The sequence below is a fragment of the Bos taurus genome, chromosome 19, assembly GCF_002263795.3.
Source record: "Bos taurus isolate L1 Dominette 01449 registration number 42190680 breed Hereford chromosome 19, ARS-UCD2.0, whole genome shotgun sequence".
NCBI classification, from domain to species: domain Eukaryota; kingdom Metazoa; phylum Chordata; class Mammalia; order Artiodactyla; family Bovidae; genus Bos; species Bos taurus.
Window position 1 is genome coordinate 39,055,723 of NC_037346.1, and position 139,143 is coordinate 39,194,865.

Here is a 139,143-nt window from a genome sequence, read left to right on the forward strand (position 1 = left end):
AGGAATTTCCATTCCTGTTCCCCACACCCACCCAAGGGCCTCAGAACACATATGAAGAGAGGCAACAGGGAGTGGCCTCTCCCCATCAGCTCCTGACCTCCTGGGGTCACAGGGCTCAGACCTCTGCTCATCAGGGTGGGGTCTCCCTGTGGTCCAGGCTCTATCTCTCTGGCCGGCTCTTGGGCAATCACAGTGGTCTGGGCCAGGGGGTCAGCTTTGTCATCAAGCTGCTTGTGACCTTGGGCCAGCCCCTCTGAGGCCTCTGTAAAATAAGGGGTGGGGCCCTTCTGACTCTGATAACCTCAGAAATGAGGAGAGGGGCTTCCCTTGGAGGCAATCTTCTCGGGACTAACGGTGCCCCCGGGACAGGCAGAATAGGAGAAGCTGGCAGGGGTGTGCCCCTGGATGTGTGAGGAGTGTGTGTGTGTGTGTGGTGTGTAAGGTGTGTGTGTATGCGCGCGCGCGACGCCTCTACCCGCGGGTGGGGTGTGGAGGGAGGGGCGGGGCCTGTGGGCGGGGCCTGAGTGTCGGACTCCGGGCGCTCCTCGCGCGCGGCGGTGGCCGGGTGCGGCTGCTGCACCACCGACTGGGCGCATGGAGGGGCCGCCGCCCACTGCGCCCCACCGGGCTGGCGCGGCGAGGACTGCGTAGCTAGCAACAGCATGGAGCAGGTCAGCGGGTGCGGGGCCTGGGGCTCGGGTGCGTGTCTTGCGGGGGATGGGCGGGGGGCGGGAAGACTGGCTGAGGGTGGGCGCGCTGAGAAGGACACGGCGGGAGGGGTTTGGGGCTTTGGAGCTCCGGGCGGGGCCAGAGCTCTGGGGAGGGGATAGGGCTGGTGTGACATAGAGCTGGTGCGCGCGCGCGCACACACACACGCACACACGAGTACTCTCCCACCACTGACACAGAAGGAGGCGCTCACCGAGGGCTCACACGCTCCCTCGCTCCCCATCCTTGCTCCAGAAGGAGAACATTTAGAAGCTCCCCTCCCACTCGATAAGGTCCCGGCCCCTTCCAGGATCCTAGTAAGCTCTGCATAATAAGGAATGGCAGAGGTGGGGGTGGCTCTCCCAGGGCATGTAACTACCGCTGACCCTCCCGACCTTATCCCCTCCCCACCGTGGGACCTCTCGATACAACCATCCCCTCCCCCCTTGCACATCAAGGGGCTTCTCCCTGCCAGGCTCCCCCTCCAGTCCCAGTTACAGCAGCTGCAGCAGCTGCTGTCACCATTTCATGGCAGTGAAAAGATGGGGTGGGCTGGGCAGCTTGTTCACATGCCCCCCAAATACAGACAAGCCGCCCCAGCCAGGCCCTGGGTGGCTTCCTTTCACACAGTCTCCATCAGAGGGGTCCCGGTGATGGCCCCCTTAGGTCAGAGCACCTCACTTCCTCCAGAGCTCAGTAAATCCTGGACAAGAGGGGCCGTGCCCTTAAGTGGGTGGGAGGGGCCTTCCCTCTATCCTGACTTGCTGCCCCCAGTTCTAAGAGGGGCAGCATCCTGAGGTGGGCTGGAGGGAGGGGGCTGCCTTGCTCCCTTCCTGGTCACAACTCAGTGAGCGGTCTTGGGGTGGGGTCTGGAGTGGAAAGGTTTTCTGTTCCTGCGTGTGCCTTTACATGTCCACGCTCCCAGGCTTAAAGCTGTGTCTGGGACCTGGGCTCTGAGACCCCTCCCCTCTGTGGCAGAGGGTCTCTTGGGTTGGTGGTGAGAAGGGGCATGGAGGGGTGGAGGGTGATGAGTCAGGGGGTGGGGTGATTCTCAGTTCTGGGGGTTGGAGGGAGGCTCTGAGGAGTCATGAAAGGTTCTCGGCATCTTCCCTGGGCTGGGTGTTATGTGTGGGGAGGGCTGTGGGCTGGTCTAGTCTCCAGGCCTGCTGGGCATCTTGGCTGTTAATTTAAATCGCCTGTGGCAGCTCCCTGGAGCACCAGGCCTGGCAGGGATTCGTCATTCTCTGCTGTTGTCATTACTGACTCTACCTTCAACTCCACTCTGAGCACAAAAAAGCAGGGGTTGGGAGACAGGACTAAGTGCCCCTGAATTGCTCGCGTTAAAATAGTTAAATTTATATTATGTGAATTTCATCTCCATCTCTTTTTTTTAAAGAAAGGAGAGGTAAGGCTAGGGAATACCACTGCTTTCTGCCTGGAGGACCCTAAACACATCTCAGTGGGCCTGTGGCGCAGTCTGAGCTGGTCCTCCATTCGCCTTTTGTACTTCTTCTGGGAATCAGCTGCTTTCCGTTCCCAGAGGCAGAGCCTGGCTCTCCTGTACCCTGGCATTGTGGAAGGGACAGAACACGGAGGAGAGTCAGGACATCAAAGGGGCACTGGGAGCCCTTGGACATCTGTCCTCTCCGTGAAATCCCTGCCAGCTGTGCTGAGCGGTGGCTTTCCAGTCCTTTCTAGGTGTCCTAAAACAGCTCTGTTGAGAAGCGCAGCAGGCAGCCTGTCCCCTGGACCGTGACACACCCTCCCCCCTCACCCCACAAGGGGACTCTGATGATCAACACAACCGTGGAGGTGCCCACGCTGATGTCAGCGCCTGGAGGCAGCCGCGGCCCTACCAGCCCTGTGGGTGTCGCCAGCTTCCTGAATGTGTCAGAAGCAAGGCGTGTATGGGGTGCTTCTGAAATCAGAGCTTCTTTCACCACCCCAGGGGAAGCTCCTATTTTAAGTTTCCCATGTGCGGAGCCCTCTTGTAAAGCAAAGAATCCTTTTATAGTGCAAGGACCGCCCTGATGTGTCTGTTTGGTATGTGTGGATTTTGGCATGGAGGGTTTCCTTAAAGGGGAGCATGCCTGGAATCTCTCACAGGGGCTGGAATGGCCGGGTGGAGTGAGTGCCAGGACAGAGGGGTTTGCCCCTCTGTGGTCAGTGCCCTGACCCTCTTTTTTTCTCCATTTAATTCCCCTCACTCCTTCCCGGTGCCAGACAGAGAGGGGAGCAGCTGCCGGGGATTTCCAGAGCTTCCAGGGGGAGGTGGGAGCCACCCCTCCCCAACTCTTTTCGCTGCTCCCCTCTGTTCCTCTCCTCCCGCCATCTCTTCCCTGCTTCTACATTCCCCTCCTCTCTCCTCCTCTCACCACCCCTCATCCTCCCAGAAGGGCAGAGAGACTGGGAGGAGAGTGGAGCAAACCCTGCTCCATGCAGGGATGTGCACGGGCCAGGTTGTGTGAGGCAGGGTCCAGGTGGCCTGTGGCAGAAGCAGGGATGCAAGCCAGTTGCTGGTAGCAGTTAAAAGCCCTCATCTAGAACCATGAATTTAGCATCCTGGAGCTAAAAGGGACAACCTGGCCTAGCTCCTCCCAGAGGTATCGCACTTGGTAGAAAGAGTAAAGGCTCAGCGTCAGACTTCAGCAATTTATTTATGCTCTCTGAGCCTGTTGCTTCATTATAGAGTGAAACTAATAATACCTACCTTATAGTGTTGTCATGGGGAGTCATGCTGGTAAAGAAATAATGTTTGCAAAGAGCTTTGCACATAGTTGGTGCTCAACATACTTTAACTCCATTCCTCTCCGTCTTGGTGTTTTCAGGCCCCTGCTAGGTGGTGTCACAATCTTCATCAGTTGTCTCTTAGCCTTGCACACACACTCACACACACACAGTCCTCACCACCAGGCCAACTGCCTGGTATCATGCAGTGGAGAGCCTGTGGGGCTGAGACCCCAGCCCAGGGCCAAACTATGATATAGGTTTCCCAACATGATTCCCTTGAGGGGGGGGTGCTGCCAGTTGAGAGTGGCAGGGGTGGGCGTCTTTTGACCACACCCGACCTGATACTAGGGTTCACAGAGTGTGGCTTGCTTGCCCTGCTGCTGGCCCAGGGAAGCAGCCACCTCTCTCTCCACCAGGGTCAGAGGTCCAGAAGTTGCTTGACTAGGGCCCCAGCTGTTTGGCAGGTTGCCAATGTCTCTCAGCCCTCGCCTGGCCAGAGGGCTGTACCTCCCTCCTCAAGGACTTTGAGATAATGGGATCCCTCTTGTCCAGGATTCCTCAGGGACCTGGCAGCAGGGATGAGGGTGAGGACTGGCATGGACTCGAGTGGACTGAGGTCCTGCCCTACACCATTCAAGGGACTTGATGAGGTCTGAGGTCCCCTCTCTGGGATGCCTGGGGCTCTGCCAGAGCTGGGTCCCCCACCCTTCCCCAGCTCTCAGCCTTCAGGCCTCCTTTCCCTGCCACCTGTCTGTTATCAGCCTTCAAGGTCTAAGCCAAACACGACCTCCCAAGGTCCCTGCCTTCTCCCCTCATTATGGAAGCCTCCCTGTTTTTGTCCAGTTCTCTGTAGCACCATCACAGCACCATCCCAGCACACCATCCCAGCAACCTTTGCTGTGCTTGTTGCCCTCCCTGGAAAGTGAGCTCTTTGAGGACAAGCACATCACCTGGTCGGTCCATTCCCTGCTACCCACACAGCAGTTTGCATGTAGCCAGAGCTCAATAAATGTCTTTGAACTTGACTGACTGGGCCACCGCCTTCTTTTTTTAATTAATATTTTTATTTATTTGGCTGTGCCAGGATCTTCATTGTGGCATGCAGGATCTTTAGTTGTGGTATGCAGAGTCTTAATTTGTGGCATGAGGGATCTATTAATAGTTACCCCATCAGCAATTGAACCTGGACCCCTTGCATTGGGAGCTTGGAATCTTAGCCACTGGACCACCAGGGAGGTCCTATGGGCCACCACCTTCCTTGGAGATGAAAATTTAGGTGGGCATGAGTTGCTTCAAGGGAACAAGCAGAAAACCTGGGGGCTGAAAGCCAGAGGAACAGGTCAGGTCTCTCTTCAGCCCTTCCCTCCACTCCTGCCCTCCTACCCGTCTCCACCAGGGGGTGCTCTCTCCCCTTCCGTGGAAAGGCCGGAAGCTGTAGCCAGGTGTATGTTTGGTCATCATGCCTCTAACCCCTATGACCATAACCCCTATGGTCATCACCCCTATAGTCTTCCACTCATTGCTTTGATTCTTTATCAAATGTGAGCTCTCAGTTGGAGACTGGTGGAGAAGGCCTATTGTTTTCGTCTACAGAGGGTGAAACTAAGGCTCAGAGTATGTACTTTTCTTCAAAGACATTCAGCTACTACGTGGGCAGGATGGAAACTTGAATGTGCTCTTGGTTCGGGGCTCCTTGATGACACCGTAAAACCCCGCAACGGCTCCTAGGCCAGGCCTGATCCTGGCCCTGGAATTCTCTGGTCTGGGGACTCCCTGACTTCCCCCCACGCTCCTCTCCTAGCCCTGCCTGGGTCTGGGGAAGGCAGGTTCTTCCACTGGCAGGATGCTGGGTTCCTTTTCCTCTACTCCACTTATCACCCTCTCAGGCTCTCTCTCCCTTGGCTCCTGCTCCCCAACCAAAAAGCCTACTCAAGTGTCCCCCCAGAATTGGAGCTATGCCTCAACCCCACTCACCTGTGCTGTCCCCTGTCCCTTCCTGCTAACTCTCTCAGTGGCCCAATTCCACTTCTTCACACTTGATGCTCTTCCTCACTGCACAGTCTGGCCTCCGCCCCGCCTGTCCCCTGCTCGACGACACAGTGCCACTTCCTCCAGCTCTCTCTCCTCAATCCTCCTTGCTGCCTCTTCCTTCCTGCTTGCCCTGAAAGGTGGGTGCTCCTCGGGTCCCATCCCATATCTCATCTCCTCTCTGCAATGTCCCTGGAGAATCCAAACCTCACTCCTGATCCATGAATGACTTCCAAAGCCATGTCTCTAGCTCACGCCCCTCTTCAGGGAGAAGGACCCAGGGTTCAAGCTGCCAATCACTACCCCACCAGCAACACAGCCTGTATGTTAAGTGTGTGGACTTGAGTCCAAATGGTGTGTGTTAATCGCCCAGTTGTGTCCGGCTCTTGTGACACCATGGACCGTAGCCTACCAGGCTCCTCTGTCCATGGACTTCTCCAGGCAAGAATATTGGAGTGGGGAGCCCAAATGCCTGGTGGCCTCGGATAAGATGCTCAAGCTCTCTAGGCCTCAGCTTCCTTATCTGTAAATGAAGATAATACTTATTTCATAGACCCTTTATAAGGCTGAATTGGAATAAGATATACAAAGGATTACTTAGGCCAGTGCCTGGCATGTCCCCTCTCCCTGAGAACACTCTAGACAGCTAATATCTCATATTCTGAGCCATAAAACTTGGAGTTGTTCTGAAGTGTAATGAAAGTTGCTTAGTCATGTCTGACTCTTTGGGACCCCATGGACTTTACAGTCCATGGAATTCTCCAGGCGAGAATATTGGAATGGGTAGCCGTTCCCTTCTCCAGGGGATCGTCCTGACCCAGGGATCGAACTCAGGAGGTCTCCTGCATTGCAGGCGGATTCTTTACCAGCTGAGCCACAAGGGGAGCCCACTGGGAGTTGTTCTAGACTCTTCTATTTCCTTTCCATAATACGTAGTTGGTTAACAAGATCCGGGGCCTCTGAGGATTGGTGCCCCCTGCCCAGGTGCAGGGCCCTCCCATCTGATCCCCCACGCCTGGCTCCTTACTGCCCCCCTCCCCGCCCCCACTCCCACAACCTCCATTCTTTCCCACGTCATGCTACAGTGGCCCTGGCACATCTCTGCTTAAATCCCTGCTGCAAGCTAGGCTGGAATCTAAGTGCCTCAGGCCCAGTCACTCCACGGTGACATCCCCACCCACATTTCCTTCCTCATCCCTCCGTGCTTCCTGCCCACGAACCTTCCACTTGGCTCCAACCACACTGCTGGAGTCTGCTTTCTCCTGCCTCCCTGCTTTTGTCCACAATCTTCTTTCTTCCCATGGCCCACCACACCCTGTCCCATCCATGACACCCTCCAAAGATCATGGCCGCTTGCTTCTGGAAGCCTTCCTCTTCTGCTTCTGCAGCCTTCCATGGCTCCTCTCCTGGGATCTCACACTAGAGTCAGGATTGGTAAGACCAGGACTCTTAAAGGGAAGGAGCTAAGCCTATCTCCTATCCCCAGGGGCCACCTCCACTCTCCTACTGCAGGGTATATTAGGACTCCCAATAAACATTTGTGAAGGGGGAAAGAAGCTGAATGGGCTTAGAGAGGAATTTAGAAAGGGAGGAGTATAAAGAGGATCCTCAGTGAGGGGCACCCTCCATCCCACGTTGGACTTTATTGCCCTTTTCCCCAGAGAGTGTGCCAGGAATAGAGTGGATTCCAGGGAGCATGGTGGGATGCAGGTAATGGGATACAGATGTCAGAGGGGATGGGGAACCGAGGTGAAAAGGAAAGATGAGAGAGATGCTGGAGAAGATGGATGGGGGAGGGCAGGACGGGATGGGGGTGCAGGTCAAGGTGCAGGAAGAGGTGGGAAGGGCAGCAGGGTGGGGGAAGAGTCCACTTTCTGGGAAGTGGGAGAGGGTGGGGGAGGTGAGCGCAGTGCATTGTGGAGGGAGGAATTGCCTGCCGGCCAGTGTGAGCTCATTTCCTCTCACCGCCTCCTGCAGTGTCTGAGGGCATGAAGCTCTGGAAAAAGTGAGTCAGGGGTACCCTAGGGGCCACCCGCCCCCCTTCCCCACACCCTCAGTCCAGTCTGGATCTCAGTTGCCACTGCTCCCCCCCTTACACAGACAACCCATTTGTTTTGAGAGGAAAGAACCCCTGAGCCAGCCTTGGACTGTTGGAGCTTCAGGGCAGAAAGTCAGACAGAGGGACCTGGTTGAAGACTAAGCAAGAAAATACAGGTGGTGTGATGGGTTACAGTTAGATAGCAGGAAAGACTTCTCAGAAGTGGGGCATAATTTCGCTGCATATGACCTTGATGGAGAGAGGTGAGGAAGGAAGAGGAGTCATTAACTGCCCCACCACCACTACAAAAGCATCCTTTTCTACTGCCAGAGAATTTAAAACATAAAGACTTAACAAGTCAATACCTCCTTCCTGAGGCTTATAGGAGTAGGGGTGGTCTAGATGGTGTCTGGACAACACTGTCCCTTATAGGGTCCGAGTCCTTGATCCTGAGGATCTAGGACTTGAGGCTGATCGGCTCTCAGGAGGCAGGGTGGTGATGGTAGAGCAAATAGGTTTTATGAGGCTCCTTGCCCCAGAGGGGGTGGGACATTTCAGTAGGCAGAGTTGGCTTTCCCGCTTTTATTGCCTTCTTCATCCAAATCATATTCCTATTTATCTGTGGCCTTTGCCTTCCTTTCTTCACAATCTGGGTGAAGAAGTACAGGAGCCCTTTAGAACTACAAGAAGGCAAGGGAAAGAGGTAGCATAGGCTGTAAAATAAAAGGAGGTAGGAGGGATGTTATTAGACAGCAGAAAGAACTTTCCAGCAGAAACTAAAGACTGAGAGACTGTCCCTTCCAGGGTCATCAGGGGATGGGCTGCTGGGGAGCAGGGAAATGAGAAATGGACTCAGGACCCTGGTTTGTTCACTGGTCCCAGCTCAGAATGAGGCTGGGAAAGGAGGCTGTGGGAGCTTGTGACTGGAAGGCCTGGAGGGTCTCTGTTTTTATTGTCACCCATTGCAGAGTGGGTCTGTGAGCTGTCTAAGGGTATGAGCCACAGGCTGGCTGGGTGGGGGTCTGAAGCTCTGCTTCTCTCGTATGGCTTCCTCTCCCCTGCCTGCATGAGCTGAGACTAGGAAGGGAGTCCTAGATTGAGGAGCATAAAAACTGAAAGCTCCCCTGTTACCCTCACCCCCTCCCCCTCCTCCATCTCTGCCCTTGTCTCAACTGCCATGCGTCTCTGAATGGAAGGCTCCCTAAGTCTTTTTTCTGTCTCTCCCTCTCTTCCAACCAGAGTCTTTTCATCTTTGTCTCTGATTTTCTCTACCTCTCTCTGTCTCTATCTTGTCTCTGCCTCTCTCCTGCTTTCTGAGTCTCTCCGTCTCTGTTTCTGATCATCTCTTCTGGCTTTGTTTCTCTCTGCTTCCCTTTCCGTTTCTTCCTCCCTCCCTCCCTCTCTCGGTGCTAGCTAGTCCGGTGTTCTGTGCCCGTATCCTCTTTGCTTGGCCTGCCTGGATCGTCTTTTCTGGGCTGGGCCAGCCCGAACTGTCTCTCTGAGACCGTCTCTCTTCTGCTGGCTCTGTCAGCGACAGCCCCAACCTCAGCCCTCCGGTACGCATCTGTAACCCAGCAAGAGGCAGAGGGTGCGCCCCGTCTGGCGCGCAGGGGGCGGGGCGAATAGACGCCCCACCCTCCGCGTTCGACCCCGCCCCTTCGGTCCCGCCCCTCCCGGGTCCCTGCCTGCGCCCCCAGCAGTGCCCTGGCCACAGAGCCTCCCCTGCCGCCCGATGAATGGAGTCGCCTTCTGCCTGGTCGGGATCCCGCCTCGCCCGGAGCCCCGGCCCCCCAAGGTGAGGGCGCTGATTCAGGAAAGGGGGCGGATCCAGGCGCTGCCGGGGAGGTGGCAGCAGGGCTGGGGTCGCGGCGTCCCTGTTCCGTGGGCACTGCCTGGGGCACACGGCGCGGGCACCGCGGGGCACGGCCGCAGAAACATCCGCTGGTGGTCGGGAAGGGGGCTGGAGCGGGAGCTGCCCTGAGCAAAGGACGGGAAGGAGGAAGGTAGTCAGGGGGTCGCAACGCGCACCGGGCTGCCAGGGCCAGGAGCACCGACCCGGGCAGCGGTGCCAGGCCCCCGGCGGCCGGGCAGCGAGGGCGGGAGGCCCGCGCCTTTTGTCCGGGTTTTTCAGGCGGGGCGCCTGCCGCCGTTTCCTCTGCCCGAGTTTTCGTTTTCCGTTGGCGAGGCCCCGGCACAGCTGGAGGGAGAGGGAGTGGGGGAGGGGGTTCCCAGAGCGGGATGTCCTTGGCCACTGTGGCCGGACACCCCCTCCCTGGGCCACACTCCCCTCCTGCCGGGCCGGGCCACCCGACAAGCTGCCCGGCACGGGTCCACGGCCCCACTGGGTCCTGGGGAAGAGAAACAGGGCTGGGACCCCTGGTCCTTCAGGCGCAGCTGCCCTCCCTTCTGCCCTCTCAGGCTGGCTGTGGGTGGGTCTGGGCACGGGGTGCCAGGGGCATTACTCAGCGCTGGGCTGCTTTGCTTGGTTTCTTTCATCTGCCAGCTGCTGAGGCTGGGGAGGGGCCAGCAGGGGCCTTCGGGCTCCATTGGGGCCAGCCCCCTCCATACCTCTGAGCCTGACTGCCCAGTTCTGCTGGAGCACCACCCCAAAACAACCCCCCTCTTTCCAAGCTGAAGAGTTGAACACTGACAGGTTAGTGGTTTTCGGAGCTGGGGAAAAAAGTTCTCTAGGGGGTCCAGGTTGGGATCAAGGCTTGGGCAGAGGTCTCTTGCTCTTTTAACTCTGCTGGAAGATTTAGGGCTATTCTCCCCAACCATCTGCTCAGTGTTGAGCTGGGGTCTGGTGCTTTGGAATCTCTGAGCATGGTGTGTACCTCAGAAGCTGGATGTGTGCACAGTATTCCCTTAATCTGCATCTCTATCCCCGATTCCCCCTCTACCTTTCAGCCAAAAGTGTTTCCTAATTACAAACTTGAATTTCAGGATGGACAGGGGATGGAAGTGGAGGTCATTATCCCTGAGTTCCTTGGATCGCCCCCTCCACACACTCCACCACCTACTTCATCCCCACCCCCTCCCTACTATCTCCACCCCCAGCCCCACCCTGTCTGCTGGAGGTGGATGGCATTTGATCCCCTGGGGTTCTCCCCCTCTGCCAGGGCAACAACCCCATTCCTCAGCGTGGCCGCTCTCACTGAGATGCACTCATTGGCATGCAGTTTGAATCTCAGTTACATAACCAGTCATCTCACCTCCAAACACAGCCCAAAGGCCCCACCAGCTCCAGACTCTTCTACTTGCTCAGAAAGTGTTTGGGTCCACCCTAGATTTCAATACATAAATCCTTCAATGCTGGATATGAAAGCCTCAAGAGCCAAGCCCCAGGAGCAGGTAGGGTGGATATTAGGGGCTGAGACTATACAATAGTGCCGGATCTTCTGACGGGAATCATGGCACAAGATGAAACTCTGAGGAAGCGGGTAGTATTAGGAAGGTGGCTTTGGGATACCATGGAGAATGGGGCAGGCTTTTGAGGATCTCAGCTCAAGCAGAAAAGGACTGGACCCTGGGAATAGGCCCTGTGTTTAGGCAGCCTGGATGGGGACGTTTGTGCTCCCGCCTCAGGCCAGCTCTGAGCTCATGGGCCAGGGGTGCAGGAGGCCTGACTGGCCCCCCCGTGGGTGCAGCACTTTGAGTGGGGGATGAGGAAGGGTGCTGGTTACAGAACAGAGAGTGCAGGAGTGGGCAGCGGCATCTATTGCTTCATCCTGTATTGCAGAGACACTTAAGGACTTCATGATGTATCAGATTAAAAGAGAGTCTACAAAGGAGAATGGAATAAGTTACTAAATAAAGGACTGCAGTTAGCTCTTTGGGAGAACTTCTAGGGAGAAGTTTATAAGCTGTAGCATTCCAGGCTAGCCTGGAGCATCATGCAGGGAAGTTTCCTGTGGTGTAGTGGGCTAGGTAGATTCCTATGATGTTGGATTACAGTGTAAAAATCTGGAGAGATTCATGGGAGATGCAAATATACTCAAATGAGCATATACATTAGTGCCCGGAAAAAAAAAAAAAAACCGTGTTGTAAGGATGAGGAGTTGCTTTAATAGTAGAGCTGATAGCTAAGACATAATGGCAATTTCTCTGGGCCAGGATTTATATGTTACCTCTTCCAGTCCTCACAAAACCGCAGTGATGTGGGTACTATTATTTTATTATCCCCACTTTTCAGTTGAAGACACTGAGGCACAGTGAACCAATAGTGTGGCCAAAATCACATTACTAGTGAGTGGCAGGGCCAGGATAGGGACCCAGCAGTCTGGCCCAAGTTCATGATCTCACTCCACTACCCTGCGTCTCACGACCTGACTTGTCTGCTGTTACTCCCACCCTGAATCTGGGTCTGTCTTGGATACAGGCCAAGATCAAGGTCAATGTCTTGCTGGATTGGAGCTTGGTGGCTTGTCTTTCAGCTGAGACAGAAACGGGGACAAGACGCCTCAGGATGGCCAAGCCTCAGGTGTCCATCTGTGTTTGATAGGTGGAGAATCGGCTCATTTGCTCCTCCAGCCCCCCATCCCACCCCAGGCCAACCCACCACATTTGGTCTGTGGCTTGGTTCATTGGTGTTTTCCTTCCAAAGGGGCATTGGCTGTGCTCTGTTGGCTGCAGGGGTTCAAAGGTGAGATATTGGCTTGGTCAGGGGTTTGGACAAAGCCTGGTTTTAATTATCCTGCTCTCTCTCCCTCCCCAGAGAGAGCCATGAATAGGGCCTGTGGGAGCTGGCTCTGCCTTTCCCCTAGCACCCTCCACCCCCTTCAAACACCCGCCTTTAGATCCAGGCCCCCCTCTTTCATGTGAAATTGTGCCAGCTTGTCAGCAGGGCAGTGCCAGTCAGTGCCAGGCTGGCGTCTCCTCCTCACTGCCTCAGTGGGACAGCAGGCTGGGATGGACTCTGGGGCCAGCTGAAATCTCTGTCGGGGCGGAGCTTGTCACCTGTCACAGTGGGTCAGGACCAGAGGGCCCATCTTGTCCAGCAGTGGGGAGCCTGAGGCCGGAGAGTAGCCAAGGCCAGACAGCCCGAGAGTGGTGGACGGGAACCCCGGGGGTCCTGACTCCCATGCTCCCGGCCTGTGCCTTTCCCCACACAGCTCTGTCCTGGGTGCCCCATTCTGGTGCAGGGTTCTGACACTGGGAGGGAAAAAGGAGGGCAGGGAGGAGCAGGGAAAGTGGACAATGTGTCCTGTTCATCTCTCTGTGCCCAGTGGCCAGCACAGTGCCTGGCACAGAGCTGCCAGCCCTCCATAAATGTTTGTGAAATGCAGGCCGGGGAGCAGCCCCTCCCCTGGACCTCTAGGGTGCTCTGTGCCAGTTCTGCCCAGCATCGGGATGCTTGGTCTACACATCAGTCTCCCTGCCAGGCTGGAGTTATTTGAGGGCAAGAAAAATAATCACGGCCACCACTTCCACGGGGGTGCATTGTCCCCATCCCATGTGACGGATGAAGACATGGACACAAAGAATTATATGGCTTCCTGAGGTCACCCAGCTAGTAAGTGGCAGAGCTAGGGAGTTGACCATGCTTATTCCAGCAGCCCCAGAGGTGCTGTGTTTATCTTGGTCTCCACAGAGCCTGGTACACAGCCAGAGCTCTGAGAATGTTTGTTGACTGACTGACTGACCGACTGTGTGGGGAAAAAACCATGGAATCCTGTAGTCTAATCCTTTGGAAGTAACTGGGTTAGAGTCTTGGGAAGGTAGCCTAGAGATGCATCATCTTATTCTCTGTGCCAGGACTGCCTGAGCCAGACCTGGAGAGGAAAGGAAAGCTCACCCTGGGGACTTACCAGGCAGTCCAGTGGTTAGGAGCTTGCACCCCCGACCCTGGACAGGAGCTAAGATCCTGCAAGTCGTGTGGCATGGCCAAAAAAATAAAGCTCACCCACACCCTATCACACCTGCCCTCCAAGGCCATTGGGGGCCCCCAGCTTTCTGACTTCTCTCTTGCTCTCACTCCCTCCTTTCCTCCCCCAGAGTTCTAAGGGAGTGGTGCCGAGCAACGGGCAGGTGGGAAAAAGACTACAGGTTGGATTAAAGATGGCTGTTTCCTTTTCATCTCTCTGGCCCTGAGATGTTCAGCCCAGTGTACCATCTTGGTGGAAGATTCCTTTCCTTTCAAGTTGGAGGGTGGATGGAGTAGCAGGTTTGGGACAGGGCCTGGCACAACTACAATTCTCCATCTCTCATGGAAAGGGGTGTTGTGTTTCCAGTCACCTCGAGTTGTAAACCTGAAGCCCAAGGCCACTTTCTCCAGCCTCCTCCAGCCTGTGTACCCCTAGGCAGGTGACTTCTTCCCCTTTGACTCCCTCTGTTCCCCTTGAATTAGCATCAAACTGTCGCTATCTGCAGGCCACACTTCATCTGCTGACAAAGGCTGGTGGGAGCTAACTAAGAAAAAAGAAGTGTGGGGAGTGTGGTCTGCCTTCTAATATAGACAGGCCACGCAGGAGACGAGAGCCCCAGGTCTGGCGTGGCCTCTGTGCGCTGGGAGGCACACTGGGTCTCTGGCCTTGCCTTCAGCCTGAGGGGCTTCAAATTTCAGCTTTACCCCTTAGTGACTGTATGACCTTGGCCAACTCACTTAGTTGTTTTTAGTTTCCATTTTCTTGTCCCTAAAATAATCCCTCAAAATTGTTGAAAGGATTAAGTGAGGTAATACTTTACCTGGTGGATGACATTTGATAATTGCAACTATTAGCTTAAACTGTTATTAAACAAACAATGATCAGTGGATAGAAATGAAAATGACACACTTTGGGCTCAATAAAGAGAATCCTGTATGGTTGGAGTAATCTGAAGAGCTGTCCTTGGAGGTAATGAGGCCCCCACCAGTGGAGGTAAGCAAGCACAAGTTGGACTAGAGAGAATTCAGGCATTGGGTGAGGAGTCAACACAGAAAAACCTAAGGACCCTGCTTTGGGATCAGCGCTGTGTGGTAAGAAATTAGAGGAGCAGGTGAGATGTGGTCCCTGCTGTCAGGAACTGGGGAGAAGAGTGAGAGGTTGGCTGCTGTGGTTTGGGCTGTGAGGCACCTCTGAGGAAAGGGAATCCTGAAAGGCTGCCTGGAGGAGGCCTGGGAGGAAGGGTATGGTTCTGATGGGTGTGAGAAGCGGCCTGGGAAGGGCTTGGTGACTGAGGGGCAGTGAGGTGTCTGGACCGCAGGTTCTGCAGTCAGCTCAAAGCTGCCTCCACATCCTGGCTGCCCAAAGGTATTGGGTGAATGGTGGGGGTGGGAAATGGGTAGTTCCCTGACCTCCCCACCCTCGAGACTTAGCTGGACGAGGGATCAGGACCACTCCCTGTGGCAAAGAGCCGGGGCCTGCAAGGAACAGAACTGGGGAAAGAAAGACTTCTCATGCCCAGTGCATTTGGGGGCGTCCGGGGGTCGGGGGAACAGTGGGGCCTTTGTCCCCGGCCACCGGGAATCTGGCCCAGCAGCCAGCCCTGGGTCTGGCTGGGCCCTCGGCAGGCAGGTCCTCTTTGAAGTGACCCTTTCAAACTCAGCCTGAGCCCCTGGGAGGAGAGAACTGGGGCGGAGCACGGAGATGACAGACCCACAGCCAAGGATGGAAACAGACCCGGCGCCGGCCCCTTCGGGTGGGAGGGCTGGTGGGAGGTGTGTGGGCCGGAGGAATGTGGCCAGACTGGGGGGACATGTGGGAGCCATGTGGAAGGACAGCCGCTCCAGGGTCTTGGCCGCCAAGTGGGGGTTAATTAGGGGAGGACAGAGTTCATTTTGGCCTGGTTTCCAACAGTCCCTAGCTTGATTTCTATCTGACTGTGGGCTCCTAAGTCTGCAGCTTCTTCCTTTTTAATTTCCTCAAAGTGTGTGAGAGCTCTTTGGAGAGAATTGGGTGTAGATGCAGGACTTAGAGGCTGTGTCTGAGAGCCCCCGAAAGGCTGGAAGGGGAGGCTGCAGGGCAGACCCCTACCCGCCACCGCAGTTTCCAGCATTCTCTGAAAGAGAATGGATATTAGAGGCCGCCCCCACCTCTGGGCCTAGAGAAAGTCCAAGGCCGAGGGGCTAGAAGCAGAGGGGAAGGGGCAGCCAAGAGTGGGAGGAAGAGGAAGGCTGGATGCCAGGTGAGAAGCAGGTTCAGGCTGCTCAGTTCTGACCCGAGGGGAGTGGACAAGAGCCCATGGTCTCCCCAGCTCTGACCGCTATGTTCCATGAAAGGGAGAACGGGAAGGGGCGAGTGTCTGTTGGTGGGTTGTTTTGGACTGAGCTGTGGACCGTGGAGCCTTCGGAGCCCAGGTGAGACCCCTCCCCCACCTTGAGGCTCTTTTCTGGTTCAGGCCCCTCATCCCCATCTTCCCCTGGCACCATGGCACTCTCTGTACTTGGGAAGACACTTCTAAATCTCCCTTTCCTCTTCCGAGGGTGTGGCCCCTGGTTCCTCCCCAAGAGAAGGGGAGGAGGGAGCTGAGCACCAGGCCATGATGGAGGGGCTGCGGGTGGTTCTGGTACTTTCCTGTATCTTGCACTGGCATCTGAAGGGCTGAGCCCTCATTAGCTCTAATAAAGCCTTGGCACTGTGCCCCCCTCTGCCCTGCAGCACCTGGTGGGGGTGAGGGGATAAGGGGGCAGCTGAGATTGGACCCACAGCCCAGGAGGGGATGGCGTGTCTCCAAGAGGAGAGAGTGGGAGTTAGGCAATGGGGGTCACACAGCAAGGCCAGGATTGCTGGTGGGAAGAGAAACGGGTCCCCCTCCCTGTCCCACTGGGACCTTTTCCTCCTCCAGTGGTTTCCAGGTGCTTAGATCCCCACAGTGGTAGGGAAAGCATTCTCTGAGACTGGGTGTGGCCCAGGGTGCTGAGGACATTCCCAGGCCTGGCTTGCATGAGAGTGTCCCTCTTCCTAATTTCAGCCTGGGGCAGGAGAAGGACCTGACGCCAAGAACTGGAGGCTCAGTGCCTGGGAAAATCAGGCAGTGGCGAGGTCTTAATACAGACCAGACCGGACTTTGTTCATTTGGTGGCCATTTCCTGTGCACTGTTTGTGTTCCAGGCTCTCTCTGTGGATGAGTATGAAACAGTCCTGCCCTCAAGAGGTTCCTTGTCTGCTTCCCCACCAGCCAAAAGCCCCACTAAGGTTTTATAAGGGGTTCTGAGATGTGCACGTATACTATCCACCAGTGCAGACACCCCTTGCCACCCCCAAAAAATATTGCCCTGAAAATTGGCCAGATCTAACCAGAGAGACAGACCTACAGAAGACACAAATGGTGTCTTCACCGCGACATCATTTCAGTGTAAATGTGGTCACAAAAGTGATGATGGGAGTTTAAAGATGGAAACAGTGCCACTGGGTAGAATTTCTATAGGGATTGGTTAAAAACCAGTTGGTGATATGATTAATCTCCTTTCTCTCATCTCCTCTTTCCAAATCTATTGTTGAGAATTCTTTGGTGAAACCTCTTCTGATCAATTTTCAAGGACTGTCGTGAAGTGGTTGTACATTTACAAATAACAAGAACCAAGACCCTGAGAGGCTAAATTACTCCACCAAAGGTCATCCAGCATCCAAATTTAAATCTGGGTCTTTCTGAATTCTAACTAAGGCTATCGTGTGTCATGGCTACTTGCCCAGACAAGAAAGAGCCTGGGAGCACAGTCCCCATCCTGGAAAGGTGGCCACTTCTCCTTGCCCCCAGCTGAGCCTTGAAGTCCAGGTAGGGGCTGGCATAATGAATGAAAGGTGGTGGATGCAGGCAGCATGATTATGTCTTGCTTCTCTGTGACCCTGCATGCACAGGGTTTCCTCCTATGTCTGGGATTGCTCATGAGTGGTATGGAGGACCCCAGGGCTCCGTCAGTAAACGTGGGCTGAGTCCCTGCCCCGCTAAAGATGCTCCAGCTCTGAAGGGAAGAAAGCTTCCCCAAGGAGGTGAGGCTTGCCAAGGCTTGAAAGATGCCTGCTGGGACAAGTGGGATAGTGAAGAAGGGAGAGAAGGGCGTTCTAGCCAGAAGGATCCAGCATGAGCAAAGGCAAGGAGGTATCTAACAGCCTGGCCTCTAATGGGGCTAGTGAGTGCAAGATTGAGAGAAAGAGAGATTGAGACTGTCAAGGCCAATGAGGGCCAGATTCTGGTCCTCTTCTCCATCTCATGGCGGATCCTTCATGCCATATTATGGAACTTGACTTGCTCCCATCGATACTGTGGAGCCATGGAAAGGTGTCAGGAAATGGAGGAAGCAGACCAGGTGAGAGTTGATGAGGGCTGAATGTGGAATTGGAGATGGAGGGGACAGGATGGGAGTAGAATGTGTCACCCTCTTCCCCTTCCCAGAAACATGCCATACCATCTCTTCCCCTTGTCTGATAGAACTGCCTTGCCTTCTCCATTTCAAACTCCTGTTTATCCTCAATATCCAGTTCAAATATCCTTCTCTGTAAATCTGCCACACACAGACACACACACACACACATATGTATCAGCCACCAATTCCTCAAATATAAGGGGATTTCCTCCTCTGGGCACTAGACTCTAAGCCCCATGAGGGTAGGGACTTTGTCTTGTTCACTACTCTATCTCCAGCTTCTAGACCTGGTGAAATTGAATGAATATTGTTGACTGATGAACTGAAAGTTACCATAGTACTTCACAATGCCTTGTGAAAACCGTATAATAATAACATTAGGAGTATTGGTTGCAACTAACATTTATTGAACATTTCAGTGTCAGGCACTGCTGTACTGAGCACTTTATACACATTATCTCTTTAATGTGTACAACAGCCTTATGGGGAATACAGTATCTCTGTTTTATAAATGCAGAAACAGAAGCTCAGAGAGGTTAGTAACTAGTCCAAGGACACACAGCTAGGAAGTGTGACCAAGAAACGGGTTGGGATTCAAAGCCAGATTCTTCTGAATCTTGTTTAGGAATGTTTAAACACTATGCTCTGCAGCCTTTAAATTTTATCTCATGTCTGTCTCTTCATAAAATCAGGAACTGTTTTATTAACTTAAAAAAATCCTTTGTGAACTACTGAACTAAGATTTATCAAAAAAAAACTCCTATGTGCCAAGAACTCCACACTGAGCCCTCTCAGGGACGTCATTCACAGCTGAGGCTTGGAGAGGGAAGAGACTTGACTGGGGTCACACAGCTGGAACCTGATCTTAGGTCTCTTGGACTCCTAGCCCTTGGGGACACCTAGTCAATCATGCCAGAATGAAAGAAAGAGGAGCCAGGCTCTGAGGTTGACTGAATCTTTTGGGGGCACACAAGGGGTTGCACTGGGCTGGGGACTGAGTCTCCTGTTCCTGGTCCAGTGTGCTCCCCACTTTGGTCATTGATGAGAAAAGGGGAGGCAGAGATGGGCTGCTGTAATTTTCCAAAAGCCCAGCTGTCAGACGTACGAGCTCCAAGGAGGAGAGGCTGACCTGGCCCTGAGGAGGGCAGGGAATGGTATCTCAACCGCAGAGCCTTACCAGGGCCTCGACAGAACAGGTTGAGAGGTTGCACATATCACTGCGACTCATCCAAGGCGTGACCGGAAGGACCGCTGGGGAACCGCGACTGCCGGGGCAAAAACAAGTGTGAGCAGGAGCCCAGCGCGACGCTAGAGCCCATCCGGAGCACGCTTCCGGAAAGGCAGAGACCCACCAATCAGATAAGCCAGCTGCTCTCTATTTGCATTTCATCTGCATGACCACACCTCTTGGATCCTGCCATTCAGCCTCCACCCCTAAGCGTGACTCCTTGGCCTTCGCCCCATTTAGGGACCTGGTGCAGGGCTGGGCTCGGGGGCTGCGGGCGTGAAGGGCCGTCCTGGGCGGCCAGCCTGACCGCCCTATTCATAGCTCAGGGGCTGGCGTAGTTCGCATACTTGGCGTTACTCACGTCTGGCTGGTCCTAGGTTGCCACCCTCTGCGCTCCTCCTTCCCTCCACTCCTCTTTCCTCCCCTCGAACTTCTCCCTGTGTCTCCTCCGCCACTTTCTATCTGCCTGTTTTCCTGAAGTCTGGGGGTTTTCCTGAAGCCGAACCCTCGGGAGGAAACTGAGGCCTGGAGGGGGGCTTGTCTCTCAGCCGGGCCTCAAGGGGGAAACGTAGTAATGAGGCGTGTGTTGAGGTGGTTGAGAGCCTGGACTCTGCCGGCAGACAGACCTGGGCTTGAATCTGCGCTGCTGCTAGCCGTGGCTCCCTGGCATGTCCCTTAGCTTGCAGTCCGGGAAGCTTTTCAGAAACAGTCAAGCTGAGACCTGGAGGGTAAGGGAGAAGTTAAAGGAAGGTGGGGGAGGGAAAGACACATGTTAAATTCCAGGGAGCGAGAGCTGTGGGTGTGGTGGGCCAGCGCTGAGTGGACAAGGGCTTGGCCAGCTGGGGTAAGGGGACAGTGGACCCTGCAAAAGAGACGAAGCAGCTTCCTTTTCCCCCCACCCCTGACTCTCTTTTTCCGGCACCCCCACTTTCTGGATCTGGTTCCTACTGAGGAAGGAGTTGGTGGGGTGGGGCGGGGGAGTACAGGAAGATGGACAAAGATCTGAAGCAGCCTCTGCCCCAGACAGACCTTTCCTGGGAATGGGGATTTGCCAACCATCCACCCTCTCTGAGAAGCTCACTTATTCCTGAACATTCAGAAACAAGTGTGCTGAGCATCCATGCTGGGCTAAGAGCTGACACGGTCCCAGCCTTCCAGACCCTGCAGCCCCCGGGGGAGATGTTGGTCAGAATAACCTCATAAATATATAGACACCATCTCGAGAGTACTGTGAGATCTGACCTGGTCCGGGGGCCAGAGGAGGTGTCTCTGGGGAGTGACTCTTTTGCTGAGAACTGCAGAGTGGGTTGGAACTAATTAGGGTGTGGGTTGATGAGGCAGGGAGGGAGCTGGGGAAAAGGGAACAGCATTCCAGAAACAGCATGTGCAAAGGGCCTGAGGCTGGAAGGGTGCCTAGTCTTCAAAGGAACTGGAAGGAGGCCAGGGTAACCCGAGCACAGTGGAAGGGGGTGTGGTGGGCATGGAACCCAGAGGCTCATTGCACAGGGCCTGGTGGTCCTCATGTTAAAACAATGCATCCGGACTGTCAGGGGCCAGAGGAGTGACGGAGACTTGAGTAGAGTGGTAGACATGGTGAAGTGGGTGGACTCAGGAAACGTTTGGGAAACAGTCCACTCTCGGATGGTGGGATGTAGGGCCAGGGCTATAACCCCTCCCACTTATCGGTTCCCAGGATGCTTTCCCAGCAACTTTGTCAGACTGCTATACCTACCTTTGTTTTGTAACTGAAGAAATAAGAAAACCTGTGTGAAATCAAGGACACAGCCAGAAAAGGACTAGAGTCAAAACCGTTGGCAAGTGTGACCCTTTCTCCAGGTCAGCTTTCTCAAGGTTGGGCCAGAAGTCTCCTTCTCACCAGCCTTCTGTCCCGTGCCCTTAGGTGCCCTATGATTTAGTTCAGTACCAGACTGGGTGGGGGGCCCAAGAGGCCAAGATGGTGTGTGGGTGTGTGTCTCGCTTATCCTAAGAAGCTGCTCTGCTGTTAAATGAGGTAATGCATGTGAAGCGTGCCTGGCTTATAGTAAGGGCTCAACAAATATTAATTACTGCTGCGGCTGTCACAGTGTCCCCAAATGCAGAGCCCGGCACCCGGTGAGGGGGAGGATCTGGGACAGAAAGCAATGCCGTCTGTCCTCTTCAGACCACAGAGCCCATCCCAGAAACCATCCTGGCTCCCTCCTTGGCAGAAGCCAGGGGAGGTTGTTTGTTCCTGCAGAGCCACCGTCCCCTCCACCCTTCCAGTTGCCTCGGGCCAACATGGGCTGGATTAGGGAGAGGTTCAGCTCTTGCTGGGCGTAGGATGACCTGGGCAGGTTGAGCAGGGCCTGGGCTGAGGGGATGTGTGGTTTCAGGGGTGGAGCTGAGAACCTCTCCCTGTAGGGAGCCCCATGTGCCTTTGGGTAGACTTTCAGAATCTGCTGAGACCTGCCCTGGGAGGGGATGTGGTCCCAGCTTGACTTGGACTGAACGCTCCCCTGAAAGAAACCAGTGGATGCACCTGTTGTCTCTGCCCAGGTGGTCAGACAATAGGAAGAACTTCTGGAGAGAGGTGTAGGGGACCATAGGAAGAGCCACGCCCAGGGTTCTCCCCCAGTCTCCTCTGAAATGAGCTTTTCAGTATGGAGTCAAAGAACGGATATGATGACTTTGGGGAAGAGTCATTGCAGGCATCCTCTGGCCTTCAGGAATGGCTGTTCCTAACACGATCTAGTCTGAGGAAGGGCTCTGGCCTCTCTCCAGGCCTCCTTGACCAACCAAAGTGAGACCCTTCCTAAGGGTCCACAGTTGCTCTGTCCTTCTGCTCCTCTGTAACACGCGGGGAGTCTGACCCTGGGGCCTGGTTAGGGGCCTGGACAATGCAGCAGGGAAGGGGAGTGGAGGGAATGAGGGCACCCTGCCCACTCTGGGCTGTGAAGGAGATAAGTGTGCCAGACCTGGGCCAGCAGGGGGCTCTGCTGCATGCGGGACCTGCCGGTGTCTCTGCCAAGGCTGCATCCTTCAGTGTGCGGGTGTGGTTTTCTTGGAGTGTGTGCCTGAGAGCATGGGAGAAGAGGGATCTGCCTCTTTGTGCACACCCTGGTGTGTGTGTGTACATGTTACAAGTGGTGTGTAAACATATGTACATAGGCTTGGGAAAGACGTGTGTGTTGAGGGGAGGGTCGGACCTCAGGGGATCAGGAGCCCCATACTCAGCCTGACTTTGCTAGAAAAGCTCTTCCAAGGTCCTGGCACCTTGGAATGTGGCATTTCAAGACACTACATCCGTCTGTCTGGCCTCTAATAGATGGTAAGTGAAAGTGTTAGTCGCTTAGTCCTGTACGACTCTTTGCGACGCTATGGATTATAGCCCACCAGGCTCCTCTGTCCATGGCATTCTCTAGGCAAGAATACTGGAGTGGGTTGCGATTTCCTTCTCCAACGGATCTTCCCAACCCAGGGATCAAACCTGGCTCCCCCGCATTGCAGGTAGATTCTTTACCGTCTGAGCCACCAGTGAAGCCTGATATATGGTAGGTCCTCATCAATGCCAAGGATCGACTGTGTGCGAGGTTCAGACTCCCTGGGCCTGAGAACTCCCCCTACATGGGGACTACTAGGGCCCCAGAGATGACAATGGGGGTTCTGAGAGGACACAATGGAAAGGGGTGGGAGGGAAAGGTTCTCCCCGAAGGAGGTGCCCAGCTGTCCTGGGCATCCACTGTGGGCAGGGCCTGCTCCTGGGCCCCATTGGAGTACCCGTTCATTTGTTCTATTTTCTTTCAATAATATATATACTTTTAATATGAATTCTGACTTTGCCATTTTCTTGGTGTGTGCTAAAATATAGGCAGCTCAAAATTGATCATTTTTAAGTGTGCGGTTCAGTGGCATTAAGTCCATCCACATCGCCGTGCAACCGTCACCACCACAAACCTCCAGAACCTTTTCATCTTCCCAAACTGAAACTCTGTACCCACTAAAGGATAACTTACATTCCCCTTTCCCCCAGCCCTTGGTAGCCACCATTCTATGTCCTATCTCTGTGAATCTAGGTATCTCATATAAGCAGAATCATACAACATTTATCTTTCTTTTTTAAAGCAGTGTTGTCTCTCTCTCTCTCTTTTTTTTTTTTTGTGTGCTTTTTGACCATACCACATGGCATGTGGAATCTTAGTTCCCAGAGCAGGGATCAAACCCGTGCCCCCTGCAGTGAAAGTGTGGAGCCCTAACCACTGGACCACCAGGGAAGCTCCAATACTTGTCTTTTTGATCTGGCTTATTTCACGTAGCATAATGTCTTCATGGACATAATGTCTCCACGGGTCATTGTAGCTCAGATGGTAAAGAATCTGCCTACAATGCAGGAGACCCCGGTTCCATCCCTGGTACGGGAAGACCTCCCTGGAGAAGGAAGTGGCAACCCACTCCAGTATTCTTGTCTGGAGAATTCCATTGACAGAGGAGCCTGGTGGACTACAATCCATGGGGTCACAGACACGATTGAGTGACTTTCACTTTCAATTCACAGTGTCTTCACGGATCATCCATATTGTGGCATATGTCAGAATTTAAGACCATACAATTCCATTGTGTGCGTGTGTGTGTGTATATATATATATGTATATATCACATTTTGTTTATCCAATTCATCTGTAATGGGTTGTTTCCACCTTTCCATAAAGGGAACCTTTATGAAATATGCTGCTATGAACATCATTGTACATCTGTTTGAGTCCCTGCTTTCACTTCTTTTGGGTACATGGCCAGATGTGGAATTGTTGGGTCATATCGTGATTCTGTGTTTAATTTTTTCCGTAACCACCATATTGTTTTCTACAATTTTAAAAATTGGAATATAATTGTTTTACAATGTTGTGTTGACTTTTGATGAACAATAAGAGAAATCAGGCATAAGTATACACATATCCCCTTCCTCTGGCGCCTCCCTCCCACCGCCTGCACCCCACCGCCTGGTCATCACGGAGCAGTGGGACTGGGCGCTCTGTGTTTTACAGCAGCTCCCTGCTAGCCATCCGTTTTACACATGGTAGTGTCAACGCCACTCTCTCAGTTCATCCCCTCCTCTCCTTCACCTTCTATGTCCACATGTCCGGTCTCTGCAAATGCAAATAAACCAGTTTGCATTCCCACCAGCAAAGCTCAAGAGTTTGAATTTGTCCACATTCTCACCATTGGCAAATAGCTTTTGAGAGTCTACTACAGACAAAGCACTTTAGCCGTACAAATACATTTCTGAAAATGTAGTAGCTATGATCCTTAGGAAACTCTCAGTTTAGTGGGAGAGACTCAGGCCAGGCCCTGGAGCACTCTCTGAGGGAAGGACACAGGCCTTGACTGCTGGGAAGAGACTCTGGACTAACACGGGGCCGAACAACAACAAGCCTACTCTCGAAGAGCCCAATCTGATGGAGAAAGCACGGCTTCTTCCTTCTGACGAATCCCCAGACAGGCCCAGAGATCATAATGGCCACCGAAAGGGCATGCCTTGAGACGGTCGAGGGGCTGCTGAGTGGAGTAAATCAGGGGTTGAGAGGGCCTGTGGTGCGCCCTGGCCCACGCCAAGGCCACGGTTGCCTGGGCAATGGCCCCGCTGTTTACTTTGTGGCTGGCTCCAGACTCACCCTGCTCTGGAAGTGCTCATTTCCCACCATGAGGAAAGACCCCTCCCTCTGGTGTCCCTGAGGAGGGCACTGGCTCTCCTGCTGGGAGGAGGCCCTGCCAGCCTGGCACCTTCGCCATGCTCCTTGTCTGCTGGGAGCAGGCTCTGTCCTGGGGTCTCGTGTTGGCCGCCCCTTCCTCCTTCCCAAAGGGCCTACAGACAAGGCTCAGGGCCTGAGGAAGTTCTGCTACAAAAGTGGGGGGGCTCCTGATGAGTCCTCCCTGCTTATTAGGGGGCGGTGGGGCACGTAGGGGGCTGGCAGTGGAGATGATGATGATGCCCATGTGAATAGGTTCACCTGGGTCTGTACGTGTTACTGTGTCTTTGTGTACGTGGGGCCGAGCTGTTTGTATGTCTGAATGTGAGTGTAGTTGGGTGTGTGAGAGTGTAAATATCCAACAAATGCTGAAAACATCTTGCCCTGACATTGAGGGCAAGTGAAATAAATCAGAGAAAGACAGATACTATAAGTATGATTTCACTTATATGTGGAATCTAAAAAGAAACCCCCCCGAACACACCAAAAAAAAACCCAAACCAGGTTCACAGACTGGTGGTTGCCAGAAGTGGGGGGTGGGTGAAATGAGTGGAAGGAACCAAAAAGTAAAGTCCTGGGGATGTCATGTATAGCATGGTGACCATAGTTAATAATAAGAGTATCACATGCTTGAAAGTTGCTAAGAGAGTAGATCTGAAAAGTTCTCATCACAGGAAAAAAAAATCTGCAAAGCGTGGTAACATGTTTAACTAGACTTGTAGTGATCACTTCAAAATATATGTGAATATCCAGTATGTGAATAGCCATCCAATCATGCTGTATACCTGAAACTAATATAATGTTACACGTCAATTATACCTCAATAAAAAAACCTTTTCAAAGAAAAAGCAACAAACAAAAGCTTGCATTTATTGAATTCCTACTCAGGACTTCCTTTAATTGACTTAATTTTCCCAACAACCTATGAGGTGGAACTTAAGTGTCATTCTCTTTTTATTGGTGAGGAGCTGAGGCTCAAAGAGGTTAAGTAATTTGCCCAAGGTCTCACAGCCAGGAAGTAGTAGAGACAGGACACAGACCCAGAAGTTCTGGACTCCAGAGGACCCTGGAGTCCATGTGCTAAGCCCGAGCCATTCTGCCACTGGAAGAACTCGGGGATTCAGTGCTCCTTGAGGGTGCTCTGGAGACTGTCGGGCCCTCCTGGATTTCTGGCATCACAGTGCTTCCTCCTCCCTTTTCTCTCACCTTCCCCTCCCCCAGCCTTCCTGGGGCCCAGTTTCAGAGTGGGAGAGGAGGGTCACCACACCTCCACTCAGGGCAAGACTGACCCTTAATAGGGAGAGACCCTCTGAGCCACCTCCCCAACTGCCTGCAGGCCAGACCGAGTATGGGGTCCTCAGGTTCCCAGTGACGCGGGCTTATCTGCACATTGAAGAATGTTGGGGAGACCCGGGCCTGCCTGGCTGGCTTGTCAGCTTCGCCTGTTGGGGCACGTCAGGCTCACACAAGCGGTGCTGAGAAGCAGGCATCCGAGTGGGGCAGAAGGGTGGAGGAGGAGGGAGGGGGCGGGCGACCGCCCTTGAGGAGGAGACTGGGGCAGGGGTCAGAGGCCCAGGCGTGGGCGGGCGGGCATGCCTTGGTATCACATTGCCGGCATGCCTGGGATGGACCGGCTGGCAGAGGATTTGCTCTGTCTGTATGTGAGGTGGTTATGGTGATACCGACCAGGGTTCTTGGCCTTCCCCAATCAATAAAAATTGACTAGAAGCCAGACAAGAAATTCAGGCAAGGCCTTATTAGGGCCTCTGCTGCAGCAGGGTCTAGAGAGAACAAACAAGTCTCCTTGCTTGCTGCTACCTGAGGAAGGGGCAGGCTTGTTCCTTATATGAGGGGAGGGGAGGGGTGTGTCCAAGAGTCAGGCTGGAGGGGTGTCTTAGGTATTTTGCCCACCCCTCTGGTGGTGTTGAGTATAGAGGGCATTCGCAATACCCTTCTTTTTCTCCCAACTCCTGCTTTTCTTCTGGGCTCTTCAAAAGTGGCAATTGGGTTTTTTTGGTCTCTCTGTATCTTTAGTCCGTAATTTTGCCCCAACTGTGAAAGTGTACAGTTATTTTTAGTCCCATATAGTTTCTTTGCATTTTGTTGCTGGAGGAGAGTTTTGTCCAGGGGCAAGCACTGCAGCAAAGGGTTCCAGGTCCCAGCCTGTGTCAGTGGGTCCCAGTTTGGTCGTGTGCAGTGGGCGTATGGAACCAGTCAGACCTTTGGAAATTCCACATGATTCTCTTGGGGTGGTTGCATTGCTTGTCTCAGGGTTTGGAGCCTATGTTCTGGGAGGAGGCACTAAGCAACCCAGAGGAAGAAAAAGCAGGCGAATTGACCCAGAGACCCCTCTCTCTCACTTCCTGAACCACATGCCTTTCAGCAGTATCTGTTCCCTCCTTCTCCTCTCACCTGACCCTTCGGCCCCAGGAGTTCTCCTCTCCCCAGCTCCCGGTTGTCAGGCTGGCCCCTGCAGCCTTCCCCTCCACCAGCCCTGTCCACCCTCTGGTTCAAAGGCTAACCTGGAAGGCCCTGAACGCCACCCTCAAACAAGCTGTCCCCTTCCAGAGAGAAGCCTTGAATCTCTGACACAGGGGCTCCTTTGGTGTGTGTGCGGGGGCGGGGTCTCTGTTGGTCGGGGTGAAGGCAGCTGGCTTGGGCCTGAATCTAGAACTGGAGCCCCCTGATTTCAGGAGCTAGGATAGCACTGTAAGTGCCCTGAGGGTGAGGTCTGCATTTGTCTTTTCGTTCTAAGGTGTCCCAGCCCCCAGCATAGCACCTGGCCCTCAGCAGGCACTCAAGTTCCTGAATAGATAAATAAGGGGATAATGGAAAGAGATTTGAGTCAGTTAGAATCCTAGGATTGTCCCAGCTTAAAAGTAAAAGTCAGCCTTGAATTAGTTATTTGTCCTCTTTGAGCCTCAGTTTCTACATCTGAAAAATGGGTATAAAAACAATTTCACATATCCAGTTCTTAGGGTAAGGATCAAATGAGATAAAGTGAAAGTGCTTTCAAACAGTAAAGGATGATCTCATCTGGAGAGAGGAAGACTGGATGCCCTCCCTTTGGGAGTGTAGTCCCCAAGCCTTCCCCAGGGACCTTCAGGAAGATAAGGTTGAATGGATTTTGCAAGCTGGTCAAACTAGAGGATGATGGGAAAGACTGCTCAGCGGGGTAATTCCTGATTTGGGGGGAGGAAGCCGGGAGGGTGTAGGGGAGGACTCACACCAGGCAGGAAGGCTTGGAATAGAATCTCAGCTACGCCTGGTATTTCCCAGCCCTTGGCCCCCTCCCTGACTGCACTCTGGGGCCCACCCCACATTCCTTTCCCAAAGGAAATGGGGGAGGTGGCTGAGAGGCTCCCCAGGCCTGGAGGATCATTTATTCAAGCTGTGTATAGGTTTCTAGGCCCTACCGTGTGTACCCAGCACCTGACATCCCTACCGAGGCAGCTGGGTGGAGAGGGTGGGGTGGGGAAGGTGTCGGTTTGTGTTGGAGGAGGCTGTTATCTGCTTTCGGGGGCCTTGTTGCCCCTGCCAGGAGATGGGTGTCACAGATGGCCTGTATTTCCCAGGTCTCTGCAGCCCGGGACACAAACCTGGTGCTGCTTGTCCACCTCGCCTCTGCCCACAGCTCTCAGAACCCTCACCCGTTTCGAGGGAAGGAGGTGGGCTCTTGATCTGGACACACAGACACGTCAGCACCTGTTGGCCACGAGAGACTCCATGGGGTACGAGAGGGGAGAGTGAGCCCATTTTCTCAGAACCAGGGACCAGACTTTCAGCAAGAGGAAAGGCAATCAGGCAGCTGGAGGGACTAACTGGCTGCCTTCTGGGAAAGCAGGTCAGGCTTTGAGTCAGGACGTCCGTATGGTCGTAGCCCTTCATCTGGGGTGGCAGAGTCTGAGGACATCTGGGCAGTCCAAGTGGTCTAAGGCCCTGGCTTTTGGAGGGCAAGACAAAGATAAGAGTGGTCCTGACCCAGAAGCCTTGCTTTTCTAATGATGGGGAGCTTGCTGATGGAGGTGCCAGGAGGCCTGCTCCCCCAGACCATGGATGGTCCTTTCCAGCTCTGCCCCAAGCCCTCCTGACTCAGCGCTGATGGCAGCCTCCCTCTTCCTGTCTGGCTTCCGCCAGGGAACGGGGTGGGGGTCTGGCTCCTGCACTGGGGGCCCAGCTAGCAGCAAACAGGAAACAGGAGAACAAAACCGCTCCCGGCCCCACACGCCTCACCCTCACCCTTCCGCCTCCTCCCTCGCTCCTGCCCACCCTCGAGGGCCTTTATTTCTCCTCCCTCTGCCCCTTGGTTTCGCCTCCTCCCTGTGCCCCTCTGTCTCTCTCCTCTGCCTCCCAGGTGATTCTCCATCCTGGCCTGTCCTTTCCCGGGACAGCGGGTGATGGGGATGACGGAGGGAAGGGATGCTGGCTCTTCTGCCTGGTTCTCCCTTCTGGTGGCTTCCCCTGCAAGGGCCCAACCCTATGCCTCTTCCTCCCTGACTCCTAGATCTGAGAGCGCAGTTTGGCTGGTCTGTTCCCCGCTGCCCTCAGCCTTCCTTCCCTGGTGTTGGCTAGAGTTTTGGGGTGAGATCAAGGTTGGAAAGAAGGGGCTCTGGACTTGGAGTCCCAGTGCCGCCCTCACAGACTGGGTGCTCTTGGGTTTCTGTTGGTTCCTTCTCTGAAAACTGGGCCAGGGCAGTGGCCCCAGGCCCCAGTGAGCCGCTGTGTGGGGCAAGACCACACTGAACAGTCAAGTGCATAGAAATCGTGGTGGTGACACCTACTAGCCAAGGCCTCTGCCAGCCCCACCCGGGAAGGGGCCTGGGAAGAGAGGGAGCAGGAAGGGGCGGAGGACAGGGTCTGCCGTGACTCCGGCTTCCTGTCTGACTCGCATGCTGGGGGTGAAGTGGGGGCCAGCTTGGAGCCCACTGTCGGCTTTGGTGTCCCCTCTGGGTCGAGCTAATGGGCAGGGGGCCCTAGGGAAGAGGGGTGGCTACGCGTTCCCGTGGCTGGTGGTGGGAAGTGTACAACATGACGTGAAACGGGGTGGTATGAGAAAGAGCTGCTCCCTGTGCAGGGCAGTGCGTGTGAGTGTGAGTGTGTGTGTTAGAGAGAGAGGGAGAGAGACCTGAGGGGGCACAGCAGCAATGCATTGAGTGGCTGTGCTGAGTAGTGTGTACAAGTCCTATAGGCATGTGCCTTTGTGGGTTTTGTGGGTCTCCCTGTGGGGTGTGTGAGTGTGGGTAGGTATGGGTGGGTAGGAGGGGGCCTGGTGTGCTTTTAAGGGCACAGTGGATATGCTTGCAAATGTGTCTCAGTGGGAGGTGGGGGCCATTATATCCTTGGGGGGTGTCCAAAGCGTGTGTGCATAAAGAACGGTGTTCATGCACACCATGTGTATGAGGGGTGTAGTGTGCTTGTGTGTGTGTCTATGTGGGGCATGTGGACATAGGCAGAATGAGTGTGCCTGTGGGAGGAGGGTGTGGGGTGCCTAGATGTGTGTGTGGTGAGGTGGGTTGGGTGTGTGTTTACATGTGTACCCATGCGAGTATGTATTTCTCTGGGGCGCAGCAAAATGCGTGAGCTTTGGACTGGAAGGAGTATAGCGTGTGCGGGGGGGTACGGAGAGCTTTCCTGTGAGTGGGGTGTGTGCGTGAGTGTGTGTGTGTGTGTGCATGCGCGCGCGCCTGCACGGGGTGTGCAGTGTGTGACTGCGGGGGCACTGCGCAGGGCCTCTCCTGTGTGGGTGTGTGTGTGTGGGTGTGGGTGTGGGATGGGGCGGCCGCGGACAGGGGCCGCCCCGGAGAGGGAGGCGTCTGCCCTGCGCGACTCGCCGGCGTGTCCGGGCTCAGGCGCCCTCGGCGGAGAGGCGTGGGAGGTGCGGAGCCGCTACAGCAGTCCTGCCGCCGTCCGCGCGGGCCGTCCGTCCCCTCGGGGCCCCAGGGCCCCGGGCCCGCGGCTCCGGGGGGCGGGCGGGGACCTCGGGGGCCCGCCCGCCGCCGCCGAGGGGACCGAGGACGCCGCCCGCCGGGCGCCGAGGAGCGGCCACCGGCCCCCGCGCGGCGCGCCGGGCTCCGGAAGACGGGCCCGCGGCGCGCTGGGGCCGGGGCGGCGGCGGCCGGCCCCGGGGGCCCCCGCCAGCCGCGGCTCTCGTGGGCAGCGCGGTGTGGCGCGTGGAGCGCGCGGGGGCCGGGGGCTGGCGCTGGGAGCGCGCCGTCGGTGTGGACTGCAGCGCCCCGGAGCCGCGCTGCCTCTGGCTGCCCTGCCTCAGCCACAGCGACCGCCGCGCGCCGGGGGCGCGTCCGGCCAGGGTGAGCGCCGCGGGGGTCAGCGGGGCCGGGGAGCCCAGGCTTCCGGGACCCATGCCCTGGAAGGTGGGTGAGGGCGGCAGAGTGGTGGCTGAGACCTTTTCTGGGGGTGCTGGATGACAACCCCCAGTCTGGTGGTGGCCTGCAGTGGGCTCAAGCCTCTTGGTTTACAGGTGGGAGAAAGATGGAAGGGACCGGGGTTGTTTGAAGAGATGCCAGGGCATGGAATCCTGGAGAGTTTGGGCTGACAGTGACCCTGATTCAGAACTCTGCCCTCTCCCTGGGAGGGGACCTGGGCACAGACACACAAGGTTTTCAAGCAGGCCAAGGAAGTAATGAGTGACCTCAGGGTGAGAACTGACATGGCTGGAGTGGGGGGATGGGGGTGGGGACAGTGTTTCTGAGGTCCGAGATCGACCAGGCTGGCAGGGTGTGAGTCACAGTGGGCACCATGCCCAGCGTGAACGCTGTGCTCCCCGCAATGACCTCTTTATGCTCCTGGGGGAGGGGAGGAGCCGGACTCCTGGGTTCTAGCTCCTGGTGTTGCCAGCCCATCACATGTCCAGTTCTGTCTTATTTGTGGCCCTGGGACCACCTGCCCTTCTCCCACCATCAGTGGGAATTTCTGGATGTCTCTCCTGACCTGAGGGTGGGAGCGTTTGGAAGTGGATCTGGGCTAGGGGGCATTACTTGGTGATGTCCCTGTGTCCCCTGAACCTGCCTCTCTCCTTCCTCTTGTCTCTGTACCTACCTCAGATAGCACAGTTGGGGATGTATGTGTGAGCTGTACCTCTTCCCAGTCTAATGACTTTCCACTGCTGGTCCCTTCTCTGTTTCCTCATCTGTCACCTCCCTCCCGGTCAAGATGAGAGCAAGACTCAGTGCTGTCCCAGATGGGAGGAAAGCAGAGGGAACATGCATGTGTAATAGCATGAAGGACTGAGGTTAAACCTAAGGAAGAACTTCCCACAGACTGCCAAATCTGGTCATTAATGGGGGCTACAGCAGCTCCTCTTCAGGCAGGGCTGTGGTTACTGTGGCAGGGGGATTACCACACTGACATTCTCAGGCGCCTAGTTGGCAGGGATGGGGGAAGGGGCCTTGGAAGGAAGGAAAAGAGGAAAGGGAGAGGCAGAGATAAGGGAGGGAGCGCCAGTGGTGCCTGGGTGAGGAGAGGACCCGAGAGAGAAAGGCATGCCCACTGCCCTTGATTACTGGCCCCTCCTCCCCAGGGAGTGGCACCCCCAGGCAGCTGGCAGCTCCAGGCAGGATGTGTGCTGGGGGAGGGGCGGGGGGCGTGCGGGGACCTGTCCCAGCCACTTCTCATCACTGGGGCAGCTGGTGGCTTAAACCTTAATCCAGGACACCAGCAAAACAATAGGCCCTGCACACAGCCTCAGCTCAGAGCCCAGTGGAGGACGTGCAGTGGAAGCACTCCATGCTAGGCAGGAGCAGGGATTTTGGTAGGAGGGGGCAGTGGAGGGTCCCCAGAGGCCCTCTTCTCTTCCTCATCTGTTCCTTGCCAAACCAGCAGAGATAGGAAATCCAGGGGCTTTCAGATCTCAGCAGAATTCCCAGAGAATTTTCTCTTCTGGGCTCCTCAGACCCCCGTGGGGATGTGGGGCTCATTGGGAGTGTCCAGGCTATAGCCACAAGTGGAAGGAGCTGAGGGGGCATCATTGGACCTTCCGCCTGATGCCAGAAAAGGCGGAGGCCTCCTACAGCCTCCCTGATGGGGGTCGTCCAGCTTTCACTTGAGCCCTTGTGAGGACAGAGGGCTCACAGCCCCATCTGGGTCACTTTCCAGATGTATATGATTAGAATGATCTCCCTGGCTAAGAGCTTAGCTCGGCCTTCTCAAATCTCCCACCTGGCTATGTCTTCTGAAACCGTATGAAGCAAGCCTGTTACTTCTGTGGCACTTTAATCTTTTGAGATTTGAGGATATCCCCTCCTCAAACCTCCTGCCCCATGGAGCCCAGCCCCTACCCCACGCAGAAATCCCTAGCTTCGGGCTGGGCACAGGATCCACTCCTTCTGCCAGATGTGTAACCTGGAGGGTGGCTGGCTACAGGCAGGGGCTTCTCAGGATGAGTACATTAGAGTTGCAGTTTCGAGGTGGGGAGCAAGGGGGATTTCGTAGTGAAATTCCTACCGAAATTCCTGCCCTGGAGTCTTCTTCCCTCTGCACCCAGCTGCGCCTTTCTTCTGCAGCTGAAGTCCCCTCCGGCCTGGTGCCAAGGAAGAGCCAGGGGATGAGGACCGTTGAGGGAGGGGAGGGGCTTCTCGCCCTCCAAAGGGTTTGGATTAGGGGCGCCAGGTAGGTTAGGCTGCCCGAGATCAGGGGTTAGTGAACCCCTGAGGGAGCTGTCCTGGCTTCAGCAGGCAGACTGCCCTTCACTTTGGCGCCCTCCTGTCACCCACTTTCCCTCTGTGTCTGAGCAGGGCAACTGAAGGGAGCCTCCTCTCAGGCACTAACCTCCTTCTCTCCCTCTTGCCCCATAAACACACCCATGTGCCCCCAAACCCTCTTCAGACACCTTCTGCCCTGCCATCTCGGGGAATCCCAAGTACTCAGGTGGGGTGGCCAGAGGGTAGCGGAGTGTCTCCCCAACCCGGCTCTCCACTCAGTTCTGGTGAGCCAGCCAGGACTGGGCTCCGTCCCTTCAGCGGACTGTCCCTTGGGACTCATGGTCCCTCGCATCTTCTTACTGCTGCTCTTGAAGGATGCATGTGTGTGTCAGTCTGTCTGTGCCTATGTGTGTGTGTGCGCATGTCTGTGTCTCCGTGAGCATGTGTGTGCTCCTCGGTGTGTCTGCACCTTTGCACACGAGCATTCTTGTCTGGGTGTTTGTGGTGTGTCCCGTCTACGTGAGTGCGTGTGGGTGTGTCTGTGCTCGTGTCCACGTGCACGTGTGTGTGTGTGAGATTGTGCAGCGGGCACTTCCCAGGCAGGAAGGCTGTGTGTCCAGAGTCGGTGAGCTTCAGCTGAACTGAACAGAACGGACACCTGACTTGCTGCACTCATTTCCCTGGACGCATAGGTGTCTTAAGGGGACTGAGGAAAAAAAGGAAAAGGAAGCTGTTGGGCTGATGAGTGTGGGAGAGGAAGGGAGAGGGGAGCAGGGGTCTGGGCACAGCCGGGTCGGTGCGCCCCGGCCGTCCCCCCAGGTCCTCCAGGCTGCAGGAGGCTGTGTGTGGACTGGCATCTCACCCTTGCTCGCTCTGCTCCCGCAGCTGCCCCTGGGCCCGAGAGATGGGTGCTCTCCTGCGCGCCCCCTCCCCTGGCAGGGCCCACGGACGCTGCTCCTGCGCAAAAGCCTCCAGGATGGCTTCGGCTTCACCCTGCGGCACTTCATCGTGTACCCGCCCGAGTCCGCCGTGCACTGCAGCCTAAAGGTAGGCCCGCACCCCCGCCCGCCCTGAGGGAGCTTCAGGGCAACTCCTTTGTGCTCTCCTCCGGGTGCTTCTGTGCCTGGGGAAGAGGGTCACCGAGAGGCAGGGGCAGCCCTGGCTGGGTCACCTGTGTGGCATGACAAGCCCCCGATCCGCTCTGGGCTCAGTCTTCTAAGGAGAATGGGGTGGTTGGTTTGGGGCAAGGAGCTAGAGGTGGGGGAGTCAGGATGCTCCCCCAACCCCGGGACTCTCGGCCTCTGGAAGGTGAACAGCTTCTCAGGAGATGGGCTTCCAAGGACCCATTGTCTACCTGCCACTTCTGAGCTGGGTTAGTTTGACCCTCCCCAGCCTGAGCTTTAGGGCAGTCGTCCTCACACACCTCCGGGGCCCCTCCCAGAGTGCCCCCGGCCCTTGCTGGCCTCAGCTCTGGGCCTAAAAGAGCCCTGTGCTGGGCTGGGGACCTGGGCCCCAGTGCTGGTACAACTCCTAACTCACGGTGGATCTTGGGTACTCTCGCTCTTTCTGGGCTTCATGTCTGCTGCTGTCACCTGAGGGCATTTATCTATTTGACTCCGAGAAACCCTTCCAGGTCTAATATAAATATCAGGTTCTCTGAGTACAGGAACTGGGGCTACTCAAACTGAGCCACGGTATGGGCTGGGGGCAGGGGGTGGTCCCTGACCGGAAAGCTTGTGGGGGGCCTAGGCAGGAACCAGGACTCCCCAGGAGGGCCCAATTCCCTTCCCCTCCTCTCTCCCAGCAGGAGGGGAGAACGATTTATTTTGGGGCCCATGAACCTGTTTCTCCCCTCCACCAGGGCTGGGACCAGCCTGCACAGCTGTTGAGGGACAGGGAGCTTAGTCCCACCTGCCAGAGAACCAAGGCATTGGATTTCTCTGCCTGGGTCCGTGTGCCTGCTCGTGTTTCTTTGTATGCACACATGCGTGCATGGTATGCTAGTCATGTACACGCGTGTGTGTATATCTAGACATGTGTCTATATATACGCTTCATGTGTGCATGTCGCTGCATAGCTCTCACACCCGTGTTTGAGTCTGGGTGTGAGCCAGATCTTCTCATTGGCTGTAAGAGGGGCTGATGGTGTGTGGTAGGGGCACTGCCTCACCCCTTATGCCCGAGGACACCAGCCTCCCAGTTCCCAGGAACCTCCGGTCCTTCCTTCCCCAGAATGTCCCCCCTTTCTGGACCTTCGTCCTTCTCTCAGGGGACCTCCGGAGGGTGGCCCTGCAGATGCAGCTCAAGTGGTCTAGGCTGGGTGGTTGGCCTGTGTCTCAGAGAGACCTTGCTAACGTGGAAGACCCCAGGGCAGGGCAAGCCAGAGACAGGCTCCATCCCTTTCCAGAACATGCCCAGGGCTGGGAGCCTGCAGGGCACTCACCCGTCTAGATGCATCCATCTGCCGCTGCCACTGCTCACAGTGCTGTCAGCTCATATCAGCGGGCACGCGCCCCGCTCAGGAAGGCGGGTGCCAAGGGACTATGCTCCAGCAGAGCCCTGCGGCTTCCTGTCCTGGCTGAGGTGCCCCAGACTCCTGGGGTCTAGCACTGGCTGCTCTGTTGTCTCTGAGTGGCCCTGGACAAATCACACCCTGTCATCTGTAAAGTGGTGATCTGTGGAACAGATTAGACAAGATGACCCCAAAGGTCCTATCCAGTTGGAAAATGCTGCACGCCACTGGCCTGGCCTGTCTCTCTGATTTCTTCTTGCCTTTTTCCGATTTCTCCCCAAATGCAGTGCCCTTCCCTCCTCACTCACAGGGATGAGCCCAGAGACCTCCCTCGTGGGTCTCCTTGAGGCCATTTCTTAGCCCTGTACCTAGATGCTGGAAACATTTTCATATCTACTCTCTCCCACTCAAGAACTTCACTGGCTCCCTCGTTCTTTCCTTTCAGACCTGAAAGCTTGAGTCTGACTCTTGTCACTTGCTGGTGTTGACTCTCTTTCTGCTTCAGCTCAGCTGACTCAGTCCTATTTCTGCCACTGAGTGCCTGCATCCTCTGCTCACCTCACCCCAATGCCTTCTTTCAGCTGGCCTGAAACTTGCCTTAAACCGCCCCCTCCCAGAGGGACTAATCAGGCCTCTCCTCCCCATTCTCTGAGAGCTGATAGCCACTGTTTGCGCTTGTCATGCCTGCTTATCTGTGTCTGCCTGGGTCCTGTCTGTGTGTCATGGGTTTGACCCCTCCTCCACTGGGCTTCGAGCTCTCCAAGGGAAGGGGTCCTGAGTCCCCCATTGGGTTGGTGGCTTTCAGATGGCTGAGTTGCTGATGTGGTAGGACTAGCAGGCATGAGAGAGGGCTCCTGTGACCCGGGGACATTGCCTGGGATGTGACCTCCCCATGGACACCCTTCCCTCCCCCTCTGGCTTCTGGGCTACTTGAAGGATGATAAGAGGGGAGGCTGATGGGTGGGGGAGCTTGAAGGGGCCCACCCCGGCAAAGCTGGGCCTCCCCCTGTGCTGCCGAGGGCCCACACCCACCTCTGTCCCCTGCAGGAGGAAGAGAATGGAGGCCGAGGAGGAGGTAAGGAGTGGACGGGGCTGGGCTGGGCTGGGGGCCCGCTCTGTGTCTGGCCCTCTCCTGCAGGTCGGCGTGGATTCTGCTGCACCCTTGCCCTTGACTGCAGCCCCTGTCTGCTGTTTCCTGTGTATCCACTTGCACATATGCTTACTCTCTGCGCCCTCTCTTTTCTCCACATTTGTCTTCCTCGGACCTGTCCATTTCATGCTGGGGGTGGTGTTCTGAGGAGCAGATGGGTTTCTAAGCCCTGGCCCCTGCCCTAGAGTTACTCCCAGCCTAGATGGAAGCTCAGGCGGGACCTGCAGGGCCCTGGGGGTGGGAAGGCTGATTGAGGGCTGTCCTTGGGGGCAGAGACACGAGGGTTCTCGGGGTATGAGGGCGGCCCTGAGGTCCTTCTGTTTCCAGACATGAGACTAACTCCCCTGGCTGTCAGCCTTGCTCTCCCAAATGGCTTCCCAGGGTATTCAGGGCAGACCTCCTTGAACAGGCAGGCTTCCCCGTCTGCCGCTGAGGCTTCTACTGGGCGCACGTGGGGACTCTGTCTTTCTGAATCCCCACTGCAGAGGCCTGTGATGGGGGAGGAGCCAGCCGGCCTAGTGCAGGCCTGTTTCTCTGATGGATACAGCACTTAGCAGAGGAGTAATGCTGGGATGTAGTGATGTCATCAAGGAGGGAGTGCCAGTCCTGGGATTGCGGGCCTCTGCAGCCCTGACCCTGGGGAAGGGAGTGGGGTGGGAGGTCAGGGTGTCTGTGAGCCTCAGGGCCTTGCTCAGCTCTCCCTGGGTCTGGATGTGGACACTCTCTGAGCGTGCGGGTGTCTCTCCCCACTGGCCTTTTAGGGCACCCTTCTTTTGTCTTGTGATGTTTGTGTGTGTGCGTGTGTGCATGCCTGTCTGTCTGCCGCACTAGACAATGAGCTCGGGAAGGGCAGGGGCCACGTCCGTGCTTCCTCTGAGGTCTACTTTCTAGCATGGTGCTAGGACACAGGAGCCATTTAAGGGGTGACTCCATGCACCCGTGTAGCTTTTCATCCTCCCAGCAGTGTGTTTTTTCTGATCCTGTGTGTCCGTGTCCCTGTGGATGTGTGGCTCTGTTTTGTGTCCGTGTGAGTGTGCTCATTCTCTGAGTGTGTGTCCCCCATGTGTGTAGCTGTGCATGGGTGTGACCTTCAGTAGCCATCCCCAGCTAACCTGACTGATGCTCAACAGGATCCTCCCCCCGGCACCGCCTGGAGCCCATGGACACCATCTTTGTCAAGAACGTGAAGGATGATGGCCCCGCCCATAGGGCGGGCCTTCGCACAGGTGAGCTGTCCCAGTTACCTGGCTCATTGTCATTCATATGTGATGCAGGGGGTCTCGGGTGGGGCTACTGACACCCTTTGACCTACTCACCTGTGGCCATGCCCCTGGTTCCCAGGAGACCGGCTGGTGAAGGTGAATGGGGAGAGTGTCATTGGGAAGACCTACTCCCAGGTCATAGCTCTGATCCAGAATAGGTGAGCACCCCTGCCTCCCTTCTCCCATCAGAGCCCCCAGCCCACTCCCTGAGTCCCTCCACACCCTCCCCCTCGGCCCTGGTGGTGCCCTGGCGACCAGGATCCCTGTTCTCCCAGACCCTGTTGCCTCAGCCTGGCCTGACCCCCTGCCCTGTCTCCGTAGCGATGACACTCTGGAACTCTCCATCATGCCCAAGGACGAGGACATCCTCCAGCTGGTGAGTCCTCCCGGCTCTCTGAGGTGGAGGACCCTGGGTGCGGGGCGGGATACAGCCCTTCTCCTTGGCCTCTCTCCCATGTTGGCCCCTCTAGGAAGCAGAGGAAAGAGTGTGGGGGCACCACCAGCCCGGCACTGCCCCACTGGGGATGCCAGGCCCGTCCCCGGGCTGGGGCTGCTGGCTGCTTCATTCAGGGCTGCGCTGTGTTGGGGGAGGCGGGCACTGGCTTTGACCAGCAGGATTCCTGCCAGGGTGTCTGGGAGGAAGGTGGCCCAGCAGGCCCTGCCAGACTGGCACGTCCCTGTGGCTCCTGTAAGATGTCTGTTCCCCGCCCTCTCCCCACCTGGCCTCGCGTGAGCACGTCTCCTGTAGATACATACACACACAGACACACACACACAAAATACTGTTGTGTGCTCCCATTCACACGGCATACCACGGACCACCCCATGCTCAAGCAGACACGCTCAGTACACAGCCACACCACACAGCCCGTGGCCCACCCTTCATCTAGCCTGTCCTATGTGATAACGCACCCCAGACACAACACACCACACACACAACCCCTCAGTACGTAGGCACCACCCCACACGCATGACCACGGGCATCACAGCATACCCCACACTCCTCAGCATCTCGGATCCCCACAGCACGCCACCAGTGTGTCACAGCACACACTCGGGGTTCTCACCCCTGTGGCACGAATATTTAGGACATCACGAATGCTTGCTGCTGTCAGAACACATGTGCCCACAGACATCCCAGCCTGCTCCATCCCAGCCCTGGCGTGTGTGCTCAGCAGTGCGACAACCACATGAACTTCCCCAATCATGATACGCGGTGCAGACGCCCCTTCCTTCACCCCACTGCCTACAGAGCAGGCACCATAGACGTGGCACGCGATGTGCCCTGCACTCACGTGTGTACCCGTTTATGCCACACACTCCATGCCTGACGTGTGCACACACACAAACACACACGCTGCCTCTCTGTTCCCTCCCAGCTCTGACCCAGAGCCCAGAGCAGTCCTCTCTGCCCAGTGCCCAGTTCCCTGGTCTCATGAGTGCCAGCCAGAAGCCAGCTTGCTTGCCCCCAAGGTCACTGCCCCCCAGGAGAGGGCTGCGGGCCAATCCTGGAGGCCTTGGGAGCCGCCGTGCTGGCCTCTGCCCTGGATGTGTGCTCACAATCACTGTAATCTCAGTGCCATGCTTGGCACCATGCCCCTCTGGGAACCTCCACCCCATGACCTCGATAGTCCCCTTGCCCTTCCTGGGGAGGGGGAGGCAGGGATGGATGGGGGCCCAGAGAGGTAGGTGGACGGCTTTTCCCAAGTCTCAAAGGCCCTGCCCGTGTGCACCTTTTCCAGGCAGAGGCAGGCGTGTTGTGGTGGGGTGGGGGACTGTGTGTGACCGGGCGGGACCTAGGGCCGTGCTCTCTCCTCTGGGCAGGGTGGGGCAACAGCTTTGAGCTCTGCTGCCCCAGCTCGGGTGGGCAAGCAGCCCCAGCTGTCAGCATCTGGGGGCCTCCGCCGGCCCCCCTCTCCCTGGCTAGCTGGAGGGTGGGGCCCAGGCATTCCTGTGGTTGGGAGCCAAGGCTGGAGGCCAATGGCGCTGCGGCAGCTGCTGACGCCACCGCCGACGCGGCGAGGCCCCTCCACACCCATCCTCCCCTCCCTCCTCCTCCCGCCTGCGAGAGAGAGTCGGTGGGGGCCGAGGGCAGTCGCCGGGAGGGCAGGCTGGGGGACCCCGAGGCCAGGGCCGGCACAGTGGTCAGCGGGGGCTGGCGGGGGCTGGGAGGGTGGAGGGGGCCGGGATGCCACCACAGCGGCTGTGATGCGGGGAGTCCGGGGAGCCGGCAGGATGGCAGGAGGGAGAGGTACGTGAGTGTCCTGGCTGGTGTGTGGGTCCTAAGGGGGCTGAGTACGGGGTGTGGTTTACTCACCCTCGTCACGTGATGTGTGTGCCCGGGACTGGAGCTGTAGTTAACTGTGTGTGTGTGTGTGTGTCTCATTGTGCTTCTCTGTGTGTGTGTGAGTGTCTCTGGGTGTGTATTTTCCTGGGTCTCCTTGTGATGTGTGTGTGTGTGTGTGTGTGGTTTGGTTTCACCCTCCCTCTTTGATACTTCATGCTGAGCTAGGCCCCTGGGTAGCCCCTCAGGGGCCAGGCTAGGCCAGGGCCACAAGGCCGCTGTCCCTGGGGGCTGCCTCCTTTTTTGGCCGGGCCTGGGCGCTGGCCCTGCCACTCCTCAGCAATGCAGCGTCAGCCTCAGCTCCCAGCGCCAAATTCCAGGGCTGGGGTGGCAGAAGGTGGCGCAAGGTCCCTCAACCAGTCTGGCCTCTCCCTCAAGCCTGGTCCAGAGAAGCAGGGGGTGAGCAAGTCCCTCCCCCGCCCCCCAGTGGCCCAGGAGCCAGGCCCTCAGCTTCCCGTCCAGGGGGATGGAGGGACAGCTGGGCTCTCCCAGCCCCCGCCCACCCCACCCTGGACACACCCCTTAGGCGGCTCCCTCCCCTGTCATCTGCCACCTTGACTGGTCTCTGGTGGGGTTTCCCAGCTCCACCCGAGGGTCTGTGGGCACCATGGGACACAAGCAAGCAGGGAGGCGGCTGAGGCCAGCATGAGGGGAGGACCCCAGAAAACAGATGTTGGAATGTTTGTGGCTAAAGGCAGTCCTTGTCATAAGCCTTAGAAAAATCCTGGCTCTTTCTCGAGTGAATGTGTGTGTGTGTATGTGTGTATGTGTGTGTAAGACTCAAAGGCCTCTTATTTCTTTGTCCTCCCCTTGACTCTCTTTGGAGCATGCCTTCTCACCCCCGCCCTCTCAGGACCACCCCCAAAGCTTGGTCCCCTTCCTTCAGGCCCCTTTCTGGAGGGCCTTGACCTCCGGGGGCTGCTGTAACCCTGCCCTGTGGGGTCTGTTCAGCCCTGCTCACCTGCCTTTGTGTCCCCGGGCAGGCCTACTCCCAGGACGCCTACCTGAAGGGGAACGAGCCGTATTCTGGAGAGGCCCGGAGCATCCCAGAGCCACCCCCGATCTGCTACCCCCGAAAGACCTACGCCCCGCCAGCCCGGGTCTCCACCTGGGCCGCTATGGTTCCTGAGCCGCTCTCAGCACTGCCCGGTGACCCCCGGAGTCCTGCTGCCTGGAGTGACCCGGGGCCCCGCATCCCGTCTACCGCCCGCTCCCATCCGGACCACCCTTCCTTGGGGATGAGCCAGCCCCGCCCCAGCCCTGGTGCCTTCCCCCGCCTCCCCCCAGAGCCCCGGACGCCTCGTGCCTTCCCGGAGCCTGGCAGCCGGGCACCCCCCAGCAGACTGGAGTGCCAGCAGGCCTTGTCAAACTGGCTGTCGAACCAGGTACCCCGCAGGGCGGGGGAGAGACGGTGCCCCGCCATGCCCCCCCGGGCCCGTAGTGCCTCCCAGGACCGACTGGAGGAGGTGACTGCCCATCGCCCTTGGCCCTGCTCCACCTCCCAGGGTGCCTTGAGCCAGCTGGGCCAGGAGGGCTGGCACCGAGCACGCTCAGACGACTACCTGAGCCGGGCCACCCGCTCTGCCGAGGCGCTGGGGCCAGGAGCGCTGCTGTCACCCCGCTTCGAGCGCTGCGGCTGGGCTTCCCAGCGACCGTCTGCCCGCACCCCTGCCTGCGCACCCAGGGACCTGCCCGGGCCCCAGGCCCCAGCCCCTCCTGGCCTGCAGGGCCTGGACGACCTCGGGTACATCGGGTACCGGAGCTACAGCCCATCATTCCAGCGCCGGACTGGCCTCCTGCAGGCGCTCTCCTTCCGGGACTCCCCCTTTGGGGGGCTGCCCACCTTCAACTTGGCCCAGTCCCCCTCACCGTTCCCACCAGAGGCCTCTGAACCACCAAGAGTTGTCCGACCAGAACCCAGCACCCGGGCCTCGGAGCCTCCCGCCGAGGATCGCCGTGATGAAGTGATCCTGAGGCAGAAGCCTCCCACGGGCCGCAAGGTCCAGCTGCCCCCCGCAAGACAGATGAACCTTGGGTTTGGTGACGAGTCCCCAGAGCCAGAGGCCAGTGGGCGAGGGGAACGCCCGGCCAGGAAGGTGGCCCCTTTGGCCACTACTGAAGACTCTCTGGCTTCCATTCCCTTCATCGGTGAGTGATGGTGCGGGTGGCTTGTCTTGGGAGACTTGCTTTTCCGTGTCCCTGTTGTCCTCCACCTACCTGCCACCCAAGCGAAACTCTGGGGTGGGTGCTGATGGGATCAACTCATTTCTGTGGCCATCCATCCATTCGTCCATCCATCTTTCTCCCATCATCCCGTCATCCCTCCTCCACTCGTTGACGCGTCCAGTCTTCTTTCCATCCACCTTTACTTCCCCTGTCTCTCCTTCCCTTCCTTCCTTCTTTCCCTCCCCGTCTCTGGCCTCCTTTGTCCTGTTCTTCCCCTCTTCTTTCTTTTCACTCTTCCTTCCACTCTTTCTCTATCTTTCCTTTGTTCCGTTCACTCTTTCTTCTTTCCATCCGTCTCCATCCTTCCATGCATCCAGCACCGAGTTGTGCAAGGCACTGTGCTAGGCTCTGTCTTCTCCTGGAGCGCATGGTCCATGGGAATGTATGATCAGACGAGAACGATCCAGGTGAACGGGTGTGTAATAGGAGTCGGGGAGCGCTGAGAGACAGAGAAGGGCTGGGCTGGGGCACAGTGGCCAAGGAGAGAAAGGAGATTGTGGCTAAGACGAATGAGTTAGTCAGGGGAAGAAAGTTCAGGGAGAGAGACGAGAATGTGCAAAGACCCTGAAGTGTGAGTTAGGATGTCCTTCCAGGTCACTGCATGGGTTGGGAGGGGCCTATTAGTTGATGAGGAGTTCGGACTTCACTTTGAGAGCAGAGGGAATACTGAAAACTTGTTAGGAATGGATGCGTAAAGGGGAGATGGGACAGCGGAAGGGTTGGTGATTCCCAGGTTTCTGGCCTTCCTGGAGGGTAGAGCCTCACCTCTGTATCAGGAAAGAAAAGGAACGAGACGGGAAAAGATTTCAGGTTTGCTGAATAAGAGGTGCTCATGAGGGAGCGTGATCAGCTGGGCTGGGTCTGGGGGCTTGGGAAGACTGGCCTGCAAGATCATGGAACTGGAGCCCAGAGGTGGTAACCGGACCTGAGGGTGGTGAGCTCACCCAAGGGCAGCCATGGGAGTGACCCTGGGGAAGATCCCCAGGCCAGGAGAGGAGGCACGACCTGCCCCCCGCACCCCAGCCCCCAAGTCCGCTGAGCTAGCCTTGTCTAATAGGGCAGACACAGCCTTTCGTCTCAGTAAGCTCCCAATATGAAGTTAGGAGGTAGTTCCAGTCCAAGGGGGTGATGTGGCACCCACTTCAAGGAGCCCCCAGTTGGTGGGGGAGATAGATGGTCCTTATCCTCTAGAAGCTCCCAGTCTGATGGGGGAGACACATTCCATGGCCTCAGAGAGCCGTCAGTCTGGTGGGGCAGACACAGTTCCTGCCTCTAGGAGCCAGGTTTAAGAGGGGTGACTTGCCCCCACTCCTGGGTGCCCTCAGTGTGATGGAGGAGGCTGAAGCTGAGCTTGCATGACCACAGTGGTGGCTCAGTTCCCTTGGCAGTGGGCGTGTTGCCAGGAGGGCCCTGGAGGGCTTTTGGAGTCTGGGGATATGGTCCCAGCCTGGCTATGAGGCTGGGGCCCTGGGGTGGCAGGCAGGTTCAGGCTTCTGGGACCTTCACCCACCGCTCCCTCTGCTCTCGCAGACGAGCCCACCAGCCCCAGCATTGACCTCCAAGCCAAGCACGTCCCTGCTTCTGCTGTGGTCTCCAGCGCCATGAACTCCGCCCCTGTCCTGGGCACCAGCCCATCCTCCCCAACCTTCACCTTTGCCCTCGGCCGCCATTACTCCCAGGACTGCAGTGAGTGCTTCCCGCAACCCCAGCCCCAGCCGCTCCCTTGCTGCCTGGTCCCACTGGTCCCTGTTGGGCCCACTGCCTGATGGCTGGCCTCCCCCGACTGGCTTCTGCTTCTCCTGGGGTCCCCTGGGGACCAGGTCCCCGGGCCCTGCCTGGATGGGAGGGCTCTGGGGAAGCCCCCTCCGCTGCCCCGCTGATCTGGGCGGCTTTGCAGGCAGCATCAAGGCCGGCCGCCGTTCTTCCTACTTGTTGGCCATCACCACCGAGCGCTCCAAGTCCTGCGACGACGGGCTCAACACCTTCCGGGACGAGGGCCGGGCTCTGCGGTGAGGACCGGGTGTGGCAGGGCTCTTGGCCCTTGGGTCTTCTACACGCGGGGGCAGTGGGCTTCCCACTGCAGGACCTTTGATCATTGGGACTTGTGGGAGGTCCAAGTGGTGCCTCTCGTATGCCTCATCCTTGATCCTCACCGCCTAGGCGCCTGCCGAACCGCGTGCCCAGCCTGCGGATGCTTCGAAGCTTCTTCACTGATGGGGTGAGTGGCACGTGTGATGTGAGCTGGTGAGGGTGTCGGAGGGCTGGGGTGTCCCACGCCTCAGCTCTGGAGCCTAGCCTTGGCAGCAGGGCCTGGCCTGGGACTCCTATGATCCCAAATGGGTCACCCGGATTCCTGTCTCCTTCCTACCTTGGCTCTCCCCACACTCACTTTGTGCCAGCCATGAGACCCACCCTCTCTGGGGGCTCTGTCATCCCCTAAAGACACCGTGAGCCCCCCTCCCAAGGCCTTTGCACTGTCCTGCCAAGCCCCCACCTCTCGTCTAGAAGGTCCTCTCCATGCCCACCTCCATAGCCGCAGGACTCACTTTTTCACTTTCTCTAGATTTACTTTTTTTCTCTAGATTTTTTTAGGCCTTCCATCAGATTTCAGCCTAGCCCTGACTTTCATGCCTCCCCCCACCACCGGGCTTTCCTCTGAGCACTTCCCCTGTTGAGCACTTTATGGGCTCATCTCCTTTCTTGCCTGTCTCCCCAGCTAGAATGTAAGCTCCATGCGGGCAGGGGTTTCACTTGTCTTAGTCACTGCTTGACCCTACTGGGTGTCTAACACAGTGCCCATGCTGGGAGGCACTGGGTCGGTATTTGTGTGGTGTCTTCAGGGGACAGCGAACACCCTGGAAAGGGCGGCGGGGACACAGGGTTGAGAGTGATGGAGAGGCCAACGTTTCCAGCCTCAGGACTTTGGGAGACACAGGATCAGTTCTGAAATGGCCTTAAGTGTCTTTTTTTTTTTTTAATATTTTATTTATTTATTTTCTAAAATATTTATTTATTTTTGCCAGCTCTGGGTCTTTTGTTGCTGTGTGAGGGCTTTCTCTGGTTGTGGTGGGCAGGGGCTTCTCTTCATTGTGGTGCGCAGGCTTACTGCAGTGGCTCCTGTTGTCATAGAGCTTGGGCTGTAGGGAACTCGGGCTTGAGTAGTTGTGGCGCACAGGTTTAATTGCCCCCCGGCACATGGCATCTTCCCAGACCAGGGATTGAATCGATGTCCCCTGCATTGGCAGGCAGATTCTTTTTTTTTTATTTTTAATTTAATTTACAACGTTGTGTTGGTTTCTGCCGTACGATAAATCAGTCGTAACTACATATATGTATATATATCCCCTCCCTCTTGAGCCTCTCTCCTGCCTACCACCCCCATCCCCCCCCTAGGTTGTCAGAGCACCAGGCTGGGCTCCCTGTGTTGTACAGGGCAGGCAGATTATTAACTACTGGACCACTAGGGAAGTCCAGGCCTAAATCTTTTTGATTATAGACGGGCTGGAAAAGGCATCTTGATTTCTGTTTTCTTCTTCTTGGCCACACCCTGTGGCTTAGTAGGATCTTAGTTGAACCTGCACCCTCAGAAATGAAAGTGAGCAGTCCTAACCACTGAACCGCCAGGGAACTCCTGGCATCTTGATTTTATTGACACCTTGATGATTCTGTCACCTGGCTTCCTCCTTTCACTTCCTCTGCTTACTTGACCCTCCCCTAACCTGTCACTGCTATTGCTGGAGTCCTGCTGACACTGGCACTTCCTCTGTTAACCCCTTGTGGGCATGACCACCTGCTCCACTAACTCAGTCTTTGTTGATGTTCCTACTTCCCCTGTTTATGTAACTCCATGCGGACACAATCACTTTCCCTGTTTCCTTAATTCCTTCAAGTCTATAAAGTTAAATGTGCTGAGGCAGGTGGTCGGCAGGTCACATAGCCTTTCCTCCTTTCTGGCTTCCCCATCACATACATCTCATGACAGCAACACAGATGGATCAGAGAGGGCAAGCAAGGCCTCTGAGACCACACAGCACAGAGGAGTGTGGTACACACCAGGCCTGTGGGGCTGCAAGTGGTCCATGGGGTTTCTGAGATGCTGGTACTGTGGGAGCCACCCTAAATTGCTCTCTGTTGTCTCTCTGCAGTCCTTGGATAGCTGGGGCACTTCCGAAGATGCTGACGCTCCTTCCAAGCGACACTCAACCTCTGACCTCTCAGATGCGACCTTCAGCGACATTAGGAGAGAAGGCTGGTTGTATTATAAGCAGGTCCTCACCAAGAAAGGGAAGGTAAGATGGCTGGAGGAATGAGCTGGAGGTGGATGGAAGCTGGCTCCAGCAGAACTCTCCAGTTTTTCCTACACCCACCCCACTGCCTCTGGAGCTAAGACTGCCGCATGAGGGGTAGAGGTTAGATGCCAGGAAGAACTTCCCAGGGATCCTAAAGAACTCATGAAAAAGTTCATCAGAGAGATGGTCTTTGCTGTGGGTGGATCTGATCAAGTTATGCTTGGAATTCTGACAATACTATCCCATGGTTGATCCTTGGTTGGCAGATCACACCCAGAATGGCCACTGGGGCTCATGGGAAATGACAGAGCAAGGCCAGGGTGATTCTGTTAGGGGAGCTGAAGCCCCAGAAGAAAGCAGAGTTCAGCCTTTCCAAGGCCATCAGAGGTTTTAGTCTTTATCCTGGAAAGTGTTAGTAGCTCAGTTCTGTCTGACTCTTTGAGATCCCATGGACTGTAGCCAGCCAGGCTCCTTTATCCATGGGATTCTCCAGGCAAGAATACTGGAGTGGGTTGCCATTCCCTTCTCCAGGGGATCGTCCCTACCCAGGGATCAAACCCAGGTCTCCTGCATTGAAAGCTGGCTCTCTACCATCTGAGCCATGGCGGCTTTATACTAAGGACTGTAGTTCATGGGGTTGCAAAGAATCAGACATAACTTAGTGACTGAACAACAAGGGGCACCTAAAAGCCCCTGGTGCCTCTCCCACTGGGCTTCTTGTGGGGAGTGAATTAGACAGGGTCAAAGGGAGGTAAGGAGGCCAAGTAAGAGCTGCTCTGGAGATTCAGGTGAGAAAGGAAGGGGGCCTAGGCCTGGGTGGGGGAACAAGCAGGATCCCAAGGGGCAAAGGTGGAGCCCCTGGATCTGTGGAGCACGAACTCTGGCTCCAGGCAGCACCATGGGCTGCAGAAGCGGGAGGAGGAGCCACCCCACTGCTGTGCCTCCCCGCAGCACAGGCAGAGCCGGGCAGAGCGGTTAGCGTGAACCTGGGCTTGGCTCTTAACTGTGCTGCGAGTTGCTGGTGAAGCTCAGGCTGCTCGCTGACCTATGACCCAGTTTCCTCATCTGTAAGCGGAGTGAATGCTAATCCCCAGATCGTGCATCTTTGCTGAGGATTAAATGAGATGATCTAAGCAAGAGTTTACCTGGGTGCCTGGCCCTTGGGAGCTGCTCTTCTGCTTATTGCTATTGTTTGAATTTTCTATCCTGCCTTCTAGGGTATCTTGTACCTGGCGGGAACTTAAGCTTCAAAGTCAGACACACTTGGAATTCCTGCCCAGCCACTTATCAGGCACAAGGCAGCTGGTAACCCCCTTAATGTCCGAATCTCACTTTTCTGATCTGTGAGATGGGGACAGTGTTATTCTTCTCCAAGGGCCCATGTGAAAGTGAAGTGAGAGTGTAGTCCAAACAGGGCTGGCACTCCTCTGTGCCCTTGTCTGGCCTGTTCATGATGCTGGACAGCCTGCTGCTGCTAAGTCGCTTCAGTCATGTCCGACTCTGTTCGATCCCACGGACTGCAGCCCACCAGGCTCCTCTGTCCATGGGATTTTCCAGGCAAGAGTACTGGAGTGGGGTGCCATTGCCCTACTCAGCTCCAATTCTCTGCTGAGGTTCTACAGATTCAGGGGTGAAGGAGCCAGGCCAGTCCTGCCCTGCTGGGGTTCATGCTGGGTGGAGAAAGCACAGTGCTTGACTGCTGTGATGGGGGCACTCAGGAGAGCAGTGCGTAGCAACCTATGACCCTGACCTCAGTGGAATGGGAGGGGGTGTCTGGAAAGCTGTGAAGGGTGTCTAGGGATCTATGAAGCAGGAAGGGTGTGATCTGACAGGTGTGATCTGATGCCCTCCTGGGCAGTCTGGGGGGAAGGTGGCAGGGGATGCTGGGCGGCTAGGAGCCGGGATAAGAGATGGAAGGCCGGTGTGGAGGTGGGTGCCTGCCCGCTCGCAGGCCCATCCCTTGGGGTAAGCCTTTGCAGGTGAGGGGGTGGGGTGGAGGTGGGAGCCCAGGAGGTAAGTGTTGCATCTGTGACAGGCGGAGACAAGGCCATTGCTGTTGTCCAGGTGAGCGAGGGGAGCGGGGCGGAGGAAAGGGGACAATTTAGAGAGATGTGAGGGGGAAGGAAAGCTGGGCAGGCTGCAGGCTGGGAGGTGACGGAGGGTGGAGGAGGCAGTGTTGGTTCCTGGGGTCCCAGCTTGGGCTGGAGGGTCAGTGAATGGTGGGACCCTTCCCCCAGCCGGAGGGGCAGGTCTGGGGAGAGGCAGCCAAGAGGTTCTTTGTGGGCCTATGGCGTCCGAAGGCCCTGGCGCATCCCCCAGTGGAGGTGTCCTGGTGACAGAGGCTCTGAGGGTGCGGCATCAGGAGGGAGATCCACGTGGGGAGGGTGCTTGTCCATCAGAGAGGACACAAGTGTCTGCAGCCACAGGCGCAGGAACACTGAGGGAGAAAGCAAGAGACGGATGGGCCTTGGGAGGAAGCGGAGAATGGAGACCAAGGAGGAGTGGGCAGGTATGGACAAATGGTCTGGCCCAAGGCTGGAGGTGATAGCTGCTGACTCCTGCCTGACAGTGGGCTGTCCCCTGCTCTGGGAGCCCTCTGGCAGCCCAGCAGCAGGATCTCCTGGGCAAGGAAGGGACCTGGCCCCTCCCGGGTGCTTCGGTCTGTCCAGGATCCAGATTGCCAGGCAGATGTTGTCTGCTCCAGCCAAGTCCAGCCTTCCCCCGGCCCCCAGCTCCTTTGGAGGCCACTGACTATCAGTGAGAGGATGGGATGGGTGGGTGTGACATCCCTGCAGCCAGACCCAGCACTTGAGCTTATTTTTCCAATATGGCATACTGATGCTAGGGGCGGGGGCCTGACTTGTCCAAGGTCATCTAGCTGGTTTAGTCCCAAAGGGCCTCCTGGTCACCATCTCACTCTGACATTAAACTTCTCTTGGAGGGCCCTGCTGTTTCCTGCTTTGAACATCCCTGCCTGGGTCCAGTAGGTATGGGATGATGGGCAGGGTTCATGGCCAGACGTAGCTGAGTTCACCTGCCAGCCTCCAAGTCTCCTCATCTGGTTTGTTCTGAGGACAGAGGCTCTTGCTGGCTGAAGAGTCGTAGGTAGGCTGTGAGCCAGAGGAACGGTGCCCTCAGTCTAATGGGGGAGATGAAGCCCCAGCCCGCAGGGTGTTGTTCCGAGAACGACAAATTCATTTACTCAGTAAATATCGACGAGCACTTCCCCTGTGCCAGCATGGCTCTAGGCTCTCGAGTGTGGAGGCAAGAGGGCAGATGAGTTCCCTGACTCAGGAGCTTTTCCGAGCTTTCCCAATATGGAGAAAGCTGCCCATAGCCAGTAACCTGAGGCTGCGATGGGCATTCATAGAAGATGAACAGGGCGATGTAATTGCCTTTAAGTGGGGAGGAAGGAGGAGCTGCCATTAGGGGAGAAGCGCTTAGAGGTGGTTTTGCTAAGGAGGTGATGTTGGTAACACTTGAGCTTAGACCGTAAGGGTGAGAAGGAGGCAACCACATGAGGAAGAAAGACCAGGGGCTCTGGGCAGAAGGAATAGCATGTGCACAGATCTGGAGAAAGGAAAGGTTGGGCTTGTTCAGTAGAAAAGGCCCCTGTGTCTCGGCATCATGAGAAAAAAAGAGGGATGGGTTAGGAGAAATAGGCACCTGATCACAAAAGACCTTAGATTTGCTTCCAGCAGTGATGGGAAGCCATGAGAGGGTGCCAAGCAGGGGGAACCAGGACCTCATCTACATTTTGAAATGATGGCTGCAGCTGCTGCTTGCAGAGTGGGTTGCAGGAGGGAGAGTGGAAACTGGGAAGGTTCATGCAGTGGTCCAGGCAAGAGGTGTTGATGTGGTGGCAGGAAAGATGGAGAGAGGTGATATTCTAGAAGCAGAACAGTTGTGATTTCCTGATGGGTTGGAGTCAAGGTTGAGGAACAAGGAGGAGTCAAGAGCAATTCCCAGGTTTTTGGACAACTAGGTGGATTTACTGAGCTGAAAAAGATGGATGGAAGGGGAAAGGTAAAAATCAAGTGCCCCATAGTGAGCAAGCAGCATCTGCAGTGCCCGTGGGACATGCAGATGGAGACACTGAGCAGACAGTGGCAGGTACCGGAGCGTGGCTCTGGGGAGATGCTGGGCCACAGGTACGACTGAGCACCAGCATCAGCAGACAGACAAGATTTTAAAAAACGGGCGTGGATGGTGTCATGGGGGAGGTGTGCAGGGGGTGGGGGCCGAGGACAAAGTTCTGGAGCGCCCCCTCCTTTAGGGCAAGGACTCTCAGCTCAGCATTGTTGGCATTTTGGGCCAGATGAGTTTTTGCTGTGGGGTTGGCCTGGCATCAGCATGCTTAGCAGCATCCTCAGTCTGCCTCTGCCCACTAGGTGCCATAGCACTTCCCCAGGTGTGACAACTGAAAATGTCTCCAGACAAACATCTCCTGGTTGAGAACTGCTGATGTAGGGGATGTTGGTTGATGAGGGGCGGGGTGGAGGAGTAGAAAAGGAGTCAGTGAAATTAGGAGGAAAACTAGAAACCACAGGATCCTGGATGCCAAGAGAGAGTTTGGGGAGGGAAGGAATGACTGCTGGCTGGGTCCTATACCACCAAGAGGCCAAGCAAAGGGCTGAGAAGGGCCTGGACGCTGCCACAAGCTTTCGCAGTACTGAGCCCAGGTGGCCTGGGGGGCAGCTTCCCAGAAAGAGGAGAGGGAGTGGAGTCTTGAGTGAGAGGCAGAGAAGCAGGGAGAGCAAGCGTGGTTGACAGCTTCTGACAAGCTTTGCCCGCTAAGGGAAGCAGAATGTGGCCCCTGAATGGCTTTAGGAGGATTGTGCGGAAGGTGGGTCCTGCTTGGTTGAGGGGGTCTGATTGCCCTCTGGAGCCCCCTGCCGGTTCTCCGGGAGCATTGCCGATGCCGCCGGAGCGCCGATGCTAGCACTTGAAGAGAAGATTGGGGACCCTTTGAGGGCACTGAGAACGATGGATAGGGGTGTCCCGGCCGCTGCGGGGCTGAGAGAGGTGGGGGACTGCGTGCGGGAGGCCGCCCCAGGCGCCGGCGGGAGTGGCGCAGAGCAGGGGGCTCCCGGCGGGCAGTGGGGTAGGGTGCCCACCGCTGTCCACCGCCTGCAGCTCCTAGGGCCCCCTCGGGCTCTGGGGCGGGGAGGGCAGGCCCAGCCTCTCACCCCGCCCCCCTCCCCTCTCTCCCCCTCCCCGTGTCTCCCTGCAGAAAGCGGGCGGCGGCCTGCGCCAGTGGAAGCGGGTGTACGCCGCGCTGCGGGCGCGCTCGCTCTCGCTGAGCAAGGAGCGGCGGGAGCCCGGGCCGGCGGCGGCGGGGGCGGCGGCGGCCGTCGCAGGTGAGGACGAGGCGGCGCCCGTCTGCATCGGCTCCTGCCTGGTGGACATCTCCTACAGCGAGACCAAGAGGAGGCACGTGTTCCGGCTGACCACCGCTGACTTCTGTGAATATCTCTTTCAGGCTGAGGACCGGGATGACATGCTGGGCTGGATCAGAGCGATCCGAGAGAACAGCAGGGCCGAGGGCGAGGTGAGGGCCCGGCCCGGCCCCAGGCGGGCCAGGGAGGGCAGGGCAGGCCCCGGGCCCCTCTCACCGGCCGGGCTCCTCCCTTCCCCGCTCGGAGCCTCAGTCCCCTCTTGCATAAAATGGGCCAACAGGAGTATACCTGGCGACTCTGCCCGCCCAGGGTTTGGTGTGAAGAGAGGATGCATGGGCCAGTGGCTCACAGAGGGCCTGGCGTCCTTAGTATTCCATGACTGGCAGTAACAATAATAGCTGTCAGAGTGACAGTAATTATTATTATTATCATCGTTGTTATGACTGCCTTGGGCAGGCTCTGGCACAGAGAGGTCAGGTCCAGGCCAAACCTCAGCCTCTTGGTGGAGCTTCGGGAGGCAGGGGGATCTCCTGTGAAATGTATTACAGAAAGAGGTCCCCCTGGGCCAGAGCTGTAGGGGACCCCCCTGCCAGGGCTGGCCTTTCTGCAGAGGCAAAAACACATTGACCTTGGGAGGAGGCCAAGGGGATTGGCCTTTGGCAGCAGGCAGCAGGGGCTGAGCCAAGGGCTTTGGCAGGGAATCCAGGAGAAGTTTTAAATGGCGCCCCCTCCACGGTGGCGCTGCACGCCAGGGGCCTGGCTGGAGTATCTGCCTCGACTCACTCCAGCTCCCAGGTGGCTGCACAAGTGTGCCTCTGTACACCTGCAGTTCTGTGGGGGTCCTGGGCTGGGAGCTGGGGGCTGGCCTCTGCCAAGAGGATGGTGGGCTTGGGCCCTGGTCCAGCGTTCACCTGCTCTGACCACAGGAGGGGGTCCTAGTGCTCACCGAGGCCCACCATCTCACTGAGCCAGGCTCTGCTGCCCCAGGACAATGTCCTCGCTGCAGGGAGAAAAGCACCTGAAATTTAGGGCCCTTCTCTGCGGGGACTGGCTGGGGCTGTCCCCAACAGGGTATGAGCTGGGGGTCCCAAGTCCCTGCATTATTGCAACAGCTGCCCCTCCTGGGGCAGCTGGGCTGTGCCTTGCCAGAACTGTGATGAATGCCACATGCATAATTCTGCACCCCAACCCTGAGGTTGCCATATTATCTCTCCAAGGAGGAGACTGAGGCTCAGAGAGGTTAAGTGGATTACCCAAGGTCACACGGCTGGTGAGGGGGTGCTTGAGAGTCCGGCCCTGGTCTTTCTTGCTCTGGGGTCTGTCCCCTCCAGCTGGCAGATGGAGGAGAGGGGAGGCAAAGCTGAGGCAGGGGCCAGGGAGAAGTCCTGGTGGGTTGGCCATGGGCACTGATGGGGTCTGCTTTCTCTTTCCTTCCTCCAGGACCCCGGCTGTGCCAACCAAGCTCTGATCAGCAAGAAGCTTAATGATTATCGCAAAGTGAGGTGAGGCCCAGTCCTTGTCCTGGCCATGGGGTGGGGGACACCCCAGGCAGAGGTCATTCTCCTGGCCCATCTCCAGACTTGAGGGCAGCCCTGAATCGCCCTCTCTTGGGGGCAGGGAGGGCAGAGGGGCATTGAGGCCTCCAGTCCCCAGAAAGGCATGGGGGGAATGGTCTTGGGGATGGAGGAGAGGTCCGAAGACATGGGAAGCCAGGGCAGGTGGCATGCTGGGCCACCCCAGTGAAGACCTCTCCCCTCTTCCTACACAGCCATAGCTCTGGGCCCAAAGCTGATTCTTCCCCCAAAGGCTCTCGTGGCCTGGGGGGACTCAAGTCTGAGTTCCTCAAACAGAGTACGGCACGTGGCTTCAGAACTCAGGACCAGCCTGCAGGGAGCAAGGGTAGGAAGGTGGCTGCTAAGGGGGTGGTATGCATGTGGGTGTGTGCCGTGGTTATCCTCATGCATCTGCCCATGTGTGTATGCCTGTGAGGGGCTGGGGGCTCTGAGGGTCTCAGGGGTGGAAGGGCCTGGAGCCTGATTTCCCTCCAGGACATCCCAGCTGGGTGGTCCTCCAATCTCTGCTTGTGTCCTTCAGGAGCAGGAGGCAGCCTTTTCCATCTTCACACGCTTTTGACCATTAGAAAGTTCTTTCTTTGGTTGTACCAGAATCTGTGGCGCCCACTTTGTTGTCAGCCCCTGAGCCCATACAGAAGTCCCCTATTACTCTGAGGCCTCTCTTCCCCAGGGTGAACACCCTCATGACTTTGGCCTTCTCTGTTGGGATAGTATAATTTCCCATCAGCCCTCAGCATCCTGGTTGCCTTTCTGAAGGAGTCCCCTTACGTCCAGTGTGTGAATGTGATGTACAAGTGTCTGTGACCGAGTGTGGCTGCTGCCCCTCCCTGGGCCCCTAGCTCACCCGGGCTCTCTTCCTCCTCCAGCCCCAGATGACAGTGTCTCCACCTCCAAAACCCCCTGGGGCATCAGCATCATCAAGAAGAACAAGAAGGCGGCGCCCAGGGCATTTGGTGTCCGACTGGAGGAGTGCCAGCCAGCTACGGAGAACCAGGTGGGCTCCTGCCGTGCTCCAGGGCCAGAGGGGAGTGGGGCGACTGAGGCACAGAGGGTCAGAGCTGCCAGGGACCTTGGAACCAGCTCTCCACCTCATCTTATGGACACAGCTGGGGAAGCCGCTCAGGGAGGGAGCACAGAGCTGAGTCAGAGTCCCTGATTCCCAGCTGGTGCTCCTTCCCAGACCGTGGCAAAGCTTTGGTGTGATTTCTGGCTCCCAGATTGGAGGCAGCGAGAGCCTTTAGTAACTACCCTCCATGGGGTTCTGCCCTTTCTCTGCCCCCATCTTGTCCTTCCCACCTCTGGCCCACTGGTGGAGAATACTGTTCTTTTTTAAATTGTATTTCATTGAAGTATAGTTGTTGTACAATATTATGTAAATTATAGGTGTACAATGTAGTGATTCACAATTTTTTAGGGTTATGCTCCATTTATCATTATTATGGAATATTGGCTATGCTCCCTGTGTTGTGCAATATATCCTTGTAGCTTATTTTATACCCACTAGTTTGTACCTCGAATCCCCTACCCCTGTCTTGCCGCTGCCCGCTTTGCTCTCCCTACTGATAACCACTGCTTTGTTCTCTACATATCTGAGCCTGCTTTTTTGTTGTTGTTATATTCACTATTTTATTTTTTAGATTCCACATATAAGGGATATACAGTACTTGCCTTTCTCTGACTTATTTCACGGAGCATCATGCTTTCCAAGTCCATCCATATTGCTGCCAATGGCAAAATTTTATTCTTTTTTATGACTATGTAGTGGAGAAGGCAATGGCACCCCACTCCAGGGCTCTTGCCTGGAGAATCCCATGGATGGAGGAGCCTGGTAGGCTACAGTCCATGGGGTCCCTACGAGTCGGATGCGACTGAGCAACTTCACTTTCACTTTTCACTTTCACGCAATGGAGAAGGAAATGGCAGCCCACTCCAGTGTTCTTGCCTGGAGAATCCCAGGGACGGCAGAGCCAGGTGGGCTGCCGTCTATGGGGTCGCACAGAGTCGGACACGACTGAAGCGACTTAGCAGGAGCAGCAGCAGTATTACGTTGTGTACATGTACCGCATCTTCTTTATCCATTCATCTGTTGATGGACATTTAGGTTGCTTCCGTATCTTGGCAGCTTTAAATAATGCTGCTGTGAACATTGGGGTGCATGTATCTTTTCAAATTAGTGTGGTTTATTTTTTCTGGATATATATCCAGGAGTGGAATTGCTGGGTCATCAGTCAGTTCAGTTCAGTTCAGTCACTCAGTCATCTCTGACTCTTTGTGACGCCATGGACTGCAGTACACCAGGTCTCCATGTCCATCACGAAATCCCAGAGTTTGCTCAAACTCATGTCCGTTGAGGCGATGATGCCATCCAGCCATCTCATCCTCTGTTATCCCCTTCTCCTTCGCCTTTAATCTTTCCCAGCATCAGGGTCTTTCCCAATGAGTCAGTTCTTCGCATCATGTGGCCAAAGTATTGGAGTTTCAGCTTCAGCATCAGTCCTTCCAATGAATATTCAGGACTGATTTCCTTTAGGATGGACTGGTTGGATCCCCTTGCAGTCCAAGGGAATCTCAAGAGTCTCCTCCAACACCACAGTTCAAAAGCATCAATTCTTCAGCGCTGGGTCGTATAGTAACTCTATTTTCAGTGTTTTGAGAAATCTCCATGCTGTTTTCCACAACGGCTGCTTCAATTTACATTCCCACCAAGAGTGTACAAGGGTTCCCCTTTCTTCTCATCCTCGCCAGCTTTCGTCCTTTGTGGTCTTTTTGATGCAACCATTCTGACAGGTCTGAGGCGGTATCTCACTGTGGTTTTGATTTGCATTTCCCTGATGACTGGCGGTGTTGAGCATCTTTTCGTGTGCCTGTTGGCCGTTTGCATTTCCTCTTTAGAAAAATGTCTGTTCAGTTTTTCTGCCCATTTTTTAATTGGGTCATCTGTATTGTTTTTGGCCTTGACCTGTGGCCTGGAGGATCTTAGTTCCCCAACCAGGGATCAAACCTGGGTCCCCAGCAGGGGATGCATGGAGTCCTAACTGCTGGACCGCTAGGGAGTTCTCAGGTTGTTTGTATTGTTGATGTTGAGTTGTATGAGTTGTTTATGTATTTTGGCTGTTAATCCCTCATTGATCAGTCGTATCATTTTCAAGTATCCTTTCCTGGAGAATGCTGTTCTTACCTCCCTAACACCCCTGCCTTGCCTGTGTCTCCAGCGTGTCCCCTTGATCGTGGCCGCGTGCTGTCGAATTGTGGAGGCACGGGGGCTGGAGTCCACGGGCATTTACCGAGTCCCAGGCAACAATGCAGTGGTGTCCAGCCTGCAGGAACAGCTCAACCGTGGCCCCGGGGACATCAACCTGCAGGATGAGGTGAGTCTGACTCGGGGGTTGGTCCATGGAAGGGGGCCAATGTGGTGTGTTCATTGTACCCTGTGGTGTGCCTGGCACTGGGCCAAGGCACCAAGATGGGCACGACGAGACTTGCCTTTGCAGACCAGCCGCAGGGATGGGCCTCAACCCGGCTGCAGCCCAACAGGTGGATGCGGTCAGGGCCTGGGAGCTCTGAAGCAGAGGCTGGCGGGTGACAGGTTTTTGGGCCTGGAGGATAAGAAGAATTCAGGAAAGCCAGGAAAGGGCCCTCCAGGCAGGGAAATGGTCTGGGGAAAGGCGTGGCCCTGGAGGCTTGCTGGCAGTCACCATGCCGTCTCTGTAAAGGGCCAGGAGGCAGGTGTTCCAGGCTTTGGTTATGTGGTCTGTTGTACACCCTCCTCCTCCTTGTTCTCTTCCTTCTTCAGCTCCACAATGTTTATTTGTTTATTTACTTATTTTTGGCTGTGTTGGGTCTTCATCGCCGCCCAGGCTCTTCTCGAGTTGCAGCGAGTGGGGGCTACTTTCTAGTTGTGGAGTGTGGGCTTCTTAGTGTGTGACTTCTCTCGTTGCGTCGCACGGTCTAGGACTCATGGGCCCAGGAGTTGCAGCTCCTGGGCTCTAGAGCATAGGCTCAATAGTTGTGGCACATGGGTTTATTTGAACCACAGCACATGGGATCCTCCCGGATCAGGGGTTGAACCCACGTCTCCTGCATTGGCAGGTGGATTCTTTACCACTGCGCCACCAGGGAAGCCCTTCTTCACAACATTTTAAAAATGCAAACCCCATTCTTACCTCGAGGGCCACACAAAAACAGGTCATTGGCTGGATTTGACATTTGGGTCATGGTTTGCAGACCCCTGGTTAAAAGAAAGGGAGTATATGGTGTTTGCTGGAGTGGCCAGCAATGTGGGTGGCTGATCAGATGAGACAAGACCAGCTTGTGAAGGGATCTGACAACCACACTTAAGAGTTTGAAGCATGTTATAATAACAATGGAATATAACCTTCAAAAATTGTGAATCACTGTGCTCTACACCAAAGTCACTGCAGATGGTGACTGCAGCCAGGAAATTAAAAGACGCTTACTCCTTGGAAGGAAAGTTATGACCGACCTAGATAGCATATTCAAAAGCAGAGACATTACTTTGCCAACAAAGGTCCATCTAGTCAAGGCTATGGCTTTTCCTGTGGTCATGTATGGATGTGAGAGTTGGACTGTGAAGAAGGCTGAGCGCCGAAGACTTGATGCTTTTGAACTGTGGTGTTGGAGAAGACTCTTGAGAGTCCCTTGGACTGCAAGGAGATCCAACCAGTCCATTCTGAAGGAGATCAGCCCTGGGATTTCTTTGGAAGGAATGATGCTAAAGCTGAAACTCCAGTACTTTGGCCACCTCATGCGAAGAGTTGACTCATTGGAAAAGACTCTGATGCTGGGAGGGATTGGGGGCAGGAGGAGAAGGGGGCGACAGAGGATGAGATGGCTGGATGGCATCACCGACTCGACGGATGTGAATTTGAGTGAACTCCGGGATTTGGTGATGGACAGGGAGGCCTGGCGTGCTGCGATTCATGGGGTGGCAAAGAGTCGGACACGACTGAGCGACTGGACTGAACTGATGCTATACACCTGGGGGCTTCCCAGGTGGCGCTAGTGGTAAAGAACCCACCTGCCAATGCAGGAGACGTAAGAGATGAAAGTTTGATCCCTGGGTCAGGAAGATCCCCTGGAGGAGGGCATGGCAACCCACTCCAGTATTCTTGCCTGGAGAATCCCATGGACAGAGAAACCTGGTAGGCTACAGTCCATGGGGTCACAAAGAGTTGGACATGACTGAAGCAACTTGGCACACACATGCTATACACCTGAAACTTATATAATACTGAACATCAATTAGATCTCAATTTTCATGATAAGACGTGTTTAAAGCAGGAAAAAAATTACATAGAAGGACTCTGGTTCAGTTAAGATAGAGAAAGCACACTCTGACCAGTTTTTCCTAGTGATTACATCTAAAAATCCTGGACAGAGTATATAAAGTAAATGTCAAATAACTCTGCAAGGTGGGTAACAGCAGCCTGGGGAGGAAGAGTGCAGCCTTCCAGAGGTCAAGGCCATCTAATGCAAACTCCCAAAATGTCTGTCTTGTCTAAAAATGTTTCTGTGCTTTCATTACAACTTGTCCTCTTCAGCTATAGAGAGAAACATTAATGTCTCTGTGTTCACAATCCTGTTTTGGTATTTCCTCCAGAATTCTACTCTATCATCTTCCCTTTCTCTTGTGCCGTGAGCTGAATCATGTCCTCCCAAAATTCATACATTGAAGCCCAAACTGCCAACATGACTGTATTGGGAGTAGGGCCTATTGGGAGGTAATTATGGGGAAATAAAGTCAGGCTGCGATATGATAGGGTGAGTGTGCTTGTGGAAGGAGACACCAAAGAGCCCCTCTCTTCACCCTCTCCACCTCATAAGGACACAGCAAGAAGGTGACTGCCTGCAAACCAGGAAGAGAGCCCTCACCAAAAACTGAACGGGCCGGCACCTGGATCTTAGAGTTCCCAGCTTCCAGAGTTGTGAGAAAAGAAATTTCTGTTGTTTAAGCCAAAAAAAAAAAAAGAGTTTGCAGCAGTTTAAATGTCAATTATATCACAATAAAACTGGGGGAAATATCCAAATAAACATTTCCATTTAAAAAAAGAGTTTGCAGTAGGGCCAGTGTTTCCCAGAATCCTAAGGTTCCCCAGAGGTGCTGTGGGAGGCTGAGGGCAGGTCAGGACCTGTGTCCCTGCCTGAACTAGAGTAACCTGCTTTGCTCTGTCTCTTTTTATTCATCTTTGGCTGTGCTGGGTCTTCGTTGCTTTGGGTGAGCTTTCCCTAGTTGCCGCCAACAGGGGCTCCTCCTTGTGGTATGCAGGCTTCTCGTTGCAGGGGCTTCTCTCGTTGCGGAGCAGGGACCCTCGGGAATTCAGGCTTTAGTAGCATTGGCTTCAGTAGTGGCAGCACGTGGGCTCAGCAGCCATGGCACACAGGCTTCGTTGCCCCGCGTCATGTGGAATCCTCCTGGGATCAAACCCACTCTCCCCTGAATGGCCAGGCGGACTCTGCACCACTGGACCACCAGGGAAGTCCTTCTGTCTGTTTTCTTTAATGTCGATTTTTTTCACATTGGGTTTCCTTGGATCATTTTACTGGACAAAAGATACTCTGCTGGAAAAGATGTTTCAGAAAACCATGAATTTGGGCAGGAAAGTCCTATGAGTCACATACTCTGAAGCTGTATGTGAAGACATAAGACAGTCTTTCTGCCCTTGGGAAGGAGCTCGGGAGACAAGATGAGCACATGTGAAATAGTGGACAAGAGAAAAGGCTGGTTCTCATTAGGGGCCAGATTGTGTATCCCAGAGAGGGATCTGAGTGTCAGAACAGAGAGTGGACCCACCTCTTGGGCTTGGCAGTGGGGAGGGTGAGGCCCAGGGCCGAGGACAGAGGGCTTTTGGTGGCTTCACTAAAGCCTTTGACCTTGAGCTAATGGACAGTGGGGAGCCTTGGATGGTTCTTCAGTTGGGGAGGCATAGATGAGAGAAGGGTTTGAGAAGCAGGGCTTTAGCGTATGCCTAATAGGTGTGTGGGCTTCTCTGGTGGCTCAGCTGGTGAAGAATCCGCCTGCAATGTGGGAGACCCTGGTTTGATCCCTGGGTTGGGAAGATTCCCCTGGAGAAGAGAAGGGCTACCCACTCCAGTATTCTGGCCTGGAGAATTCCATGGACTATATAGTCCATGGGGTCGCAAAGAGCTGGACACAACTAAGGACCTTTCACTTCACTTGAGTGGATGTAAACTAAGGAGGCCCAGAGTAGGATGTCTAGGGAAGAAATTACCCATCTTGTGGGAGAGGGGGTCAGGAGGACTCAGTGGTCCCAGGGGGATGAGGAGGGTGGGAGCAGCTCTAGGACTTGGCTGCACGAGAGGGAAGAAGGAGGGGTAGGAAAGGAGCCAGAAGTTTGAGCTGCGGACTGGTGGTATCTGTCCCTGGCAGACCTGAGGTGTAGGACAGGAAAGAGGATGTCATGGAGCAACCCGTTGGACTGGGCTTGTCGATGGAAATTCAATTCACTATCAGTTAAGAAGAAAAAAGTGTTGAGCTATGGACCCATTGTAATGAGTACTATATTGCTGAGTTGTGTGTCTTTGCTCCAGGATTTTGTTGCTTTCTGAACATGTGTTATTCTGAGCAGTTCCTATCCAGGAAGGACTTTGCATTGGGTGTTGGCGCCCCCTGGTGCACAGAAGGGACACTGACCTGGCTATTTTTCATTCTTGTGTTCAACAACCATTTGTTTAGCCCAGTTTCTCAACCTTGACACTTCGGCAGAATAACTCTTTTCTTGTGGGAGGTTGTCTTGTGCACTGGAGGAAGTTTAGCAGCACCAGGCTTCTGTCCGCTCGATGCCAGTGGCGTGCCCCAGGTGTGAAAACCAAACAGTTCCAACGTCCCTTCTTGAGAATTCGTGATTTAGACCAGCAGGAGTTGGCACCAGCAGGTCCAACGGGCAGGCTCATGTGGGGGTGGGTTTTGCTCACTTCTGTCCCCCACAGTGCCTGCACCAGGGAAGGGATGTTCTTTCTGTGGAGGGACAAATGGCTGGCTGGAGCAGGGCACTGGGGCTAGGGGCTCAAGGGGCTTGGACCTGGCTGGGGACTCTGTTCTGCTGTAGTGGGTATTCTTAGCCCAGTGACCCTTGGTCTGGGCAGAGCTGGGTATGGTATCAGTAGATCCCAGAGAAGGCCAGAACCGGGCTGGACTGGGCTCTAGGGCTGGACTAGCATGGAGGCGTGGGCACCGGGGCGGGGCCTGACTACAGCCTTATGTCTTTGCCCCCTCCCCAGCGCTGGCAAGACCTCAACGTGATCAGCAGCCTGCTCAAGTCCTTCTTCCGAAAGCTACCTGAGCCTCTTTTCACTGATGGTGAGTTGGGGGCGGACGTGGAGGATGGAAGGGGGAGGGAGTACCTATCTATGCTGCATCCTGACTGCTTTTTAAATTGAGTGTGTGGTTTTACTTTGGGGGTTTAATACAAAAGAAACACATGCTTGTAAAAAACTTCATCAGTACCGATATAAATAAAGTGAACACAGTCATCTTCCCGTTTCCTGTCCACAGAGGTTATCCTAACATTTTCTGGGCATTTACCGTGTGCCAGGCACTACTCCCTACAAATCCATGAGGAGGTACTATTATTTCCACCCCATAGATGAGGGAGCTGCTGCACAGAGAGGTTAAGTGACTTGCCCGAGGTCACAGAGGTTGTAAATGTCAGAGCCAGAATTCAACCCCAGGCATCTGTCCCCAGAGCCCAGCTCTTGGCCGTTTGCTGAGCTCCTTGTTAACAGTGCACTGTGTTTGCTTCCAGACCCTGTTACACGGGGTTTCTCTTGTGACTCAGCTGATAAAGAATCCTCCTGCAATGTGGGAGACCTGGGTTCGATCCCTGGGTTGGGAAGATCTCCTGGAAAAGGGAAAGGCTACCCACTCCAGTCTTCTGGCCTGGGTCGCAAAGAGTTGGACACGACTGAGCGACTTTCACTTTCCTTTTTCCTCTCACACGTGTGACAAAGACACACGTGCCTACATAGGGCTTGCAGTTGGGTGATGCTGGTAGCTGTTTCATCTGGCTCTGAAAGGAATAAAGCTGCGATGATAGCACTTTCCAGTTTCTACAGTATAGATACTCCTGCCATGGCTGGCTTCAGGATCCCAATCTGCTGTCACCGACATGAGCTGGGACAAGACAGACACATCCAGTTGTCAGGAGTCCTGTGAGCGAGTGGCTCCGCTGCTTGCGTGGTTCTCAGCAGAAGGAGGCTCGTTAATTTTGAGATTCATTCATGTCAGTACAAAGAGCTCGACCTTGTTTTCCTTTTAAATCAACCACATAGTGTTTCCCAGCCTGAATAGACAGTAAATTGTCTAATCACTCCCCTTGTTGTTGTTTAGTTGGTGAGTCGTGTCTGACTGTTTGGTACCCCATGGACTGTAGCCCACCAAGCTCCTCTGTCCTTGGGATTTCCCAGCCAAGGATTCTGCAGTGGGTTGCTATTTCCTTCTCCAGGGGATCTTCCCAACCCAGGGATCGAACCCGTGTCTCCTGCTTGGCAGGCAGATTCTTTACCACTGAGCCACCTGAGAAGCTCAATCACTCTCCTACTGATGGATATTTAGATTGCCTTCACATTTTTGCTATTTCAATACACGTTATAATGATTTTTCTTGACTGTGTCCCTGCATGCCTGGACCAGGATCCCAGAGGTAGATTCTTAGACATGGACTCGCTGGGTCAGAGTCCTGGAAAGCATTTTTGAAAGCTAAAGTCAAGTTGCATGCCGAGGAGCTGACCCAAGCTCACACTGCCGCTGGTGGTGTAAGATACTTTCCCACGTCCCCATCACACTGGATGATGTTATTAATATTTTAAAATTTTGCTGATCAGAGAGGGGAAATGGCATCTCACTGTTGTTTTCATTTTCACTTCTGTCATTACTAGGAGATTAACCTTTAATGGATTCTGTGCTGAGATACATACGTAAACATGAGTGTTTAGGAATACCTTATGATTATAAAAATATTTTCTTATTTTTCCCAATACTTGAATAAGTATTATTTTTGACTCTGTAATGCAGTTAGATTTGTTTGTGTATTACATGAGCTAGAAATGGATTTATTTTCCCGACAAGATAGCTAATAGTCCGCAGGACATTATCGACACCACCATCCTTCCCCACTGACTTGAAGATCCCCTGGAGAAGGGCATGGCAACCCACTCCAGTGTTCTTGCCAGGAAAATCCCATGGACAGAGGAGCCTGGTGGGCTGCAGTCCAGAGGGTCGCGAAGAGTCGGACACACTTTTTCCTGTAGATCCACAGGGCCTGTCTCCCTCCTTTCAGTTCTGACCCTTCTTCCCCTTTCCATCAGCGTCACGTTGCCTGAGCTGTACGATGGTTTTAGTCCGTGTCAGTTTCTCACTGGCAGGTCCTCCCTCATCATTCTTCCCTTGGAGAATATTCTTGGCTGTCTTTGCACATTCTCTCATCCAGGTGTATTTCAGGATGAACTTACCACGTTCCCTTTTTTAAAGTTCCCCGTGGACTTCTTCTGAGGGGAGGTGGGGGAACCCTGATACAGATGGGGAGGAGTGTTTGGAGGCTGAAAGGGCCCTCCCTCTTTCTAGGTAACCTGTCTTCTAACCTCGTGGTGTCCTTGTCCTGGAGCCTGGGGCAGGGACCCCTTCTCCAGGGTCAACAGGCAGCTGAGGTCTCACTTCTTCCCAAACGAGCACGCCTGGGCTTCTCCAGGTCAGGCGCACCCCTGAGGGCAGCTGCGGTGGGTTTGGTCACATGAACTTAGGGCCCTGGAGCCCCCCTCCCACCAACTGAACAACCTCAGCACAAACATGACCTCCCCGCAGGGCCTCCTCAGCCCGGAAGCCCCCCTCTCTAAAGAATCCTCACTGTTCTAGACAAATACAACGACTTCATCGAGGCCAATCGCATTGAAGACTCGAGGGAGCGCTTGAAGACGCTGCGGAAGCTGGTAAGGAGGGGGCTGCTGCTGGGCGAAGGGCAGACTGGACAGGCGAGCGCTGCGGCCCCAGCAGCCCAAGCCCAGTGCCACCAGCTTCCCCCGTGACCTCGGCAAGCCCTTCTCTCCTCAGGGCCTCAGTTCCTCTGTCTATCCCCGGGGGACAGTTAGAGAGTGGGTTCCAGACCCCCTGAGATATGGCAGCGGAGCCCCTTTGAGGGGCAGTGGGGAGGTGGAAGCCATCACAGCCTGGTCCCATGCCCCTTCCTTCTCCCACCCAGATCCGGGATCTCCCAGGACACTACTATGAAACACTCAAATTCCTCGTGAGTCATCTGAAGACCATTGCCGACCACTCAGAGAAAAACAAGGTGGGTCCAGCTCCAGTTTGAAGTGTGGGGGAGGGAAGCCTAGTGGGGTCTCCTCAGCATATTCTATTCAGTAAGCTCCTCCAGGTCAGGTAACCTCAGGCTTCACTGGCCCCGCCTTCCGACCTAGGGGGTCCTTCTGTCCCGCTGCCCCCACATACTGGCCAGTACTTCTTCCTGAGCCGGCTCCTGAATTTCTGAGGGTCTTCAGAGGCGGAGAGCCTCAGACTCTGTGTCTGGTGGAATCTACCCTCTGACTGAGCTTGGGTCCCTTGCGTTGCGTTTTCGTAAGCAAACCCCTATATCTTCTAGTTCCGCAGGGGGGTAGAATGAGGGGACATACAGGATTCCTGCCAGTCCAAAACACCCTTGGGACGTCCAGTGGGTCTTCACTCTGGCCTCTCCCATTGCTAGACAGTACGGGTGTGCAGGTGGGGAACTGCCCGTGAGAGCTGGGCCTGGGGTTGAGTGGGGCCTATTCTCTACTTACCAGGCACCTCCATGCCCAGCAAGGAGGCACATGGCCCCAGGCCAGGACCAGCTCAGGATGTGGTCGGGCTGGGGGCCAGAGGGGCCCAGAGTCAGGGAGGCCCAGGGGCCTGGAGGTCAAAGCTCACAGGGAGACTAACACTGATCCGCTTCCCTCCCCTGCCCAGATGGAGCCCCGGAACTTGGCCCTGGTCTTCGGGCCGACGCTGGTGAGGACGTCTGAGGACAACATGGCAGATATGGTGACCCACATGCCTGACCGCTACAAGATTGTAGAGACGCTGATCCAGCACGTAAGTGGCCTCCCTGGGCCCTGGCTCCTGCTCGCCGGGGTGGGTGTGCCCAGGGAAAGATGTGGAAAATGCTCCGGGGGTGCAGGAGGCCCTTCAGAAGCAGTAGCCTGCATTTTAAGGCCAGGCAGGTATGAATCCTGAATGCCTGTCCCCAGCGGGACAACCAGGAGCCGCTGAGTTTCCAGGATGTGTGTGTGGGACAGAGGGAGGAGAAAGGTCAGGGAGAGCTGCTGCTGGGTTGGAGGGCAGAAGGGTTGAAAGAAGCGGGGTGCCTTCAGAAGGTGACCCACGGGAGAGATGTCCAAGCAGAACTGGGCAGACAGATGGGACAGCACTCTCCCTGCAGGCCCACTGAGACTTTAAGGGAAAAATGGTGATTCCCTGGGGAATGGGAGGCAGATGGGGCAGGGCGGATGATGGGCTGGGGCAGGATCTGGCTGCGTGGTCTCCGTGTCTTGGGCTGGTCACCTTCCTCCTTAAGGCTGCCTGGAGGCCCCACAAGAGCCTGTGGTTTCTAAGGAGTCTTATTATCCACCACAGGATGAGAACCCAGAATGGCCAGCAGAAGGCGCAGGAGGCTTTTTATTTTTTTTTCTCTTTTTTTTAAGCGCCAAACCCAGGGCAGCACTGCCCCCTTCTAGGGGCACTCAGAGATGTTTTTATGAATCATTGATTTTTCCATTTCCAAATCTTGGTGGGACCTGTGGTTTAACCCACAAAGAATGGAATCAAAACCCTCCTGCCAGGAGAAATAAGATGGGCAACTGGTCAAAAAAAGGGTTTGCTTCCCTGGTGGCTCAGTAGTAAAGAATCCACCTGCCAATGCAGGAGATGTGGTTTCGACTCCTCGGTTAGGAAGATCCCCTGCAGTAGGAAACGGCAACTCATAGACACTTTAGGGAAGGGAATAAGCCAGGTCATGTTACTCCTGTTACAGATGAGGAAACTGGGGCTCAGAGAGGAAAAGCGATTTCTTCAAGATCACACAGCTATTAAGTAGCAGCCTCAGGATTTGAAGGCAGGTCTGTCTGACCAACTCCTCTGCTTTACTCCCCACTGAATGGGAGGGCCGACTCCTGGGTCCACCCTAGAGCTGGCTCTTGAGTGAGCGAGGTGGTCAGAGTTAGCCGAGTCAGGCTGTGGGTAGACTTTGGTCATGCCGGCTGGCCTTGCCTGCTCCTTTCCTTCCTTCACTGGGTGTCAGAGCTCTGAGCCATAGGAGGGTATGTCGAGGCCTGTTCTCACTCTAACATTGGGACCACCAGCCCGGAGGCCCACTCCAGAGCTGCTGGGGAGGCCAAGGCTGCTGGGCAGTGTCAGAGATCCTGATGAGGCCTTGGTATGGGGAAGCTTTCCTCCCTTGGAAAAGTTCAGCTCCCCAAACGAGGAACCCATGGAGCCCCCATGAGTGTATGCTTGGTGGGGAAGGTAGTGAGGAAGAGAGGGAGACTGGCCCCCTGACTCCTAGCGAAGTCCAAAGAAGCCCAAAGCCTTGGTCAGCTGGAGAGTCAGGACCTTCAGGGAGATGGGAGGCCCAAAGTGTGTCCACTTCCCCTACCCTAGGGTCTCAGGGGGACATCCCCAGCCAGTGGCAGCATCTTTTCTGGGTAGGGTGTGGGAGGTGGAGTACATTGGTCTCCTTCATAGGTGTAACCCCAGCTCTGACCCTGTGCCTGGCATAGAGTGAACCCTCAGTATTGGTTGAATGAATGAATGAATGAATGATTTGTTGTTGAGGTTATGCCAGTCTGGGCATTCCCACTGAGGAAATCATTTCTGGGGAATGACCAAACATGCACCTCTCCATTTTCTGCCCCGTTGGCATTAAAGTAATCAGCCCTGGATGATTGTCAATTGTCAAGAAAGTGAGCTGCCTGTTCATTCACACTGAGCCCACTGAGCCAACCCACCCAAGTTGGCCAGTCTGTCTAGCACAGAGACTCTTGAGCCAGGGTAATCCCAGTGTAGTCCCGAGCCCAGGCAGGGCAGAATTTGTGGCAGCAGTTGCTCTGGCTCTGAGCCCCTGGCCAGTGAGTGGGTGGTTGGAATTCGTGGGTGACATGACCTCCCGTCCCACTGGGAGGTTCAGCTGTGACCACCCCTGCCTCCCTGCCCGGGGGTTCTGTGTTCCATGGAATTTTTGGACAGCAGAGCTGGAAGGGGCCTTAAGTTATGAGACCTGACCTTGCATTGTACAGAGAGTAGAAACCGAGGCTTGAAGAGGAATGGTGACTTGCTCAGGGTCCCACAGCAAGATATGGCCGAGTTATAACCAAACCTAAGTGTTCAGCCACCCGGCAGCAAGTCACCAGCCAGCTCATACTCATGATTACTAAGCTAGCTAAAACCGAAACAAAGACCATGCTGAGGCATTTGTTCATTTATTCACTCAGCAAACGTGGTGATTCCTACTGTGCGTGCACTGGAACTTCTCAACCCGGCACTAGTGACCTTTGGGGCCAGACCATTGTTTGTTGGGGGCTGTCCTGTGGCTGATAATATGTTTCGTGGCATCTCTTGGCCAGATGCCAGGAGGCTCCCTCCACTTGTGACAATTGAAAGTGTCTCCAGATGTCACCAAATGCCCCCTTGGAGGGGCACAGTCACCCCAGTTGAGAAGTACTGATGCAGGGGCTCAGGATACTGGCCCTGGAGCCAGTCTGCCTGAGGTTGCACCCTGGTTCTGCCCCTTATATGCTGTGGGGCCTTGGACAAGTTAGTTACCTTTTTTGTGCCTCTGTTTCCTCACCTGTTTGTCTCGCAGTGTTATTTTGAGGGTTGCATGAGTTATTATCTGTAAGGCACTTAGAATGGTGCCTGGCAGGTAGTAAGTGTTATACAAGGGTTAGCTTATTGATCACCATTGCCATCATCACCACCATTGTCATTGTTCCATACCAGATACAAATGCAGGTGCTGGCAGCACAGAGGTGAATGGAGCTCAGACCCTGCCCTGAAGGCACGCTGCCCAGTGAAGGCAGCACTTCTGGGCTATATCCAGGGAAGCCACATGGAAGGACCCAGCCCAGCCCTGGGTGCAGGGCTGCAACCAGAGTCAGGGAGTTCCTGAAAGGCACTAGGGTTAGCCAGGCAGAGAAGGGAGAATGAGCATTCCAGGCAGAGGGAACGGCATGTGCAAAAGCGGGTGGCCTGAGCTAGTGTGAATTCTTCCAGAGAACCACGGGCCATCCGGAAGCTTCCCGTAGACGTCCAGAAGCTTCCTGTAGCCTTCCGGGTTCTCAGAGCACTTTCAGGTACTCTTAAACCTGAGTTAGAGGCTGGGTTTTTAGGGCTCCTTCTAGACAGTCTGTCTCTAGGAACTGCACCTTTTAGTAATAGCTAACATTTATTATACACTATTTGTTGTACTAAATGCTTTACATACAGTATTTCTTTTTCGCTTTTTTTAAAAATTGAGATGTATTGACATATTAGTTTCAAGTATACAAAATGATGGTTCAATATTTGTATAGATTGTGAAATGATCAGCACCAAAAGTCTAGCTAATGTCCAACACCATACATAGAAAATTTTTTCTTTGATGAAGCCTTTTAAGATCTACTCTCTTAGCATCTTTGAAATATACGATGCAGTGTTATTAGCTGTAGTCGCCATGATTACATCCTCACGACTTATTTATTCATTTTACAATTGGAAGTTTATATCTTTTGACCACCTTTGCCCATTTCAGTCACCTCCCCATCCCTTTTCCCCTGCAGCCAACAATCAGTTGTCTGTATCTATGAGCCTGGATTATTTCTTTTCAAATCCCACATGTAAGTGAGATCTTACAGTGTTTGTCTTTCTCTGCCTGACTTTGAATTTCACTTAGCATAATGCCCTCAGGGTCCATCCGTGTTGCTTCAAATGGCAAGGTTTCCTTCTTTCTTACTGTTGGGTAATATTCTGCTGGGCATATAGACTGCATTTTCTTCATGCATTCATCCATTGATGGACACTTAGGTTGCTTCCGTGTCTTGGCTATGGTAAATGAGGCTGCAACAAACAGGGAGGTGCGTATATGTTTTCATTTCCTTCAGATAAATACCCAGAAGTGAATTTTCTGGGTCATATGGTAATTCTATTTGTAATTTTTTGAGAAGCCTCCATACTGTTTTCCATAGTGGCTGCACCACTTTACATTCCCACCAGCACCGCACAAGGGTTTTTGCCACATCCTCGCCAACACTTGTTATTTCTTGTCTTTTCGATAACGGCCATACGGTATTTTATTTTAATCCGCAGCACAGTTCTCAAAGTAGATACTCATGTATCATGCCCATTTTAAAGATAAGTAAGTAGACTCAGAGAGGTGGTTTACCTCAGGTGAACTGGAGCCCTGAGTGACTGACTCTAGATCTTGCGTTTCCCCCTCGTCATCTCTTTTTTCCTCTGTCTCTTCCTTGTTCCTGTTCTGCGCTGCTTATTTGAGTTAATCATATGCCTGATTATGATGAATAATAACTGAAGTTCGTGACCCAAGGTCATAATCAACTTTGCAAGTCTCCTTGTTTCCTCCCTTCATTCCAAAGCCCACTCTGCAGCCCCCAATAATTACTACTCTAAAATAGGCTAACGCATGTCTTTTCAATCCACCTTCTACATGCTAATTTTAAGTATAAAGATATCCATAAATATAAATAATACTCCCTGTGTTTTAACTTTCAGTTAGTGAGCTTAGCTCATTTACTTTTTGTAATTTCTGTACTGTCAGGACTTATTTCTGCCATCTTAAATGGCATCTTCTTTCCTACCTTTGTATGGGTTGATTTTATTTTCCTGATATAAAACTCACACATTTTATAAAACCCATACTTATGTTGAATGATACAATTGCAAAAAGCCTGTAGTCATGTTGAATTTTTACTATCAATTTCTAAAGTTTATCAGTGTCCACGTCTTCCTTCCACCACATCTAAGAGTCGAGTATCTTAGTATATTTTCACCTGTCACTAGTTCCTCCCTATGAATTTGAAGTCCACATTGTCACGGGTATACTTGGTGCCTGTTTGTATATGTATGTGTGCAATCATTGCTTAGTTTGATAACAATTGACTTTTCTACACTATTATCCATCTTTACTTCTTAGAACTTCCTATTCTTTCCTGGATTTATTTATTTACTTGCTCATGAGCTCAGCTAAGAGAATCTTCACGTAGCAAACTTTCTGATGTTAGAATAGCTTTATTTCACACTCAAATTTAAATGAGAGTTTAGCAAGATATAAAATTCTAGATTAAAAATCTCTTAAATTTTAGTTCAGAAACACATCAAAAAATATTACTTTCATGTCATCTTGTATCTGTTGCTGCCGAAAGTTCTAGTTAAGGCTGATACCTGTTCACATGTAAGCAATGTTTTCGGTTTTCAGAAAACTTTTAGGGTGTTATCATCAAAATAAATTTGAGTGCGATTTTTATTTTCTATTCTGTTTGGCATGTATGAGAACACCCTTGCCTGCCTGACCCTCGGGGAACCTCCTGACACCTCACTGTAGGCACTTGCCTTATCTGGGGTTGGGGGCACCAACCCTGTTATCTGGGGTTGGGGCACCCACCCCAGCCTGGGGTGGGATACACACAGCTACAGCCGCGGGGGCTGGCCTTCTCCCTGCAGCGGAACTCGCTGGCACTAGATGGCGTTGCTGCACCCCTCTCTTCTGGTTTGCAGTAGGGAGTGGCTGTGGTGATGCGCAGGGACTGTGCGTGGTGAAAAACAGGCAGAGAGAAGCTGTCCTGAGCCGGGCATCTCTCTGTACTCAGACCCTCTCCCACTCCAGGCTGTGTTTCCTTTCCACACTGGGTCCCAACTTTTCCATCAGGTGCCTGAGTGGGTCCTCTGAACCGAGCAGTTTGGGAGCTCTTGTCTCCCTGTCTTCCCTCAGCTCCTTCCCACGCTGATTCCATCACTTCCTTTTGTCTCCTCTGCAGTCAGACTGGTTCTTCAGCGACAGCGAGGACAAGGGAGAGAGAGTGAGTGATGCAGAGGGGCCGTGGGGTGGGGTCAGGTTGGTGGTGGGTCCTCATCCCAGGTGGGTGGGGTGGGCAGGAAGTCTGAAGCAGGAGAAGGTTCCTGCCCTTAGGACATCCCAGTCTGTTGGAGGAAGCATAGGCCCTCTCCTCAGGAGCCTCCAGTCTGATGGGAGATATAGCCCTCACTTTCATGAACCCCAAGTCTGAGGGGGAGATAGAGGCCATGCCCTAAGGAATCTGAGTCCAGTAGCAAAGACAGACCCTGCCCTCCAATCTTATGAGGAGGACAGAGGGCTTAGGAAGGTCCAGTCTAATGGCGGAGACACAGACCCTACCCTCAGTGGAGGGAGCAGTGAGGCCTTTAGGGTTCAGCCAAGGTGTGGGGAAGGCAGGGACATGTAGGACTGCCCTGGAGTCCCTGGCTGATGAGGGAACACTCCCTGAGCCGGTGAGCCCCAGTCTGATGGAGGAGACCTGCGCCCTGTCTTCAGGGTTTCCCGTTCCAAGGGGTTTGCAGTCACCCATCTGAGGCCGTGGGCCTGACCCTTCTCCTGTTTGCAGACTCCCGTGGATGACAAGGAGCCTCAGTCAGTGCCAAACATCGAGTACCTCCTGCCTAACATTGGCAGGACAGTGCCACCTGGAGAGCCAGGCTCAGGTGAGAGCACGGGCCCAGGAAGAGGTGAAGAGGCCATGGGATCTGCATTCCTGAGGGTCCCAGATGCCTGGCCAGGCGCCCAGCTGCCCTGCTCCTGCCCCACGGGGCCCCTCCCTGCCCCACCACTGGGCTGGGCTGTGGCGGGGGCTTCCGCCTCCTCGGCTGCCCTGGGTTGGGTAGGACCTTTGTTTTCACCGGTTTCTTTCCTGAGCTTTTTGTTTCTCGAGGGCTGTGTCCTGGGCACGTGCCTCTTTTTAATTTTTCTTCCTTTTCTCCTTGCACCCCTCCTCCCCTCTTCCCTCTTCTCCCTGTGCTCTCCCCCCATCCCCTGGATCCTGCTCTTCTCTTCTCCTCCCTTCCTTCCTCCAGCGGACCTGTTGGAGATTTAAAGGGTACAGTGTGGCATTGCGACCTCGGTCACTAACAGTGGCGGGTGATTATAAGAAGGCTGGGCAGGCATGGGGCAAGGGACAGGCAGAGCTGTCCAGGGCGGTGAGGACCTCTCCCCTACAGTCCAGCTCCCCACGCTTGTTAACAGCGTACCGGTCTCCCATCGGAAAGCCCCTTCTCAGGAGGAAGGAAGCACTTGTTAGAGCCAAGTCGGGTCCCCTTGCCAGGAAGCCTGGGCACCACATGGCTGCCCTCCACAGCCCCCCGGCCCCCCTACTCTATGGCTTTCTCTTTGTGCTGAGCTTGGCCACTTCTGATTATCTGGGTGGAGTAGGCTTGGCTGGTAGTGGGACCCAGCATCTCCAGACTTCAGTGATGCCATCCCAGAAGCCTCTCTGCATCTATAGCTCCTGCGTCGGCCGCCTCTGAAGGCTGGCTCTTCCTGCTCCCGAAATCAGAGCCCCTGGTCACTCAGCCCCTAGTCCTGCTCCCAGGGGTCTGGCTGTCATAGTAGAGGAGTCCAGGGACAAGAGGGTAGCCTTCTGGCTCTAGCCACTAACTCCCCACTCTGTGGGTGACCTCCCCCCTTGCGTCTCTGACAGAGGCATACCACAGCACCCCTAGTTGCAAGAGGCAGGCTGGGGAGGGGGCCAGAGGACGTGGGGGTGGGGATGGCCGAGAGGAGCCCCCCGTCTCTTCTAATCACCTGCTGCCACTCTCCTGCCCGTGTGTGTCGCTGTGTGGTCAGCCCATCTGCTCTCACTGTGTGCAGGGGAGGGCTGGGGAGGAGGCATCTAACTTGCTTGCTGGAGAGTGTGGATTAACCGCACCTGCCCCCCTTCAGACCCCCAGAGATCCTTGGGTGGGCCTGCTCCTTCCCCAGTCCTGGGGACAGCACTGCAAGACTTATTTCTGGGTCCTTCCCCACCCCAGTGTTAATAAGGGACTGGAACCCACATTCCTTCATAACTCTGATAGTAAACAGGGCCTTTGCCCCTGAGGACAGCCTGACCTCTGGTCTGGAGGTAGACGCTTTCCAGGCTGTAATCACCAGCCCTCCCTACCTCCTGCCCTGCCCATTTCCTGTCTGCCCTGTGCCCCATCATTCACATGGTCCCTCTGCCCTCTCATGTCCCTGAAGTCGGGGGTGAGGGTAGGTATAGAGCGCCCCTCTCTGTGCACTGTGTGGTCTCCATTTTTCCAGAGCATCTGTGATTTGCTGTGTATTGTGGTGGTTTCTGTGAACTGCATCTGATGTTTGGCGTTTTCTCTCTAGTGCTTCAGAGTAACAGGGACAGGAGGGGAGGGGAGAGGCCAAAGAAAAGTCCGCCTTGCCCTTAACCCTGGGCAAATGCAGGTCCAGGGGCCTGATGTCACTTCCTGCTTCAAAAGGAAGTGGTGATTGACATCCTTCTCCACTCCATCCTTATCCCCCAGGAAATGACATCAGAAGTCCACCGCGCTCCCAGGACCTGGGGAGAGCTCAGGGTTCTGAACTCCCTGGTTTCTGAAGCTGTTGAGGAGAGGGAATTGTGTTCACAAGAATCAGCCTTCTCTTGCCCAATCCAACTTTCATTTTTCCTTTGTTTCTTACCAACAGGTTCCACCACCTGTAGTTCAGCCAAGTCTAAGGTAAGTGCCACAGCAATTCTGAAAGTTATATCCCTGTACAAGCCAGCCCACTTGCTTTTTGGTCACAACAATTGGGAGAGTTGTGATTAGAATCTTGAAGAAGATTGCTAGTCACTGGGAAGGAAGGTGGGAAACACCTGAGTGTCCAGGGTAAGCTGAGTTCGCTCACCTTGGCAGTGCTTGGGGAGATAATTGATGAAGTAGAGGCTCTGGCTTGGGAGTTTGGTGGCCCGAGGCAGTGTTGCCTACTGGTTAGGAGCACAGACAGTTGTGGGCCCATGTCCTGGCTCCACCACTTGGTAGCTTTGGGACATTAGGCAAGTTGTTTAACTTCTTTAAGATCCTCAGCTTCCTCATACTATTTATGAGGATAATACCTACCCTCGTAAATGGGGTTAACAACAACTATGAGTGATATAATGATTGTTTTTAAGGTCTTTGCAGAGCCCAAAGCAAATGAAGGAAAATAATAAAGATAAGAACAGAAATCAATGACATTGAAAACAACGAAGCCTAAGCTGGTTCTCTGAACCAGGTCTCATAGGCAGCTAGTTGCCTGTTCCAGAGCCTGCCCAGTAGGGCAAGGATGCCTGCCCCAGATGAGCCCTGCTCAACTGTTAGGTTAGAGCTTGAAGGCCAGGGGTGTGTAAACAAATTTATTTTCTCACAGTTCTGGAGACTAGAAGTCCAAGATCAAGGTGTTAGCACGGTCAGTTTCTGGTGAGAACTGGCTCGTAGATGGCTGCTTTCTCACCATGTACTCATATGGCAAAGAGAAAGTGAACAGGTGTGCATGTGAGACGAAGAGCAAGCTCTCTGGTTTCTCTGCTTATAAGGGCACTAATGCAGCCATAAGGGCCCCACCCTCATGACCGCATATAAAATTACCTCCCCAATGCCCCAAGTACCATAACACTGGGGGCTTAAGGCTTCAACATATGAATTTGGGGGTGGGGAACAGTTCTGTCCATAGTAGTCGGTGAAATCAGCTAAATGTTGTCTGGTCAAACTGGGCTTATTTCTTTCTGGATCTCTAAGCACTGGCTGAGTCCCAGAAAAATCAGTGTGCCTGACACCAAGCACATTATGTTATCTAATCATTATATTCATTATATATCAACATATATATACATATATTATATATTCATTATTTATAATAAATATTCATTAGTTCATTATATGTCAGATGAAAGCCCAGAAGGAAGGAAGGCTGCTCTAGTCTAGTGCAGAAGTCCACTGTAACCTCTCCATAGAGCCTCTGCTTACACACCTCTGGCGACAGGGAGCTCAGTCCATCACAAGACTTCTATGGCAGGGAGCAAATTAATTATAGTGACCTGAATTTAGTTCCTTGTCACCTCCACCCCTTGCTCATGCCAGACCCCTGGTTTCCTGTAGCCTCTTTTGGACTGACCCCTCAACCTATATGTGAACCTCCTGACCTCTGTATTCCCTAGAAGTGGCCGTTCTGACCTCATTGCTTCTGTAACTCGCCAGGATGAGAGTGTAATTTGATCAGATGAGCCCAGCGGTCTCTCACGTCTCCCAGAGAGCACAGGCCAGGAAGGAAGGCCAGGGAAGAGGCCCCCACGCGCCTCACGCTGGTTGTAGCAGCGCTGCAGCTCACACAGCTTTAGGCGGTGCCTTCTAGAGTCACACAGTGTGGGCAGCCGCGGCCCAGGAGCCGCAGGCCTGTGAATCCTGAATCCCTGACAGACTCCGGTTTTCTCAGAGCTAACTGATATGAGAGAGGGCGGCAGTCATGGGAGGCAGCGCTGTGTCTCCGTCCCCTGCAGGCTGACCTCATTTTCTTACACTTTCCTTTGTGCTTTACGGCTACTACACTTATTTTTTTTTTTAAACAAATTGAACGTTTGTGGCAACACTATGTTGAGCAAGTCTGTTGACACCATTTTTCCAACAGTATTTGCTCACTTTGTGTCTCTGTTCACACTTGGATAATTCTTGTGCTGTTTCAAACTTTTTCATGGTAATTATATTCGTTACGGTGTTCTGTGATCAGTGATCTTTGATGTTACTTTTCCAAAAAGATTATGACTCCCTGAAGGCACAGGTATTGTTTAGTGTTTTTCAGCAATGAAATATTTTTAAATTAAGCTACGTACACTTTTTTAGACATGGTGCTAGTGCACACTTAATAGACTGCTGTGTGAACATAACTTTCATATGCTTTGTGAAACCAAAAAATTCATGTGACTTGCTTTATTGAGGTATTTGCCTTATTGCTGCAGTCTGGAACTGAGTCTGCAGTATCTCTGAGGTGTGCCTGTTATACTGTGGCTGCAACAGAAGGTGGCCTGTGAGACGGGTGGCAGGGCAGGTCATTCATTCCAGCCCAGCAGGGGACCAGTCCCAGCATCTGCGTCTACTGAGCTTCCTACGTTCGTTCACCTATTTGTTTAATCACTTAACATTTCTCGAGTGCCTCTTATGTGACAGGCACTGTACTAGGAGTCATGGATGCAAACATGAGCCACGCGACCTTGCTCTCAAAGGACTCAGGGTTTGATACAGATGATGTGGAAACAAAGCTATTCTGATGTGAGAAAGAGCTGCTGTATGTGTATTTTCAAAGGTCTATGTAACAGGTAGAGAAGGGATTTCCCAGCTCAGCCAAAGGGAGAGCTGGGTGGGAGGCTGCTGTACAGAGGATGCTGTGTTTGCACTGCGCCTAGTAGGTGGACTTAAGAGTTCATCCCATAAATAGGGTGGGGAGCGGGGCACAACTAAGGGCTGCCAGTGTTAAAGTGCAAGACCTATCAAGGGAAGGGTCTGAACCGCCTGAGTGACGGCTGTGTTCAGTTGGGGTCAGGGCAGAGGGGCCTCAGGCAGGTTGTGAGGGCCCTGTGTCTGTGCTTTATCCTCATGGGGGTCTCGTCCTGCAGAGGCCGGAGGCAGTCAGATTCTTGCCTTGCCTTAGAAGGACTGACTGCTCTTGAGGAGGAGGGGCTAGGATGAGGCAAGGGTGGAGGCAGGGAATCCTCTTTGGAGAGGGCAGAAAGGTCTAGAAAAGGCAGAGTGAGGGTCTGAACACAGGATAATGGGATGAACCACTTTGGGAGTCATTTCTGGAGAATCTAGAGGGAGGAGGGGAGAGGGAGGAGTCAGAGTCACCTGAGGTAAGGACATGAATGTTGGCAGTCAAGGGCAGGGGTAGGGAATGTAATGTGGCTCCAGGTAGGTGAGTTTCAGGTGTTGGCAGACCCCTTGGTAGAGGCAGATTTGCAGTTAGAAGAGGAGTTCTGGATGGAGCTCGAGAAATAAAGAATTTGGTGTTGGAGAGGGAGACCTCGGGGGCAGGATATTCCCAGGGAGAGAGAAGAAAAAAGGGGCTGAGAACAGAGCCCTGAGAGCATGGCTTCTTAAGGGGTAGGAAGAGGAAAACGAGCCTCCCAGGAGACAGAGGAGAGGCCAGAAAGGCAGGATTAAAAACCAGGTGGAGGAGGCAGTGATGGGCAGCTTGGGCTCTGCTAGGGGATCATGGAAGGCCAGGACCAAAAACCACCCACAGGCTCAGCAGTGAGAACAGTGGCAGAAAGTTGCCCACGTTGCAGCTGTAAATCACAATTTGGAAGTGGCTTCAATCCAAACCATCAGGTTGTGCAGGATTCTTAAGCCACTTTTGGCAGCAGAACTGGTGGTTGGATTGATCTGGAGTTGGGGATTGTGGAGGTGGAGAGCTGGTGGGGAAAAAAAGTGAAAATGTTAGTCACTCAGTCCTTTCTGACTTTTTGTGACTCCATGGACTGTAGCCCTCTGTTTGTGGAATTCTCCAGGCAAGAATACTGGAGTGGGTGCCATTCCCTTTTCCAGGGGATCTTCCTGACCCAGGGATCCAACCTGGGTCTCCTGCATCGCAGGCAGATTCTTTACCATCTGAGCCACCAGCGGGGTGCTGGTGGGACCACAGAAATGCTTAGGGTGTGGTGGGAAGGGACATGAACTTGGGTGGGTTGCCACAGAGAGGCTGTTCCTACTGAGTAGGTGGAAAGGCAGGTTTCCTGGTGAGACTGAGTGGAGAGGAAGGGAAGGAAGAGTTATGGTCAGAGAAAGGTGCAGGCTCTGGTATCATAACCCAGGATAGTATACGTGAAATGGGTTCAAACTGTCAAGTGTCATTTCGCTGTTTAGAGTCTGTTATTAGTAGAGCTTGAGTTTAAAAGGGTTTATGCCACACTGGATGTGGAGAATGGAATGAAAGTTGGGGCGAGGTGAGAAACCAGCCCCCAGCTCGCAGGAAAAAGCCGAGTCTGGATTAAGACCAGAGGAGGCGCCAAGGAGGCTTCAGAATTGAGGGGGCGGGGGTGGTAGGCTCTAGAGCGGATCTGGTTGGGACCTCCGTCTGGGGTTGGGGGGCGGGGCGGGGAACAGCAGACGGTGCGGGTGCTGGGCTGGGCTTGGCTTGGCCCTGTCAAGATTAGGTGCTGTGGTGTGGGGGGGATGTAGGGTCTGGAGCTTGGAGGCCGCCCCCGGCACATTGACCTGTCTCCCGCACAGGGCTCATGGGCCCCCAAGAAGGAGCCGTACACCCGGGAGATGCTGGCGATCTCCTTCATCTCGGCGGTCAACCGCAAGCGGAAGAAGCGGCGGGAGGCGCGGGGACTGGGCAGCAGCACAGACGACGACTCGGAGCAGGAAGCGCACAAGCCTGAGGCGGGGGCGCCGGCGCCGCGGGCCCAGGATCGGCCGGAGGGGCAGCGGCCGGGAGCCGCCGCCCCCGAGGCCCCCGGACGCCTCAGCCCCCCGGCGGCGCCGGAGGAGCGGCCGGCCGCGGACACGCGCTCGATCGTCTCGGGCTACTCCACCCTGTCTACCATGGACCGCAGCGTGTGCTCGGGCAACGGGGGCCGGCGGGCGGGCGCGGGGGACGAGGCGGACGACGAGCGCAGCGAGCTGAGCCACGTGGAGACGGACACGGAGGGCGGCGCAGGGTCCGGGGGGCGCCCGGCGCGCCGGCCCTCGTTCAGCTCGCACCACCTGATGCCCGGCGACACCCTGGCGCGGCGCCGCCTGGCCCGGAGCCGCGCGGACGGCGAGGGCGCGGGCGCGGCCGCCGGGCTGCCGGGCTCCGCCTCCTCTAGCAGCCAGGAGTCGCTGCGCCCCCCGGCGGCCGTGGCGGCGGCGGCGGCGGCGCTGGGCTCGCGGCCCTCGCGCCTCGAGGCGCTGCGGCTGCGCCTCCGCGGCACCGCCGACGACATGCTGGCCGTGCGGCTGCGGCGGCCGCTGTCCCCCGAGACGCGGCGGCGCCGGAGCAGCTGGCGCCGCCACACAGTGGTTGTGCAGAGCCCCCTGACCGACCTCAACTTCAACGAGTGGAAGGAGCTGGGAGGCGGGGGTCCTCCGGTGTCCGCGGGCCCGCGGGCGCACAGCGACAACAAGGACTCGGGCCTCAGCAGCCTGGAGTCCACCAAGGCGCGGGCCCCGTCGACCGCCGCCTCTCTGCCGCCCGCGCCCGGGGACCCGGGAGCCCCGCAGAGCCAGCCCCCGCGCCGCTCGGCCGCCTCCCGCCTCCATCAGTGTCTGTGACACCGCCCGCGCCCGTCACCCCCCTCCCCGCCCCGGTTTCCCAGGAGTCGTCTTTGCCTGCACCCCTTCTCTAGTCGCCCATGGGAGCATCCGGGTGCAAGTGGGGGGCGCTGAGGCCGTGTCTCTGGTTTGTGCGCTGGAATTGGTCGGGAGTGGCCAGAGGAGAAGCCGGGGCTGGACACGGAGTGTGAGTGGAAGGCAGGGGCTCCGAGGCTGAGGAGACCGAGAAGGGTTAGGCCACTGGGACTCCGTGCAGGGCTGTGAGGGTCTCTGTCCCCTGGATAAGTGTGCCCTTCTGGGCCCTTGTGTCTGCACTTAGGGACCCTTATCGGCCCATGGGGTGTGGATAGGGAGCCCCTAAGGCTCAGACTAAGGAGAAGACACTGGGTGATGCGGGCTCCTCACGCCTTTCCTCTGTCCTCCCCGCCCGCATTAGCCCCTAGCTGCCAGCTAAGGCGGGGTGCGTGTGTATGTATATTGGGGGAGATGAGGTGGGGCGATAGTGTCCGTGGGGGCGGGGTGGTGTGTGCGAGTGTGTGTTCTCATTGTCCAAGTGTTTCCAGTAGCAACTCCTGCCACTCCTGCCCCTTTCCTCCCCCGCCCCCATCAGGGCTCCCTGTCTTCCCTGCACACGGGATCCTGCTCCCCTGCTGCTTGTCAGAGCCAGAGAAGGCGGGTGGGGCCCTTCCACAGAGGCAGGACTGACACCAGGGTTACTCCCCACACCAACCTTTTCCCAATCTTTACATTACGACCGTGGGGAGCTGCCTGTGCCCCAGACCATGGGGAGGGTCCAGAGTCCCCCTGCTAGACCTCTTGCCGCTTTTTGTTCTTCCAGCTGTGCCTGCTCCTTCCACAGCTCAGGCACACGGGCCCCACCTTCTTCCCTTTAAGAGGGAGGGTAGAAAACATCCTTGGTGTCTGTCTGTCTCTCACACTCTCATTCACTCACTCACACACACACAGATAGATGGATGGGATCTGCGCTGGGCTGCTCCTTCAGGAAGGGCAGGACCCAGCGCTCTCTTCCCCCAACAGCTGTAAATAGATCTCAGATCACAGGCCTCTCCACCCACGTCCTCACTCATCCCAGGGAAGCCCAGGGGGTTGTGAACCCACTGCCACATCTATCGGTCCTCTTGTTTTATGCAAAGATTTGCTGTAAAGTAGATTTCTTGATCCTCCCTCCCTCATCCTTTATTGTAAATATTGTCTCTAAATGTGTAACATATTATAAAGAATTTATAAGGATTTTTAAAGATGTTTTGCTCATTTAAAAAAGTGTTGTAACAGTGTTGAATAAGCCTCCGCCCGACGTCCGCATGTCTCCTTTCACTGTGTCCTTGACACACCTCTCTAGGCAACAACTAAGATTTCCTGCTTCTGAAAAGTCCTGTCTGAACAGTATAGTCTATATCTTGGAAATAAATGGCCTTCCTTGAGGCACGAGTCAGCTGTCTCAGTTGTTTGGGAGGGAGGAGAGGGACAGAGTGGGGCTGGGAGGGGTTGAAAGTGAGGTACCTGGCCCACGGAGCGGGGGCAGTGGGGCCGGGCCAGGTGGTGACTTAGTGGAGACAAACCTCTGCTTCCTGGTAGCTTGGAGGTGTCCTGGAAGACTGGCTTGAGCAATGACTTGGGCACAGAAGATAAGACGGAAGGGTGCTGACCCTCATCACTGCAGAAGATTTTCACGCACCTGCTCTCTTTTCCTGCAGAAACCAGGAAGGGCACAGGCACCTTCCTTCTCAGGGCTGTCTGGACCTTCAGAATGGTCCACAGGTGCTGGCCAGCAGAGAGGAGGCTTTGGAAAAGCCCAGGGTCCTCCCTGCTGGCCAGCTGTCATCGCCCTTTGTCTTATTCACATATGTAAGCTTACAACTTGGGATGGGCTTTCTTCCATGTCATGTCTCTATAGTTGCTCCTGCCAGCTTCAGGCTGCCTCTGATGATGCTAGTAGCCATCTGTAGGAAAAACAGATGCCAGTCATCAAAGAGAACCTAGGGAGGAGCCTTGGAACTGGGAAGAGCTTAGTGGCTCACTGAAATCTGCTTCCTTCTTCCACCTCTGTCCCAGAGGTTGTTTTTGATTGGCACATGGGCTAAGAGCTAGTGTTATTGTGGGCCCACACCAGCCCCCAAGGGCTTTATATGTCCTTAATTAATCCTCCAAAACTCTTTGGAGCTATGGTCACAACACTGTTGTCTCCATTTGTATATGTGAGGAAACTTTAGACACAGAGAGATGACATACTTGTCCAGGGTCACACAGCTAATAAGCGGTAAAGGCAGGATAAATCTAAGCCCAGAAAGCCATAAGGTCAGGGTTGCTGCCCACTGGGCTTCCTTCATGCTATAGTAGGCTTTGCGGGAGAATAGATCAAAAACCGGGTTTCTCTGGTGGCTCCGTGGTAAAGAATCCGCCTGCCAATGCAGGAGACAGCTTTGGTCGCTGGGCCAGAAGGATCCCCTGCAGAAGGAAATGGCAACCCACTCCAGCATTCTTGCCTGGAAAATCCCACGAGCAGAGGAGCCTGGCGGGCTATAGTCCATGGGGTCACAAAAGAGTCGGACACGACTTAGCAACTAAACAACGACAGATCAAAACCCTGTGCTTTCCTTCAAAACCAGAGAGAAATGAAGACATCTCCAGTAAAGAAAAGCAGGCAATTTCTCATTAGCAGGTCTGCCCTATGAGAAATAATGGAGTCCGGTGAGCTGAAATGAAATACACTAGATGGTAACTTGAATCTATATGAAAACATAAAGGACACCATTAAGGGGAACATGTAGGCATTATAAAAGGCAGTATAAATATTTTAATTAATTTATTTATTTTTTGGCCATGTCACATGGCTTGTGGAATTTTAGTTCCCCAACTAGGGATCGAATTTATGCCCTGTACAATTTCCATTGGAGGACTCCGCAGGGAGTCCTAACCACTGGACTGCCAGGGAATTCCCATAAACATCTTTATTTGTAATTCTTCTATTGTTTGTCCTTAACTCTCTATTGTTTAAAGGTAGTTGCATAAGATGATAATTACAAAACTGTTTTGACAGGCTTATAATGTATAAAGATCAAATTTTTATGATAATAAGAACATAAAGGAGTCAGGAGGGAATGGAGTTATAATGAAGCAAAGCTTTTGCATGTTATGAAAATTAAGTTAGTATTAATCTAAACTGTTTTAACTTAAGATGCTAATTGTAACCCCCAGGGCAACCACTAAGAAAATAACTCTCTCAAAATATTATAAATGAAAAAACAGCGAATTAAAAAGGTACACTAGAAAATATGTTTCACACAAAAAAGAGAAGGAGTCAAGGACTGGAAAAACAACAAAAACATAAGACATGAAAAACAGTAAAATGGCATAAATCCTACCTTATCAGTAATTACATTGAACGTAAGTGGAGTAAACACCCTAATCAAAAGACAGAGATTGGCAGAATTGATTAAAAAACATACTCCAACTACATGCTGTTCACAAAACCACTACTTTAGATTCAAAGACACAAAATAGTTGAAAGTGAAAGAATGGAAAAAGATACGAAATGATGAAAAGAGTTATGAAGGAGAGCCAGAGTGGTTATACAGGTATGAGATAAAATAGGCTTTAAAGATAAAAAATCATTGCTAGAGACAAGAAGGATGTTTTATAAGAATAAAAGGGTCAGTCTACCAAGAAGATAAAATGATTATAAATATATATGCTTCAAAAAATGATCTTCAAAAAATGAAGATCATGGCATCTGGTCCCATCACTTCATGACAAATAGATATGATAACAATGGGAGCAGTGACAGACTTTATTTTCTTGGGTTCCCAAATCACTGCAGATGGCGACTGCAGCCATGAAATTATGAGATGCATACTACTTGGAAGAAAAGCTATGACATAGACAGCGTATTAAAAAGCAGAGACATTACTTTGCCAACAAAGGTCCGTATAGTCCATCTATGGTTTTTCCAGTAGCATGTATGGATGTGAGAGTTGGACTATGAAGAAAGCTGAACGCCGAAGAATCAATGTTTTTGAACTGTGGCATTGGAGAAGACTCTTGAGAGTCCCTTGGACTGCAAGGAGATGAAACCAGTCAGTCCTAAAGGAAATCAATCCTGAATATTCACTGGAAGGACTGATACTGAAGCTGAAGCTCCAGTACTTTGGCCACCTGAGGCAAAGAGTTGACTCATTAGAAAAGACCCTGATGCTGGAAAAGATTGAAGGTGGGAGGAGAAGGGGACAACAGAGGATGAGATGGTTGGATGGCATCACCGACTCAATGGACATAAGTTTGAGCAAGCTCTGGGAGATGGTGAAGGACAGGGAAGCCTGGGATGCTGCAGTCCATGGGGTCGCAAAGACTGGGACATGACTGAGTGACTGAACAACAACAATATATGCTTCTAACAACAGGACCTGAAGCAGAAACTAACAGAATTGAAAGGAAAGTAGACAATTCGAAGCAATAGTTGGAGAAAATTCCAGTGGTTAGAGCTCCATGCTTTCACTGCCAAGGGCACAGGTTCAGTCCTTGGCCCCTCAAGTTGTGTGGCGTGACCAACAAGCAAACAAAAATCAAAACAATAGTTGGACATTGTCGCTTTCAATAATGACTAGAACAACTGGACAGAAGATCAATAAGGAAGTAGAAAATGTGAACAATACTATGAACCAACTAGATCTAACAATCTCCAAAGAAGCTTCCACCCAACAACAACAGAATATACATTTTCCTCAAGTGTGCATGGAACATTCTTCAGGATAGACCAAAAGCTAGGCCATAAAACATGCCCAGAACATTTAAATTACAATTTAAATTTTAATGAATTTAAAAGGATTGAAATCACACAAAGTTTGTTCTCCAAACACAAGGGAATTAAGTTAGAAGTTAGCAACAGAAGGTTTGGGGAAGTTCACAAACGTGGCAATATAAAAGCACACTCTTAAATATCTAATGAGTCAAAGAAGAAATCACAGGGAAAATTAGAAATACTTTAAGATAAATGAAAGCAAAAGCACAGCATGTCAAAGCTTATGGGATGCAGCTAAATTAGCTCTGTAAGGGAACTTTATAGCTGTAAATGTCATACTGGCAAAGAGAGATTTCAAATCAACACCGTAACCTTGCATCTTAAGAAACTAGAAAAAGAAAAGCAAACTAAACCCAAAACAAGCCAAAGGGTGGAAATAATAAAGAATGGAAATAAATGAAGCAGAAAATATAAAAAAAAGAGAAAACTAATAAAACTAAAAGCTGGTTCTTGGAGTGAAAGTGAAAGTGAAGTCGCTCAGTCGTGTCCGACTCTCCGCAACCCCATGGACTGCAGCCTACCAGGCTCCTCCGTCCATGGGATTTTCCAGGCAAGAGTACTGGAGTGGGGTGCCACTGCCTTCTCCTGGTCACTGTTAGAGGGATCTGTACCCCCCTTTCTCTTTAGGTTCCAAGATTCTCAAGAACTCTAGGGCCCATGCTTTTCTCCACCACGCAGACTCCCCCCGACCCCGGGGCCCAGAAGAGCGGCCTCTGCAGGATGGCCTCTTGATAAAACACAGGCCGCTCAGCCTTTCTCCCCCAAACCTCAGAATTCACCGCCCACTGGCCCACCAGGAACAAAACTGACAAATATTTAGTTCTTTTTCTTGGTCAGTCTAACTAGGTATTTATCAGTTTTGTCAATCTTTTCCAATAACTAACTTCTAGTTTTATAATGTTTAATTTTCTCTTTTTTTCTATTTTGTCATTTAAAAAATGCAAATCACAACCACAATGAGATACCATTTCACACTCACCAGGAAGATTAAATCAAGAAAATAGAAAATAACAAGTGTTGCTGAAGATATGGAGAAATCGGAACCCTGGAACATTGCTGGAGGCAGTGCAAAACATACAGCTACTATGAAAACTAGTTTGGTGGTTCCTCAAAAAATTAAACATAAAATTACCATATGATCCAGCAATTCCACATCCAGCTTTATACTCAATAGGAATGAAAACATATGTCCCAACAGAAACTTGTGCCTGAATGTTTATAGCAGTATTGTTCATCATAACCAAAAGGTGGAAATAGCCCAAATACCATAAATAGATAAATCATTGTATATACATAAAATGAAATATTATTCAGCCATAGAAAGAAAGAAATCTTGCCATTTACGACAACATGGATAGATCTTGAGGACATTGTGCTACATGAGACAAGTCAGATAGAAACGACAAATACCATATGCACTCTTTACATGTGGAATAAAAAAAAATCTCAGAGAACAAATGGTGGTTGACAGAAGCGGGGGTTGGAATGGGGTGAGATGGGAGAAGGGAGTCGAAAGGTACGAGCTTTCAGTTATATTTTAAGTCAGTCCCGGGGATGTAATGTACAGTGTGGCAACTATAGTTAATTATACTGTTGTACTGCATAGTTGAAAGCAAAAGAGTAAATCTTTACTAAGAGAGAAAATCTTAAGAATTCTCATCACAAGAATAAAATTTTCTCTAACTATGGATGGTGAGAGATGTTAACTAGACTTACTGTGGGGATCGTTTTACAGTATACACAAATATTGCATCATTACGTTGTATGCCTGAAACTGACACAATGTTGTATGTCAATTGTACCTCAATAAAGAAGTCTTTATCACTCACCCCACTTTATAAGTGATGAACCATCTAAAAATGAAATTAAGGAAACAATTCTATTTATAATAGCATCAAAAATAATAAAATACGTAGGAATAGATTTAATAAAAGTGCAAAACTTATACCAAGGAAATGAAAATATCATTGAAAGAAATTTTAAAAGATCTTAATAAATGGATATTCCATGTTTTAGATCTTATGTTGTTAAGTTGGCAGATTTAACACACTGCCTATTAAAATCCCCATTTTTTTGGTCTTTTTGGGCAGAAATTGACAAACTGATCCTAAAATTCCTATGGAAATGAGAGGGACGTAGAACTATCAAAACAATCTTGAAAAAGAGAGTTCCCAACTTCAAAACTTACCACCAGTCAAGACACTGTGCTACTGGCATGAGGCTAGGCATATACTTCATAGGAAAACTCCAAATCTGTTTGGGTTGAATTAAAGGAATAAGGATTTTTCTCTGACATGGGCAGGTGGAAGGACTACAGTGGTGGGTCTGAGCTGAAGCAGAGAGTCTGTGGATTTGAGTGAAATTCCTGGCACGTGGCCAGGGATATGGGGTGGAGCTTCTTGCCAGATGCCGTTAAGAGTGCTGTCAACCAGTCGGCATTAGAGAATATTGAGGGAGCCTATGTCAGCTAATGGGTACAGTGGCCTTGGGCCCAAGGCCCTGGCACAGTAAAGGATGCTTTGCTGCCCTGTGAGTTTAGGGTCACTTAAGCCACTCAGGGGCTTCCCTGGTGGCTCAGAGGTTAAAGCGTCTGCCTGCAATGCAGGAGACCTGGGTTCGATCCCTGGGTCAGGAAGATCCCCTGGAGAAGGAAATTGCAACCCACTCCAGTATTCTTGCCTGGAGAATCCCACGGACGGAGGAGCCTGGTGGGCTACAGTCCACGGGGTCGCAAAGAGTCGGATATGACTGAGTGACTTAACAACTAAGCCACTCAGAGATCAAAGAGGAAGAACATTCCCAGGGGACTCAGAGATGTGCAGATGCTGAGGGAGAAAATATGTGGACTTCCCAGGTTCCTATTGGTAAAGAAGCCCCCTTTCTACTATCAATTAGAATCTGGCTCTGAGACCAACCTGAGGTCAGTCAAATCCTTTGCTCAGTCACTCTCCCCATCAGTAGACAGGAGGTAATGACACCGATAGCCCATATGGTAAGGATTAAATGAACACTTAATCCGTGTGTTTGTGTGCTCAGCTTCTTTAATCGTGTCCAACTCTTTGCAACCACGGACTGTGGCCAGCCAGGCTCCTCTGCCCATAGGATTCTCCAGGCATATATACTAGACAGGGTTGCCATGTCTGTCTCCAGGGGATCTTCCCGACCCAGGGATTGAACCTGCGTCTCCTGCATTGCCTCCATTGCAGATGGATTCTTTACCCACTGAGCCACCTGGGAAGTCCGTAATATGTGTAATGATGAGTACTAAAAGCACCAAGAAAGCATGGCTAACAGGAGAGATGGGTCATGGGTTTGAGTCTTAGCTCCATCACTCTATAGCTACAAAGTCTCTAAGACTCAGTTCCCCTCCCTCAGCCATCAGATTGTTCACTGTGAATGAGTTCGGGTAGCCGTCATCTGCACCCCGCCCTCACCCTACCTCATCACACCACAGCCATAGGTAAACTCTGAAAAACAGTGTCAGATCATGTCACCTTCTGACTTGACCCTCCTATTGGTTCAATGGCCTGAGAAGAAATTCACCTTCTTTGCTACATTTGTCCAAGACCAAGACCTCCTGTGACGCTGTGCCCCCTTGCCAATTCTCAATCTACTTGGGTTTCATTCATTTTCTAGAACCCACAGATGACTTCCTACCTCAGGGTCTTCTGTGGGGGACACCCAGCCACCAGCTCCCAGACAATCCCCTTGTCGATTCTGAAGACCTGCCCTCAGTGTGACCTCAGGGCCTCTGGTCACACTCTCAGAGGTGGTCTTCATTACTCAGCCACCGCCTTTGCAGGCCTGCTTGCCTTCCTGGGGCACGGCTCACTGTCTGTCATGATTTTGCTCAGAAACCTCTGTTTTGGCTGGGTCTCCTCCTAGGTGCTGAGTCATAGGCCCAGTGAATCAGTAAGCAGTGCCCAGCCAGGAGTAGACAGCTGGGAGGTATTTGAAGGACGAATGAAATGCCTGGCCTAACTCCTGCTATGCACTGATGGTCCCATTTATGACTTGATCTTGAACTGTTGGTGAATGGGGGTGATTCTGGAAGATGAAGGGATTTTGGCTACTTGCCCAGCTTGCTGGAAATAGGATGGGAGAGAGAAGGCAAGATCTGCTGCCTTTTAAAAAGGACAAAAGGGGTGGGGTCTGACTTTCAGTCAGACCTCAAGGGCTACATGGCAGGTGGGTGACCCAGGGAGGGGGCATTCCCTGAAGACAGCAAGCACATCCTCAACCTAAGTGTGACTGGGTTCCAGCGAGGCCTGGAAAAGGGTGGTTCTTAGGCCATTGTAATTATCTCATGGGATGGAAGGGATGGTTTTACGGTACAGGTGACCCAATAATACCCCAGGTCTTGGCCACGCTGGAGAATTCCTAGAAGTGTAACCTCAAGGATGATTAGAACACACTGGGACAGTGGCACAGCCTTCAGAATTCCAGGGAAACCTGAAAAACCAAAGCAGGTCAGCTGGCTGGCCCACTTGATGGCAGGGCAGGCTAGACTCTGATGTGGTAGCCTGGAAGGGTTCAGGCAGCTTGCTGGCTATAGGGTCAGGGTCCAGGACCCCAGCCAACCAGCATCTAGGGTAAATCTCCTGTCAGGGGTCTTCCAATTTCAGAGGCGACCATGGTGTAAGAGGAACCAGTGGCCTTTGAGGAGGACAAAGCAGAAATGCAATGTGACTGAGACTAAATCTTCAGACTAGTATTTTGCAAACTGTGGGTTTTGACCCTTTCAAGGGTCATGAAATCCAGAGTGGGCTGTGACCAAATGTTTACGATTTTCCAGGCAATAGTACTGGAGTGGATTGCCATTTCCTTCTCCAAGGGATCTTCCCAACCCAGGGATCGAACCTGGGTCTCCCGCATCGTAGACAGACGCTTTACCGTCTGAGCCACCAGGGAGGTCAGCAGAGTATACAGCGGGTGCTATTTCACTAAATATGTGGATGTTTGTGTACGTGTGGACATGTCTAAATCACTGAGATGTAAAATGGATTTCCTACTGAGATACAGCTGAAGAAAACAGTTTGAAAGCTGATGTTCTTGACAGGATGGATGGAGACCATTAAAGGGTCAGCTCACCCAAAGGGCAGGAGGCTGAGGCCCGATCCAGGGAACAGCTGGAGGTAAGCAGACTGGACTCGGTTCTGGGGGGAAGGCATTGGTTTTGGAGTCAGGCAGAGCTGGACTCCAACGCTGCCTGTGCTGCATGATGGTCGGGAAGACGCCTAACACGCCTGGCTTTGTCGCCTGCCGGTGCCAGTGATGCCATAGCATCCTCGCTGATGGTGGAGGGCTGGCACCCCAGGAGTTAGCGGTGTTCCTCTCCAGCGTCCAGATGTTGGCTCTCAAGGGCTCTTGCGGGCAGCAACAGCCCCCCAACCCGGGCCCTGATTCCACCTCTCCCACTTTGCGCTCTGCCTGCTAAGCCTTCTGCCCGCTAAGTCGTAAGGCAGTTGGCTGCCAGGAATTCCCCCTCCCCTCGCCCGCCCCAGCATCTTCCAGGGTGAAGATGAGAAATAATGAGACAGCAGCCTCTAGGAAGGAGATCCAGGAGAGGAAAAAGAAACAAGTTTTATTTAAGCCCCAAACACTCAGCTAGAAAAACCAAAAAGGAAAGAGAGCAGGAAAATGGGGGAAGAAAAGGGACATTAAAAAAGAGACAGAGAAAACACAGCAACCCTTTCCCATTTAGAAATTGTCAAGTTACACTGACAGAGGTCACAGAATACCCACAGAAGCCATCACTGCTACACCAACATGGGCCCTACGGGGGACAGGGTGGGGTGTGAGCCGGGCTCGCCCTGGGGGGGTCCCACCTGGGACCCCTCGCAGAGCCTCAGGCCTGAGGCTCCTGGGGAAACAGCATATTGTGGAAGGGGTGGGAGAGAAACCCCCCATGCGAGTAACACAGCACAGTGGGCAGGGGCTGGGGGGACCAGGTACAGGGGTCCCCCCAGACGTCTTGGTTTTTCTTGGTCAAGCACACACTGATGGACAGAGCAGTGAGGCGCATGCAGCTGGGGGGGCTTTGACGTGCTGGGGACTTTGAGAGGGCCCAGGGGCTGGGGGCTTGTGAGGGGAGCCAGAACCAGTGGTGCAGGGATGAGGGAACACACACTCAGGCGCTTCTACACTTGGGGTCTACACACACATGCACGCACGCACCTCCATGTGCACATACAGGTCTCACAGCTGCCACGTCTGCACACACATACTACACACGTTCTTACACACCAGGCTTCTCCATGCCAAGGTGCACGTGCGCATGTGCCAATGCCCAGGCTGGTTACACGCACCACTGTGGGCATGCCTCCCTGCACACACATGCGGGAGGTCATGTCTGTGCGTGTTCATGCTTCCTTTCCTCTGCACACCGATAAATGGACTAGTGCCAGTGGATACACACACACACACACACACACACACAAGTTGCGCACAACTCCTCCTATAAATGTGCTGGCACCAAAGTAAAAGGTACGAATTCCACTGGGCTCCGCATTAGCAGCGGGTGGGGTGGGGCACACGACTCCTTCCATTTGCCCCCTCATGGATGGACACGCCCCCTTCCCCTCCCCCACAAAGGGACATTCAACTCAGGACAATGACGGTGGGGCAAACATTCAGGGCACAGGGCTGAGGGTGGAGGCGGGGCAAGGGAAAAGTAGCAAGCAAAGGGCAATGGAGTGGAGGGAGGAGGGGGCACCACTCCCCCTCTCCTCCTAAGTCAGGGGGTCTCTGTACAGCCGAATCAAACCAAACCATTTCACTGGACCACAGAAACCAGGCCGATGCGCCCACCCTCCAGCCCCCTCCCCCGCCAAAAGAGCGGCCAGGGAGAGTGCTGTGGTTTTCTTTTTTTTTTTTCTTTTTTAAATATTTATATATATTTATATTACGTATATTATATATATATATAATATGTAAATATATTTTTAAAACAATATAAAATGTTAAGACACTTCACTTAAATGTAAAGAGTTGCCTGCAATTAAAAGTAATTGCATCATTTATGAGGTCCTTTTTTTTTTTTTCTATTTTCCAGGGTTATTATTTTGGGGGGAGGGATTTTTTTTTTCCTCTTCTTTTGTTATTTTTCAAAAAGGCTTGCTTGCCTTTGTACAAAAATGATCCAAAGCTAGAAAACAAGGATGAACCAACAAAAACAACAACAAAAAAAGAAAATGAAGTAACACAACCCAGTGTCCCCTCCCTCCCCAACCCTCAACAGCTCCCCCTGGCTCTCCTCAGGCGCCAGGCCCCAGAAGGTTCTGCTCCTTCAATGGCTCCCCTCTCTGTGCTTTCTGCGGGGGGTGACTAATTCCAACCCCCTCCTCCCCTGTGCTTACTCCACTTTGTGCTCCAAACAGGAATCCTGCTCCCTGGGGACCTCTCTCCATCCTCCTCCTCCCCCACCCACAGAATCTCCCTGCTGGCCCCTCACTGTGCCCTGCGGGTGGCGGGGTTTGCTGAAAGCCAAAACTGATTTCTCCCTCCCCTTCTCAGGACCCCAACCAAAAGCCTCACTGCCCACAGCCTCTGCAAGGCAGGGGCCCATGGGCCAGAGGTTGGGGGCACTGGCTGGCTGGTCAGGCCTCGAGGACCCTTGAGAATCTCACCAGGGTCACTAGCTCCCCATTTTAAACCCTCTAACGCCTTCCCTGAAAACCCTCAAATCTCAGAGAGGATGGTTAAAGGTCAAGTCAGCCCACCTGTGGGGTCAGAGCTGTCCTCGCTGCCCCCCACCAACCCCTTCTCTATTGCCCCCACTTCCCTTACAACCAGACCCTTCCCACCCTCTAGGCCTCTAAGTCTAATTTGCTAGGCCCTTCATTCTTGTCCATCCCACCCCATTAAATAAGTTAATGTCATTTAAAGTGCTAAATTAGGAAACTAAAAGTACCAGATTTACCCCTCCTCGGGGCTGCCCTCTCCCAAGGCAGTGTCCCCAGCATCAGGCTGTCTGCTCAACCCACCGTCCACAGCCAGCAGTCCAAAGGTGCCCCGTTCCTCCCACTGGCATGGGCCAGGCAGCTCCTCACCGCAGGGAGGTGGTTCCGGGAAGCCAGCTCCTCTCCAGGGACACACAGATTCAGTGGCATCACACCACCCTGAGGCCCCTCTGACTCTGGCCTCCCCCTCCAGCCCACCTGTCTTGACTCCAGGCCCACCCGGGCATGAGTGGATGGGAGCAGAGAAGCAGCAGAATTCAGTCATGTCCCGAGGGTGGGCAGGTGGGGCGCCTCCAGGGCCAAAGTCTCCTTACGTCCAATTTTCTAGCCTGATTTTGGGGTTGATCCAATGTCCAGGTTTTCCTCCAGGAAGGTTTCTGAGAAAGGGGAAAAGGGGGTGTCTTGCTGCTCCAAGTCTCCATGGCTCAGAGTTTGTTTGGAGTGCTCTTGGGAAGTGTGGGGGGAGAGTGAGAAGGGAGGGCAAGGGTGCAGGAACTTCAGGATGAACCTGGGAGGGAGTGTGGGGAAAGAGACAGGGGAAGGACGATGACAGGAAGTGCGCCATTTTGGAATAGGAAATCAAGGGAAGGTGGTGTGTTTTGGTCTTTAGTTTTACTGGTTTGCTTTTTTTTCTTTCCTTAAAAAAAAAAAAGACAAAAGTGAATCATTCAAAAAACCAAAAACACCAACAGGGGATGGTCAGAGAGAGCTGAGAGGGCCGCATCCATGGCAAACCCTTCAGAGATTCTGGACAATGAGGTGGAAACGAAGGGAAGCAGAGGAGAGAGAGATATGGCAGGGAAGGGGGAGGGCAGGCTGGGCTGGGGTTATAAGGAAGCTTCTAGAAGGAGATGGAAGAATTCCTCGCTCCAAAGGAAGTCAATACGGGGATGGAGGTTCTGGAAGCCGAAGGCTTTTCTGAGACTGGGCTTGAGGTCTCATTCGAACCACTCATCTCTTTAGATGGTTTAGTGGCCTAGAACAAAAGCAGAGGTTGGGGTCAGAGAGAAGAAGGGGAGCCTTTGTGCTGGCCCCCAGTTAGTTGTTTTAGGTTCTCAGTTATCTGTTTTATACATAGAAAGTGAGAGAAAGTGAAGTCTCTCAGTCGTATCCAACTCTTTGCGACCCCATGGACTGTAGGCCACCAGGCTCCTCTATCCATGGAATTTTCTAGGCAAGAGTACTGGAGTGGGTTGCCATTTCCTTCTCCAGGGTTTCTTCCCGACTCAGGGATTGAACCCGGGTCTCCCGCATTGCAGGCAGACGCTTTACCATCTGATCCACCAGGGAATCCCAATCTTTAATACATAGTAGTGTTTATATGTCAATCTCAATCTCCCAATTTATCCTACCCTACAGTTTTAAAAAATGAAAAATTTCCACAAATCCAAGAGAAAATTAACTGCAAAAACCAGAAACCAGAGGAACATCTGGAGAGAGTGGTCCTCTGAGACAGGGGAGGAAGGTGCCAGAGCAGGGGTAGAAAGGGGAACATGGGGTTGGAACAAAGGGCCTGGGGTGGGTGGTTAAGTCCACAGTTACTGACAGGAAAGACAGAAGGCAGAAGAGAGACCAGAGAAGCACAAGGAAGGCCAGCCCAGGACCAGAATGGGGAGCAGGACAGGGAGCAGAACCAGACCAAGTGGGGACAGGGGGAGGGCAAGGAAGGGAAGGAAGACATGAAACATTAGCTGCCAAAGGGGAGGCAGGAGGGGAGAAGCAGCCCAACCAGGGCCCCTTCCAACTTCAGCAGGAGGTCTTCTGGTGGAAGCTGAAGAGTGAACTTGTCCTCCTGGAACCCTCAGGACCCCCACGCCCACCCCCACCTCCTGCCCCACAAGTGTTCCTCCAACTTTGAGCTGTGCCTTGTGGGTAATGGGGAGCCACCCCCTCATGACGTGTCTGGCACTCACAGGTCACCTCTGATAGTTAGAAACAGCTGTGCCCCCTCCCCACCTCCAGCAGACCCCTGGCACCTACATTGGTCCTGGAGATGTGAGAGGGTTCTAGACCCATCTGCATCTCCTAGAGGGGATGAATTACAAATTCAGATTCCTGGACCCTGCCCCAGGATCCATCTGTCCTGTGAGCTCAGGCATCTGCATTTTAGGCCAGCGCCACAAGTGATCCTGCCGCACAGTTAACTCTGAGATCACTGGGTTAGGGTAACACAGACTAGGTTTTCTCCCTGTGGTTGTATCCACTGTCCCTCCCAGCCTTCCTTAGCTACTACTGGGCTGCCGTCTATGGGGTTGCACAGAGTCGGACACGACTAAAGTGACTTAGCAGCAGCAGCAGTGTGATAACCAAAGTGCCCTGATTAAAGAAAAGAGGGACGAGGACTCGAAGCAGAGAGCTGTGGCACACTGCCAGAGACGTCCTGCAGGTCCCGCCTGGGCATGGCCACGCCACTGCTCCTCGACCTACATAATTATCCGGCTGCTTGGCAGCCTCTATCAGACGCCTTGTGGGGGGGTGGGGGTGGAAAGCAAGGTGCCCCCTGCCACCGGGAAGGGAAGTGACCACAGGCATCTGACTGGCTGACAGTGAACCTACCCTTGAGGTTGCTGATCACATTTCTTCCCACATGTGCACAGCAAACTATCTCTGGATTTTGCTCACCACACTGTGGTCTGCGGTCTACATTTTCCCCTTTATGAAAATCCAGGCATGAGTTCACTGTTTGGGTCTTCTATCTCCTTTTATCCTGACTGTGGCTGCTCACTCCTTTCTCAGAAGGGTTCCAGGCCCACAGCCCCCACATCCTTCAAATCATCCAGCCCTTTGTGGAACCCATGTGCCTGGCATGGCCTGTGTTGGAGGGGTCCCGGTACCCCGGCCTGGAGATGGACTCATTTAAAGACAACCACAGGAAGAGGAGGGGTGTGGGGTTCAACCCTTTGGGTGGATCTATTACTCCCTTGTCACTTACTGTAGGCTCCAGTCTCGCCCCTCCTCTCCCACCATTTACCATTTAGAGTTTTTTCTCCCTAACCCAGGTGGGCAAGGGGGCAGGTCCCCTTCCTCCTGAGTCTCTTCACATCCCCCTGCGTCCCAAGTCAGCTGTTGGTTCCCTCCTGACTGTCCTCTTTGATCTCAGCTTGCCTCTCTAGTTACGAGCTTTCCCCATTCCTTCCCTTTAGCATTTGTCAAGAGCTTCACTCTGTCCCAAACTTTGGTCTCTTGAACACCTCCCTCCCAGCTTGTGCTGCCCCCTGACTCCTGCGTTCACTCAGGTGAAGTGTCCTCATTGGGAAGATGTCCCCTCCCTATTCTCCCATAGCTGGTGCAAGGCCTTTAAGCTCTAGGGAGCAGCAGCGGTCACCAGCTTACGTGGACACCCCTGCTTTGCATGGACACCTCTTCTACTTGCTCAGTGAGCATCTGTTTTGTAACATCCTCTCAGGCCATCTTCCCCTCCAGGAGAGTGCCCACCACTTTTCTGAAACTGAGGGAACGTGTCCAACTGTGCCCACTGACCCTGTCCCGTGCTGCTCAGAGTTCCCAACTGATACAGCTGCTGCCTCTGAAGGTTTTCATTGCTTCCCTGTCGCCAGCCAGTCTTCCCCTGTTGCTCTTAATTATGTCTAGAGAAAGAGCTTTGCCTTTGTGACAGGCAGAAACCTCATACACAGATGGTCAGCTTTTAGCTGGGGGAAACTGGAACCATTAGCCAGATCTACCCAAAGGGTTGAACTCCACACCCCTCCCCTTCCTGTGGGCCAGAGTCTAGCCCTCTCCAGGCACCCTCAGCATGCTGACCTGTCCCTCCAGGCTATGAGACGCAGATTCCCACGCAAGTATAGGTTATCTTGGGGCTTCCCAGGTAGCTAAGAGTAAAAATTCTGCCTGCCAGTGCAGGAGATGCAATAGACTAGGGTTTGATCCCTGGGTTGGGAAGATCCCCTGGAGTAGGATATGGCAACCCACTAGGGTATTCTTGCCTGGAAAATTCCATGGACAGAGGAGCCTGATAGGCTACAGTCCATGGAGGCAAAGAGTCAGACATGACTGAGTACCATTACCCATGTAATAATAGATCATCTTGATGCTGCCAGTTGGTGCCTCCTCCAGGGTCATTCCCAGTGCCACTGTCCCCGGCCCACATGCCCTTCTTCCTTATTATTTGCCTGAATCAGGCACTGGGTTGCCAGAAGAGGCAGGGCTTCCTCTAGCCCAAGGGGGAATAGAACCAATGGCAGTTCAGGCTGTTCCCTTCTAGCCAGTGACTGATCTAGGGGTGGGCAATAAGAAGAGAGGGGAGATCAGTTGGGAGTCTCTGGGGAAGGTTCTCCTGTTTCTAAAATGATCTGTGGGGCTTCCCTGGTGGTCTGATGGTTGAGAATCTGCCTTGTAATGCAGGGGACACCAGTTCAATCCCTGGCCTGGGAAGATCCCACAAGACACGGGGCAATTAAACCCGTGTGCCACAACTACTGAAGCCCATGTGCCTAGAGCCCGTGTTCTGCAACGAGATAAGCCACCACGATGAGAAGCCCGCACACTGCAATTAGAGAGTAGCCCTGACTCGCTGCAACTGGAGAAAGCCCTTGCAATGACCAAGACCCAGCAGTCAAAAAAAAAAATTAAATAAATTATTTAAAGTCAAGCTTTAAAAAAGAAATGATCTGTATACTTACAGCCCTGAAATGAAGGCAGCTGTGTTGGGGGTGGGGGTGGAAGGATGGGCCAACAGAACCAAAATACGGAAGGAACCCAGGTCCTGATGTCCTTGAGTATATGAATTCCCCAACCCTGGAGCCTCCCTGCTTCTTGTTCTGATAAAACTTTTCCTTGCTGTTTAAGCCATTTTGAATTGGAGTTTCTATTATTTGTGGCTAAAACTACTCAAACTGCCACAAGTGAGGCCAAAATTGCTCCCCTGACGTTCTCGTCAACAGCATCCCCATCATGAGTGGCAGCTCTCCAAGGCTTGCTGGCGCCCACGAAGTTATGCTTCCCGCCAAAGCAGCAGAAAATCCGGCATTAGGACTTGTCCCCGGCAACTCTGGCTCTAAGTCCCAGCTCTGCCACTTCCTAACTGTGCGACCTCTGGCAGCTATCTCCCTGGATCTTCATGTTCTCACCTGCTAAACAAGGATAACAGACTCTACAGCATCAGAATCAGGTTGAGATGCTGTACACAGAGCCCAGGACCCAGTGCCTGCACTCCGGACGCAGGCAATAAACGGAAGCTGTTATTATTATATCATCAGTATATTAATATTTCAAGTCTGCACTGTCTAGTTCCATTTGGATTGGGCCTGATCACTGGCAAATTCATTCGTTCGTCCAACCACTCATTCACCTAGCCAACAAATATTTACTGAGTGCCTGCATGTGCTGAGAACTATTCTAGGTGCTGTAGGGATGTAGCAGTGATAAAGTGGTTAACGCACATATGAGATGTAAAGTTGTTCTGAGCATTAAATAAGACACATATGCTTAAAATTGGTACAGGAAAGGAGTGCTATTTTCTATTTTACTTAACATCCCCAAATCTGATTTCTGCTCTGCAGCCAGTTTGGTCAACCCGGCCAGCCCTTGGCTGACTGGCCTCTTGTTGAGTTTGGCCAATGGGGGTTAGGACGGGGTGGGAAGAGAGAGGGGGTAACGTTTCTTCTCTACTCCCTCCCCACTCGGTGTGGGTTGCAGGCATGCTGTGCCCCCTGTAACTATAGCGCCTATTGTTCACCTCTCACAGGACTCCCTAAACTGTACACCCCCAGGTCCCTCTCCCCAGGGAGGTCCAGCTTCCAGGTCTCACTGGTCCCTGAGTGCCTCAACATCTCCTCTTGTTCACTTCATTATAGCCTCGTCACTGGAGTCATCCAAGGAGATACACAATATTCAGCAGCCTGCTTAGCCCAAGTAGAAGAAGGGGTGTTCAGTTCTCATGTCCACACCAAGCCCTTGATCCTCGTCCCCTGGGAATCTGGTTCTTATCCCACCCCTGAATCTTTTTTTTTTAATGTATGTATTTATTTTAGACAGCACTGGGTCTGTCTCACTAGCTTTCTCCAGTTGCAACGAGTGACGGCTACTCTTAGTTGCAGCGCTTGGACTTCTCATTGAGGTGGTTTCTCTTGTTGAGGAACATGGGCTCTAGAGTGCAAGATCAATAGTTGTGGAGCATGGGCTCAGTCACCCTGAGGCATGTGGAATCTTCCAGACCAGAGATCGAACCCATGTCCCCTGTATCGGCAGGCAGATTCTTAACCACTCGACCGTCAGAAAAGTCCATCCCACTCCCTTGAGCACGACATCCAGGCACTTTTCCTCAATCATTCCCCCTGATTTCTCTGTAATACCAGGCACAGTTGTACCCCTTTCTCCACTCTTCTACCCCAATTTCTGTGTCTGGTCCTGGCGCTTCTATTCCTCTCCCTTTCATCACTGCCAAGGCAGCTTGGAGCTCCTAGTGTTAGAACAATAAGTGAGGGAGAGGACTCTGCCCAGCCCCTGGCCCTGCCAAAGGGACAGTACAGGTGAGCACAGCGGTGACTCCTTCTCTTTGGAGAGCACTCGGTGGCTTTCGAAGCTATTTTCCACACCCAGTATTACAGGAGCTCAGAAGACTGCCCCTGGGTTCTTGTCCCCATTGTACAGATTAGAAAAGAGCCTGCAGAAGGCAGAGGACTTTGACCAGGGTCACAAACGGAGCTGGGAGGAGCAGTGCCCCAGCTGGAGGACGGAAGGCCAGGTGATGCAGGGCCCTGGAACGAACGGAGGTGAAGCGTCAGGGCAGTCAGTGAGGGAGTTTTGATTTTTTTCAAATCCAGCTGGGGCTGCAGGGCACAGGTGGTAAGCTGGGGCAGTGATACAACCCAATCAGCATTTTAAAATAGCCCTCCCCACCCCGCGGGTCTGGGAGGATAGGAGAGAGGTCACAGAATTCACAGGAAACAGGAAGGCTTGCACTGGATACTGACGCAAGGGGTGATTTGTTTCCGACTCTTTATGATGTCTCTTTACTAAAACACCTCTACAAGAAACATGTAATACTTCATTAGAGAGAAGATGCTTTTTTTTTTTTTTTTTTTTTAAAGAAAAAGCATTTACTAGAGAAGTGAAAGGGAGAGATAAACAGCCAGACCAGTCATGTGGGAAGACAGAACCACTGTGTCCCTGAGGGAGGGGGTAGCTCAGGAGACCCCCCCCTCAATCGGGGCATGGGTGGATGCCTGGGGCAGGTGACTTTCCTGAGGGGAGAGCAAGGGGGCAGGCTTGAGCTCAGAAGAGAGACCTGGGCCAGAAGAGATGGCAGCTGGTGCCCAAGGAGAGGAGTGTGTGCTGTGAGAAGAAGCTGAGGAGGAAGGTGGGCACAGAGGAGTGAAGAGGTGGGCACAGGAGAGTCTCCCAGAAAGGAGCCAGGAGGCGGGTGAGGGCTGACAAGGGAGGGGGATGCCAAGGAGAAGAGGGTCCCATGAGTGTGTGGGGGGCAGACTGTATGCCCAACAGGCTGCAGAGAGGTGAGCAGACTGCAGAGTGATGAAGAGGCCACCAGAGCCCAGGCATGAGGCTCAGAGTGGGCCCGGGCCGAGGAATGAATGGAGGAGAGGCGATGGAAGTGACTGGAGGGGCAGGAGAGAGGGCAGCAGGCAGAGGAGCTGGGTGCCGGGGGAGTTGGGGAACCTAATTACAGAGGAGGGAGATGCCCGCTGAAGAGACTGAGGCAAATGTGTGTCAGGGTAGAGGGGCAGGAGGGGCGGAGGGTGAGAGACAGAGGTGTCAGGCAGTCTGGATTTGAAACCCCCTCCACCGTTTGTCAGCCGTGTGACTTTGGGTAAAGCGTCAGTTTCCTCATCTGTCAAATGGGAATAATAAGGCCCTTCCTTAGAGTGGGGAGTGTGCAGTGGGCGAATGTGTGTCTGGCAGAATGTCAGCTGCGGTTCTAGACCCCGAGGAGAGACCAGCCTGGACAGGACACAGGAACAAGGCGGTGACATGAAGAAGGGCTGGGGTGTGTCTGGGGACTCGCGAGGAAGACAGCGGGCCAGCGGGGAGCTAGTGAGGGGCCTGGCTGGCCCATCTCCACTGGACTCTGAGAGAACCCGCAGGCCTGTGTGCCCAAGGTGGCTGCAGAGCTGTGTGGTGGAAGAGCTTTGAGATCCTGGGGTCCCAGTCCTGGCTCTGATGCCACCTTGCTGTGGGCCCTTGGGAAATTCCCTTCCTTTTCTGAGCTGTCCCCTGGTCTGTCAAGGAGGTGACTGGATTTACCCATCTCTAACCTCCTACCTCTGAGCCTAGAACCTTCTTCAAGTCATAGCATCTGGACATTTCCTTTCCCCACTCCCACCCAGCACTTAGAATATAGGAACTGCTTGGAAATACTGAACCACATGAATGAACTAAAGGTCTTTCCTGACATCTAGGCCCGGGGACCACCCTGCATCTTCTGATCAGGGCACAGGTGGGCCAAGGGTGAGGCTGCCACCTCTACATACCATCCTTTAATCTGAAAGAGGGCACACCACTCCTATGCACCCCACTACAACCCAAGCACAAGGCTGAAAAGGAGATGCAAGACTGGCTTCTCCCTCAGTTGGGAGGTGGCCTAAAAACTAAGAGGGAGGCTGAGTTGAGAGCAGAGGGCCAAGGAGCAGGTGGGATCTGAGAGCAGAGGGGAGGAGGCAGAGGAGGGGGAGGAGTGGCAGGAAGACCAGGAATAAAGGCCCCCTCCCACACCCCAGGGAACCGGCCTTAGAAGGGCCCAGGCATTGGGGTCCGCTCACTCCGCCTTGTCCAGGAGCAGCTGGGGAGATGGTCCTCTCTGGCCCTGAGTGAGGGGCCTTCTGCAAGAGGAGTGATCAGTGATCTGGCTATGTTCTCAACCAGATCCTGAGCACTGGTACTGGAGAGAGGAAGGAGAAAATGGTTTGAGGGACCAGTGGGGTAGTCCTGACCGGTAGGACCTCCCTGGACAGCCGCAGGATGGTGGGCACAGGAATACTGGCAGGAGACAGCCAGGCCCAGCAGGAGTGTACAGAACTGACTGCTGGAGGCTGGAGGTGAGGTGGGGGTGGGGGCTGCGTGGGGCCGCGGCCCTGCCCCCGAGGCGCCCAGGCTTACCTGCTGCTGGGCCTGGATCCTCATGTACTCGGCCCTCTGCTTGCCATGCTTGCCTTTGTCGGGGCTGCCTGCCTGGCCCTGGGCCGTCTTCAGCCGAGAGGCCCCTGGAGTCACCACCTTCATGGGGGGCACGCTGCCACCGCCGCTCTGCACGAAGAGGAACAGGGTCAGAGCTGGAGATGGGATCACACAGGCGCCCTAGGTACAGTAGGCCCTCTGAGACCTGGAGAGCCCTCCCCGGCTTCATACCCCCATCCAGGACTCAGGCCCACTCTCTGAGGCCAGGGTTAAGGCTTCCCCACAGGGGAGAGGACAGAACCCCAGTCAGATTCCCAGAACTCCCAAGTGAGAGCTCTTTGGTGGTTTCCTTGAGTGGCCCAGGGGCAGCTGGTGCCCTTCTGGGGGAATTGTTTTTAAAGTAAAGGTCCCTGGCATCATTCCCACTCCTGGCAAGGGGCTCCATCTTGGGCCCTGGAGAACATATCCGAGATGTGGGAGAGAGGTCTTTATGAAAGTGAAAGTGAAAGTTGCTCAGTTGCGGCTGACTCTTTGTGACCCCAAGGACTATACTGTCCATGGAATTCCCCAGGCCAGAATACTGGAGTGGGTAGCCTTTCCCTTCTCCAGGGGATCTTCCCAACCCAAAGATTGAGCCAGGTCTCCTGCATTGCAGGCGGATTCTTTACCAGCTGAGCCACAAGGGAAGCCCAAGAATACAGGAGTGGGTAGCCTATCCCTTCGCCAGCAGATCTTCCCGACCAAGGAATCGAACTTGGGTCTCTCGCGTTGCAGGTGGATTCTTTACCAACTGCACTATTAGGAAAGCCCAGGGGTCTTTATAATTGCCAACAAAGTAGGATTGGCAGCCCCAGGCCCACATTTTCCTTTGAATGGGAGGATAGGGGCGAAGTCTCCCTAGAGATGGACCAGTCCAGCCCCCTTGAACAACTACAGGGACCAGGCCTGCCCAGAAGGGCTTTGGGGATCCAGAAGCGCAGGCAGAGAAACCACAGAGACAGAGAAAGTCAGACAGGAGAGGAGGAGGGGAGTGTGGGGATGGAAAAGGGGGAAAGAACTTTATTTGTTGGTTTACAGATACAGAGCAAAGGGGAGAGGCCCTGGTCCCCAACAGGGCTGGTTAGGCTGATCCCCGGGCAGGCCAGCTTCCCAGCCTGCCAGGGGCTCTGCCTGTAAACCCAGCCTGGCACCAGGCTCCCAGGAGGGCGGTGGGGCTGAGAGAGGCTAGTAGGAGGAGGGGGGCTGGCATGGTGCTCCTGCAGCCCCCGACTCCCTCCTGCTCTGAAGACAGACAGACTGGAGTGGCAGGCAGCCACCTGGGGACCAGGGGGCAGAGGTGGGGGGCTGCCAGGGGGCCCTGTGGCAGAGGCCATGCCCATCTGGCTCAGAGTGGCTTCCAGCTCCTGGAGTGTCTCCTGCAGGCTGTCCATCCGCTGGGTGATGGCAGCACACTGAGCCTTGCGCTCCCCACTGCAGGGTGGGGTGTGGTGTCCAGAGTCCTTGTGGGTCTCCTCTGGGGGGGTCTCCGCAGTGGAGGGTTCTTGGGTCCGCTCTGGGGCAGGTCCCCAGGGACTGGGGATCCCAGCTCCTCCCCTTTCTGGGCTGCAGTCGCCTGTCACCAGTGTCTTCAGGGCCGCCCCTTCCTTCTCTAGCATCGGGCTGTTCCAGGCCTGGGAAGCTGCAGCCACCATCCCTGGCGGGGCCGGTGGATTATCCCGGCCCAGGAGGCCGCTGGCCAGAGTCCGGGGTCGTGGGGTGGGGGTTGTTCTAAGCCCGGGTTCCTCAAGCCTGGTCTCTGGTGGGGAAGGAGGGATGGGAGCACATTCCGTCAAGACGATCCGGGGAACAGAGAAGGGCCTCGGGCCTGCGGCAGCCTGAAGGAAGAAGAGAGATGAGGGAGGGTGTGATCCCTGTAACCAAACACCCCCGCGCTGGGAGCAGGGTGCATGTGGGTGAGCCCAGTCCCTTCCTGTCGCAGATTGGGAAACTGAGGCAGGGGAGGGTTCCGACTGAGTTCACCCAACAAGTGAGAGACAACGCTGGACTAGATCGCAGGCCTCTTTTCACCACACCCTATCGTCTCCACCTCCCGGCAGAGATGCCAGTTTACTTAGAGGCACAGATGCGTGCGTGCTAAGTCACTTCAGTTGTGTTCGACTCTTTGTGGCCCTATGGACTGGTTGCCCGCCAGGCTCCTCTGTCCATGAGGATTCTCCAGGCAAGAACACTGGAGTGGGTTGCCATGCCGTCCTCCAGGGGATCTTCCCGACCCAGGGATTGAACCCGAGCTTCTTACGTTTCCTGCATTGGTAGGTGGGCTATTTACCACTAGGACCACCTGGAAGTCCCACTCTACATGTTTACTTCTCAGCAGCCATGTTAAATTCTGGGAGCAGGTCTCATGGTTACTGCCCGGAGTTTGCCCGTCTATGCGATGGGGTAACAATGACACAAGGCTGGTGGAGGATGAAATGAGCTCACGTGGGCATGTGCTTGGAACAGTGCCTGGCACGGTGTAAGTGTTTGATAGATATTAGCTATCTGTTACATAGAACTGAATGTCCGAGACCCGCAGCCCCATGAGGGTGGAGACTGGGTGTTGGCCTCTGACCTCGGAGAACGGGTCTGACATCCTCATCTTAGGCCAGAGATTCCTCGTCCCCACCCCCTACTTCTGGAGCTTTCTCTGAGGGCTTCACAGCCACAGTGGGCAGGGCTCGGCCACCAGCTTGGGCAAAGCTAGAGCACCCGCCTCTGTGTGAGCGTCCCTGGCTCTGGCTTTTATGGGGGCACAGAGAGAGGCCCCCAATCACCCTACCACAGCTGAGTAAACTCTGGTCTAATTCTGAGCAGAGTCTTATACCAGGAACTGCCACATATGCCTTCATCTTTAATCCTTTCTGTTCCCCATGAAATGGCTATTTTCACCACTCTACAGATGAGGAAACAGGTGTGTGAGGGGGTGTCCTGTAATTTACTCAAGGTCACTTACCCACAGCTAGCTAGTGGCAGAGCCAGGACTTGAACCCAGGAAGTCTGACTCCAAGTCCAGTGCTCTTTCCACTACAATGAGCCATGGGGAGATACGTGGGGGGCAGCAGGGACCCCCCAGCCCCCCTCCCAAGGGAACCCACCCAGCTCTGCCGCCTGCTTACCTGGATGTGGAAGGTGCAGAGTGGGAAGTCAGTGAGGGCGGCCCACGCCCACCCGGCTCCACTGCCTGCCAGCGCCTCCGGATGCAGGGGGCAGCCAGCCCGAAGGGCCAGTGGAGGGGCTCTGCCCGCTGGGCCCCTTCAGGAGCTTCCAGGGCCAGAAAGGAGTAGTGGCTGGGTGCAGCGTGCCCAGGTGCTGAGGGCACAGCTGGCCCAGCGCAGCCCTGCCACACCACTCACCCCCAGACGGCTCCTTGGGCTGCTCCATGCCCATTCTCTGCCCAGCAGACAGCCTGTCTACCTGTTCACTGCCCATCTGCTCCCCCCGCCAGGGAGCCAAAGCACCACCAGGCCTCAAGCCAGGCTAGAGATCAGGTGGAAGCCAGCACTGTGGGCCCAGAGAGCCACACAAGACAGGTGACCACGTGTGTGCCTCCCCAGACCAGAGGCCCTCCTGCTCCAACCTGACTGGGCAGAGGGAGAGATGCTCAGACCACTGCCCCCCGACTCCCCCTCCCCAAGCAAGTCCCCTGGGGTGCAGACAGCAGGTCACCCGCAAATTCCCAAGGAAGAATAAAAAGGAAATAAGTGCAGCAGGACAGCAGCAAGGACTGGAGTTAGAGTGAAGGTAGAACTTCCCAATGCTGAAGGACAGAACCAGCAGCCAAGGAAGCGCATGGATTTCTTCCATTCCAAGCTCTGTGACCAGGTGGGGCCATGGGGTGGAGAGAGAGGCTGTAAATGAGCCTTCCTCCTGGGTGTCCTGGCCCCCAGCACAAGGCATAGATTCCAGGGGGAGAAACAGAGCCCCCGCCTGGCACAGGCAGCAGAGTGGGGAGATGGGGGCAGGGGCAAGAGTTCAAGACGAAGTCAGGTTTTGAGTTGGGCCTAAAGTCATGTAGCAAGCCAGATCCAAACTCCAATCTTGGACCCACGCAGAACCTGGGCTTCGAGCCAGACCTAAAACTCTGGCTGTAGATCAGAATTAAATACTCAAGCCACCAGGGGCCAGGCTCGGAATCAAGCCTGTAAGGAAATGCAGACCCCAGGGGCCACCAGATGCCAGGCTGCTGGAGTCTCGAGAGGGAAGGAAGGGTCCTGTCCTTGGAGCGGGGAGGGGTGGGCCACGGGGTGAGGCTGTGGCAGCGGCGGGACTCGGGCACGTGACACATTCTGGCGGGTTAGCGTGAGAAGTGAGGAGAGGAAGCGTGGAGGCACAGGCAGAGAGAGCGCTGTGAGAGGTGGGGGCAGCCCGTTACCTTCCATGTGGGGCCCGGGGCTGAGGCCCTGGGGGGGCCCAGGTCCGGGGGGGACAGCAAGGTGGGGATCGGCTGGCGGCGGGGCGTGGGGGGGAGGGGAGACACTGAGCTTCTCTCAAACACCTGGGGAGCAGAAGGTGGGGGCAGGTTTGGAGGAGGGGGTACAGGAAGGAGGGGTGGCCTGGGCGGGCACAGGGACCCTAGCCTCACTCCTTGACCCCTCATCATGGCCACTGGTCACTCTGCCCTGCGAGTTATCTCTTCCCAGAGGCCCTGGTCGTCCAGGTCTCCAGCCTCTCGGGGAGGGGCGCTGAGAACACTTGAGTCTGGGGACTTACAGCGCTGAGAGGGGCTCAAGGCACACGGATGGAGGATGTTAGAGCTTCGTTCTCAGAATACTAGGGGATGGGGTCGCAGAGCAGAGGAGGCGTCAGGGCAGTCGGGGGTCTCAGAGATTGCAATAAAAAACTCAAACATGCAGGGAGGGATTTACACCCCCTCCCCCATTACAGTGAAGAAGAAACTGGGGCAAGGACAGAGTCCGGAACCAGCCTCAGTGGGGAGCCGGGAATCCAGCCCCTCATCCTAGCCTGAGCACCCCACCCTGAGATCCACATGGTGGGGAAAAGGGGGGCTCCTGGCTGATGACCTGGGGACCCCTGACCCACCTCCAGCTCTGCGATGATGCGGTCCTCATCGTCCTCATCCTTGATGGCAGAGGCCATGATTGGGGGCGTGGAGGCCGGGCGGGCCACCTCGGACACAGTCCGGCGCAGCTTCACCTGGGGCTTCTGCACCTCCAGCTCCTCGGATTCGGCCTTCTGCAAGGCCCGGGCCTCATTAGACCAGGCTCTGTCTGCCTCCAGCCAGCTCACCTCTTAGGTCCTACCCCTTCCAGACCATCTCCCACCTGCCCACCCAGCTCCGCATCATCTACCAGGCCCCTTCCCATGGAGGAAGCGCAAGCCAGAAGCAGAGTCCCCACCAGCCAGCCTCCTTTTTTCCTTCCACTTCCTCTGAGGGAGGGGAACACTCCAGAGGGTCTCCAGAGGTCCTCTCAGGCATCCCTCCCACTCAACCCCATGTACCTGTCCCCTACCCAAGGTGGGGGGTGGTACCTTGATGAAGGCCGAATCCTTCTTGCTGGTGACCACGACCTCTCCAGTGCGTGTGGTGGTCAGGCCATGGGAGGAGGGGAAGCTCCGGCGGGGAGGGGGTGGCGGTGGGGACTTGGAGGGCTTCTCGGTGCGGTATCGGGGCACTGTCAGCTCATCTGCGGGCAGCCAAGGGGCTGGGGGTCAGGGGACCCATAACCCTGGAGTCTGTGCGCCACATCTGACTCCAAGGTTAGGGTAAACCTGGCTTCCTCCTCCAGGGAGGAGGAGAGGGGAAATCTCAGGGAAGGGACACAGGCCCCTCCTCCTCTCCTACGTCCCTGTGCAATCCAGCCCCAAGCCCTGTCACTCTTCCGCTTACAGCACTCATCCCTTCTACTCAAAGCCTGGTCCAGGGAATAACAGCACTGGAAGCACCTGGGAGCTTGTTGGAAATGCAGAAGCTCAGGCCCCACCCCGAGCTGCTGAGTCAGAATCCACATGCCAGCAGATCCTGGGTGATTTCACGTGCACATTCAAGTTTGAGAATCGCTACTCTAATCCACCACTTTCCCGCCCACCCCTCAGCTCCGCCCTGGCACAGATCTTCATCCTTCCTCCATCAAGAGAGAGTAGTTAGTACTATTGCAAGAGTCTGACCCTGCCCACCAGGCTCTCCCTGCCCCCAGTTCTTCCTTTGATCCCCCAGTGATTCCCCACAACCCCAAACCTCTGTGCCTGCCAACCTTTCAGCTTCAGCTCTGCTTGCTACTCTCAGGCCTGGACCCAGCTGAGCAACACCAAACACATACCTCCAGGCATTGGTACATGATGTTTCTCCCTGGAATGCCCTCTCTCACTGGCCAGGGAAATGCAAGACTCCAGTGAAAAGCCCCCTCCCATGGGACGGACTTCCTGCCCTCTCAGGGTCTCCTGCAGAACAGCATTTAGCACCTGCCTCCTGTTTCTGGTTTACACACTGGGTATGGCCTGGGACAGATTACTTAACCACACTGAGCCTTAGTGTCCTCTTCTGTAAAATGGGAATAATTACTGTATCCACCTTCTGGACTTGTTGCAAAATTATAAAAATTAATACATAGAAAGCATTTGGGGTTGTTCTTGCCACAAAGTAAGTGCCTGATAAACACAGATGTTAGTATTATTCTCCTACTACATTTTCAGCTCCTTGAAAGTAGTCATCTCCTTATCCCCAGCACCTAGCACACGTGTGCGTGCACACTAAGTCACTTCAATCGTGTCTGACTCTTTGCAACCCTGTGGACCGTAGCCCACCAAGATCCTCTATCTATGGGATTCTCCAGGTAAGAATACTGGAGTAGGTTGCCATGCCCTTCTCCAGGGGATCTTCTGGACCCAGGGATCGAACCTGTATCTCTTATGTCTTCTGCATTGGCAGGCAGGTTCTTTACCACTAGCGCCACGGGGAAAGCCCTGGCACACAATGGGCACTTAACAAATATACAAGTGGCAAGAATGAATAAATGAATGAGTGACATCTGCTGTTTCCTATTTGGGTTTCTGCTTCCCCTGTGAGCTCACAGGCTTGGGGAGCACAGGAACCCCATCTGCATCCCTCAGGGCTGCACCCCATCTCAGCACAGCCTGGCTCCTGCCACACATGCTTGGACAAAACGTGCAGGGGCACAACCCTCTGCCTGAACTTTCTCATCCTCCCAGTGTGGTCCTCTCAGCAGCTGTGGGAAAATCCCTGGATGCAGTCCTGCACTATCCCATCTTTCCTGAGTGGCCAAGGGTCAGGCCAGCACCCCGTTTCTCTAATAGCCCACCCACAAAGATTTTCACTCCCAAGCACCTCCCTCATCAACCTGAGAGTTCCTGAGGCTGGGGCTCCCCTCCTCTGGGCTCTTTGCAACCCCCTACCTGCCCCATACCTGAACCTCTCCTCCCACTGGGCTCCGTTCGGGGGGCTGCCTTCTGGCCGTGGGGGGTCTTGGGGGGTTTGTGGTCCGGGGTGGGGGCTGGGCCTGGGTGGGCCTTGCTCGCACAGTCTAGGTCAGGGATGGCCTTCAGCAGCTCCGCCTGTGTCTCCTCCAGCAGCCGGTTGATGTCCTTGGCGCTGTACTGGGTCAGGGCTGCCCGCTTCTCCTCCCAGTCCCGCTCAGCAGCCTTGAGAGGAGGGCCAACAGTCAGCACTGAAGCAGCTGCCCTGCTCCTGGACTTCTGGGGCCTCAGCCACACATGCAAGGTATGCAAAGGAAGCCTCCCATTTGATCCGAGCCTCGGGCTTCTCTTGAGTATTACATGCCTTTGCTGCGAGCCTGGAATGCCACCTTCATAACCAAGTACTCTCAGGAGAAATTTAGACCTGCTTTTAGACATTCTATTCTGTTTCATTGAGCACATAATCTTTTCTTGTACTGCCTTGATTATCACAGGTTTATGATATGCTTCCCTGACTAGCAGGACTGATGTCACCCTCAGTATGCTTCTCAGATTGCCTTGTTCCCCAGGAACAAGTCCCACGTGTCGGCACTGGCCAACGTAGGTCGGTGGTGAGAATGTGTGAGCCTAGCCCCAGCCCCCCCATCCCGCGCCCAGCACCTCAACAGACACAGCCTTGTCCATGCTTCTCTTGCCAGGAGTGTCCAGGCCTTTGGTGGGGTTGCCCGCCTTGGGGGCTGGAGGGGCCCCCTCGGTTGGCCCACTCAGCTCATGGAGGTTCAGCGGAGGGCTAGGGGGTGGCATTTCGAAGTCTAAGCTCTTGTTGAAGTCCGTCTCAGCCGTCATCTTCTTGGGGGACTGACTCAGGAGGTTGCTGGGGGGTGGCCACACACCCTCGTCCACTTGCCTGGGGTGGGAGAGTTGGGAGCAGCTGTGAGGTCAGCAGGGTCGTGGCTCCCTGGGAGGGAAGCCTGGCATGGAGGAGGCGGGGTGTGAGGGGGGCTCTGGGATCTTGCCGAACAGATGGAAGGGCCTGGGGAGGGGTGACTGCATCTGGGAAATGGGAGCGCCAAGCCTGCAACATGCAAGGGGTGACAGGTCAAAGTGCAGAGCCAGCCAGCACACCGCTGACCTCTGCGGGGAGTTGGGATAAGGGATCTGGGCCCGGTGTGTGACCCCATGGGAAATCGCAGGTCAGAGATAGGAGGTCAGGGATAGAATGACCTTCGGATCTGGGCCAGGGTGTCCGTGACCCCCCGGCACCGCTTGAGTAGCCCATCCAGGCGCTGGGGCTCCTCCTTCAGGAACTTCACTGCCTCCACCTCCACACGCAGCACTACCCGCATCTTGCTTTGCAGGCCTGGGAAGTGAGCTGAGGCGAAGGGAAGGAGTGAGCGGGAGGAGAGAGCAGCTCTGGACAGCTGGGAGGACAGGCAGTGGGGTGGGGGTACAATGCCTGGGGTGGGGCTGGGGGTGCCCCCAGGCTCACCCTTGAGTTCGGTCAGTGTCTCCCCGAGCTGCTTCAGCACCAGCGCCTTCTCTTCCAGCTCGGGCCCGGGCACCAGTCGGTGGTTGTGGGACACATCCCTCTGGATCTTCTCCACCGACTTCTCCAGGTCACTGCAGTCACAGAAAGACCTTTTCAGCCCCTCTGGCCCCAGCCCAGCCCCCTGAAACTGAACAGCTGGAAACAAATCAGGCCACTGGTCAGATCAAAATTAAAAGCCATCCACCAGGCCACAAGCCAAAGTGAAATCAGAGAGCCAGACCTCAGAGATGAGACTTCAGAAACACTCCGTAACAGGTGCCCCAGGTCCCTGTGTTGAAGTTCTCATCTTTAGCAGTATCAGCCAGAATCTCCCTCCCTAGGACTCACACCCTCTGATTCTCATTAGCCAAGGACACAGCAGAGAAATTGGCAGCTTTTCAAAGAACTGGAGGCAGGTGCGTGTGCTTTTTTGGGGAGGCGTCCACCTTTTCTCAAATGATCCAGACACTCAGCCTCTTTCCCTCAATGACAAAGCTGCTTCCTATTTTCAGATGGCTTATGCTGAGCTTGTGTCATTTTAACACCCTACATCTTTCTGAAATGTAAATCAGACCAAGTCACCACCGCCTGTGTTGAACCCGAAATGGATCTCGACATTCTGAGGCTAAAATCCAAACTCTTTAAGTGCAGCCACAAAGGGCATGGGGGTAGTAGCTGAAAATTTGGGTCTGGAGTCAGACAGATCCACATTCCAACCCGCACTCTGCCTGACCCAGAAGAGATCTTGGAGAAGTTACCGACTGTCTCCAGATCTCAGCTTCCTCATCCCCCAAAAATGGGGATGGTAAGAGTTCCTCCCTCCTGGGGCCACTATGAGGATTAAATGAGCTAAAAGCAATTAAATGAGCTAATGCATGGGGTCAGTCCCTGGGGGCTGCTCTTATTTCCTCTCTAGCCACATCCACTTCCTCCCCATCTGGTTTGCTTCTATTTCCAACCATCCAGAATTTCCCTGAGGTCCTTGTATGTGCTGCTCTCCCTGTTGGTCATTCTTGTTTGCCACGCTAGGTCTCCATTGCGGCATGCAGGCTTAGTTGCGTTGACCAAGGATCAAGCCCAGGCCCCCTGCACTGGGAGTGTGGACCTTATCCACGAGACCACCAGGAAAGTCCCTCTCCCTGGACTTCTATAATGCCATTTCCGCTGCCCGGAACACTCCATTACCACCACCTCCCCACCCCCCGCGCACACGTGTGACTAACTCCCACACATCCCCAGGTCCCAGTGGGAAACTCTCCCCTTACACTTGGTGTTAGGGGTCTGCTTCCTGCCTGGAGCTCCTGTTTGCTAGGCTAAGCAGCTCTAGGCAGAAAATAAGATACCCTGTCTTTCTGATTCATCTCTGATTCCCAGCACCTGGCATGGTGCCTGGAGCAGAACAGAGGTCTGGTAAGTAATTCTGGAAGGAATGAATAAGTGAAAGAAGGAATTACTGCCCAGGTAGGTCATCCCAGTCCCGCACCTGAGTTACTGATATCCCTGACCCACATGCAGGACGTCACATACATTCCTGTCAAATCCCATCTGTTGGAAATCAGCTCAACAATCCAGGGAGGAACAACTTTTGAATCTCAGTTCTACCATCCAACAGATTTGCTCCCCCTCAAAGCTCTGTGTCATCAACAAATCTTATCAGCATGCTTTATATATCTTCATCCAACTAGTGGGTGAAAAAACAGACCACACTGGAGCCAAGGCCAAAATCCTGTGCGTCAGCACCACCAGTTAAAGAGGGATCTTGTACTAAGTGCCTACAGCGTGCCAGGCGCACATTCAGCCCCTCACTTTATCCTCACAACAAATCCTGGGAGTGGGAACCATTATTACCTCCAGTTTACATACAAATAGTAGCTCAGAGTAAGAAACAGAGGAAAACAATAGAATGGGAAAGACTAGAGATCTCTCCAAGAAAACTAGAGATACCAAAGGAACATTTCATGCAAAGATGGACACAATAAAAGACAGAAACAGCAAAGACCTAACAGAAGTAAAAGAGATTAACAAGAGGTGGCAAGAATACACAGAAGAATTATACATAAAAGCCTTAATTACCCAGATAACCACAATGGTGTGGGCACTCACCTAGAGCCAGACACCCTGGAGTGCAAAGTCAAGTGGGTCTTAGGAAGCATTACTATGAACAAAGCTAGTGGAACAAATAGCTCCAGTTGGGCTATTTCAAATTCTAAAAGATGATGCTGTTAAAGTGCTGCACTCAATATGCCAGCAAATTTGGAAGACTCACCAATGGCCACAGGACTGGGAAAGGTCAGTTTTCACTCTAATTCCAGAGAAAGACAATGCCAAAGAATTTTCAAACTGCTGTATGATTCAGCTCATTTCACGTTAGCAAAGTTATGCTCAAAATCCTTCATGCTAGACGTCAACAGTACATGAACCGAGAACTTCCAGATAAAAGGTAAAGGAACCAGAGATCAAACTGCCAACATCCACTGCATTATAGAAAAAGCAAGGGAATTTAAAAAAAAATCTACTTCTGCTTCATTAACTACACTATAGCCTTTGATTGCATGGATCACAACAAACTGTGGAAAATTCTTAAAGAGATGAGAATACCAGACCACCTTATCTGTCTCCTGAGAAACCTGTATTCAGGCCAAGAAGAAACAGTTAGAACTGGACATGGAACAATGGACTGGTTCAAAATTGGGAAAGGAGTACATCAAGGCTGTATACTGTCACCCCACTTATTTAACTTATTTGCAGAGTATACATCATGTAAAATGTTGGGTTGGGTGAATCACAAGCTGGAATCAAGATTTCTGAGAGAAATACCAACACCTCAGATATGCAGATGATACCACACTAATGGCAGAAAGTGAAGAGCCTCTTGATGAGGGTAAAAGAGGACAGTGAAAAGTGAAAGTCACTCAGTCATGTCCGACTCTCTGCAACCCCCTGGACTATACAGTTCATAGAATTCTCCAGGGCAAAATACTGGAGTGGGTACCCTTTCCTTTCTCCAGAGTATCTTCCCAACACAGGGACCAAATCCAGGTTTTCCACATTGAAGGTGGATTCTTTACCAGCTGAGCTATCAGGGAATCCCTTGATAGACAGTGAAAAAGCTGGCTTAAAACTCAACATAGAAAAAACTAAGATCATGGCACCTGGTCCCATCACTTCATGGCAAATAGATGGAGAAAAAGTGGAAACAGTGACAGACTTTATTTTCTTGGCTCCAAAATCATTGCGGATGGTGATTGCAGCCACGAAATTAAAAGATGCTTGCTCCTTGGAAGAAAAGCTATGACAAACCTAGACAGCATATTTAAAAACAGAGACATCACTTTGCCAACAAAGGTCCGTCTAGTCAAAGCTATGGTTGTTCCAGTAGTCACATATGGATGTGAGAGTTGAACCATAAAGAAGGCTGAGCATCGAAGAATTGATGCTTTTGAACTGTGGTATTGGAGAAGACTCTTGAGAATCCTTTAGACTGCAAGGAGATCAAACCAGTCAATCCTAAAGGAAATCAATCCTGAATATTCACTGGAAGGACAGATGCTGAAGCTGAAGCTCCAGTCCTTTGGCCACCTGATGCAAAGAACCTACTCAATGGAAGAGGCCCTGATGTTGGGAAAGATTGAGGGCAGGAGGAGAAGGGGATAACAGAGGATGAGATGGTTGGATGGCATCACCGACTCAATGGACATGAGTTTGAGCAAACTCCAGGAGATGGTGAAAGACAGAGAAACCTGATGTGCTGCATATGGGGTCACAAAGAGTCAGACGCAACTTAGCAACTAAACAACAAGTAGCTCAGATACTAAACTACATTCCCCAGACTCCTTTGCATGTAGAAGTGCCATTCAAATAAGGTCTAGCCAATGTAATATGAGTGGAAGTGGTACATGCTGTTTCCAGGTCTGGCATCCTAAAATCCTCCCATGTAGGCTCCTCTGCACTCGTTTCCCCTTCCTGTTGGCTGAAAATGACCCTGTGGGTAATCTTGGAAGGCACATATTGAAGACGTGCCTTATTGGAAGGCATTAGCCTGGGTCCCTGAGTGACTGCAGGGAGGAAAGCCACTAAGCCCCCCTTAGGCTCAATTAGCACCTCAGTCTTCTGATCGTGCACTCTGCCAAAGTTTGGGGGCCCATAACCTGAGCAGGCTCTGTAAGAAAGTCCAAACCAGCGCAAGTCTAGACATTGGGATCAGAAAGTGGTGGGGCTTTCCAGACCCAGCTTTAGTTCTGGAACAGTTGAGAGGTGAGGATCAGGGCAGAACCAGCTACAAAATGTGGGGTGGCCCAAAGCAAAATAAAGATTTTGCCCCTAGTATAAAAATTAAGAATTTCAAGATAATATCAGCAGAGCATTGAACCAAGTACGGGCCCTCACAAGCATGGTGCCCTGTGTGAATAACGGGTCACATGCCTATAAAGTTGGTGCTGGGCTGGGCCATGTTACACTCCAAAGGTCAAAGGTCTCAGTCAGTGGAGGCTGCCTCTAAGGGCAACATCTAGACAACGTGCTTGACTAGAGCTACACATGAGTAAACCAAGCTGAGTGGAGCACAGAATCAGCTGTAACTTCCAGCAAGATGCCAGGGCAAAAGGAAGGGGTAGAGTGAAGCTGAGGAAGTGGACAGAGGCTGGTAAGCTAAGGAGGGGGTAAGGATGGGCCAGCAGGAAATTAGGCAGGGAGGCCCCTCCCAGTCAAGCCAAAGCCACTGCAGCACCAGTCCAGATTCCCCCCAAAAAGCCACCTTCGAAGTAGATGGAGAACCCTGCCAGAAGCTATGTATCAGCCCCCAAGCTCTCTAAAGTGAGCAGTCAGAGCAATGGGTTTGATAGCAGGGCAACGCATAGAGAGACTGTGTATTCCTGGAGAACTGAGGCCCCAGGAAGCTGAGGACCAGACACTCATATGACAGGAACATAAATACATTCTTTCATCCTTCCTGCCTCCTCTGTACTTTTATATTTCCTTTTATTTTCCTTTAATGTCTCAGTACAGTTCCCTTTGAAAATTCCAATCCAGTTCCTCTGTGCTGAATAAAAAAGGGGGAAAAGAGGACAGGTAAGTTAGGTAAATGGAATTCCCTGGGTGCGGGGGCAGGGGGTGGTAGCCATCCGTCTACTTGGAGATCTGACCGGAGCTGTCACTCAGCTTTCACAGCAGGGGTGATGCAGTTGACTGCCACACCAGCTTATTTCCAAGTGGGATGGCCCCTTCTTTCATCTCAACCACAAGGGGTCATGGCAATCTTGCCCTGTGCATCACTGAAATGCACATGGACCTCCAGGCTGTGTGGGCTCCAGGCTGTGTGGGCTCGAGGCTGAGGAGCAGGGACCCTTCTCAAGGAGCCCCTTGCAAGTGATACAGCCAATTATGACTTTGGTGAGGAAGCCGGGTTCCTCTGAGCAGTCTTCCTTGGTTCTGAGTAGTTGACCCGTAGGAGCCAAAGCCCCCTCTGGAAAGAATTGTGAAAAGCTTAACCTTGGGCACAGGTGACGAAGCTGAAGCACGGGGAAGGGCAGAAACTGCTCTGATTGCCCAGCTGCTCAGAGCTGGAGCTGGAGCTCGGGCCCCTCATGCCCTGTGCTGCCAAGAGGGAGACCAGGCAGAGGAGCAGGGTCTCTGTCTCAGACCCAGGGACTGACCAGGGAAAGCTGCAGGGGGCTGGAGCTGCTCACTCAGTGGATGGACAGCGGAAGGCAGCCTCTCCTTGCAATGGTGCCAGACAATCGAATCTTGGCCAGACAGCTATTTACTAAATTTGGATCAGAGGACTGTCTTCTGTTAACCCTTCCATGTCTAAGTCTTTGGGGGCAGGGTGTTCTCTGTTCCTGGAGCCCTGTTTCAGCAGCAGTAGGAGGGGAGGAGGGTTCTCCTTGGCTGTATCTGGTCTAAGAGCGGGTGAGGGTGGCAACGGTGACCAAGCTGGCCCACTGGAACACTCTACTCGAGGATCAGTATGCAAGGATCACAGGCCAGAACGAAAGCAGGCAGAGGACAGAAGTGAAATTTGGCATCTGGAAACATGAGAGTAAGGCTGCAGACGACGGGGAAGCCAGACCTTGGACCATTAGGGAGTAAGACCACAGCAAAAGCAGACATCAAGCCAGAATAAAAGAAAATAGGACTCCTGCCAGATGGTCAAAGATTTGTGGGTCACAGAGACATCAGACCACAGAGGAGATGAAAATCAGGCTTCAGAACAGAGCCACGACACCTGGGAGTCAGAAAGAAGGGAGTTGTGCCTCCCCGTGTCGGACACGACTGAAGTGACTTAGCAGCAGCAGTGATACCAGGTTGCAGGCCACCGAGGCCGCACTCCCAGCCCTCCCCGCAGCCGCTGCGCCCAGCCTCACTTGAGCTGCTGGGTAATGAGCTCCTCGTCGTTGAGGTAGCGCAGCCGCTCCTCCTCCACCAGGGTGCGCTGCCGCTGCAGCGGGTCCTCCTGCCGCCGCGCCGCCTCCGACACGCGCATGCTCAGCTCCGCCTCCGTGCCCTTCAGCAGCGCGCGCAGCGACTCCAGGTTCTGTAGCTGCGGGACGCAGATGGGCCGGTGGACGGGGGTGGGAGAGAATGGAGGCGTGCTGCGGGGAGAGGGCTGGGAGGAGGCGGGCAGAGGACAGCCCGACCGCGGGGCGAACTCCACGGACGATACTGCTGCTCGGCTGCGGCCGTGAGCAGCAGCGAAAGGGTGGGGTGGTAGGGGTCACAGGCCGAGGGTTACTTTCTGGGGAAGCATAGAGGCAGGAGGAGAATGGCTTGGGGATGGTGGAGGGAGACAGGAGTGCCAAGTTGGGCAGTGCGGAAGGTGCGGCTGCTTGGCTGTGGCAGTTAGCTGCAGCGAAGGGGTCGGGGGAAGAGGACAAGGTTTCTGGGGAAATATAGAGGCCGGAGAATGGGGTAAGGGATATTTGAGGGCAAGAGATGACCCTAACAGGGCCCTGCCCACCTTGGGACTGCAGGGCTGTGGCTTCGATGAAGGACTCAAGCACTGTGGTTTGACAGAGTTTCCTTGGCTGGGACCGGAACATAACTAACACTTGAACCTAGTTCTAAGGCCGAGTTGAGGCAATGGTGGGGGTAGCCGAGATCTTACCCATTGCCCAGATGGCAACTCTCTGCCCCTTCTCCAGCCTGTCTCTACTCATTATTCTCACCTGATGGGCCCTGGGGCACTCTCGAGGAGCGGGCACAGGGATGCCAGGCTCCTGACTGGTAGGACCATCTGCTAAGCAGGTCAGGCTGGGGAAGGCTGTATGGGCTCAGGAAGGTAGCCCTGAGGGGATCTGGGGGAAAGGCTTCCGCCCAAGGGAGGGGAGGGGGAAAAAGAAGGGGAGAAGGGAAGGAGCTGGGACTGCTCTGAGGGATACTGACAGGAGGAGGGGGCTCAGTGGGGTACGCTGGGGCTCCAGGAGGGCGGGAAGGATTCAGGGAAAGGGAAAGAGGGCACGCTGAGGGGGACACGGGCCAGGGGTAGTGGCTTGGTGAGGGAATAGAGATTCAGCGAGGTGACGGGAGTTCGAGGAAGGTTTCGGAGAGCAGCCCAGTAAACGGCGAGGGACTCGGGATAGGGCAGATTCTAGGGAAGGAGTTTCGGCAAGAAGGTGGGTTCTGGTAGGGCGGGGTTTGAGGGGGCGGGGCCCCGGAGAGGTGGTGGTACCTGGAGCTTCCGCAATTGCTGAAGCTGGCTGCGCAGGTCATTCGTGCTATTTTGTAGGCCACGCAGGTGCAGCTGCATCTGCAAACGGTTGATGGCAGTGGGCTGCCCCGCAGGGGTGCTGCTGGCCGGAGGCGGGGGAGGGCCGGACACTGGAGTGGCCCCGCTGCTCCGGCTGCCCGACCCACAGGCTGCAGACAGGGACCACAAAGATGGGAGAAAGGGAATAAATCGTGAGCTGGGAGAGATCGGGGTAAGTTCTTTCCCACTCGTGGCCCCACACAGTACCCAGGGAGAAGCGTGGCTCTGACTCCCTGCCCCAACCAGTGGTCGTCAGCCTTTCTGAGGAGAGCAAAGCACCAGGCGAGACATCTTGGGCTAAGGTGACTACTCATTTACCCATTGAAGCCTGGTGTTGTAGCCCCTTTACAGACTAGGGAAAGACCAGAGAGGCTAATAGAGGGCAAGCACCTCTGGGGGAGGGAGAAAGGGTCACTCACGTGCTGAGGGGGTGGCTGCTCCATTGGAGCCTTCGATCTTCTCACTGTGGTACAGGGAAAAGATGGCCATCATGGGGTCCAGGCTGGCCCCAACCGTCAAAGCTGGGTAAGACTTTAACGTAAACTCCTCCAGTCCCCTGGTCTCAGGATGGCGTCCCCAAGAAAGGAAGGGATTCACCCCCAGCACCATGATGAGACATGGGCAGAGCTGAGCCCAGGGCTCTTGCTGCTCACTTTCCCTTCCTCTTGCCCCAACCACAGGCCTTTGGCAGTGGTGTTGGGAAAAGAACCTCACCTGGGGGTCTCAGGCTCTGAACCTCGCAGTAGGGCACTCTGCACCAGGCCTGTGAGGCTGGCAATTTGCTTCTCCATGGCCTCCATGCGCTCCCTAGGGAAGACAGTAGCCTTGATCAACCCCATCGCTGGGCATGGGGTCCCTCCTGCCCAGCCCCCCTCTCCTAAGATTGATAATTAGAGGAAAACCATTTCCTCCTCAGCGCATAGACAATTCAAAGGGCCTCAACACCTAAGGATCAAATCTACAGCCCTCCCACACACATAACTTTGGAAATGCCCTTCCCCATTTGACAGTCACCCTCTCCCTCTCCAGACTCATCTCTTCATCACTAGCTCCCTAATGGGCCCCACCCAGGCCTCTCTGGACCTCTGCACATGTATTCCCCTTGCTAGGCACGCCCTTCTCCCTTCCTCTTCTCTGAAGTCATCCCAGAGTACCCAACTACCTTAGGAGTACACCCTCCCAAGGGAAGAACAAGTTTTTTTGTTTGTTTTTTTTCACTGTGTCTCCCCCACTAGACAGGGCAGGAGCTGGGTTTGCCCAATTTGGCATAAACAGTGCCCAGTGCAGTGCCTGGCACACAGGCCACAAGAAAGCTATGTGAATGTATCATTTCTCCTCACCTCTCAGTGGTGCTGCTTGAGGGCAGAGGGGGGCAGGTCAGTGCCATGGTTACCTCCTCCAGCCTTGCACCCTTAGCAAGAAGCTGGATGATAGGCAAGAGTTCCCCAACTCGGAGGCTACTTAAAGAAATGTGCCCCTCTCATCCCCACTTCTTACAAGCACCCCCTCCCCAGTGGACTTCAGCCGGCCTTGTGCTGGACAGCTCTCATGGTGGCACGTTTTGTGCCTGAGCAGGAAAGGCATTAAATAAAGAGTTGTGCTCTAGCCTCAACTCTAGTTGGGGAAACTAAGGCTCAGGGACCAGATGCAAACCCAGGTCTCCAGGTCCCTTGTCTGGGGCCCTCTCATCGGTCCCTTGGGGCTGGCAGATGAAATGCCTGCCCTGCCGCAGCCAAGATACTCTGGTGACCCCTCAAGGATACTCCGGGTCTAGAAGGACTCCCGGGTCTCAGACAGACTCTGCCGTCTCCCCTCTCCCCACCGTGCAGCCCCGAGCCTCGCTAGCTCCCTCACCTGGTTTCAGTGTCCTTGGCTGGCGCAGGCGGCCCGAACCCAACGAGCGGGCGCTCCCCAGGCCCGGGGAAGAGCTCGGGAGGGGGCGCTCCGGCCGTCGAGGAGCCCCCGGTGCTGCGGGTCTTGCCTCCGGGGCTCTCGGCGAAGACCGACGAGGAGCCCGAGTCTTTGCGGAAGGACTGGCGCACCGGCGAGCCGCGGCTGGGCGGCCCCGAGTAGGGGCTGTGCGGCGGCGGGGGCCCGCCGGGGGGAGCGGTCACGTCGGCCAGCTTCTGCGGCGACGAGGGCGGCAGGCGGAAGCCGTAGCCGTCGCCGTAGAGCGGGCCGCCGCCCGCTGCCTTGTACAGCGAGTCCTCCAGGTCGGACTGCAGCGCGGCGGCCGAGTAGGTGCTGAGCGAGCGCACCGAGCCGCGCTTGTACAGGCCTCCGGCGCCCGGGTAGGCGAACGGGTCGCCGGCGGCCGCGGCCAGGCTCAGGCGGCCCTCGTGGAGCAGCCCGTAGGGGTCGGCGTAGAGGCCTTCGCCCTTCACCAGCACCATGCCGCCCGCCTTGCCCGCCAGGTCCTCGTCCGGCTTCACATCGCGCCGCTCCAGGATGGCGCTGGGGCTCGGGCTAACTCCCGGGGCTGCGGGGGCGCCTCCCAGCCGCTCAGCCGCGTGGTGCACCGGGCTGCCGGCGTAGGAGGGCGGGCGCCCCCCGGCGTACGAGAGGCGCGAGCGCGACGGCGAGCCCGACGGCAGCCCCGATGGTAGCCCCGGCGGCGGCGAGCCTGAGGCCAGGTGTGGCGCCGGCGACAGGTTGTTGAGGCGCCGCGTGGGCGACGACTCCCGCGACGCATACACCATCTCTCTCTGTGCAGAAGACAATCCCGGAACCCCACGAGCCGGTCACAAAGGGGATCCCTTGCCTCCCGCTTAAGGAGCCAGCAGCTCCTCCCGCCCTCGAGACGCTGAGGAAGTCCCTTCTGTTCTCTGCCTTTCCACCCTCCTACTGCATCTTCGACCCCTTTCCCGTCAGGGCTCCCAGGACGGAGGAAGAAGTGGCAGAGGGCCAGGCAACAGAGAGAGGAGCCATCTCCAGCTCACCCCATGGTGGGGGATGGAAAGCAAAGAAGGAAGGGGCGGTTCCTGAGAGCGGTCTCCTAGGATATTTAGAGGCAGATTTGAGAAATCCTGATCTGACCAGAGGGAAAGCGGCAGATGAGGGGAGGGACACCTCCAGGACTCCACAATTAATGAAGGCCATCCTCTGCTTCAGCCTCCACGTTCCCTTCTCCAAAGCTGGCCCTGGTCCCTGATGACAAGTGGCTAGACTGCTCCTGGACCCATCTGCCCAACCTCCTCCATGCCCTGGGCCACCCCAGCCATACCCGAAGGTCCCCGTTGGTGAGGTGTGAGCCAGGGAAAGCGGCGTAGAGTGGCTCCTTCCTATAGATCTTGATAATACTGCGATCCTGGATGTCCCTGGGGGGAGGAAGGGGTGCAGAGGGTCACCATCCCCCAGCCCTGCGATGAGAGGGGGCACCTCCAGGCAAAGGGGAAAGGGGTGGCAAGAGGGGCCGCAAGCTCCAACCCCTTAACTCCTTGGCTGCCTGCCACCAACACACAACCAGCATCTTCTACCCCGTTTACCTCGGCCTCACGAACTGTTTTCAGTTTAGCTCAAGCCAAGGCCAACCAGCAGGGGTGGATGAGTTAAAGGGAAGGCGGTGGGGCCGAGATGACCGAAGAAGGGGCGGGCTGGTAGGGCTCCGGGAAGAGAGGTAAAGGGGGCTGAGGCTAGGTGAGGAGGCGGCTGGGGAATGACCTGTGGCTTCGAGACCCCCCTCGGAGGAGGAGTAACGGGGAGCCCACCCCATTCCCCCCGGGGCCACGCCCACCGGACGTCCTCCAGCTCGTAGAAGACGTTGCGAGCCTCATCTTTGATAAGGATGGCTGTGTTGGGCGACTTCAGCATGCCCATGGTGAGCTTCTGCGGGAACATGTGCGCGATGAGTGCGTGCAGCGTGTCCAGGCTGCTAACCTCGTGCGTGATGTGCACGCGCCGAGTCTCCTCCCCGAACTGCAGGAACAGCACCCCTGCAAAGGAGACGCCACCCTTGGTGTCGGGGCCGCCACCGCCACCACCCCGGCGGCTCGGGGAACCTTCGGGAGTCCCGCTGGTCCCGCAGAGGCAGGGTCTGAGGCCGGACGCCGCCCCGGAGTGCAGGTGCACCCAGGCACTCCTCATGCTGCCGGCCTCTCAAGGCACCCCAGGCAGGCTGGAGTCCGGGCGAGGAAATGGAATTGCGGGCCGGAGCAGTTGGGGCAGAAACTGAGAGTGAGGGGGAGAGATGAGGGAAGCGGGGAATGAAGGAATGGGGGGCTGCTGAAGGGGGTGGGAGAGGGGAGGCTTAGAGAGGGAGAGAGGGACAGGGAAGGGGGTGCGGAGGCAGAGAGAAGTGAGGGAAGAGAGGTGGAGAAGGCGGGTGAGAGAGCAGCTGAGGAGGGAGAGGCCCTGAGGGGAGGAGATTGGAGGAGGAGGGGTGGGCGGGAAGATGGGGATGGGGGAGGGGAGCCAGAGTCTCCCTAGAAAGGTGGTTGAGGAGAGATGAAGCGGTCAAGGGGAGGGAGAGGATGCCGGGATGAGCAGAACAGAGGGAGGAGCCAGTGGCCAGGAGGGAAGATGGACAGGCAGTACCTGGTGAGCGCAGCTTGGTCTGGCTGGCTGAGCGGGAGAGGGGCAGGCTCTGTCGGAAGCGGTTCATCCTACTGAAGCCTAGGGGGAGCTCGGCCTCTGACATGGTCTCCAGTGACTCGGCCGAGGCGTACGACAGCTTGGCCGCCTGGTCGGCCAGCCCAGGCTGGGCTCCCTGAGTGTGGCGTGAGCTGCGGGTCTGCGGGGATGGGGTGGGGCGAGACAAAGCAGGCATGAGCCCCTTTTGCTCTGCCCATTGCCCCTATCCTGGCCTGGGGAGCCCCAACTAGCCAGAGAGAGACACACACACACACACACACACACACAGGAGAGTCTCCTGGATTTCAGACTTGTGTGACTGCAGGAGAGTTCCCCAAACTCTTGGGGCCTTGGTCTCCCCAGGATACCCAGCAGGTAAGGACTGGGCAAAGGACTCAGGCACCCTGGGAAGCCAGACAAGAAACCATCTGAGCAGGGAGCCATGGGCACGCCTGCTATTTTAAGCTTCCAAAGAACAACAACACAAATTTGTCACCGAGGTGAGCAGCAGAATCGTTGAGCAAATTGGGGCATTAGTTCCAGACATTAATTAAGCGGCGGTTTTGTGAGTGATGAATTTATCCTTCATGGAGTTCAGAGGGTTGGGGTGGGGGTGGGAAACAGGGTCCAGGAAGAAAGCAGAGAGCTAGGGGCCCTGGGATCCCAGTTCTGGGAGGCATGGCCCCTCACAGAGCTGGGCACAATGTCCTCGACCTAGGGTGACTGGAAGAACCACCCCAAAACCCCCCAAACCAGTTGGACCCCAGTTTCAGACTACCTGCTTAGTACATGCAGTGCACATGCTCAGCCCACACAAGCACATGGCCTAAGTGTCAGGCCTCAGCCCCTCCCTGCATGGCACATGCTGCCACATGGCCAACGTGCCTGGCTAGCCGCCCAGAAAGGCCTCCTCCAGTTCATCATAGCAGCCCTTGTCCTGAAGCTACAGCCGAGGGTGATATCTGCCTGGGGCTAGGGAAGGGTGTCACCCAATGACCATCCCCTGCCCCAGGGACAGTTCGATACCCTCTCTTTAGGAGAGGGGACACCCTGATTTCAATTGCACTTCAAGAATCTACTTTTGGCTGAAGGGCTGGAGCTCTCATTCAGCCACAGCTCCTTCCAGTCTGCCCCAGCTCCTCCCCTCAAACCTGGTTGCTATCAGAAACTCATTTATTTAAGGGAGAAAGATAATGAATCAGATCTACATCATTCTGTTATGCAACATTATATATATATGAGATGTATCACATATACATGTTATCAAGAAAAAGACCGTGTTGCCCAGTTGTATTCTTTTTATAAAATAATTTTTAACAACCACAAATCATTCAAAACCATTAACACTGGTTATCTTGGGGCTGAGACACACCTTTCTCTTTACTTTATACATTGCCTGGCTGTGTGAACTATATACAATCAGAATATATAATTTTTATATTTTTTGTTTTTTATAATTCTAGTGTCTTTTAAAAATATTTATTTATTTGGCTGTGTTGGGTCTTTGCAGCATGGGGTATCTCTCATTACAGCGCTTGGAGCTCTCTAGTTACAGCTCTTGGGCTCAGTAGTTGCGGCATGCCCGTTTACTTGCCCTGCAGCAGGCAGGATCTTAGTTCCCCAACCAGGGATCAGACCTGCGTCCCCTGCAATGGAAGGTGGATTCTCAACCACTGTACCACCAGGGAAGCCCTCATTTTTATAAAAACAAACAAACAGTAAAAGTGTCTCTAAAAAGGAATTATTCTCCTCCTCAGCTCCCCCCTTCCGTAAATCCTGATTAACCCCTAATTCATCTCCATCTTCCTATTAACTCAATTTAATGTTCCAATCAGATTAGCACTCTCAAAAGAGAAAGCATCTTCTTCTGATGAGCAATGTGCCCAGCGGTCCCCAAAGTGGCCTCAGAGCTTGGGGATGCTGCAGGTCAGATATGGGGACATTAGTGGGCATCCAGCTTCAAGCATAATGCTTTGATCAGTGGGTGGGCATGGGTCTGGGGAGGAGGGAGGCTGCGTAGGAACTGGGCCCACTTGGGGGATGCCTGGGCCCAGACTTTGGAGTCTGCAGTTCAGTTCTAGGCTGATCACCAGGGCTGGCCTGTGCCCCTCTCTTTCCTCACAGTGTGGGGAACCAGGCCTGGTCTGGTGGTCATGAGGTTGCCAGGCAACTGGAAGGTCAGTGGTTGCCATGCTAGTGTGGATGAGGGGCTACAGAATTCAGGCAAGATGAGGCAGCTAGTGAGGATGAAGAGTAGGGGGTGGCCACAGCACCTCAGGGGGACACAAATGAGTTGCCAATAAGAAGATGGAACAGGAGCCAGAATGAAGGGGAGTAGGGATCCTAGGGACTGAGAAGGCAGCCCCTTGCCCAGGGAACCCTGGGAGAAGACACACCCACATTCCCTGCCCCACCAGTTCCAGTCTCCATCCTGGTCTTCTGGGCTCTTATTCCATTCTCACAGCCTTTGTAGAAAACACTCTTGAGAAAAGAGAAAGTGCAATAGCGCTTCTCTCCAGCCCTGAGCCGGGACAACAGAGCAGAGAAAAAGTGAGACATCCAGAAGGACTTCCTGACTACAAGGGAGATGGGAAGAGAACAAAATAGTAATTCAAACAGAGCTCCGCAAAGACAGGAAAGGGCTTCCCAAAGATGGGAAGCAGTGAGCACTGGTCCTTGGAGATGCTCCAGGGAGGACCTGATGACTCCTAGTCAGACATCAGACGGAGGGAACCTTGAGCTGGGGTGATCAGACCAGGATCTGAGGTTCCCAAAGGCTGTCCACATATGGGGGCAGAATCACTTGGGAGCTTTTAAAAACACTCTCTCCAGGGCTCACATTCACTGAATCTGAATCTCTGGAGGTTAGAGCCTGGGGTTCGAGGTTTTTGACAGGTTCCCAAGGTGATTCTGAGTGGAGAATCATGTCAGCATCCATGATGCTAACAGCTAACAAAGTAAGGCTCCCCATGAGCCAGGCATTGTATTTAGGACATGCAGTCTCTTGTCCCTTCACTTTACATCAACTCTATGACGTAGATACTGCTCCATTTTATGGAAGAGAAACCAAGGCTCAGGGAATTTATGTAACTTGCCCAGGTCACTCAGCTAGTTAGTAGCAGACTGGAATTCACCACCCGGCAGTTTGGCCCTCGGCCACATGCACTGAGCCACTATGCGCTACTGCTTCCTACAAAAAGCCTATAATGCCTGACCCCACGAATCTACACTTCTGTGGTTCTCTGATTCAAGAACTTCCCTTTGGGAGGATGCATGCAAACAAGATGTTTGGAGCAAGATGGCACTGGGAGAGTCTGGAATGTATACCTCCCACCCCTGTCATGATGCCCAGGATTTGAGGAACTGGGGACCCCAGGATGCAAGCAGCAGGCTAACGTAGTTCAGTTCTAACTCTGGTGCCAAAGAAGATGGGGAGGTCCCAGAGTGTGCTCCCCCAGGGGTCAGCAGGATGTCCTTGGAGGGCACAGATTTCCAGCTGTGCATGGTCCGAACTCTCCAGAGGAGGCAGGAGAGCACCATCCTTGAGCTCAGTCCTCCACTTGGGCAACAGGTTTGGGGGGGGGGGTGCAGGGCTGTGAGTCTCTTGCCTGGCATGACCAGCTCTCTCCATAGTGGAAAGTAAGAAAGGGATGAGGGACCTATTGTAGTCACGGGGCCTCCTGTCTGGAGGGGCCTTCCTCCTCCAGGCTTGGAAAATGAAGTCTGAGTTCAGAAGACAAGGCCCTCAATAAGATCATGGGATCCAAGGCCCTCCCTCGGAGCCAGCTGTCTCTCCAAGCAGGGGGAAATACCTATCTCATTCCCAAATGCCCTTGTGTCTCAGGGTAAGCCTGAGCACCCCCCACCCAGATTCCCAGTAGGGGTGGCCCAAACTGCCACACTGGCTCCACAAGCCCCTGGCAGGCAAACCCAGGCTCTCTCAAAGCAGCAGCCCCAGCCTGCAGCCCCAAGGCCCACCACCCACACCAGACGGCCCCCTGCAGACGCACACCCCTGTGCAAAGCATGTGCAGGGAGGGGGGAGGGCAGGACAGCACATGCAGTTGTCACGGAAGCAGAAGCACCACCACTGACCTTGAAACTCCAGTAGTTTGGCTGCTGATGGAAATAAGAGAAGAGATGGTTATGTGGGGGCTGGGAGGGGAGAGTAGGGCCAGGGGTAGGTTAGAGATCCTTGGCACTCAGCATTCAGCCCTGGGCCCTCCACCCTCCCAGGAACAGGAAGGCAGCCATGCCTAGTACATCCCACTCTCTTTGGAGACCAGGGATGGCCCTGAGCAGGCTCCAGGCCTGCTAGTGGGGGAGGGGAGAACCAGTCCAGATGTTTCTAAGTCACGCAATCTAGTCACGGTAACAGTCCTCAGAGAGTTACAGGCAGGAAAAGATGCAGATGACCATGATATGAGAGCACGTGAGATGCTGGCAGAGATGAATCAGAGCTGCGGGATGAGAGAAATGGCATCTGGTTGTGCCAGCTGAGGGGAAACTTCCCGAAAGAGGTGGCATTGGAGCTGGGGCTTAAATGAGCAGCTGGAGGTTGGGAGGAAGGGCATGGGCAGAGGGCCTGGGGCAGGCATGTGCTGGGTGTGTTGAGGAGACAGTCCAGTTTGGTTGGGGCAGAGCCCGGGAAAGTAGCATATTAAGCTGCAAAGGGGCTGGGGCTAGAAGGGCACCCTTAAATGCTGAGCGAAAGAATTTAGACTTAACGAGGTGGACAAGCAGAAAGCATTTGAGTGAACCCAGGTGGGATGGGAAGTGGACCGCAGGAAGGTTGACGGGGCAGGGACTGGAAGAGGGAGGCAGGGAGCCAAGGCCAGGGCAAGGAGGCCTGTGTGACATGATGGACCCAGGTTTCAGGGAAAGTGGACAGATGCCCATCAACCCACAGCCCTGGGCAATGGATGGGAAGCCACGGGCAGCAAGGGATCGTCGGCGATGTCCTGTGGACGGACAGATGAGAGAGTAGGGCTCCTTGCTCCCCCAGAATGGGTGTGTTAGGTTTCTCCTCATTCACAATAACCTAGAGTCACCCTGCCTTCTCCGGAGACCAGAAGGCCCCTCCAGATGGCTAAGGACAAGGGAGGAGTGGCCCGGAGGCTGGGCTGGTTCTTGGCAAAGCTGAGGACACCCTGCTGACCGGTGCCAGCCTCAGCAGGGAGACAGAGGCAGCAGATGGCCTGGCCCTGGGGTGCCTGGCACCAGCAGATGAGATTCCCTAGGCCTCAGAGCCGCTGGCAGAGGAGAGGGACACCAAGGGTCCCTGATGGCAGAGGGCACCACGGTGGGGTGTCCTGTGGACCTGAATACTTTATGGCAGGGAGGAGCTGGAGAGGGATCCTGCTGGGAGGAGGCTTCTGACCTTTAGGGTGGGGATGATGCCACTAAGGCTGGGATGAAGAGGGTTACTCACCAGAACCATCCCATTTGGGCCACACCCCCACCCTTCCCCCCAGCATTGCCTCCAAGAGATGCAAAAAAATAATCACATGCCTGGCAGAGGAAGGGGACAACGAAGTCTGTGCCCTAGCCAATATCTAGAACCATCTATGGACACATGCCACCCATGGGTGTTGAGTGGAGGCGGGGGCGAAGGGCTGGAGTAACAGGCTCTAGCCACAGCTGCCTGTGGCCTGGGGAAGGGAAGGGGGAGCAGAGGGAGTGGACATGTGATCAAGACTGGGGCGGGGAGGCAGAGCCAGGCAGAGGGCAGGGGAAGGTTTATGATGAGAGTCATGTCTGCAGCCCCAGTGGTGATGGACGGCTCTGCAGAGAAGGCCGCCGTCCCTCATCCAGCTGCACGTCCCCGGTGTGCAGACCACCCACGGAGCTGCGCACAGACTCTCAGACAACCTCCCATGAGGACATCACCACAAACACACCCAGAGCAACAGACACACCCACAAAGGGACACAAACACTTGGAGAAGGGCCGGCCACAGTCAGAAACAAACAGAAACTCAGAGACAGAGATACCCATAGGTGGACCAACCCGCTCCATACAAACATGCACCGCCTATTCCCACCCCCACCCCACACCAGACACTGACCTGCTCACACACATTTCTACAAGCAGAATCACAGAGGCACCCCCCTCCCAGCCCTAGCCCCTAGGAAGTCACAGAAACACACAGAGACATGGATGCCCACTCACACATATGCATACGCATACACAACGACTGCAGAGACACACAAAGCAACGTGCGCACACACACACACACACATACTATGCACACACACAAAGAGAGTCACATGCCTCCCTCCCCCAACTAGCTGGGTCATGGTGCCTCTGACCACCTCAGCCACTGTACCAGGCCTATGATGTCCCAGATATCATGTGTCAGGTAGGACAATCATGTGTCCTGATGCAAAAGAAGCAGAAAATGCCCCTCCCCCACCCAGCCCCAAAAGTCAACATACCAGGCTCAGTATGCAACTGGTGCCCACCTCACATCTCTGGGAGCAGAAGAGGGATGGGTCCTGGCTACAGCCATGCTAGCTGTGCCCCCAACATGGGCCTGCCTCAGGCTATGCTAGGCACATCCCTGGGGCACTCAGACCTGGAGAGATCACTAGCTGGGCCAGGGGAGAGGACTGGGTGGCACCAGTGCCACAGGACGGGCCAGCCAAGCCCCACTAGCGGGTAGAGGGAAGAGTTGCTGTCTTTGTGCTTGGTGAACTTGGAGTGAGGCTGGGACCAGAGTCCCGGGACTCGGGCGCTGGCTGGTAGGGCACGCAGAATGCTGCCCCTCTGTCACCTCTGGAGAGTGGGGAGGATGGCCCTCTCAGGTTGTGCCCACCAGGGTGAGACACAGTCTCCTGGCAACTCAGTGTCCTTGGAGAGGAAAACCGTGGTAGGGAGAGGGCCTTGGGGATGTCGTGCATCCCTGTCTGGCTCTTTCCAGGGTAGTAAACCCCTGGGACAGCCTTGGGTGACTGAGAGGAGCAGAGGCAGCTCCTTTGCAAAAGTAGGGCTCTCCTTGTCCAGTCACCAGCACCCTTTCCTCTTCACCCTCTTCCTGGCTGTCAGCTCCTCCTGCCCTGGCCCATAGGGTGCCTGGTATAAGAGGGCCTCTCAACAAATATTTGGCCACAAATCATTGCCAAGAACTCAGGACCAGCCATGGGCAGGGGGGTGGGGTGGTGTATCTCTGCGTACTCTTCCCTGGCACCACTCTCCATCTCCTGGCACTCTGCACTGCTCAGCCTTCTAGGTCTTTTCCCTGGGAATTGCCCAGCACCAGAAACCCCTGGAACGAGGACAGAGGGCAGGAAGGGCCCAGGAAGATCTGGCTCCCCAACCCAAGGGTAAAGCTGTCTCCCTCCCCCAGACTCAGAAAGGGGGTGTCTCACCTTTCCAGAGGACAGTGAGACTGTGGGAAAAAGGGCTGCATAGGAAAACCACTTGAGGGTCATGAGAAGGGCTCTATGAGGATAACATGGAAGTCAACCATCTACTCTGTAGGGACCAGGCTTTCAGTAATATGGGATGGGAGCTTCCTGGAGACCCAAGAAGCAGTGCCAAGGGGTCCTCAAACTCCCAGGTGAGAAGAGGAACCAACTTCTTTCCTGCGGGGGTGGGGGTGGGGAGAAGGTGGGGAGCTAAGGAGTTAACACCCTGCCTCCTCCACCCTAGGCACCCTTGGGGGGTAGTGGTTCTTCTCTCCCCCTGCAGCTGGTCCTTTCTCCCCATCTCTTGCCCTGGGAGGGCGGGGCCGTGTCCCCTGGGAGCCTCAGCCCTGCCAGCTGAGGTCTCTCCCCTCCCCTGGGCAGACGTCCCCTGTAGGCTAGGTGAGTACATGACCCCTCCCTGACCTCAAGCCCCGACGACGACGCAGCCTCCGGAGAGGGATGGGACCCAATGGGTCGCACCCTAGTTCCAGTCCCTTGGATCCTCCGTGCAGCGCACACACCCACCTCTCAACTCCAGTGAACTCGCGTCCGCGTAAACACTCGCCCCCCGACCCCGCCCCAGGCTGGGGCTCCTTAACGCCCCCCGAGGTCTCCAGCCTCTCACCGCGACGCACGTGCCCGACTCCCCTGTGAACCCGGCGGCCTCCTACCCCTTTCCGGTGCAAAGTGTGGGTGGGGGGCGGGGGAGGTGGTGCTGCGGGACCGGCGCTGAGCCGGAGGCGACGGAGCACCCCGAAAAGGTCATGACTTTCTGAGGCTGGGGGAGGCGGCGCCAGCCGCATTTCGGGGTAGGGGCCGGTCCCCTGCGGAAAGCGGTGAACGCGATGGCAGAGGGGAGGGGGCGTTTCTCAGGGATCGGGAACCTCAGCGGCCTGCACGCCCCCAGCCCCAGACCACCCCTCCGAACCGGGTGGGAGGGCTTCCGGTCTCCGCGCCCCCGCCCCGCGGAACCCGAGGCGGCGACCCCGGCCCCCGCAGCCGCTCCCCCTTACCTGCGGCCACAGGTGTATGCGCGGGGGCCCCCAGCCCCAGGTCGCGCGTCGGGCGAGGGGAGGGAGGGCGGTCCCCTACTCCCACCCACCCGGACTCTCCCCTCCCCCGGCCGCCTCCGCAGCCGCCACCGCCGGTGCCCTTTGCTGCAATGCGAGAGCCGCCGCCGCCGAGCCGGCCCGGGCCCCGGTCGCCCCGGTAACCGCGACTCCACCTGGCGCGGCACGGCGCGCCGCCGTGCACATCCTCTCTCCGGCCCCCTCCCCGGCGCGGCCCCGCCGGCGCAGCCCCGCCGAGGAACGGCGGAGGCTGGTGGCTGCGTCGCCGCGGTCACCCGATACGCCGGCCCGCCGCCCGGGACTCGGGTTGCAGCAGGAGAGAGGGAGGTTAGACAGCTTAGTGGAAGCGGGGGAGGGGCTGCGACTTGGAGTCCGGCCTTCGGTCCCCTTCCAGGGTCGTCTTCAGGCCTCCACCCCTAACGATCTGGCCTATGGTAGCGGGGAGGAGAGTGGCCCGTCTCCGGACCCGCCACCCTCTGAGCTTACAGCCTCTCCCCACCAGGGTCTCCGCGGTGCACCGTGACCCTTCTGCTTCTCCAGTGATTCAATTCCCAGCCAAGCCTGGGGGACCTAGAGTGCCTAAATGTCCTCGGTGACGTCTGATCCTGCCCGACTGTGTGACTCTGGCATTTGCTGAACGTCTCTGGTCCTGCACTTCACAAAAAGGGGCCTCAGACACAGCCATTCGGAAAGAGAAGTTCGATAAGGACTAGGTATAAAGTGATGACAAGATCCCGTTCACAGCCACTATTCTCTGTACTTCAAAGCCCTGGGGTGAAGACCTCTTCAAGCTCTCCCCTTCCTTCCAACAGAGTAGATTCCAGATGCAGACAGGCCTGGGGCCCCATAACCTGGGACATCAAGTTCACCAAATCCAGCCTCACTTCCCTCCATCACTCCAACTCAAGACATTTCATCTGCTCCATTTGGGGCTCACACCTCATCCCCATCCCTGTCCCAGTCTGACCTCCATCGCACATGTGACCACTCTAGATGAGCCCATTCCACTTGCTGTGTAGCCTTGGGGGCAGACACATCTCTGGTCCCTAAGTTCAGTCAATACTGGGCCAAGAGCTGGGAAGGGCAATGAGCTGGGTGCCCTGTGAATGATGCCAAGCACGCCAATCTCATGCTAGACTTGAGTTACACACAGCTAAGAGTCCCTGCTCTGGAACCGTTTCCTAGGCTGTCACATTTTTCCTTCTCCTCATTCTCATTGAAAAATTCGACTTCCTGCCCTTCTCCAAGGGGAAGGAAGCAGGATGCACAAAGAAGAGAAACGGTTCCCTCTTAGATTCTCTGCCACAGTACCTCCTCTGCAACCCTCAAGTCAAGGCCTCCTCAGGGCTGCCCATGGCCTGTTGCAACTCTGACTGTCTGGTCCCTCCTCCCCTCTGGGGTTTCAGATGCCTGTTTTTCTCCCACAGAAATGTCCAGGGCTGAGCTGCAAGGCTGAGCCCTTAAGATACTGTCTCAGGGTGTCCCTGTCCATCTTCCCATCAGGGAAACTGAGGCTTGATGAAGAACCAGGCAATCAGTTCAGAACAAGTGGCTAGATGCCAAGGTTGTCTTCAAATTTTGAAATTAAGCATCGGACATAGCAAGAAGGGTGGGAGAGAGACATCATGAAGGACTTCCTGCTGATGAGACATCAGGGAAAGGCTGGGTCTACTCAGAGATGGAGGGCGGGTGGGGACAGCGAAATGAGATGGTCTGCAGTGGGGGTGGGAATTGGGCAAAAGAGATTCCTGAAAACCAGTGGGGGAGGGTAGAAGAGATATACTTCTGTTTAAAAGAGAGAAGAATTAAAAAAAAAATTTTTTTTTTAACCTATTCCCCTTCAAAAAAATTCCTTCCCCAGAGCCAAGCTTTGGCACAGGTTCGGGGAGGTAATTGGAGAAGGAAATGGCAACCCACTCCAGTATTCTTGCCTGGAAAATTCCACGGACAGAGAAGCCTAGTGGGCTACAGTCCATGGGGTCGCAAAGAATCACACACAACTGAGCAACTAACACTTTCCCTTTTCCTTTGGGGAGGGAACGGTAGGAATTAGACTATCAAGGGAGAGTACAGGGCATTGGAGTCTTCTGAAAATGCGGGCTCCACATAAGAGAAAGGGGTGCAAAATTAAAATCCTGGATCTCCCCTTTCGAAAAAAATCTCCCCAAAGCCCAAGTCTGCCGTGGGTTTGGGGGGTGGGAGGAGGCGGGTGACTCACCTGGGCCGGCTGGCCAGCCCCGGAGGGGGCGGAGTCGCCATGGAGGTGGGAGCAGAGGGAGCTGAGGAGGCACACGGGGTCCACGGTCCAGCCGCCAACCTGTGTGTGCGAAGCGGGGGACACCCCATTAGGGGGAGCGGGCAGGAGCCGCTGGGGGAGTGTGATGGGGCGGGGAGGGGAGTTCCTGGGGCAGGTTTGGCACTGAGCTCACACTGCAGAGAGACCCTGTGACGCTGGCTAGTCCCTTACCAAGTCTACATCCCCTCCATCTGTTTCCGGGGCTTTCTCTCCAGTCAGGCTGGGGGCTCTCTGAGCCCAGGTCAAAGCCTTCCCCAGCAGATACTCCTGAAGTCCTCTTCATCAATTCTTCACTGCCTCTCTGGACATTCTGCAAGGGAGCTGCCCCTCACCTCTTCCCTCTTCCAGCTCTTCACTCCCTCCTGGCTGAAGCCAGATATGGGAAGGAGGGGCCTCACCCCAGTGTACCTCTGGCCCTGCAGCACGGCTTTCCTCCCTGCCATCTCAGGGAGGCTGCTTTCTTCTCCCACACCACACGGGAGGCTGGAAACCCATCCCTTCCTGGTTCCTCCAGGCCCTCCTCCCCCTCAGCATCCTCAAAGTCATCCACCTCTCACTCGGTCACCCCACAAACATGTACAGAGCCCCAGCTAGGCTTAGGCACTGAGCCCTAGATACAAGTGAAACATCTGTAGGTCCCACCCACTTGCGCGCACGGCAGGGAATGAAAGAGTGAAGGAACAAAGGTATGAATCTGCGGGCGGCTGTGCTTCGATTCATTTACTAAGTATTTACTGAGTGCCTGCCCTGTGCCAGTGACTGTGCCAGGCACATAGGAGGCCCTTAGACATGCCCACATCCTCTCTCCCAGGCCTGCTGCCCCTTGAGGCTGCCATCCAGCCTGTCTCCATGTTTTTTTCTGGCCAGACCTCCCCAGACAGGTCTGCAGCCCAGGATCCTGTTTCCTCACCACCTCCAACCCCTGACACTAGCCGTTACATCATCATAGCTCGAGAAAGGAGTTCTCTATACCCTATGGATCCAGAGATCCTGGCTGGTCCCAATGGCTGTTTCCAGACTTCAGAAGTGCCGGGGGCCCTACTGCTGGGCCTTCCTCCCCTTCCTCGGGGATATAGGACATTCCTGGTCCCTTCTCCCCATCCATCCTGGGCCCTCTCTTCTCAGACTCCATTCTGCCTTGGTGACTACACTTACCCCAGGTCCCACTTCCATTTCGGCCCACCTCAACCCCTTTTCTAGAGTCTTGAGTTGTATATTCAGTGCCTAACAGACGTCCCTGTGAAACACCTCTATGCCCCCTCTAACTCATCTCCCCTCTTCCAGTCCCTCATCCTCCCAAATGTTTCCTTCCCAACCATCTTATTTCCCTCTAAGCACCACCAACATCTCCCTGTCACCCAGGTTTTTCTGTCTTTGCCTTCTGGGTCCAGACAGCAAACAAGCGTTGCTCATCTTCCTTCCACCCCACCCCCACCCCATCCCTTTCCCTTCATCCTCCCTAATACACTCTCTTCCTCCTTTCCTGCCCTGCCTCCAGCCACTCCCCCTCCTATTCACCATCTAAAAACAACCATGGCCCTCCTAGTCTCCACCATCTGGCCCCCACACCTCCCACGGCTTCCCACCCTGAGCTTTCTGCATCAGCCTGTTGGACCTCTATGCCAGTCCCCAAAGCAACTCAGATCTATACTCACCTCCCATCTTCCGACCTCCTAAAACTGTTCTCTTCCCCCATGACCATTCAGACCCTTTCCATCCTTCTAAGCCTAGTTTAAGTACCTCTTCCTTCACGAAGCCTTCCCTGACCAGGGCTCTCCACCTGATCTCCCTTCCTCCAAACCCTCTTCTGACTGACTGTGCTCCCTATATTTAAGTTTCACCCCATCTAGATCACAAAGGGCCCTGCCCCCTCCTCCTAAGCCAGAGCAACAGAAGGAATCCGCTGCGAGGGACCCCTGAGGGGGAAGGCCTGATCTCCTTCATCTGCAACTTTCCCTTATCCCAGTTGTAACTCTGTTCCCGGGAGGGCTCTGGAGATGGAAAAAGATAACGGCTGGACAGAACTGGAGGTGATATGAGAGGCAGATAAAGTACCAGATATGCTCCAATGTATCCTTGTTCCCTGCAGTGAAGATGGAGGTGGGCACAGTCTTCCTCCTACCCAGCCACGCCCAGCAGTACTTGGAAAGGGGGACAGAGCTAGTCGGCTGTGGGAGCAGAGACTGACACCCCAAGGCCTGACTGAAAGGATGCTGGTGTGCTGATGGGAACAACTCCCCTCCCCTCCACTCCTTTTCCCAGCTGAGTCTCAACAACCAGCATGAAGCAGCTGTCAAGGCCCCACACTGATGTGGGACTGTAAGTAGAAGGCCAAGACAAGACAGGCCTTACTTGCAGACAAGAAGGCTTTACTCGGATGCAGAGATGCATCCAGAAACCAAGGATCTGGGAGAGCTTTACAAAGGAAGCATCGCACCTCATATAGAAGGAGGCAAGTCCTGGACCAGGGAAGCTGGAGTCCTGACTCCCCTCTAAGACTTACTGATGACAGGAGAGAAACAAGGCACAGAGTGGGGAGTCCTCTAGCTCAAACTCACACAGCAAGTCTTGGAGGAAGGAACAGGGTGAAGAATGGGGGAGGAGGGAAAGGCGCCAGGAATTCTGGGCTCTGTTGGGGCACAGCCCACCCAGCCTTCTGAAACTCCTCCCAAGGTCTGACCTTCCCTTAGGAGCCATATCACAGAGGTGCCCACCCCAAGGTACTGCAGCGCCAGATGGACCCTCAGGCTCAGAACAGTCAGTCCTGGAGGCTGTCCCCTCTTCCTCCCCACCACTCTCTTGACCTCCCAGACAGCCTTCCTCTGCTCAGCCTACCAGCCCCAGTTGGAGGCTGGGCTTTCTCTGCCCAGTCCCATGCTCCAAATTCCAAGACTGCAGGCAGAGGTCTGGGCCCTGAGCCCCCATCCCTTTCCTCCTCAGGCTCCCAAGAGCCAACCAGCAGATTTCGGCGTCCCTCCCTCTGCCCCAGAGGCGTCTCAGAATCAGGATGAGCCTGGCGGCAGGACCGCACAAGGCAGACCCCCTCCCCAGCCCGCGGCCGGCCCCACTCACCTGCTCCCGCATCCTGTCTTGCTGACCCCGAAGGGCTAGGGCATGCTGCGGGTACTTGCTCTTCAGGTGATCCATGAAGGCATCGCGCTTGCGGTCGGCATCGGCCTTCTGGAGCCCGCTGAGCGCCTCCAGGCTCTGGGCGGCGATCACCGTGTGCCGCCGCTCGGACGTGTGCACCAGCCCCACGTTGGAGAAGCGCCGGCCCCCGCTGCCCCCGCCGCCCCCGCCCCCCAGGGTCCGGTACTCCCGCGGGTACTCGGCATCGTCTGCAGACAGCATGGGGGGGCTGCTCCGCTCTGGATCTGCGAGGGGGGAGAGGGGGTTCGGCGGGGTCACGGTGCGTGCTCGTCCTGGGACTGCCCATCCCCCACTGGGGTCACTGCGAGGAGGGGCTGACCTAAGGGGGGCGGCAAGAGGCACCTGGGGTGAAGCAAGGGCTGCCCGACAGGCACTAGGAACAGAAAAGGCAGAACGGGGGCTCCAAGAAGGCTGGAGGGCAAAGGCAGTGTCCAGCTTCCTGCTCTTCTGCAGGGTTTGGAGGATAATGATGCGGGTTAGGGGCTGGCCTTAGGAGCCAAGGAGGGGTTGGGAGCAGGGGTCCTGGGCACCTCTCCAGCCACACATCCCCTTCCTCCTTCCTTAAGCTGGGGTGAACAGGGGAGGGAAGCAGGGTTCCTTTCAGATGCTTCCTGCAAACTGTGGAAAGGAGCCTGTACTGTCTTTCTTTCAAGAGCATCCTCCTGGGAGTGGGGTGGAGGCCAACCTCCTCCCTCAGACTAGCATGTCTAGGACACACGTGTCTTTAGGCTGGGGGTTGGCTTGGAAAAGGGCCAGGACGAGGGAACAATGGGGCAGGGGGAGTGAGGGCAAAAATCACACTTCCAAGAAGATGCAGGTCCAGGGTCTGGGGCTGGGGACCCCCTTCCCCGCCCACCCCGAGACAGACAGACAGACAGACAGGAGAGGCTGGGCACAGAGAAGACAGTGAGAGATGGACTGGGGACAAACTCAAAGAAAGCAGACAGAACAGCTCAAGCTTTCCCCGCTGGGACCCTCCCCTCCCCGCCCTTCCTTCAGTCTCCCTCCCAACACACACAAGTCCAAGACCTATAAGGGACGCACAGGGGACAAAGGACAGTACAGAAGCGAAAGAAAGAGAAGGCCGGGGGTTGAGGTCTCCATGCAGAACTCTGAAGCCCGTCCCTACTTGCCCACCAGCCCTGAGTCCTCCCCTGGCCTCCGCAGGCCCAGTTCTGCGGTCTCGCACCCTCCAGCCTCCATGCTGACCTTCCCATAGCCCAGCAGGGATGGTGGTTCCAAGGTGTCACCCACACCAGGGATGGGAGGACCTGCTGGGGCTTACTTGAGCCACATTCCTGGTCATAACACGCATTTGCCCTCCCTCGTTTCCAGAAATCACCCACTTAGCAGACAAATACGGTTTTCCCGGCATACCCCCAGCCCCCAGCCTCACAATCCCCTAGTCTCAAAGGTGAAACCCTCAGGGTAGCCTCGGTCGGGAAGCATCAAGCACCATAGCAGACACAGGCAGCCCAACACAGGGGCTAACTCACAGAAGCCGAAGCGGGCACAAGTGGGGGGCGCTGAGGATTCTGGGACCCGACCAGGTTCCCTCCAGTGCAACTTCTCTTGGCCCCCTCCCTCCACACATCCACTGTTCCTCAGGCCCCTCCTGTCCACCGCAGGAGGCAAG

General features: G+C 54.6%; 2 protein-coding genes and 1 non-coding gene across 17 annotated transcripts in view; 1 reads left to right on the top strand and 2 right to left on the bottom strand.

The window, feature by feature from the left end:
- Positions 1 to 566: 566 nt before the first annotated feature.
- On the top strand, positions 567 to 81,886 carry ARHGAP23 (Rho GTPase activating protein 23). 7 transcript variants are annotated; one of them, XM_024980830.2, is made up of 24 exons: positions 567 to 671; positions 34,277 to 34,438; positions 36,950 to 36,977; positions 38,183 to 38,278; positions 38,394 to 38,472; positions 38,636 to 38,690; positions 41,642 to 42,806; positions 44,415 to 44,570; positions 44,782 to 44,893; positions 45,045 to 45,102; positions 47,030 to 47,173; positions 52,407 to 52,724; positions 54,013 to 54,074; positions 54,341 to 54,471; positions 55,013 to 55,140; positions 57,359 to 57,514; positions 62,406 to 62,484; positions 65,034 to 65,107; positions 65,377 to 65,466; positions 66,120 to 66,245; positions 72,176 to 72,217; positions 72,779 to 72,875; positions 74,866 to 74,897; positions 79,416 to 81,886. In XM_024980830.2, exons 1-24 carry the CDS (start codon positions 663 to 665, stop codon positions 80,442 to 80,444), a joined length of 4,428 nt encoding a protein of 1,475 aa, XP_024836598.1. In that variant the 5' UTR covers positions 567 to 662; the 3' UTR covers positions 80,445 to 81,886. The 7 variants fall into 7 exon arrangements, with proteins under 7 accessions (XP_024836598.1, XP_024836596.1, XP_024836600.1 ...); XM_024980828.2 differs by lacking the exon at positions 567 to 671 and adding an exon at positions 9,215 to 9,299; XM_024980832.2 differs by lacking the exon at positions 567 to 671 and adding an exon at positions 9,215 to 9,299 and having other exon boundaries at positions 52,656 to 52,724.
- An 8,213-nt stretch (positions 81,887 to 90,099) lies between these two features.
- On the bottom strand, positions 90,100 to 90,171 carry TRNAR-ACG (transfer RNA arginine (anticodon ACG)). The gene has a single exon. It is a non-coding gene; the product is annotated as a tRNA-Arg (tRNA).
- Positions 90,172 to 90,818: 647 nt separating this feature from the next.
- Positions 90,819 to 139,143, bottom strand: part of SRCIN1 (SRC kinase signaling inhibitor 1) — a 71,942-nt gene continuing 23,617 nt past the window's right edge. For 2 of the 9 annotated variants that reach the window (XM_015458805.3, XM_015458804.3), the window contains 19 exons: positions 137,430 to 137,731; positions 134,280 to 134,378; positions 127,678 to 127,701; positions 123,548 to 123,743; positions 122,748 to 122,946; positions 122,238 to 122,331; positions 120,869 to 121,719; positions 119,729 to 119,821; positions 119,434 to 119,477; positions 118,937 to 119,124; positions 117,633 to 117,808; positions 111,232 to 111,362; positions 110,967 to 111,114; positions 110,403 to 110,649; positions 109,733 to 109,967; positions 107,841 to 107,995; positions 107,391 to 107,543; positions 106,723 to 106,845; positions 102,289 to 104,185 (listed from right to left, as the gene is read on the bottom strand). In XM_015458805.3, coding sequence (XP_015314291.2) covers positions 103,319 to 104,185; positions 106,723 to 106,845; positions 107,391 to 107,543; positions 107,841 to 107,995; positions 109,733 to 109,967; positions 110,403 to 110,649; positions 110,967 to 111,114; positions 111,232 to 111,362; positions 117,633 to 117,808; positions 118,937 to 119,124; positions 119,434 to 119,477; positions 119,729 to 119,821; positions 120,869 to 121,719; positions 122,238 to 122,331; positions 122,748 to 122,946; positions 123,548 to 123,743; positions 127,678 to 127,701; positions 134,280 to 134,378; positions 137,430 to 137,708 — 4,302 coding nt within the window. In that variant the 5' untranslated portion in view covers positions 137,709 to 137,731 and the 3' untranslated portion in view covers positions 102,289 to 103,318. Of the gene's footprint in view, positions 94,198 to 102,288; positions 104,186 to 106,722; positions 106,846 to 107,390; positions 107,544 to 107,840; positions 107,996 to 109,732; positions 109,968 to 110,402; positions 110,650 to 110,966; positions 111,115 to 111,231; positions 111,363 to 117,632; positions 117,809 to 118,936; positions 119,125 to 119,433; positions 119,478 to 119,728; positions 119,822 to 120,868; positions 121,720 to 122,237; positions 122,332 to 122,747; positions 122,947 to 123,547; positions 123,744 to 127,677; positions 127,702 to 130,019; positions 131,957 to 132,004; positions 134,029 to 134,279; positions 134,379 to 137,429; positions 137,732 to 139,143 lie in introns of those variants that run through there. The other 7 variants (XM_015458812.3, XM_015458813.3, XM_024980837.2 and 4 more) reach the window with 7 other exon arrangements.

Coding starts and splice junctions, on each gene's coding strand:
- ARHGAP23 (XM_024980828.2), top strand. CDS start 9,237: ATGAATGGAGTCGCCTTCTGCCTGGTCGGGATCCCGCCTCGCCCGGAG. Junction 54,472..55,012: donor CCAGCCTGCAGGGAGCAAGG/GTAGGAAGGTGG, acceptor TTCCTCCTCCAG/CCCCAGATGACAGTGTCTCC. Junction 65,467..66,119: donor ACCACTCAGAGAAAAACAAG/GTGGGTCCAGCT, acceptor TCCCCTGCCCAG/ATGGAGCCCCGGAACTTGGC.